General features: G+C 44.4%; 2 protein-coding genes across 5 annotated transcripts; one reads left to right on the forward strand and one right to left on the reverse strand.

Annotated features, from left to right (window-relative positions):
* The first annotated feature begins 29,402 nt into the window (after positions 1-29,402).
* On the forward strand, positions 29,403-37,156 carry zgc:114119 (Mediator of RNA polymerase II transcription subunit 30-like). Of its 2 annotated transcripts, none has more exons than XM_041902999.1 (5): positions 29,403-29,532; positions 31,553-31,861; positions 35,638-35,796; positions 36,120-36,209; positions 36,342-37,156. In XM_041902999.1, the coding sequence occupies exons 2-5, from the start codon at positions 31,631-31,633 to the stop codon at positions 36,435-36,437; spliced, it is 576 nt and encodes a 191-aa protein (XP_041758933.1). In that variant the 5' UTR covers positions 29,403-29,532; positions 31,553-31,630; the 3' UTR covers positions 36,438-37,156. The 2 variants fall into 2 exon arrangements, with proteins under 2 accessions (XP_041758933.1, XP_041758932.1); XM_041902998.1 differs by having other exon boundaries at positions 31,624-31,861.
* A 97-nt stretch (positions 37,157-37,253) lies between these two features.
* Positions 37,254-104,590, reverse strand: ext1c (exostoses (multiple) 1c). Of its 3 annotated transcripts, none has more exons than XM_045226318.1 (12): positions 104,368-104,590; positions 93,398-94,734; positions 44,722-44,815; positions 42,592-42,699; positions 41,137-41,256; positions 40,612-40,744; positions 40,236-40,354; positions 40,013-40,108; positions 39,593-39,679; positions 39,348-39,508; positions 38,818-38,989; positions 37,254-37,931 (listed from the first exon to the last, which is right to left on the reverse strand). In XM_045226318.1, the coding sequence occupies exons 2-12, from the start codon at positions 94,342-94,344 to the stop codon at positions 37,743-37,745; spliced, it is 2,226 nt and encodes a 741-aa protein (XP_045082253.1). In that variant the 5' UTR covers positions 94,345-94,734; positions 104,368-104,590; the 3' UTR covers positions 37,254-37,742. The 3 variants fall into 3 exon arrangements, with proteins under 3 accessions (XP_045082253.1, XP_045082252.1, XP_045082251.1); XM_045226317.1 differs by having other exon boundaries at positions 104,292-104,590; XM_045226316.1 differs by having other exon boundaries at positions 103,305-104,590.
* Between the last annotated feature and the right edge of the window lie 36,106 nt (positions 104,591-140,696).

Consider the following 140,696-nt stretch of genomic DNA (forward strand, 5'->3'; position numbering starts at 1 on the left):
GATTGTGGTTGGTAAGTAATCAAGGGGCTGATTGCTCACCAGCTGGATGAGTCCCATAAAGCTGCCAGAAGGGCAGCACACGGGAGTGGGGACTGAGGAAGTGAGGTTACTCCCATATAGTCGTGCTCAGTACCAGAGATAACGGAGCTCGGTTTTGTTCCCCACAGGATACAGCAAGACCCAGGAGCCCAGAAGACGGTATCCCGTAGGAGGTCTCCTGGAGGAGACCTATTCTTTTCTCTTTGTTTATTATTTAAATAAACACCCTTGAAACCAAGCTAATACAATTCTGTCCATGTCTGATCTGTGTAAACGTCTTGACCAAACCCCTTGATCTGCCACAAGTGGTCAGATCAGGGTTGACGTTTACGCAGCATCAGCATGGATGAGTTGATAGCTCAGTTCGACGGGCCCAACAAGCACAACAGACGGTTCAGGAACGAACGCTGGAGGAACAGCGGCTACAAAATGGCCGACATCGAAACATACCTCTGCACGTTTGAACGGAGAGTGCTACGGGAAGGTTGGCCAAGGCCGAAGTGGGAAAGACTGCTGGCCCCATTCCTGTCCGGGAATGCCCAAAAGGCGTATTGGAACCTTAACGACAAACAGGAGGCTAAGTACAACGGTCTCAAACGGGAGATACTCAGCCGCTATGGGTACAGCCTGGCCCATCGTGCCCAACTGGTCCACGACTGGAGGTTCGTGGCCGAGGCCTCCCCCCGAGCTCAGATGAGCGACCTACTGCGCATCACCAGGGCATGGCTCCTAAACGATGTATCCACCCTCTCCATCATAGACAAAGTGGTCATGGATAGCTTCTTACGGGCACTACCCCACAACATGAAGAGGGCAGCGAGCCTACGTGCGCCCCAGACCTTGGAGGACCTCCTGGGAGCAGTGGAGACGCATCAGAACACAGAGACCCTGCTGAAGGGGAGTCAGGCCGTGTCAGGGACATGTCAGAGGGGACGGAAGGACACCCCCACCACTGTATACCCCGAACCGACAGTCAGCAGGGCCAAAGGGCCGCAGACCTGTGGAGAGACGGCCGGGGGAGAGCTGACCCGCCGCCGACGACCCCAGGTAGATGAGTGTGGCGCCCGGGGGCACCTTGCATGGAATTTCCCGGCTCGAGAGGAGTCGATGCCATCAGCGAGCCCCGGAGGCGAGGTGGGCCACGCTGTGAACGATGTCACCTCCTTTTGGGCACACCAAGAACTCGACGGACATGACACTGAAGCTCTATTGGACTCCGGGAGTGTGGTTACTCTCGTAGCCACGAGCCTGCTGGCCCAGGGGACCGAACGTGGTGGGGAGATGTCCGTTTCCTGTGTCCACGGTGACACGAAGCGGTATCCGACCGTACAGGCCAACATCGTGACGCCACAAGGGAGCTGCCAGATGATGGTGGGTGCCGTACCAGAGTTGCCGGTACGCCTCCTCGTGGGACGAGATTGTCCACTGTTTGCGGCACTGTGGAGGCACGAGCTGAGGAAAAAGGTACGAGCCGGCGGGAGATGAGAGCGAGGACGACCCGAAGCCTGCATGGCCCGGAAGCAAGCGGTTGACGAACCCGTGTCCACAGGTCCGGAGTCGGAGTCCAAGGTGGCGCCGGAACCCGACCACCCTGGTGAACAACTGGAGGAGGAGCCCATCCTCCCCCTCATCGATTTTGAGGGATCAGCCGAGACACCCGCCATGGGCCAACTGAGGGGACAGTTCGGGACTGCCCAATGGGAGGATCCGAACTTGAAAGCCTCCGCAGCCCAAGTGATAGCGGTGGATGGACAGCTACTTCCGGGGGTGAGAAACACGCTGGTCCCCCTACTGATCATCGGGGTGCCCTTTGAACGCATCACCATGGACATAGTGGGACCCCTGGTAAAAATGGCACGAGGACACCTGTGCATCCTGGTAATAGTAGATTATGCCACCCGGTATCCCGAGGCCATTCACCCACGGGCGGCGGTCTCCAAGGGAATCGCCTGGGAGCTGTTCCACCTCTTTAGCCAGGTGGGCATCCCGAACGAGATCTTGACCGACCAAGGTACCGAGTTAATATCCCGCCTAATGAAATATTTGTGTGCTCTCCTGCAGATCAAGCAGATCTGGACCTCCGTCTTTCACCCGCAGACGGATGGGCTCGTAGAGCGGTTCAATAAAACTCTCAAACAAATGCTGCGGAAGGTCATCAAGCAGGATGGGAAGAACTGGGACCAGCTACTACCCCACCTAATGTTCTCGGTGCGAGAAGTGCCCCAGTCATCCACCGGGTTTTCCCCTTTCGAACTCCTCTACAGGAGGAGGCCACGCAGCCTACTGGACCTCGCAAAGGAGGTGTAGGATGCCCAGCCCACCCCCTTACGCAGCGTGGTAGAACACGTGGAGACGATGGGGGAGTGGTTGACAGCCATATGGCCAGTGGTAAGGGAACATATGGAGAAGGCCCAATGCGCCCATGCCCAGGTCTACAATCGGGGAACCCAGCCCTGAGAATTCCAGGTGGGAGACTAGGTGCTGGTCTTAATCCCCACGGCAGAAAGTAAGTTCCTGGCAACATGGCACGGACAATACGAGGTGATAGAGAAGCTGGCAGCCGGGGAGACGGAAACCCCAACAGGTTTACCACGTGAACCTATTGAAGAGGTGGCACGAGAGGACAGCTTTGGCCATGTTATGGTCGGGACCCAGGACGCGTAATGAGGACCTCGACCCGGCCCAGAAGCAAACGCTCCAGGAGCTTGTCGATCAGAACACGGCGGTGTTCTCAGACCCTCATTGAACACCACGTCCACACCCGGCCTGGGGAAACGGTACGAAAGAGGCCATACCGGATCCCCGAGGCCCGAAGGAAGGCCGTGAAGCAGGAAGTGGAGGCTATGCTGAGGATGGGGTTCATCGAATAGTCCCACAGTGCATGGTGCAGCCCCATCGTGTTGGTGCCCAAACCGGACGGTAGCCTGAGATTCTTTAATGAATTCCAGGGTGTAAACGACATCAGCTTGTTCGATGCCTACCCCATGCCGAGGGTGGAAGAGCTCATCGACTGATTGGAAAAGGCCCGGTACATCAGCACCCTCGACCTGACCAAAGGATATTGGCAGGTACTGTTGGCAGCCTCCTCCCGGGAGAAGACGGCATTTTTGACACCGGACGGCTTATATCAGTACCGGGTGCTCCCATTCGGTCTACACGGAGCCCCGCCCACGTTCCAGCGCCTGATGGACCGAGTCCTCCAACCCCACCAACAGTACGCAGTGACCTATTTGGATGATATCATCATCCACAGCCAAGGTTGGGAAGAGCACCTGATGCGCCTCCAGGCAGTGCTGGATGTGCTCAGGCAAGCCGGGTTGACAGCAAACCCCAAGAAATGTAAGCTAGGGTTCGAGGAAGTGGAGTACCTGGGCTATTTGATCGGACAGGGGAGCGTCAAGCCCCAGGAGAGGAAGGTCCACGCGGTACATGACTGGTCCGTTCCACGCACCAAGACACAGGTCAAGTCCTTCCTAGGACTGGCAGGATACTACAGCCGGTTTATCCCCAACTTTGCGGCTATTGCCTCCCCTCTTACCGATCTAACCAAGGCCGCCTACCGAAAACAGTGAAATGGACGGGCGAGACCGAAGCGGCGTTCAGGCGCCTGAAGGAAGCGCTGTGCTCCCATCCGATTCTCGTACCGCCCGATTTACCAGGTACCGTTGTTGGTCCAGACGGACGCATGCGACACGGGACTAGGGGCCGTCCTGTCCCAGGTACACGATGGGGAGGAGCACCCCATCATGTACATAAGCCGAAAGCTGATACCCAGAGAAAAAAGGTACTCGATTGTCGAGAAAGAGTGTCTAGCGGTGAAGTGGGCATAAGACAGTCAAGTATTACCTGTTGGGCACCCACTTCACCCTGGTCACAGACCATGCTCCCCTGGTCTGGATGGCCAGGGGAAGGGACACAAACGATCAGGTCACCAGGTGGTTCTTGTCCTTTCAACGTTTCTCTTTTTCTGTTGTGCACAGGTCAGGGGCGAAGCATGGGAACGCGGATGCCCTATCGAGAAGGGAGACATACGTCGCACTGACGACAGCCCCCTCCCCGACAGAGCTAAGGGAGTGGGTGGCGTACCTCAGCTTAGCCACCAGGCGGAAACTCGTCGAGGCCTGGTGACAGACGGAATCTACATCACGCGGTGATGGCTCCCTCTGCTGGACGTGCCAGGTCTTGAAGGGGTCTCCGGCCAAGACTAATTGGGACTGATTGTTGTTGGTGAGTAATCAAGGGGCTGATTGCTCACCAGCTGGACGAGTCCCATAAAGCTACCAGAAGGGCAGCACACGGGAGTGGGGACTGGGGAAGAGAGGTTACTCCCGTATAGTCGTGCTCAGTACCAGAGATAACGGAGGGAGCTCGGTTTTGTTCCCCACAGGATACAGCAAGACCCAGGAGCCCAGAAAACTGTATCCCTGAGGAGGTCTACTGGAGGAGACCTATTATTTTCTCTTTGATTATTATTTAAATGAACACCCTTGAAACCGAGCTAATACAATTCTGTCCATGTCTGATCTGTGTAAACGTCTTGACCAAACCCCCTGGTCTGCCGCAGTACCTTTAAGGAATTTAGCAGACACTCTTATCCAGAGCAACTTACAATTAGAATGTTATGTATTATTTAAAAAGCATAATATTTTAAAACAATACTACCAACATATTTTACAAACATGGACTACCAACTGGGGTCATTTTGACCCCAAGAAGAAACTATTGAAATAGCCACAATCATAGCAAAAATATTAACTTAATTCTTATCAAAACATCATTAGGCATGTAAATAATATCTTTTTTTTTTTTTTATGGGTATAATTACAGTTCATTTGCACATTCTGTAACACAGAAATATACATTTTTCCCTTATGTGCAGCTTTTTTCCTAAATACAATCCACTTTAGCACAAAAATGCAGATTTACCATAATTTGATTCTAGTATCATTCCTGAGTGGCGCAGTGGTCTAAGGCACTGCATCGCAGTTCTAGCTGTCCCACTAGAGATCCTGGTTCAAATCCAGGCTCTGTCGTACACGGCCGCAACCAGGAGACCCATGGGGTGGCGCACAATTGGCCCAGGGTAGGGGTGGGAATGGCCAGCAGGGATGTAGCTGAGTTGGTAGAGCATGGCATTTGCAACGACAGGGTTGTGGGTTCGATTCCCACGGGGGGCCAGTATGATTTTTTTTTCTTCAAAAAATGTATGCCACCACTAACTGTAAGTCGCTCTGGATAAGAGCGTCTGCTAAATGACTAAAATGTAATTTCGTTTTTTGAATTCTGAAGTAAATAAAAGTTGTTTTTCATATTTATGTGATAGATATTGAAGGGTATTATAGGAGTTCTGATGGTGTGTTCGACCTCTAATAAAAAGTTAACAAACTTCATCATCACCGACTGACCTCTGTTCTCTTTCTATTCAGTTTAACCTTAAATCACCTCCAGGAAATACCAACAGTGACTGAACCTGGAATGTGTCCACAAAAACCAACACGGATTGAGTAGACCACTTTGATGCCTGGCAGTACTGAATTCTCCCACCTGTTTGCTCAAAATTATGATAGAACAGCAGCCTCTGGTAAGAAAAGGGGTGGCGGTCTATGTCTATTTGCAACAGCTCGTGCACGATATCTAAGGAAGTCTCAAGGTTTTGCTCACCTGAGGTAGAGTATCTCATGAGAAGCTGTAGACCAGAAAATGTAAAAAATGTAGACCACACTATCTACCAAGAGTTTTCATCTATATTCTTCGTAGCTGTCTATTTACCACCACAAACCGATGCTGGCACTAAGACCACACTCAATGAACTGTATACGGCCATTAGCAAACAGAAAAATGCTCATCCAGAGTGGCCGGGGACTTTAATGCAGGGAAACTTAAATCCCTTCTACCAGCATGTTAAATGTGCAACCAGAGGGAAAAAAACTCTAGACCACTTTACTCCACACACAGAGAAGCGTACAAAGCTCTCCCTCGCCCTCCATTTGGCAAATCTGCCCATAATTATATCCTCCTGATTCCTGCTTACAAGCAAAAACTAAAGAAGGAAGCACCAGTGACTCGGTCAATAAAAAAGTGGTCAGATGAAGCAGATGCTAAGCTACAGGACTGTTTTGCTAGCACAGACTGGAATATGTCCCGGGATTCTTCCGATGGCATTGAGGAGTACACCACATCAGTCACTGGCTTCATCAATAAGTGCATCGATGACGTCATCTCCACAGTGACTGTACGTACATACCCCAACCAGAAGCCATAGATTATAGGCAACATCTGCACTGAACTAAAGGGTAGAGCTGCCGCTTTCAAGGAGCGGGACTCTAACCCGGAAGCTTATAAGAAATCCCGCTGTGCCCTCCGACGAACCATCAAACAGGCAAAGCATCAATACAGGACTAAGATCGAATCGTACTACACCGGCTCCGACGCTCGACGGATGTGGCAGGGCTTGCAAACTATTACAGACTACAAAGGGAAGCACAGCCGCGAGCTGCCCAGTGACACGAGCATACCAGACTAGCTAAATTACTTCTATGCTCGCTTCGAGGCAAGTAACACTGAAACATTCATGAGAGCATCAGCTGTTCCGGACGACTGATGCAATCTCTATTGCGCTCCACACTGCTCTTTCCCACCTGGACAAAAGGAACACCTATGTGAGAATGCTATTCATTGACTACAGCTCAGCGTTCACCACCATAGTGCCCTCAAAGCTCATCACTAAGCTAAATACACTGGGATTAAACACCCCCCTCTGCAACTGGATCCTGGACTTCCTGACGGGCCGCCCCCCAGGTGGTAAGGGTAGGTAACAACACATCCGCCATGCTGATCCTCAACATGGGGGCCCCTCAGGGGTGCGTGCTCAGTCCCCTCCTGTACTCCCTGTTCACTCATGACTGCATGGCCAGGCACGACTCCAACACCATCATTAAGTTTGCCGATGACACAACAGTGGTAGGCCTGATCACCGACAACGACGAGACAGCCTATAGGGAGGAGGTCAAAGACCTGGCCGTGTGGTGCAAGGACAACCACCTCTCCCTCAACGTGATCAAGACAAAGGAGATGATTGTGGACTACAGGAAAAAGAAGAAGACCGAGCACGCCCCCATTCTCATCGACTGGGCTGTAGTGGAGCAGGTTGAGAGCTTCAAGCTCCTTGGTGGCCACATCACCAACAAACTAACATGGTCCAAGCACCCCAAGACAGTCGTGAAGAGGGCACGACAAAATATATTCCCCCTAAGGAGGCTGAAAAGATTTGGCATTGGTCCTCAGATCCTCAAAAGGTTCTACAGCTGTGCAGCTGAAGAACCTTTTGAGGATCTGAGGACCCATCGAGAGCATCCTGACTGGTTGTATCACTGCCTGGTATGGCAACTGCTCGGCCTCCGACCGCAAGGCACTACAGAGGGTAGTGCGTACAGCCCAGTACATCACTGGGGCCAAGCTTCCTGCCATCCAGGACCTCTATACCAGGCGGTGTCAGAGGAAGGCCCTAAAAATGGTCAAAGACTCCAGCCACCCTAGGCACGTCAAGCGGTACCGGAGGGCCAAGTCTAGGTCCAAGAGGCTTCTAAACAGCAACAAGCCATAAGACTCCTGAACATCTAATCAAATGGCTACCCAGACTATTTGCATTGCCCCCCCCCACCCTTTTTTTACGCTGCTGCTACTCTCTGTTTATTATCTATGCATAGTCACTTTAATAACTCTACCTACATGTACATATTACTTCAATTACCTCGACTAACCGGTGCCCCCGCACATTGACTCGGTACCGGTACCCTCTGTATATAGCCTCGCTATTGTTATTTTTACTGCTGCTCTTTAATTATTTCTTACTTTTATTTCATATTATTTTATATTGTATTTTTCTGTGTGATTTTGTTTCGTTTTCTTTCATAAAACTGCAATGTTAGTTAATGGCTTGTAAGTAAGCATTTCACTGGAAGGTCTACACCTGTTGTATTCGGCGCATGTGACAAATAAAATTTGATTTGATTTGAAATTGTAATATTGACTGTTGATATTATGATAAGGATTTTTTGACCAAGAACTGATTTAGGTTGTTTTTTCAATATCCCTGTTCTCAATCATCTGAATAGAATAAGTTAGCAGTAAGCTTGTAGGCTATTGTGATATTGTTTTCTATTTGAATTGTATTATTTGCAGTTGCTGAGATAATGATCATGACATACACTACCGGTCAAAGGTTTTAGAACCCCTACTCATTCAAGGGTTTTTCTTTATTTTTACTATTTTCTACATTGTAGAATAATAGTGAAGACGTCAAAACTATGAAATAACACATATGGAATCATGTAATAACCCAAAATGTGTTAAACACTTTTATTTGAGATTCTTCAAATAGCCTTGATGACAGCTTTGCACACTCTTGTCAGTGAAGACACTTGCCAGCTGGTTAGCGCATGCTCTGAATACGCGTCCTGGTAATCCGCCTGGCCCTGCAGCTTTGTGAAATGTAACCTGTTAAAAGGTCTTACTCACATTGGCAATGGAGAGTGTGATCACACAGTCGTCCGAAACAGCTGGTTCTCTCATGCATGGTTCAGTGTTGCTAGCCTCGAAGCGAGCATAGAAGGTATTTAGCTCGTCTGGTAGGCTCGCATCACTGGACTATTTATGGGAAATGTTATATAAATACCACATATCATCCAATATTCTGTATGTTCAACTTGTTATGGTACTTGGGTTGCTATGACATTTGGTTTGAAGTGACTGAGGATTTAGACATGCTTTTTAAAGCATTCTGCCATAGGCCCTACCACTGCCAGTGTTTCACTAGCAGCGATGCTAATGCTGGTTGTGGGATATTTAAATAAATAATATTTTTGGTCATTTTCTCTCAAGATCAATGGATGAGTCACTTGTTGTTACTAGAAATAACCATATATCAAATGTTGGTGTACCGCCCCTTTAAATGGCAGTTGTTTTTACCACTTAAAAAACGCCAAAATTAGTATTTACTTCAGAATTCTAAAAACTAAATGGTACTACAATACAATACAGTACAATGGTACTACTTAACAAGTTTGTTTTTTACTTACAACTACAGTACAATCAAATGTTTCACATGTCCTATGTGATGACATCTTTGCACACTCTTGGCATTATCTCAACCAGCTTCATGAGGTAGTCACCTGGAATGCATTTCAATTAACAGGTGTGCCTTTTTTAAAAGTTAATTTGTGGAATTTCTTTCCTTCTTAATGCGTTTGAGCCAATCAGTTGTGTTGTGACAAGGTAGGGGGGGTATACAGAAGATATCCCTATTTGGTAAAAGACCAAGTCCATATTATGGCAAGAACAGCTCAAATAAGCAAATAGAAACGACAGTCCATCATTATTTAAGACATGGTCAGTCAATACGGAACATTTCAAGAACTTTGAACGTTTCTTCAAGTGCAGTCGCAAAAACCATCAAGCGCTATGATGAAATTGCCTCTCATGAGGACCGCCACAGGAAAGGACGACCCAGAGTTACCTCTGCTGCAGAGGATAAGTTCATTAGAGTTACCAGCCTCAGAAATTGCAGCCCAAATAAATGCTTCACAGAGTTCAAGTAACAGACACATCTCAACATCAACTGTTCAGAGGAGACTGTGTGAATCAGGCCTTCATGGTCGAATTGCTGCAAAGAAACCACTACTAAAGGACACCAATAATAAGAAGAGACTTGCTTGGGCCAAGAAACACGAGCAATGGACATTAGACCGGTGGAAATTTGTCCTTTGGTCTGGAGTCCAAATTGGAGATTTTTGGTTCCAACCGCTGTGTCTTTGTGAGACGCGGTGCGGGTGAACAGAAGATCTCCGCATGTGTATTTCCCACCGTAAAGCATGGAGGAGGAGATGTTATGGTGTGGGGGTGCTTTGCTGGTGACTCTGTCTGTGATTTATTTAGAATTCAAGGCACACTTAACCAGCATGGCTACCACAGCATTCTGCAGCAATATGCCATCCCATCTGGTTTGGGCTTAGTGGGACTATCATTAGTTTTTCAACAGGACAATGACCCAACACACCTCCAGGCTGTGTAAGGGCTATTTTACCAAGAAGGAGAGTGATGGAGTGCTGCATCAGATGACCTGGCCTCCACAATCCCCCGACCTCAACCAAATTGAGATGGTTTGGGATGAGTCGGACCAAGCATTCCAGGTGAAGCTGGTTGAGAGAATGCCAAGGGTGTGCAAAGCTGTCATCAAGGGAAAGGGTGGCTGTTTGAAGAATCTCAAATATAAAATATATTTGATTGGTTTAACACTTTTTTGGTTACTAGATGATTCCATATGAGTTATTTCATAGTTTTGATGTCTTCAATATTATTCTACAATGTAGAAAATTGTAAAAGTAAAGAAAAACCCTTGAATGAGTAGGTGTTCTAAAACTTTTGACCGGTAGGGTAGATCTTTTTTCAAAAGCTTCACAATGTGATACATATAAACTCATACCAGGCTGTTGATGTGGAACACCCCACAGCCCCAAGGACACAGCAGAGTCAAAGAGGGAAATGCCTTTTTTTTCCGGTAACACCCTGTACTCACACCAAGTGTGAAGGCACTGTTGGACAATGCAAAGCCTTTGTATGAGAGCCTTATCACCTGCCTTATCATCCCACACACATTTCCTGTTGTAGGCCACTTTTATGTCTATGAGCGAGATAATCCAATGCTCCTACCATAGGTGAATCAATAACAGTAACAATAGTAGCAATTGAAGTAGCCACTGGTGCTACCTACTACTGCTACAGTAGATCTCTAATGGTTAGTGTAGATCTTGGTGCTAATTTGAAATATACAGCTGCCTTCTTTTTGAGTAAATGGGTACAATTGTAGTAGCCTACTGTCTGCATCTATGTTATACAGTGCATTCAGAAAGTATTCAGACCCCTTGACCTTTTCCACATTTTGTTACGTTACAGCCTTATTCTAAAATTGATTAAATTGTTTTTTCCCCCTAATTAATCTACACACAATACCCCATAATGACAGAGCAAAAACAGGTTTTTATAAATTTTTGTAAATGTATTACAAATACAAAAGTGAAATATCAAATTTACATAAGATTCAGACCCTTTACTCAGTACTTTGTTGAAGCACCTTTGGCAACTACAGCCTCGGGTCTTCTTCGGTATGACGCTACAAGCTTGGCACACCTGTATTTGGGGAGTTTCTCCCATTATTCTCTGCAGATCCTCTCAAATTCTGTCAGGTTGGATGGGGAGCGTCGCTTCACAGCTATTTTTAGGTCTCTCCAGAGATGTTCTATCGGGTTCAAGTCCGGGCTCTGGTTGGGCCACTCAAGGAGATTCAGAGACTTGTCCCGAAGCCACTCCTGCATTGTCTTGGTGTCACACCCTGGCTCTGGGGACTCTATATGTTGAGCCAGGGTGTGTAGATTTATGTGTTTATGTTCTGTGTGGGAGTTCTAGTTGTTGATTTTCTATGTTGGCCAGAGTGGCTCCCAATCAGAGGCAACGAGTGTCAGCTGTTGCTGGTTGTCTCTGATTGGGAGCCATATTTAAACAGTCTGTTTCCCTTAGTGTTGGTGGGATCTTGTTTCCGTTTGGTTTGTTTCTGTGTTAACCGTAGGACTGCACGTTTCGTTTATTGTTTTGTTGTTATATTATCACTTAAGATAATAAAGTTAAGTATGTTCGCAACCAACGCTGCGCATTGGTCTACTCTCTACGACGATCGTGACACTTGGCTGTGTGCTTAGGGTCGTTGTCCTGTTGCAAGGTGAACCTTTCTGAGGTCAGCATTCTGAGGTCCTGAGTGCTCTGGAGCAGGTTTTCATCAAAGATCTCTCTGTACTTTGCACCGTTCATCTTTCCCTTGATCATGACTAGTCTCCCAGTCCCTGCCGCTGAAAAGCGTCCCCACCACCATGCTGCCACCACCATGCTTCACCGTAGGGATGATGCCAGGTTTCCTCCAGACCTGATGCTTGGCATTCAGGCCAAAGAGTTCAATCTTGGTTTCATCAGACCAGAGAATCTTGTTTCTCATGGTCTGAGAGTCCTTTAGGTGCCTTTTGGCAAACTCCAAGTGGGCTGTCATGTGCCTTTTACTGAGGAATGGCCTCTGTCTGGCCACTCTACCATAAAGGCCTGATTGGTGGAGTGCTGCAGAGATGGCTGTCCTTCTGGAAGGTTCTCCCATCTCCACAGAGGAACTCTCCAGCTCAGTCAGAGTGAACATCGGGTTCTTGGTCACCTCCCTGACTAAGGCCAGCTCTAGGAAGAGTCTTGGTGGTTCCAAAATTCGTCCATTTAAGAATGATGGAGGCCACTGTGTTCTTGGGGACCTTCAATGCTACACAAATGTTTTGGTACACTTCCCCAGATCTGTGCCTCGACACAATCCTGTCTCGGAGCTCTACGGACAATTCCTTCGACCTCATGGCTTGGTTTTTGCTCTGACATGCACTGTCCAGTGGTGGAAAAAGTACCCAATTGTCATACTTGAGTAAAAGTATAGATACCTTAATAGAAAGTTACTCAAGTAAAAGTGAAAGTCACCCAGTAAAATAGTACTTGAGTAAAAGTATTTGTTTTTAAATATACTTAAGTATCAAAAGTAAATGCAATTGCACACTCCAACACTCAGACATTATTTACAAAATATGCATTTGTGTTTAGTGAGTCAGACCATAGGCAGTAGGGATGGCCACGTGTTATCTTGATAAGTGTGTGCATTTCACAATTTTCCTGTCCTGCTAAGCATTCAAAATGTACTTTGGGTTGTCAGGGAAAATGTATGGAGTAAAAAGTACAATTATTCTTTAGGAATGTAGTGAAGTAAAAGTTGTCAAGAATATAAATAGTAAAGTAAAGTACAAATACCCCCAAAAACGACATAAGTAGTACTTAAAAATATTTTTACTTAAGTACTTTACACCACTGTCAACTGTTGGACCTTATATAGGCAGGTGTGTGCCTTTCCAAATCATGTCCAATCAATAGAATTTACCACAGGTGGGCTCCAATTAAGTTGTAGAAACATCTCAAGGATGATCAGTGGAAACAGGATGCACCTGAGCTCAATTTGTAGTCTCATAGCAAAGGGTCTGAATTTGTAAAAATTTGTAAAAACCCATTTTCACTTTGTCATTATGGGGTATTGTGTGTAGATTGATGAGGAATTTTTTTTATTTAATCCATTTTAGAATAAGGTTGTAACGTATCAAAATGTGGAAAAGGGGAAAGCGTCTGAATACTTTCCGAATGCACTGTATATTTGATTCTCTGCTCTACACGCTTCTATTAACAGCGTATGAATGACTGGTTTATCATGTCAATAAAGCTATCAGCTAGCCTAATTAAAACAATGTACTGCTCTTTGCTCTGACGCAGTGAAATGCAGCAAGAAGATCAGCGGTAGATAGGAGGGGAGGGATTGGTAAACTAAGTTTCGTTTCTTCCATAAACACAACTTCACCTTGTGAAAAAAACATGGAAACATGGAAACATGCCAAATGCAATAAGTACATTGTTAACTTAATATGGTCATATCGGTTTGTTTGTCTTAGATGTGGCAGATTGCTTGGAGTAAGTTTAGCTTTATGAACTCACGTGAAATACAAATGATATCACTTGAAGCATTCTCAAAATGTTATATTTTAAAGAGCATGATAATTTAGAACATTAATATTGCATTTGTCCATTTGATGTGATTTGCGTGCACAAGTTCCTGCAAACCGTGACCATAAGAGTGGTGGGGCAGGTCAAATGCAAATTCTGCCTTTTAAAGTGCTGATTTGCATGGCTAACTATCGTGACTAACAAGGTGATTCTGTGTACTTACAATGGTTTCTCTATTGTACTTGCAGCCACTATAGGCAAATCTAAAGAAGTCAAAAGTAAAACAATTTCTATTTTATTATGATAATTTCTTTATTTATACCTGTGTCACCAATTTAACACCAAGCTAAGGTGACAAGTGTGGTGTGAGAGAATGAATTGATAATTAGACAAATGTATTTTCCAAATAACACGTTTTAGATAACTGACACATTTTCTTTTGTTTAGGCTAATGATGCAGTGGGCATACAGCCTTGAAAATTATCCCATTATGTCACGATCGTCGTAAGGAATAGACCAAGGCGCAGCGTGATGAACGAACATGGTTAAACTTTATTATCTTTAGTGATAATAGACCACAATAACCAAAACAAGAAACGACTCGTGAAGTCCACGGTAACAATGACCAACACGGAACAAAAACCCACAAACACAAAGGGAAAACAGAAAGTTTAAATATGGCTCCCAATCAGAGACAACCAACGACAGCTGACACTCGTTGCCTCTGATTGGGAGTCACTCTAGCCAACATAGAAATAAACACAACAGAATGAACACACCCTGGCTCAACATATAGAGTCCCAGAGCCAGGGTGTGACAGTACCCCCCCCCTAAAGGCGCGGACTGCGACCGCGCCTCAACTTGAACAAAACAGGGGAGGGCTGGGTGGGCATACCTCCTCGGCGGCGGTTCTGGCTCCGGCCTTGCCACCCACCCTCCAATAAACCCCCCATAGCGCCCCTGGTCCAGTCTGGCCCCGCTGGCTGGAGCTGAACTGGACTTAGCAGGAGCGGTTAGCTTCAGCTCCATAGTGGAGCAGTTGACCGGTACCTTACCAGGCACCGGTGACCCAGGCACTGCAGAGCCTGCAGAGCTCCATCATACTATCCAGGTCTGTGCCCAAACAGTTTGAGCTTCTACTTCTAAAAATCCACCTTTCCAGAAATAAATCTCTCACTGTTGCCGCTTGCTACAGACCCCCCTCAGCCCCCAGCTGTGCCCTGGACACCATATGTGAATTGATTGCCCCCCATCTATCCTCAGAGTTCGTACTGCTTGGTGACCTAAATTGGGATATGCTTAACACCCCGGCCATCCTACAATCTAAACTAGATGCCCTCAATCTCACACAAATTATCAACGAACCTACCAGGTACAACCCTAAATCCGTAAACATGGGTACCCTCATAGATATCATCCTGACTAACTTACCCTCTAAATACACCTCCGCTGTCTTTAACCAGGATCTCAGAGATCACTGCCTTATTGCCTGCGTCCGTAACGGGTCCGCGGTCAAACGACCACCCCTCATCACTGTCAAACGCTCCCAAAAACACTTCAGCGAGCAGGCCTTCCTAATTGACCTGGCCCAGGTATCCTGGATGGATATAGATCTCATTCCGTCAGTAGAGGATGCCTGGTTGTTCTTTAAAAGTAATTTCCTCTCAATCTTAAATAGACATGCCCCATTCAAAAAATACAGAACTAAGAACAGATATAGCCCCTGGTTCTCCTCAGACTTGACTACCCTTGACCAGCACAAAAACATCCTGTGGCGTACTGCATTAGCATCAAATAGCCCCCGCGATATGCAACTTTTCAGGGAAGTTAGGAACCAATATACACAAGCAGTTAGGAAAGCAAAGGCTAACTTTTTCAAACAGAAATTTGCATCCTGTAGCACTAACTCCAAAAAGTTTTGGGACACTGTAAAGTCCATGGAAAATAAGAGCACTTCCTCCCAGCTGCCCACTGCACTGAGGCTAGGAAACACTATCACCAGGCGCAGAGGCGCAGAGGAAGACGGGAGAGGTTGTGTTTTCTCTAGCAGGAGGTAAGCTTGGCTTCTTATATGGTGTTGAGTATAGCTTAAACCATGTATTTAGATTGTAGGTAGGTATTGTAGTTAGGTATTATAGGTAGTTTACTCAGGTAGTTATTGTAGGTTATTGTAGGTAATTATTGTAGGTAAGGACTGTATTCGGCGGACCCCGGCGAAGCACGAGGCTAGCCTACCCACTACTTGGACCAACAAAGCTAGCTAGCTAGCGGGTAGCTACGGTAACTTTTAGCAACTGTGGTTAGCTGTTTCCAATGTTATTTCACGCTTAAGAGTACCTGTAATTGAGCCAGCTAGCTGCCACCTTCAGCTGTTTTTCTAACCTCATTATCATTAACGTTAGGTGGTTGGTAGCTGCTGTACTTAATTTCGGCTACTGATTGCAGTCTGCCAGTTTGGCTTTATACATAGCTTGGGCTTTGTCGAGTAAGGCTTAAACTATGTATTTAGATTGTAGTTAGGTACTATAGGCAGGCATCGTGGGCTGTATATTATTAAGTAGTATAGGTAGGCATCGTGGGCTGTTCATCGTGGGTAGCTGTTGTGTAGTTATTGTAGGTTACTTTTGTATTCGGCGGTGCCGGATGTAGCACGAAGCTAGCTAGCTAACTCACCTCCTGGATTAGCTGGCGAGTTGCTATTAGCAACGGTTGCAACTAAAAACAATATCCTTTTAGCCAGCTACATTCGTTCCCAGCGACGCCGTTTTTCAAACAAAGTCAACACAGTAGCCATTGCTAGCCAGCCAACACTACCAGCTGGCTGTACTGTGGTAGCTAAATACAATATCTTTGTGCTAGCTACCCAAAGTTTAATCATTGCTGCGTTATGAAAGGTAAGCTTGGCTTCTTATATGGTGTTGAGTTAAGCTTAAACCATGTATTTAGATTGTAGGTAGGTATTGTAGTTTGGTATTATAGGTAGCTTACTCAGGTAGTTATTGAAGGTTATTGTAGGTAATTATTGTAGGTAAGGACTGTATTCGGCGGACTCCGGCGAAGCACGAGGCTAGCCTACCCACTACTTGGACCAACAAAGCTAGCTAGCTAGCTAGCGGGTAGCTACTGGTAACTTTTTGCAACTGTGGTTAATTGTTTCCAATGTTATTTCATGCTTAAGAGTACCTGTGATTGAGCCAGCTAGCTGCTACCATTCAGCTGTTTTTCTAACCTCATCCGAGGCATTAACGTTAGGTGGTTGGTAGCTGCTGTACTTAATTACGGCTACTGATAACAGTCTGCTGTAGTTTACAACAATTCTAATTTCTAAAGTGGAAGTTGGGAGAGTTTTACTCGGGTGGTTCAGTGAAACAATTATAGTTTCTGAGGTGGAAGTTGGGAGAGTTATATATATATATATTTTTTTTTTTGGTGAGGGAGGCCTGCTCTCTCCTTTCCCTGATGTTTAGTTCATTTCATCCCGATCTCCTCTGCATTATTGTAGCCATCTGCTGCAGCCTGTCAACTATGCCTCTGCCTATCCCTGTTCTCTCCTCTCCGCACAGGCTACACAAACGCCTCACACCGCGTGGCTGCTGCCTCTCTAACCTGGTGGTCCCTGCACGCACCACACACCTGGAGTTCCAGGTCTCAGGCAGCCTCTGGAACTGCCGTTCTGCCGCCAACAAGGCTGACTTCATCCTAGCCTATGCTACCCTCCAGTCCCTCGACTTCCTGGCACTGACGGAAACATGGATTACCACTGAAAACACTGCTACTCCTACTGCTCTCTCCTCGTCTGACCATGTGTTCTCGCATACCCCGAGAGCATCTGGTCAGAGGGGTGGTGGCACAGGAATCCTCATCTCTCCCAAGTGGTCATTCTCAATTTTTCCCCTAACCCATCTGTCTATCTCCTCATTTGAATTCCACGCTGTCACAGTCACTAGCCCATTTAAGCTTAATATCCTTGTCATCTATCGCCCTCCAGGTTCCCTTGGAGAGTTCACCAATGAGCTTGACGCCTTAATAAGTTCCTTTCCTGAGGATGGCTCACCCTTCACAGTTTTGGGGGATTTCAACCTCCCCACGTCTACATTTGACTCATTTCTCTCTGCCTCCTTCTTTCCACTCCTCTCCTCTTTTGACCTCACCCTCTCACCATCCCCCCCACTCACAAGGCAGGCAATACGCTTGACTTCATCTTTACTAGATGTTGCTCTTCTACTAATCTCACTGCAACTCCCCTCCATGTCTCCGACCACTACTTTGTATCCTTTTCTCTCTCGCTCTCCTCCAACACTACTCACTCTGCCCCTACACAGATGGTAACAGCGCCGCCGCAACCTTCGCTCTCTCTCTCCCACTACTCTCTCCTCTTCCATCCTATCATCTCTTCCCTCTGCTCAATCCTTCTCCCTCCAATCTCCTGATTCTGCCTCCTCAACCCTCCTCTCCTCCCCTTTCTGCATCCTTTGACTCCCTGTGTCCCCTATCCTCCCGGCCGGCTCGGTCCTCCCCTCCAGCTCTGTGGCTTGATGACTCATTGCGAGCTCACAGAACAGAGCTCCGGGCAGCTGAGCGGAAATGGAAGAAAAATAAACTCCCTGCCGACCTGGCATCTTTTCACTCCCTCCTCTCTACATTTTCTTCATCTGTTTCTGCTGCTAAGGCCACTTTCTACCACTCTAAATTCCAAGCATCTGCCTCTAACCCTAGGAAGCTCTTTTGCCACATTCTCCTCACTGCTGAATCCTCCCCCCCCCTCCCTCTCTGTGGATGACTTTGTCAACCACTTTGAAAAGAAGGTTGACGACATCCGATCCTCGTTTGTTAAGTCTAATGACACTGCTGGTCCTGCTCACACTGCCCTACCCTATGCTTTGACTTCTTTCTCCCCTCTCTCTCCAGATAAAATCTTGCGACTAGTGACTGCAGGCCGCCCAACAACCTGCCCGCTTGACCCCATCCCCTCCTCTCTTCTCCAGACCATCTCCGGTGACCTTCTCCCCTACCTCACCTCGCTGATCAACTCATCCTTGACCGCTGGCCATGTCCCTTCCGTCTTCAAGAGAGCGAGAGTTGCACCCCTTCTCAAAAAACCAACACTCGATCCCACTGATGTCAACAACTACAGACCAGTATCCCTTCTTTCTTTTCTTTCCAAAACTATTGAGCGTGCCGTCTTTAGCCAACTCTCTTGCTATCTCTCTCAGAATGACCTTCTTGATCCAAACCAGTCAGGTTTCAGGACTGGTCATTCAACTGAGACTGCTCTTCTCTGTGTCACGGAGGCTCTCCGCACTGCTAAAGCTAACTCTCTCTCCTCTAATCTTGTCCTTCTAGACCTGTCTGCTGCCTTTGATACTGTGAACCATCAGATCCTCCTCTCCACCCTCTCCGAGCTGGGCATCTCCGGCGCGGCTCACTCCTGGATTGCGTCCTACCTGACCGGTCGCTCCTACCAAGTGGCGTGGCGAGAAGCTGTCTCCGCACCACGTGGTCTCACCACTGGTGTCCCCCAGGGCTCAGTTCTAGGCCCTCTCCTTTTCTCCCTATACACCAAGTCACTTGGCTCTGTCATATCCTCACATGGCCTCTCCTATCATTGCTACGCTGACGATACACAACTAATCTTCTCCTTTCCCCCTTCTGATAACCAGGTGGCGAATCGCATCTCTGCATGTCTGGCCGACATATCAGTATGGATGACGGATCACCACCTCAAGCTGAACCCTGGCAAGACGGAGCTGCTCTTCCTCCCGGGAAGGACTGCCCGTTCCATGATCTCGCCATCACGGTTGACAACTCCGTTGTGTCCTCCTCCCAGAGTGCGAAGAGCCTTGGCGTGACCCTGGACAACACCCTGTCGTTCTCCGCCAACATCAAGGCGGTGACCCGATCCTGCAGGTTCATGCTCTACAACATTCGGAGAGTACGACCCTGCCTCACACAGGAAGCGGCACAGGTCCTAATCCAGGCACTTGTCATCACCCGTCTGGATTACTGCAACTCGCTGTTGGCTGGGCTCCCTGCCTGTGCCATTAAACCCCTACAACTCATCCAGAATGCCGCAGCCCGTCTGGTGTTCAACCTTCCCAAGTTCTCTCACGTCACCCCCCTCCTCCGCACACTCCACTGGCTTCCAGTTGAAGCTCGCATCCGTTACAAGACCATGGTGCTTGCCTATGGAGCAGTGAGGGGAATGGCACCTCCGTACCTTCAGGCTCTGATCAGTCCCTACACCCAGGCGAGGGCATTGCGTTCATCCACCTCTGGCCTGCTGGCTCCCCTTCCTCTGCGGAAGCATAGTTCCCGCTCAGCCCAGTCAAAGCTGTTCGCTGCTCTGGCACCCCAATGGTGGAACAAGCTCCCTCACGACGCCAGGACAGCGGAGTCACTCACCACCTTCCGGAGACATTTGAAACCCCACCTCTTTAAGGAACACCTGGGATAGGATAAAGTAATCCTTCTACCCCCCAAAAAAAAAAAGTATAATCGTAAAGTGGTTATCCCACTGGCTATAGGGTGAATGCACCAATTTGTAGTCGCTCTGGATAAGAGCGTCTGCTAAATGACGTAAATGTGCCCTTGAGCAAGGCACTTAACCCTAATTGCTCCTGTAAGTCGCTCTGGATAAGAGCGTCTGCTAAATGACTAAAATGTAAATGTAAATGTAAATCTACAATAATCGAGAATTTCAACAAGCATTTTGCTACGGCTGGCCATGCTTTCCACCTGGCTACCACTACCCCGGCCACCAGCTCTGCACCCTCCGCTGCAACTTGCCCATGCCCCCCCCCGCTTCTCCTTCACACAAATCCAGACAGCTGATGTTCTAAAAGAGCTGCAAAATCTGGACCCCTACAAATCATCTGGGCTAGACAATCTGGACCCTTTCTTTCTAAAACTAGCCGCCGAAATTGTCGCAACCCCCTATTACTAGCCTGTTCAACCTCTCTTTCGTAACGCCTGAGATCCCCAGAGATTGGAAAGCTGCCGCGGTCATCCCCCTCTTCAAAGGGGGTGACACTCTAGATCCAAACTGTTACAGACCCATATCCATCCTGCCCTGCCTTTCAAAAGTTTTTGAAAGCCAAGTCAACAAACAGATCACCGACCATTTCGAATCCCACCGTACCTTCTCCGCTATGCAATCCGGTTTCGAGCTGGTCATGGGTGCACTTCAGCCACGCTCAAGGTCCTAAACGATATTATAACCGCGATCGATAATAGACAGTACTGTGCAGCCGTTTTCATTGACCTGGCCAAGGCTTTCGACTCTGTCAACCACCGCATTCTTATTGGCAGACTAAATAGCCTTGGTTTCTCAAATGACTGCCTCGCCTGGTTCACCAACTACTTCTCAGATAGAGTTCAATGTGTCAAATCGGAGGGCCTGTTGTCTGGACCTATGGCAGTCTCTATGGGGGTGCCACAGGGTTCAATTCTTGGGCCAACTCTTTTCTCTGTGTATATCAATGACGTCGCTCTTGCTGCTGGTGACTCTCAGATCCACCTCTACGCAGACGACACCATTTTGTATACATCTGGCCCTTCATTGGACACTGTGTTAAAAAACCTCCAAACGAGCTTCAATTCCATACAACACTCCTTCAGTAGCCTCCAACTACTCTTAAACACTAGTAAAACTAAATGCATGCTCTTCAACCGAACGCTGCTTGCACCCGCCCACCCGACTAGAATCACTACTCTAGACGGGTCTGACCTAGAGTATGTGGACAACTACAAATATCTAGGTGTCTGGTTAGACTGTAAACTCTCCTTCCAGACTCACATTAAGAATCTCCAATCCAAAGTTAAATCTAGAATCGGTTTCCTATTTCGCAACAAAGCCTCCTTCACTCATGCTGCCAAACATGCCCTCGTAAAACTGACTATCCTACCGATCCTTGACTTCGCGATGTCATTTACAAAATAGCCTCCAACACTCTACTCAGCAAATTGGATGTTGTCTATCACAGTGCCATCCGTTTTGTCTCCAAAGCCCCATATAATACCCACCACTGTGACCTGTACGCTCTTGTTGGCTGGTCCTCACTACATATTCGTCGCCAAACCCACTGGCTCCAGGCCATCTATAAATCACTGCTAGGCAAATCCCCGCCTTATCTTAGCTCATTGGTCACCATAGCAACACCCACCCGTAGTCTGCGCTCCAGCGGGTATATCTCACTGGTCATCCCCAAAGCCAACACCTCCTTTGGCCGCAATTCCTTCCAGTTCTCTGCTGCCAATGACTGGAACAAATTGCAAAAATCTCTGAAGCTGGAGACACTTATCTCCCTCACTAACTTTAAGCATCAGTTGTCAGAGCACCTTACCGATCACTGCACCTGTACACAGCCCATCTGAAATTAGCCCGCCCAACTACCTCATCCCTATATTGTTATTTATTTTGCTCATTTGTACCCCAGTATCTCTATTTGCACATCATCTCTTGCACATCATTCCAGTGTTAATACTAAATTGTAATTATTTTGCACTATAGCCTATTTTATTGCCTTACCTCCATAACTTGCTAAATTTGCACACTGTATATTATATATATTTCTGTTCTATTTTTGACTTTGTTTTGTTTTACCCCATATGTAACTCTGTGTTGTTGTTTTATCGCACTGCTTTGCTTTATCTTGGCCAGGTCGCAGTTGTAAATGAGAACTTGTTCTCAACTGGTTTACCTGGTTAAATAAAGGTGAAATAAAAAATAAAAATAAAATAATAATAAAAGGCACGGGTTGTGCTGGACTGACGACGCGCACCCCTGGCTTGGTGCGTGGAGGAGGAACGGGCCTTACCAGGCTGACGACGCGCACCCCTGGCCTGGTGCGTGGAGGAGGAACGGGCCTTACCAGGCTGATGACTCGCACCCCTGGCTTGGTGCGTGGAGGAGGAACGGGCCTTACCAGGCTGACGACTCGCACCCCTGGCTTGGTGCGTGGAGGAGGGACGGGCCTTACCAGGCTGACGACTCGCACCCCTGGCTTGGTGCGTGGAGGAGGAACGGGCCTTACCAGGCTGACGTCTCGCACCCCTGGCTTAGTGCGAGTGGCAGGAACAGGCCGGGCCGGGCTGGCGACGCGCACCGTAGACTTGGTGCGAGTGGCAGGAACAGGCCGGGCCAGGCTGGCGACGTGCACCGTATACTTGGTGCGAGTGGCAGGAACAGGCCGGGCCGGGCTGGCGACGCGCACCGTAGACTTGGTGCGAGTGGCAGGAACAGGCCGGGCCGGGCTGGCGACGCGCACCGTATACTTGGTGCGAGTGGCAGGAACAGGCCGGGCCGGGCTGGCGACGCGCACCGTATACTTGGTGCGAGTGGCAGGAACAGGCCGGGCCGGGCTGGCGACGCGCACCGTAGACTTGGTGCGTGGAGCAGGGACAGGCCGGACTGGGCTGGCGACGCACCCCGTAGGCTTGGTGCGTGGAGCAGGGACAGGCCGAACCGGGCTGTGGAGACGGATAGGAGACCTGGAGTGAAGAGCGGCCACAACCCGTCCTGGCTGAATGCCTACCCTCACACACTCTGTGTGAGGCATCCGCACAGGACGTACAGGGCGGTGTACCCGTAACCTGGTGGCCTTCTGAATCCGCCCCTTTTCTGCCTCCGTCAGCCCCGTCGTCCATGCCGTGTGCCCCCCCCTAAACATTTTCTGGGGTTGCCTCTCGCCTGTCCGACGTTGACACTGCTGACGCCGCTGCTCCTCTTTCGCCAGGGCCTCTCCCGGCGCATCCTCCCATGTCCAGTCCAAGTTCTGCCCCGGGACACGCTGCTTGGTCCTTACTTGGTGGGTTTTTCTGTCACGATCGTCGTAAGTAATAGACCAAGGCGCAGCGTGATGAACGAACATGGTTAAACTTTATTATCTTTAGTGATAATAGACTACAATAACCAAAACAAGAAACGACTCGTGAAGTCCACGGTAACAATGACCAACACGGAACAAAAACCCACAAACACAAAGGGAAAACAGACAGTTTAAATATGGCTCCCAATCAGAGACAACCAACGACAGCTGACACTCGTTGCCTCTGATTGGGAGTCACTCTAGCCAACATAGAAATAAACACAACAGAATGAACACACCCTGGCTCAACATATAGAGTCCCAGAGCCAGGGTGTGACACATTATCAACATTCTCATCTAATCAGTGAGCTAGAAGTAAGTCGTTTCACTTCAGGTCACATTCTCTGATGTAGTAAATGTCTAGTAATGTTTGTTATTCAGCTGCATCACTGTTGAAATTTCACAATAAAAATATAGCCAACTTCCTGATAACAGTACCGATATCTATCCTCTGACCTGTCATTTGAAGCAAAGATAACGTTATTTAATAATAATAATTATAATAGGTTTATTTTATATAGTACTTTTCATTACAAAAAGAATCTCAAAGATGTAAAAACAAACAAAACTAATGGGGGGGGGTTAGAGCTCGGTGGTAAGGGGACCAGGATTCCGGTGGTAAGTGCGATGACGAAAGCGTAAGAATGGCACTGTTAAGATCAGAGATTTGTCTCCTGAAACACCTTCGTTCAAGGTGTACATACCTATCCGCCTCCGAGAGGAAGCGGGCGCTTCAAGTCACGCGGCTCGGGGCTCAACCTGTGGTGTGCTTTGCTCTCCGGAGCAGGTCGCCACTAAAAGGGGTGATCAGTGGGGTAGTGTTGAGTGTAGAGGTGGATCAAATGAATATTCCTAGTGTTTCTGACGCCTGTCATTTGGTGAGACGTAGACCCAGTGGCAATGGCGAGACTGAGAATACTCTGTCTGTCTTGTTGAGATTTGACACAGAGTTTCTACCTGATAAGGTCGGGTTAGGTTATATTTGCTATTCTGTGAGGGCCTATGTTCCAAACCCGCTTCAGTGCTTTAGGTGCCAAGGATTCTGACATGTTGCAGCAGTGTGTAGAAGGGAGATCCCATGATGTGAGAAATGTGCAGGAGTGCATAGTCAAAGGGAGTGTAAAGTTGGGATAGGGAAAGCACTGTATGTCAACTGTGGGGGTGTCCATGCAGCTGGGGATCCGAAGTGCCTTGTGAGAAAGAGACCGGTTAAGATTGCCAGAGTTCGAGTGCGGCAGAAAGTTTCCTATGCTGAGGCAGTGAAGAGAGTAGAGGATAGCCCAAGGGTGAGTGAGTCGACTGGGAGACCCCCAGTGAGTAGGCCTGAGGGGAGCGAGCATAGAGGATGAGTTTTAGTAAATGAACGAACATGGTTAAACTTTATTATCTTTAGTGATAATAGACTACAATAACCAAAACAAGAAACGACTCGTGAAGTCCACGGTAACAATGACCAACACGGAACAAAAACCCACAAACACAAAGGGAAAACAGACAGTTTAAATATGGCTCCCAATCAGAGACAACCAACGACAGCTGACACTCGTTGCCTCTGATTGGGAGTCACTCTAGCCAACATAGAAATAAACACAACAGAATGAACACACCCTGGCTCAACATATAGAGTCCCAGAGCCAGGGTGTGACACATTATCAACATTCTCATCTAATCAGTGAGCTAGAAGTAAGTCGTTTCACTTCAGGTCACATTCTCTGATGTAGTAAATGTCTAGTAATGTTTGTTATTCAGCTGCATCACTGTTGAAATTTCACAATAAAAATATAGCCAACTTCCTGATAACAGTACCGATATCTATCCTCTGACCTGTCATTTGAAGCAAAGATAACGTTATTTAATAATAATAATTATAATAGGTTTATTTTATATAGTACTTTTCATTACAAAAAGAATCTCAAAGATGTAAAAACAAACAAAACAAATGGGGGGGGGTTAGAGCTCGGTGGTAAGGGGACCAGGATTCCGGTGGTAAGTGCGATGACGCGAAAGCGTAAGAATGGCACTGTTAAGATCAGAGATTTGTCTCCTGAAACACCTTCGTTCAAGGTGTACATACCTATCCGCCTCCGAGAGGAAGCGGGCGCTTCAAGTCACGCGGCTCGGGGCTCAACCTGTGGTGTGCTTTGCTCTCCGGAGCAGGTCGCCACTAAAAGGGGTGATCAGTGGGGTAGTGTTGAGTGTAGAGGTGGATCAAATGAATATTCCTAGTGTTTCTGACGCCTGTCATTTGGTGAGACGTAGACCCAGTGGCAATGGCGAGACTGAGAATACTCTGTCTGTCTTGTTGAGATTTGACACAGAGTTTCTACCTGATAAGGTCGGTTAGGTTATATTTGCTATTCTGTGAGGGCCTATGTTCCAAACCCGCTTCAGTGCTTTAGGTGCCAAGGATTCTGACATGTTGCAGCAGTGTGTAGAAGGGAGATCCCATGATGTGAGAAATGTGCAGGAGTGCATAGTCAAAGGGAGTGTAAAGTTGGGATAGGGAAAGCACTGTATGTCAACTGTGGGGGTGTCCATGCAGCTGGGGATCCGAAGTGCCTTGTGAGAAAGAGACCGGTTAAGATTGCCAGAGTTCGAGTGCGGCAGAAAGTTTCCTATGCTGAGGCAGTGAAGAGAGTAGAGGATAGCCCAAGGGTGAGTGAGTCGACTGGGAGACCCCCAGTGAGTAGGCCTGAGGGGAGCGAGCATAGAGGATGAGTTTTAGTAAAGTTGGAATTCTTGCATTTATAGCCATGGTGAAAACCACAGAGGATATGATGTAGTTGCAGCAGCAGAGAAATATTTGGGTGTGAGAGATTTTAGTCCAGAAGATCTACAGGAAGTTTTGAGAAAGGGGTTCCATCCTCCCAGGCCGTTGAGCCTGGTGCAGGGTTAGATGGTGGTGCAATTTGAGTCTTTCCCATTCCCCTTTTCCATTTTTTTTTGTGACCAAAATGTGTAATCCGGCAAAAAAAAAATTGTGTATTGCTGCGAAAGGCAGCAATACACAACACAGCGTCTAGTCTGCCGGAAAGCCACATGAAGAAGAAGGCAGGTCTTGGGCGATGGTCTTCCACAGCTTTAGATGATAAGGTGTTGTTCAGCCAGGCAGTTCAGAAAGGCTAGGCAGTAGCTTAAGCAGAGGGAACTTCGATGGCACAGAGAGGGAGCAGCGTCAGTCAGTTACTTATACAGGCCCGGAGCTCTTCATCAGGCACCTCGTTCATTGTCTCCTCCTTCTCCTCTGTAGGTAGGCTGGATAGTCCACTACTGAAGTGTAACACCCACCCGTGCTACACTGTGTCTGAAGTTTCAAATCAAAATCAAATGTTATTTGTCAAATGCGCCGAATACAACAGGCTTAGACCTTACCGTGAAATGCTTACTTACAAGCCCTTAACCAACAATGCAGTTCAAGAAATAGAGTTCAGTAAAAAATTAAATAAAAAGTAACACAATAAAATTACATAACAATAACGATGCTATATACAGGGGGCACCGGTACCGAGTCAATATGCGGCGGTACAGGTTAGTCGAGGTAATTTGTACATGTAGGTAGGGGTAAAGTGACTATGCATGGAAAATAAACAGCGAGTAGCAGCAGTGTAAAAACAAAGGGGGGAGGGGGTCAATGTAAATAGGCCAGGTGGTCATTTGATTGATTGTTCAGCAGTCTTATGGCTTGGGGGTAGAAGCTGTTAAGGAACCTTTTAGACCTAGACTTGGCGCTCCGGTACCACTTGCCATGCGGTAGCAGAGAGAACAGTCTATGACTTGGGTGACTGGATTCTTTGACAATTTTTTGGGCTTTCCTCTGACACCGCCTAGTATATAGGTCCTGGATGGCACGAAGCCGTACGCACTACCCTCTGTAGCGCCATAATGGACAGATGCCGACCAGTTGCCATACCAGGTGGTGATAGTTTGTTAGTGATGTGGACACCAAGGAACTTGAAACTCTAGACCCACTCCACTACAGCCCCGTCGATGTTAATGGGGGCCTGTTTGGCCCACCTTTTCCTGTAGTCCATGATCATCTCCTTTGTCTTGCTCACACTGAGGGAGAAGTTGTTGTCCTGGCACCAAACTGCCAGGTCTCTTACCTCCTCCCTATAGGCTGTCTCATCACTGTCGGTGATCAATCCTACCACTGTTGTGTCATCAGCAAACTTAATGATGGTGTTGGAGTCGTGCTTGGCCACGCAGTCGTGGGTGAACATGGAATACAGGAGGGGACTAAGCACGGACCCCTGAGGGGCCCCGGTGTTGAGGATCTGCGTGGCAGATGTGTTGTTGCCTACCCTTACCACCTGGGGGTGGCCCGTCAGGAAGTCCAGGATCCAGTTGCAGAGGGAGGTGTTTAGTCCCAGGGTCCTTAGCTTAGTGATGAGCTTTGTGGGCACTATGGTGTTGAACGCTGAGCTGTAGTCAATGAACATCATTCTGACATAGGTGTTCCTTATGTCCAGGTGGGAAAGGGCAGTGTGGAGTGCGATTGAGATTGCGTCATCTGTGGATCTGTTAGGGCGGTATGCGAATTGGAGTGGGTCTAGGGTTCCGGGATGATGGTGTTGACGTGAGTGCTACAGGGCGGTAGCCATTTAGGCAGTTTACCTTTGCATTCTTGGGCACAGGGACTATAGTGGTCTGCTTGAAACATGTAGGTATTACAGACTAGGTCAGGGAGAGGTTGAAAATGTCAGTGAAGACACTTGCCAGTTGGTCCGCGCATGCTCTGAGTACACGCCCTGGTAATCCGCGGCCTTGTGAATGTTGAACTGTTTAAAGGTCTTGCTTACATCGGCTAAGGAAAGCATGATCACACAGTCATCCGGAACAGCTGGTGCTCTCATGCATGCTTCCGTGTTGCTTGCCTCGAAATGAGCATAAAAGGCATTTAGCTCGTCTGGTCGGCCCGCGTCACTGGGCAGCTCACGGCTGGATTACCCTTTGTAGTCCGTAATTGTTTGCAAGTCCTGCCACATCCGATGAGCATCAGAGCCGGTATAGTAGGATTCAATCTTAGTTCTGTATTGACACTTTGCCTGTTTGATGGTTTGTCTGAAGGCATAGCGGGATTTCCTATAAGCGTCCATATTAGTGTCCCGCTCCTTGAAAGCGGCAGCTCTAGCCTTTAGCTCGGTGCAGATGTTGCCTGTAATCCATGGCTTCTGGTTGGGATATGTACGTACGGTCACTGTGGGGACGTCATCGTCGATGCACTTATTGATGAAGCCGGTGACTGAGGTGGTATACTCCTCAATGCCATTGGATAAATCACGGGACATATTCCAGTCTGTGCTAGCAAAACGGTCCTGTAGTGTAGCTCCGTATTGAGCGAGTCACTGGTACTTCCTGCTTTAGTTTTTTTTGCTTGTAAGCAGGAATCAGGAGGCTAGAATTATGGTCAGATTTGTCAAATGGAGGGCGAGGGAGAGCTTTGTATGTGTCTTTGTATGTGTGTGGAGTAAAGGTTTAAGGCACTTAAACTCATCTTGTACAAAAGGTTAAGGTTACAAAGGTTCTCCATAGTTATTTATCAAAAGTAATCAATATCTTCACTCAATAGACTATCTGCACACATCTAGCGTGAGTTGGCTAAACATTGCTATAACATTTTATTTTATTTATAACAAAACATTTTATTTATGGATAGTGCTGCTGAATTTAAAAGAGTGTATATGTCTTTATTCCACTATCTTATTGAATGAGATGACACATCATCATTTGTAGGACAATTCTGAGCCTGGGAATTGTGATTTATTATGCCTTGCCTCAAACTCAAAATATGCACTGTCCCTCCTACCATTGTTCTCTATGCTTTTACTAACCCCTAGTGGATAAATGTACTACTGCAGTCCCCTAGAAGCAGGAAGTGACGTTTTAGAAAAGCTAACGCGGTTGTCTTGTTTGAAAGAGTCAGTGTTGAGTCGAAACAACACATTTACAAATAAACCAGACACGTAGCTACGATAAATCACAGTTGATAATTGTAAGGACACCACTTTACACTGTAAGTTGATGTGTTTTTATTTCACTAACTTGCTTCATAGTATTTCATTAATTATTTAGCAAGCTAACGCGTTAACTAGCTAGCTATGGCTAACAGTCACTGAGCTTGTTTTATTTTGCTATGGACTCGACGCTATCCATGTCTAGACAGTTCATGATTTTCTTTGGTATGCAAATAATTTACACACGTTTCTATTTATTTAGCTAGTTACGCTAAATCAGACTTTGATACACAATTTACGGCATCGCCACGTTTCGTGAATAACTAGTTAGCTTAGTAGCCCTTGTTCGGGACTCTCAGTTCTCAATAGTGTGCAACTGACTGCAGTTCGGGGCGTTCCTCATCGAGCATTTCATTGGTTCCTTAATGACCCCCCCCCCAAGCACGCCATTAAAAAAGGTTAAAACGGTGTACAGTAAGTGTGTATTTTGAATGTGTGAGATTATTTTGATGTGATATGAAAGTACAGGGATTTATGTTTCTAGAACCATACCGCAATTGAGTCGATTCACGTGTAGATGGAGTGTTTGTTTGGCTGTTTTGGCTTTGAGACAATTCTCCTTTAAACAGAACATGTAAGGTCTTGGACTATAAAGAGTAACAATAGGCTCCTTTAATCCATTATTGGGCTAGCTAATTGGTAGCTAGCATAACAAGGGTGCTGTTTATTATATTTACATTTTAGTGTGTTTTCACATATAGTCCTCTTTAAAGTAAACTCTGTAAATGTAAAAAAAAAAAAAAAAAAAGAAGAAGCTAAAGAACTCAGTTCTCTTTGTATTCACACTGCCCTTGCCTTTGAATGAGGACTCAACTCTTGCCAGTTCACTTCACCTATTTTGTGATCCGAGTCATTTTAGCATTCACATTGCTATGTTTCGAAAGGAACCAATATATTTTTCCAACATTCACTCAATGCACTGTGGATTTTTACAAAGTGCAGGACAAGCCATTCCATCAGAATGTGTTATCGGACAGCTAGATATACCATATATCTACTTACATTTTGAAAGCTAATCAATTGCATTTAGTTAAAAGATGAGACATAATAATTGTAATCAGAAGATACTTTTACCAATAATATTTACATGTTAACAGAATAAATAGCAGAATAACTGCAGATTAAATAATGCTGTAATTGAAAAATTGTACACCAAGTGTAGGCTACTGCCCCTTTAAGAGCTAGAATGGATTTTGTACCCTATGTTGTGATTTGCACCAAATACTTTGTCTTCTTCTCACACTATTCAAACCCCACAATCGAATAAACAGCTTATGAAGCTCTCTTAGCCTATAGATCACATATTGCTAACAAATAATCTGAACTAAAAACTCCACACATATTTTAGAATATCCTTGACAATCACTAATCAATATGCAAAAACTGCAATTTAAAAAAAACTATTCTGCACATCATAATTTTCTCTTTTGTGGCAGCAATGTGAGGTGCTATGGCAGGGGAAACAGTGTTGCAGTAGTCTAGTGTGTGGTGCGGGAATAATGACAAGCGAACCTGGGGAGCTTTGTGTTCTCATTGCCCTAAAAAAGGGAACCGAACTGCTGAATTCAAGCGAACCGAATTCAGACCACCTCTCGAGATGGTCTCAGTTCGGTTCGCATTTGCGTCTCTTTTGAGGGGTCTGAGTTCCTTTTGGAGTGTTCACACTGCACAAAACATTAAGCAAATCGCACTGAGTTCACAAAAATTGTCTGAAAGGGACCGAGTGTGAAAACACCCGTAGTCATATAGCAGACCACACTTATCCAGAGCGACTTACACTACAGTGCAGTTTCATACATTTTGTACTGGTCCCCCATGGGAATCAAACCCACAACCCTGGCGTTGCAAGCGCCATGCTCTACCAACTGAGCCACACGGGTTAATGCCTCCCTCAAATATCTTTACCTTGGTTGAACAAATCCTTTAAGTAAAGCAGTATCACTTTGGTTTTAATATTTGATAAAAGCTTGTGCAAATTGCCTATGAGTGCTTGCTTACCTGTGTACTCCATTGTGCCAGACCCCCCTCTCACCCTTTGTACTCCCTCCCCATTCCCTTCCTCCCCTTTGCGTCCCTCTTCCCCTCCCTAGGTCCCATATGGCTACACCCTTACCTCAAAAGGGGCCTGGTCTGGCTGGTATGCTCCCCCAGCAGCAGCAGTCCCACCTGCTCCCAGGCTCTGGCTCAGGCCCCGGCCAGCCCCCTATGCTCCCTCAGGGAGCCCTGAGAGAGATCTCCCCTGTGTTCCTCTGTCGCATCGGCCAGGAGACCGTCCAGGACATCGTCACACGCACCATGGAGATCTTCCAGATCACACGAGCCACACAGGTAATGCCAGTGTTTCCCCAAAGGTTGGACACATTCATTTTATACATTATGCCTTCGCATCACATGGGGGGTTAATTAAAGAATGATGTGCTGTCTGTCAGTCTCATTGAGCGTGTCCCCCATAGATATTCAATATAATACTGTTTATAGTATACAGTGCATTCGGAAAGTATTCAAACCCCTTGACTTGTTCAACAATTTGTTACGTTACAGCCTTATTCTAATATGGATTAAATTGTTTTTCCCCCCTCATCAATATACACACAATTCCCCATAATGACAAAGCAAAAACAGGTTTTTATAAATTTTTGCTAATTTATAAAAAATAAAACGGAAATATCACATTTACATAAGTATTCAGACCTTTTACTCAGTACTTTGTTGAAGCACCTTTGGCAGCGATTACAGCCTTGAGTCTAATTTGGGTATGACGCTACAAGCTTGGCACCTGTATTTGGGGAGTTTCTCCCATTCTTCTCTGCAGATCCTCTCAAGCTTTGTCAGGTTGGATGGGGAATGTCGCTGCCCAGCTATTTTCAGGTCTCTCCAGAGATGTTAAATCGGGTTCAAGTCCGGGGTCTGGCTGGGCCTCTCAAGGACATTCAGAGACTTGTCCCGAAGCAACTCCTGCATTGTCTTGGCTGTGTGCTTAGGGTCGTTGTCCTGTTGGAAGGTGAACCTTCGCCCCAGTCTGAGGTCTTGAGTGCTCTGGAGCAGGTTTTCTCCCAGTCCCTGCCGCTGAAAAACATCCCCACAGCATGATACTGCCGCCACCATGCTTCACTGTAGGGATGGTGCCAGTTTTCCTCCAGAGCTGACGCTTCGCATTCAGGCTAGAGAGTTCAATCTTGGTTTCATCAGACCAGAGAATCTTGTTTCTCATGGTCTGAGAGTCCTTTAGGTGCCTTTTGGCAATCTCCAAGCGGGCTGTCATGTGCCTTTTACTGAGGAGTGGCTTCCGTCTTGCCACTCTACCATAAAGGCCTGATTGGTGGAGTGCCACAGAGATGGTTGTCCTTCTGGAAGGTTCTCCCATCTACACAGAGGAAATCTGAAGCTCTGTCAGAATGACCATCGGGTTCTTGGTCACCTCCCTGAACAAGGCCCTTCTCCCCCGATTGCTCAGTTTGGCCAGGCGGTCAGCTCTAGGAAGAGTCTTGGTGGTTCCAAACTTCTTCCATTTAAGAATGATGGAGGCCACTGTGTTCTTGGGGACCTTCAATGCTGCAGAAATGTTTTGGTACCCTTCCCCAGATCTGTGCCTCGACACAATCCCGTCTCGGATCTCTACGGACAATTCCTTCGAAATCATGGCTTGGTTTTTGGCTGACATTCACTATCAACTGTGGGACCTTATATAGACAGGTGTGTGCCTTTCCAAATCATGTCCAATCAATTGAATTTATCACAGGTAGACTCCAATCAAGTTGTAGAAACATCTAAAGGATGATCAATGGAAACAGGATGCACCTGAGCTCAATTTCAAGTCTCATAGCGAAGGGTCTGAATAGGGCTGTGGCGGTCACGAAATTTCGTCAGCCGGTGATTGTCAAGCAAATAACTGTCGGTCTCACGGTAATTGACCGTTAATTAACAAACACATTTAGCATCTCCTGGCTTCCACACACAGCCTACAAGCCACTGATGCAGACCTTTGGAACATCTACATTTAAAAAAGTCTAATAAATCCATGTAATAACCTACACCTTCACAATAAATCCATTATTATAGAAAGGATATTTTCTCCAAATGATTTGAGGGAGTGCGCACATGCGGCGGTTATTCTGTGTTGAACGGTTAACAAAGAAATAGGTACTCCTATATGCTTAATTTAGAGTTATTTATGTAACTTTAGTTGTTCTACAAATGTTGGGCTATATGTTTAGATTTTTAATACATTGTAAGGCTGCATGATGCGACTAATTATGATTAGAAAAAAGTTGCTTGAAAGGCATGAGCTCTGCTTTGTTTTTTGTGCAGGCTGTACACACTTCGTCAGTCTCTCATTCACAATTTGAGAAGCACTTGATAATGCCACGAATCTCCCGGCGGCATCCCCTTTGTGTGGCCATATCGAATTTCCCAGCGGCATCCCCTTTGTGTGGCCATAATGCACCCTATAAAAATCCATGCCTTTTGCAGCCCTTCTCCCTGAGTGCTGCCTGCTCCGAAGCACTTCTCACTCACACGGCTCTCATTTTGTGATCTGGTCTTTCTCACAGGCTACAAGTGAAGACAGACGCATCAGGGAGGCAACTGCGCGCTTCCTTATCCAATGCCGAGGTGCATATTGAAGATATTGGAAGAACTGTCCACATTTACTTTTCGTCAGCCAACAAGATGAGTAGGCCTAACGAACAGCCAAAGCAAATATTCCAAACATAGTCTGGGACAATTGTGGGATGCGATAGATCCCAAAATAATACAACCACTATCATCAAAAAACCTTTTTTACGTAATGAGGCTGACGCAACAGATCAGAATGTTTAGCTTAAAATGTTGATAAACTATTAGGCTATTTCTTCACATTATAAGCGCAGCAATGCGCACACAGCAGTAGGCTATAAGCGTGAATGTTCCATTAGCAGGAAAACCCCATTATCAAAAGTGACCACAAATGCGATTATGCATGTAATGCTTTTATGATAAAGGTGCATTTCTTTGGTGAAAATTATTTTCCCCAAACTTGAAACGCACGTGCTGATTATGTATGCCAGTTAGGCTCTACACCCCTTGTAAAGCGGATTAATGTGCTTAATTTTAAGAAGTTATTTGGCCACTTTAGTTGTGATACAAACCTTATTAAAACATATAGGTTAGGCTACATTAGGTGTATGATAAAAAAAGGCATCGTTTCTTATGCTGGGCATCATTCACAAGTGCTAAGCTAATATTGTCACCCATCAGACTATTCTTGATTTAATCTTGTCTTTACATATACTAAATAATATGTGTGAAATTCGTTTTGATTTAGAATGGACCATTATCATGAACCGGTATCGAAACAGGGACAGGGGAAAAAATACATTTAATCTCTGCACTTAAATAGCGAATGGAGGACGCTTTTCCTGTGGTTCATTTTCATACCAGCCAGGTAGGCTATGCACCTGTTGTAAAGATAAGCAATGTGCTTAATATTAGGAAAGTTGAGAAATAAATATAGTAGGCCTAGCCTATAGAAAGCTGATGGGATCCTCCTCTTTTTAATAAGAGTCCATCACTCAGTTTTCTTGCACAATTTCATACATGAGCTCATGTGCTCTCATGAAGTGTTTGATTAGATTTTCGAAAACATTTGCATTGATGTCAGAGTGATTAGAGGGACAATGCTGTCTCTCCAACTGCTGAGTACCAGGCAATTAGCAAGTTTGGTAGGCTACTAATGACCATCAGCAGCATCAGAGCTTGGAGAAGCCTAATTACCGTGACTAAACGGTCACCTGGAATTTGACTGCCTTCATGATGCGTGACCACCGGTGTGGCAGTAATACGGTCACCGCAACAGCCGTAGGTCTGAATACTTATGTAAATAAGGTATTTACATTTTTTTTTAAAAATACATTTGCAAGCAGTTCTAAAAACCTGTTTTCGCTTTGTCATTATGGGGTATTGTGTGTAGATTGAGGAATTTCTATTGAATCCATTTTAGAATAAGGCTGTAACGTAACAAAATGTGGAAAAAGTCGAGGTCTGAATACATTCCGAATGCACTGTACATACAATATACTATTAGCCTCATTCTGTGGTTATTCCTGCTCTTTCCCCCCGTCTGTCAGCTGCCTAACGGGGTGACCCAGAGCCAGGCTGTGTATCAGGACCGCTTTGGGAAACTCCAGGAGCACCTCCGTCAGCTGGCCCTGCTCTTCCGCAAGCTCCGCCTCCTCTACGAGCGCTGTGTGGAGATGACCTCTGACCTGCAGGAAGAACCCTCAGAGGTAGGGCTCAATTAAATCTGTCTGTCTATGTACAAAATCGCTCTACTGAGCCTATCCAAGCTGTACTGGGCTGGCTTGGTTATGCATTCACCATAGTTGCTGGAATGGATCATGTAAAAAATTAAATATCCTAGCCAGTACGATTCGGGTCTGCCCTCTAGTGTGAGTCAGGCACGTTTGTCTTTCTGTCTATACACAAGCTCTACCTTTTTTTCTGTCTATCTGTACTTTGTCACCTTTGACAGTATATTACTTGTCCTGCAGTTGTTTCGATGCGTGCCAATGATGTGATAAACTTAGTGTATAATACATTTTCTTTCCAGCTGGTGCCATATGTAGGAGAGGAGATAGCCCCTGTGAGAGTGGATCCCTGCAGTCTGGCTGTAAACCAGGAGAGACAAGAAGTGCTGGAGGTTTGTGATGTGTCCACTTCCTCTGTACGTCACTGATTCAATATTGTTTCTTGGATGACAACCAATAGTTAGTACAGTGACAGTACATTTCCTTGATTCTGATTGGGTTCTGTGTCATGGTCCCTCCCACAGAAGGTGAGGCAGAAAAACCAGGAGATGAAGATTCTGATGGACCAGATGAGGAACCTGTTATGGGACGTCAACGCCATGCTGACACTCAGGAAATGACATCACAGATGAACTCACCCCCTCCCTCACTGCACTTCACGATGCCCTCCCACTAGGGGCCATTAATTATTACTGACCAAGAAAACTCTAGGCCCTAGTACCTCCAACCATTGTTGTGCTGGTGTGAGACAGACCGCTGGAAGCTTTGGGTGATCTACCTTTACAGTATGGTGCTTTCAGAGACATTGAATGAACTGACTTTACTTTAAAATGTTTTTACTACATATGTTTTGTACTGTCAATATGAGTTCAGACTTGCAAAGCCTCAGGTGAATTTCCTGCCTTTTTTTGGGTGGTAAGCACTGACCCAGGACCAGCTAAATAAACTTTAATTCAGTGTTATGAATTCCACTCAGTGCCCAAAGGGCTGATCTAGTGTCAGTGCTTAACATCTGCCCTTATTCTTTGTGTACCAACACTAGTGAGTGTCACCTGTGAACTGAGTTGAAGACAATGGTATCTCATCACAACTTAGCCCATGGCAGCTATTTATCTCAGGTATGTGTGTGTCTTAGCATCATTAATGAGGTTAGCTTCCTAAGTGCTGGGCAACACACCTGCTTACCTTAAGGGTTGAGGACCTTGCATGCCGACTGCTGAGGAGTCGGAAGTATCATGCGTGTGAATCTATTTTTGTACACTGTGCAGGATCTCAGAGAAAGCACAAGCAATAGGTTACTGAGTCTTTTTCTACAAAATAAATACATTGTAAAAACACAGATTTTTGTGAGATGTTTGCTTTGCCTTTTATACTTTTAAGGGTCTGGTGAATGCAGTTGAAGTAATGCTTTGTGATGTCAAAAGTCTACATCTGCGTTGAATACCACCGTTTGCACTGTTTTTATTGGTCTTAGTTACATTTACATTTACGTCATTTAGCAGACGCTCTTATCCAGAGCGACTTACGTGATGTGAAATGAACCAATCGCTTTGCGACATTCCCAACTCGCAGATGTGCTGGAGTGCACTGCACCATTAACTGTCCTCTTGGCGCCTTCCTTCGATATGAAATACTGTTCCTCTCCATTCAAACAGCAATGGGAGTGAGTGACATCTTCAACAAGTGTTCATTCACCCATCCATTATCAATGGAGAACCAATCACAGGGGACATAAGGCCTCCTCCATATGTTATCTCCTCCAATAGCCCGTTGTCTCAGACCCCTGGAGGCGGAGTCTCTCTTAGCTTTAGGTCCCCTTCCTATTTCTTTTATCATCAGATCAGTCCACCCATGTCTGTCTTTCTACATTGAACCACCAGACCAGGCCTCCACACAGTGTTTCCCTCTCAGTCTGTCGGTCCCCGTCAGGCACGTTCCAGGTCCTTGTACTTCTTGCGCAGGACAGACACCTGGTCCTTGAAGAGCAGGGGGTCCAGGCGGAACTGGGAGTGGACCAGGGGCATGTAGCCGAACCATCTGGCAAAGCTGTTCACACACTCCTGTCTCTGGGTAAAGTGCTCTGGGTTGGCCCACGGAGCGCTCATCTTCGTACCCTAGAAGGACGAGAGGAAAAGAGGATGTGGAGAGAGAAGAGGGTGAGTTTGAAACCAAGATCGTCGTACACACTGTTGCACATAACGCCAATGTACAGACGGGATGTACAAATGGAATTATGGTTCTCTGTATACCGTGGGAATGTATACTGTAGACAATTACTGGTGTCGAGATTCCTCAATCTTATCTATAGGCTGATAAAGATGTATGGCTGATGTAAAGTATATTTCCTGTCAGAAAACTAGGGAACTGTTAAAATTACGATGGCTAATTGATCTCACGTCTGATACAGATAGGGTTGTTCTCTCCAATCTGACAGAGTAGGGCGAGATACTGTGACTGTGACATACACGGTCTGGGATAATCTCATCTTCACTAAAATAAACCGGAGCAAGGTATTGTTAGGTAAAAAGGAGTTGTCATTCTTATCAGCCATTGTCAATTATAGGCAGCAGATGTTTACAGGTTTTGTTGAGGTTGTTCAATGGGCTGACTTTCAGCCGGGGTCATTTGAACAGAAAGTTTTGCACTTGATTATTATTGTGTATTCTCGCAGCAATAACAGACTGGCGAGGGTGCAGAGAAGGATTGAATGATTATTGTTGTGTAAAAATATATCTATAACAGGTTGAACTCTGTCTAACCCTTGTTAATAAGCTGTCTATCTATTCATTCTGCTATTGGTTGATCTTTAAATTTAAGAAAACAAATTAAATGTAACAAACTTTTTTGGACACCAAGACAACAAATGTTATGCTTTATATACAGTATCACGACTACAGCAATAAATAACTAATTGGTCAGACATCCAACTGATGGGAGTGGCCTCACCTGTGGGCTGGGCAGCTCATTGGTCAAATTCACCATTGATGGGTGTCGCCTCACCTGTGAGCTGGGCAGCTCCTTGTACTGCTTCCTCTGGGCCACTTTGATTGGCGGCAGGTGGGTGACGGAGGAAACCAGGAAGTTCATGAGGATGTCCTCACAGTTGGAGGTGCGGTCCACCAGTGCCCGCAGTGAGGGGGGCAGGTAGTGGGAGAACAGGTAGTGATAGTACCTGATGGAGAGGAAATGGAAGGGTGAGAGATAGCAAAGTGATCACTAAAATGGCAAATAAATAGTTGATGTGCACAATGTATCTACTTGTCAGATCTTGTTGGTTGGAATATTGATATTGAACTGTACATTAAGCCTGGTAATACATTCTTCTAAGGGCAAAATGTAAGTGGCCACAGCTCATAGACCATCTGTTTAATGATCTTCGTTTGTTTACTATGTTTTTCTATTGTGTGTCAGTAGAGCAACTGCTCAGTTGTGCATGATGTTAGTCATAGAAATAGAATCCATAGAAAGGGCTTGGAACCTCTAACCCTGGCAATTTGACTGGTTAACTTGAATGGGGAGGTCCGTTCTACCTGTGGTAGAAGGCTGCTCCCGTCAGAACGATGGAGTACTCGTTAGTCCACTTGGAGGTGTACCCCCACGCATGCTTCACTGGGTCCCAGAAGTGACTCCTGGGGGGGTAGCCCACGATGCGCTCAGGAAAACTCCTCCACACCAAGAAGGCAAAGTTCACCTGCGGGAAGAGTGAGTACAGTTAGATGGGTAAAGTGGGTGTGTGTTTTCTACCACAGTGTGTAGTTGTTTAGGAAGGTCATACCTCACTGGTCAGCAGGACTGTATCTTCATCCAGACTCAGCACTGCCTCTGTCTCTATGGCCACGTTGGGCAGGAAACGACTGCTCGTCTGGAGAAGGGGGATCGAGAGAGAGATAATCATTTCCATTCCTTATTAAGGTTGACAGTGGTTGGTTTATGTGTGGGAAAATGAAGGAATGACAGGGACACTGTCCGCTCCACTGAGGTCTGTGGTATGGGGAGAGAGAGGATGAGTCAATGTCACGGATGTGTGAATGACAAGCAGTGAAAAAGGAAGGATTTTACTCCCATAGATTCACTCTGTTTTGTGGTTAGAGGGCGGGGTAGACAGACAGAGAGAGGCACAGAGAGAGGCAGACAGTGTATCATTCTGCCTCTCCCGTGGCCTGACTTGGGTTTTGGTGACGTCATTGTCACTCACCTTCCTCCTGCCGTCTGTCACAGTGAGGGGGACAGGCATGGGGGGCCATTTACTCCTGTGGGGCGGCGGCTTCTCACTGTTCCACAGGATGATGATCTAGAGGTGGAGGGAATAGTGTGTGACACAATAAGCATAAGGGTTATTAGGCTTAATGAAGCAATGTAGAGTTGTCCATTTGTTACCTATGACCTCTTATTCACCAACACGCTAAAAACACACTCACCTGTGTACAGTATTTGGACTTGGAGACCACCTGAAGCAGCTTCATGATTGGCTGAGACTGGGAGACCAATGGGGAGACGGCATGGATGATGGCGGTGAACTCTTGACCTGGACTGACCCCTGCAGGAAGGAACGAGGAGTTTCTACTTTTACTATCTACCTTGTACATTGTTGCATATATGAAAGTAGTAACATATTTACTGTAGGAGCCAAATATTAGATTTGCTTTATATACTATTTATTATAAACTTTATGAAATATCAATTTTTGTTTTATCAGAGGAGACCCTATAGATGAGATATAATTATAAGGATGAGCCAGTCTAGTCAGGTAGGTCTGAACTAGTCGGAACCGGTCCAGTACGGTCTGGTTCCTACCTAGGCTCAGGTAGTAGAAGGGGAAGTGGGCCAAGTGAGTGGAGTACTCTGGCAGGACAAGCAGGCCTCCTGGTAAGGAGTTCCACATGTACTTATTTCTGGAGACGTGGGAGAACACCCGGTCCTTGATTATCTGAGAGAGAGAGCGCGATGACAAGGTGAGAAGGTTTAAGGGGAGCTACTGTATGTTAATATGTTAGAACGCCCTGATGTACCCATATGTTCAAACCTTAATTATCTATGTCCATATGGGCTGGCCAACTTTGTGTGTGTAAAACTGAAGTAATCACATCAAGAATACAAACGCAGCAATCTTAAGTACATGCACTTGCTCACTTTGACCAGCTAGTGTCAGTATAAGAACAAAACATCCAATCCAATACGTGTTCATTAGAGCACATCGCAGCAAAATATAATTGCCACAGAAAACAAAAACAAGCATTTCTTATTGGACAATGTCCAGGTACTGTTTCAGTCCGTTTTCTCCCATTTGGTGCCTAATGAACAGGACTCCTTATCACCTACCTCCAGTGTGGTGAGGACTATCTTGTCTACGGAGGAGAAGTAGGCCTCCCACAGCATCTGGGTCCGCTGCCTCAGAGCTAGGACCCGCTCATTTCCCACCGCACGCACCGTAGACGGGACCTGGGAGAGAGAGGAAGACGAGGGAGAGAGGGTGGAAGTTGAGGGAGAGAGCAAGGGTGCGTGAGATAGAAAAGGAAGAGCATAGCAGGCAAGGTCAATCATGTATTCAACAGGATAAAACAATCAGAATGTTGCTGAATGAAATGTACTTCATAGAATGACACTGCTCTCTACACTGCCTGGTAAAATAATAACATTTTCTTACAGTATAATGTTACATTTTTACCTGCAAGGCTGAACCAACTGGCAGTCAATAACCCTTACTATGGAGGAAGACAGGGAAAGTGGGAAGACACTAGCTACATTATTTAAATCCAGCCAGAGTCAAATCCACTATCAATGGTATTGTTTTGCCAGAGGGAGAGCTTGGGTTCAGGAAAGGTGCCCAGCAGCTATCCTAGCTCACCTACCTCTGTCTATAGCGCAGACTACTTCCATCAGAAGTAGTACTCTTATTTCTCACATGATTTACCTGAAACCAACATTTCAGGCAAGTTACATGTTACATGATGACACTACGCTCTACTAGAGGAAAATAAAAGGGGTCGCGCCACTGGCACCAAACGAAAATAGCCCAAATTCAACCCATTCATTCTCCTAAACTAAATACTATGAATGTGTCAGCTAGCTGAAGAAATAGGAAATATATCCAGTAGACTCACCTAACCTGTAAGTCTACAACAGGCAGTTACTTTGGATAAAAACATCTGCTAAATGGCCATGTGATTTGATTATTATTAAAGTTAGCCTAGTAGGGAAGTCTGCATCTTCTACAGTGATGTTAAAAGGCCAGTCAGATAGCCAGTTGACTCCCCTAGAACTTAGTCTACCATATAACAGCTCTTCTAATGATAGGGACCTGAGGAAGCAAAGGGCCTCCCTCCTCTTTCACTCTCTCCATCTCCTCTCTCTCTCCTCCCTCTCACTCTTTCTCTCCTCCAACTCATCTCTAGATCTGAAAGAGAGATTCACCTCTCAATGATCTCCTGTCTCTCTGATGTGCTTGGCCCCATTCAACCTCCTGTCACCAGCTTTATTCCCTCAAAACTCACGAGGCGTGTGTGTGTGTTTGTGTGCGTGGAGTGTTAGAGGGGGAGGAGTGTGTGTGTACATGCGAGCGCACGTGTTTATGGGTGCACACGGGGCCTAACGTTGTTGCGGTCAATTCCATTTTGAATCTGTAAATTCTATGATTCTAACATGTCCCATGATGTCCTTTCAAAAATGCTATTTTTTTTTGGGGGGGGGGGGTTATTAGCTAGCTGAATGTCAGGTTATTTCCTGTATCAATTGGGTTCAAACATAATTGATTCCAGGTGTGTGTGTTTGTGTTACCTGCAGTAGCAATCTCTCATCTCCTTCTATGACAGCCTGGTTCCACTGGATGACATCAGAGAAGGGCAGCTCCCAACCATTACTAAGCAACACTGGAATACACGCTGCCTAGAGAGAGCGAGAGAGAGAATAGATTGAATACTCTGTTTTCAGCAGATGTACACGTAAGATAATCTATCATCTGGAAAATGGGTGGGTCAGTGTGACAAGCAGACAAAGTCAGTGGAAATGCTACCGTTGTTCATCTGCTCTGCTTGTGGTAGACAGGCCATTTTTCAATATAAATATGTTGTCTAGATTTCCAGTCTTCGTCTCTGACACATACCACCATAGTAGCAGCTGGTACTTCAATAAGGCAGTCTGAGCAGATAATGAAATCGATGATGCAGTGTGTGTGTGTTTGTGTGACACTCTTGGGGAGGTTGCATGAGTCACAGCTAATATCTTGCCAGTCCCAGGAGCCCCTTGGGGCCCTAGAGAAAAAGAGATCACATTTCTGCTGCATCACACACACAGATTTAATAGACCCCTAGTCTGCTAATTAAGTACACTACACAGGGAGGATGGCGAGAGGGAGAGAGAAATGGAGAGAGATGGGCATAATACATAATATTTTTTTACGCTGAGTTTGATGTTGCCGTATCCCCTTGTTTACTGACAGCCAGGTTTTTGATGTTGTTCTACTTTTCTTTTTTCAGCTCCCTCCTTCAATCTCTCTCTCTAAGCTGCGGTTCTGGGTGTTGATGGTTTTATTTACCTTTCTAATTAAATCACAGGAGAGCAGCCAGAACCAGCTACAGACTGAGATCAGACGACTCCGACTGAGATTCCCCCTCTAGCGGTTTGAAGCTCCGCTAGTTGCCTCACCAGAGACCAGCCCTCACCAAGGAAGCCATGCTGACGACGCTAAGATACGCTAGGCTACACTCCAGGTAACAGGGTCAAGCCAGATGCTAAGGCCTCCTGAGCTGACGTGAAGCCTGGGGCTTGCCTGAGCCACTTCCCCAGAGATATGGTGCTGTGAAGCGGACTGACTAAGAAGTATTCCCCTGTCTGGATCCCATTGCAGCTCAGCATGTGGGCATATGTGTATTGTTGTATTTTGCATTGGGAGATGAAGAGAGGAGCATCAGGGTGAGTGTGTGTGTGTGTGTGCGTGCGCGCATGGGCATTTGTCTGTGTGTGTGTGTGTGTGTGTACTCAGGCATTTGTCCGTGAGTGTGTGTGCCCCCATGGGAGTGTATGTACCGAGAGTTGGAACGCTGGCAGTAAGTTTCCTACCACACTGGTAATTGCAAGTTCTTTTGTGGGCTTGGGCTGGCACGAAAATAAAAAGGAGATCTTACAAATCTCAGACTGGCCTGAATGGAAAAGCAAAGGAGACAGAGGAATAGAGGGAAGAGAGATGGAGGGAGAGAGCGGGGGAGTGAGTGCCGAGGAGGAATGAGTTAGCTGTGTGAGAGTGAGCTTCCCTGCCAAGCCCTGCGTTCAGTGGATTTGCCTATTCAGTTTAGATCAGCAGTGTGGCAGGCTGGCACCCCTATGGAAGCTTCCGGACCATTGAGAGACTCAGCGAGAGAGAAGGAAAGAGGGGAAAGAGGGCCAGGGAACACAAGAGTCTGGGAGGTTCATTGGTAGGTAAAACCATGAACACAGCTCCATCACCAAAACATCAACATGGGTGGTAATTCCACACAGTTCGTCCCATATAATTATTTCTTTAACTACATGCTTTATTGAAGCTGAGTTTGATGAAAGGTAATCCCTTTCAATGTTATATTTACCAAATCCCCCCCTTTTTTTGTTGCAAATTAGTCAACACCACCATAATGGTTAACACCTTAAATTGTACACGTTAGTAGAGCACATAAGGATCTTCATACGAAAGTTGGTCAGAGTGTGGCTATGATACTAATACTGTAACTGCTAACACAATCCACATCAACGCATAATCTTGATAGTTCAGAGGTGTATTCGTACTCGTAGCTTGGTCCCAGGAGTTGGTCATAGGAGTTGGCAAGACGGCACAAACAGATCACATATCTGGGACCATGCTAGTGTATTGTGAGCAGTATTTGGCATTCTTCTAGGACCATGCAAGAGTATTGAGATCAGTATTTGGCATCCTACCTGTAGAGACTCTAGGAAGCGAAAGGAGCCCAGGCGACGACCCCGAGGAACCAGGCAGAAGGTGGAGTTGTGGAGCAGCTCCTGGTAGTCAAACCTGAGAGGAGAGAAAGAAAGGATTGAGAGTTAGTGTTAGAGGACAAATTCTGCCTTCATTTTTACAGAGGGAACAGCGTTCACTTTTACAAAGGCTCCATTTCGACCATGAAGATAGCAGTTCTAGAGTCGAAAGACTTATGTTAGGGTCAAGAGAGACCTATTGACATTAGGCTTCTGTAAAGATACCTACTCAACAGTGTGTCTGGGCACAATTCTTGCTGGGGATTGAGACACGCACAAGCACACACGCCCACACTCAATATGCTGTCTCGACCTCTGAATGCTCGGCTATGAAAAGACAACTGACATTTACTCCTGAGGTACTGACCTGTTGCACCCTCTACAACCACTGTGATTATTATTTGACCCTGCTGGTCATCTATGAACATTTGAACATCTTGAAGAACAATCTGGCCTTAATGGCCATGTACTTTTATAATCTCCACCCAGCACAGCCAGAAGAGGACTGGCCACCCCTCAGAGCCTAGTTCCTCTATTGGTTTCTTCCTAGGTTCCTGCCTTTTTAGGGAGTTTTTCCTAGTCACTGTGCTTCAACATCTGCATTGCTTGCTGTTTGGGGGTTTAGGCTGGGTTTCTGTATAGCACTTTGTGACATCTGCTGATGTAAAAATGGCTTCATAAATACATTTGATTGATTGAATATGGTTGGAATAACTGGACCTGTTACATAATACAATTATGTATTGTTTTTGTGTTAGAGAGTACAATAGGAAGACATGGCCACATCTTAGCTATACCATTCCATTGCCATTGACTGTTGCTTGAACTACAGTGAGGGAAAAAAGTATTTGATCCTCTGCTGATTTTGTACGTTTGCCCACTGACAAAGAAATTATCCGTCTATAATTTTAATGGTAGGTTTATTTGAACAGTGAGAGACAGAATAACAACAAAAAAATCCAGAAAAACGCATTTCAAAAATGTTATACATTTATTTGCATTTTAATGAGGGAAATAAGTATTTGACCCCTCTGCTAAACATGACTTAGTACTTGGTGGCAAAACCCTTGTTGGCAATCACAGAGGTCAGACGTTTCTTGTAGTTGGCCACCAGGTTTGCACACATCTCAGGAGGGATTTTGCCCCACTCCTCTTTGCAGATCTTCTCCAAGTCATTAAGGTTTGGAGGCTGATGTTTGGCAACTCGAAAAGCACACTCCACAGATTTTCTATGGGATTAAGGTCTGGAGACTGGCTAGGCCACTCCAGGACCTTAATGTGCTTCTTCTTGAGCCACTCCTTTGTTGCCTTGGCCGTGTGTTTTGGGTCATTGTCATGCTGGAATATCCATCCATGACCCACTTTCAATGCCCTGGCTGAGGGAAGGAGGTTCTCACCCAAGATTTAACGGTACATGGCCCCGTCCATCGTCCCTTTGATGCGGTGAAGTTGTCCTTTCCCCTTAGCAGAAAAACACCCCCAAAGTATAATGTTTCCACCTCCATGTTTGATGGTGGGGATGGTGTTCTTGGGGTCATAGGCAGCATTCCTCCTCCTCCAAACACGGCGAGTTGAGTTGATACCAAAGAGCTCCATTTTGGTCTCATCTGACCACAACACTTTCACCCAGTTCTCCTCTGAATCATTCAGATGTTCATTGGCAAACTTCAGACGGCCCTGTATATGTGCTTTCTTGAGCAGGGGGACCTTGCGGGCGCTGCAGGATTTCAGTCCTTCACGGCGTAGTGTGTTACCAATTGTTTTCTTGGTGACTATGGTCCCAGCTGCCTTGAGATCATTGACAAGATCCTCCCGTGTAGCTCTGGGCTGATTCCTCACCGTTCTCATGATCATTGCAACTCCACGAGGTGAGATCTTGAATGGAGCCCCAGGCCGAGGGAGATTGACAGTTCTTTTGTGTTTCTTCCATTTGCGAATAATCGCACCAACTGTTGTCACCTTCTCACCAAGCTGCTTGGCGATGGTCTTGTAGCCCATTCCAGCCTTGTGTAGGTCTACAATCTTGTCCCTGACATCCTTGGAGAGCTCTTTGGTCTTGGCCATGGTGGAGAGTTTGGAATCTGATTGATTGATTGCTTCTGTGGACAGGTGTCTTTTATACAGGTAACAAGCTGAGATTAGGAGCACTCCCTTTAAGAGTGTGCTCCTAATCTCAGCTCGTTACCTGTATAAAAGACACCTGGGAGCCAGAAATCTTTCTGATTGAGAGAGGGTCAAATACTTATTTCCCTCATTAAAATGTGTTTTTCTGGATTTTTTTGTTGTTATTCTGTCTCTCACTGTTCAAATAAACCTACCATTAAAATTATAGACTGATAATTTATTTGTCAGTGGGCAAACGTACAAAATCAGCAGGGGATCAAATACTTTTTTCCTCTCACTGTACATGACTGTGTTGTTGGAAAACAACTTCTCTATTGCTTAGACCCACACAGGGTCAGTTTCAGTGTCAGCTTCTATAGTTTGTATTTCAAAAAGTAGTCAGTCAGTCACACTGAAAGACATTCCATCAAATCCAACTGTAACTGCAACATACCGGTACCCATATTCTGTACACATTACTCTCAGGACTTGACTTGAGGCTGTTGCTAGAAACCATGCTAGAAAGTGGCAATATTGTCAATTAAGATGACCTGGTGCATGAACTATTTATCTGTTGGTTTGTTCATAATTTCAAAGTAAAAGGAAGGATAAATGGTTTACATTAAGGTTAGTGGTTTGTGATTATAATTGCGTTGGTGGTCAGAAAGTGCCATACTCTGTTCTCTCTGATATAGACAGATGGGGATGATAGCGTTGGAATGGAATGTATGGCTTTTAATCAAATCAAATCAAAATGTATTTGATGTGCATTATGAAGATCTCAAAACATTTCACACAATGAGTTTCTCCATTCCAGCAACATACTTTACATGGCCAAAAGTATGTGGACACATGCTTGTCGAACATCTAATTCAAAAATCATGGGTATTAATATGGAGTTAGTCCCCCCCTTTGCTGCTATAACAGCTTTCCACTAGATGTTGGAACATTGCTGCGGGGACTTGCTTCCATTCAGCCACAAGAGCATTAGTAATTCATCCCAAAGGTGTTCGATGGGGTTGAGGTCAGGGCTCTGTACAGGCCAGTCAAGTTCTTCCACACCGATCTCGACAAACCATTTCTGTATGGACCTCGCTTTGTGCACGGGGGCATTGTCATGCTGAAACAGGAAAGGGCCTTCCACAAACTGTTGCCACAAAGTTGGAAGCACAGAATCATCTAGAATGTAATTGTATGCTGTAGCGTTAAGATTTCCCTTTACTGGAACTAAGGGGCCTAGCCCGAACCATGATAAACAGCCCCAGACCATTATTTATCCTCCACCAAACTACAGTTGGCACTATGCATTGGGGCAGGTAGCGTTCTCCTGGCATCCGCCAAACCAAGAATCGTCCATCGGACTGCCAGTGAAGCGTGATTCATCACTCCAGAGAACGCGTTTCCACTGCTCCAGAGTCCAATGGCGGCGAGCTTTACACCACTCCAGCCCACGCTTGACATTGCGCATGGTGATCTTAGGCTTATATGTGCTGGCTCCTCAGCCATGGAAACCCATTTCATGAAGCTCCCGACGAACAGTTATTGTGCTGACGTTGGTAGGGAGGGAGTGTTGCAACCAAGGACAGGCGATTTTTACACGCTTCAGCATTAGGCAGTCCCGTTCTGTGAGCTTGTGTGGCCTATCCCTTCGCGGCTGAGCCGTAATTGCTCTTAGATGTTTCCACTTCACAATAACAGCACTTACAGTTGACCGGGGCAGCTCTAGCAGGGCAGAAATTTGACGAACTGACTTGTTAGAAAGGTGGCATCCTATGACGGTGCCACGTTGAAAGTCACTGAGCTCTTCAGTAAGGCCATTCTACTGCCAATGTTTGTCTATGGAGATTGCACGGCTGTGTGCTCGATTTTATACACCTGTCAGCAATGGGTGTGGCTGAAATAGTCGAATCCACTAATTTGAAGGATTAGGGTGTATAAAAGGGTGTCCCCATGTAGTGTATTTGCTCTCGATGTATGTTTATGCTTGTGGTCATTCTGGCATCTGATTGGATATCATTCCTACAGTGTTTTGGGTGTGAAAGGCCATGATTTGTTCAGGCACCAGCATCCCCTCTCCTATTTGACGGTTGAAGTGAGTGTGGTTTTGCGTTAAGAACTAGAATGGAGACAGTTTTGTTGTTATGTTCGTAATAGAGATGGTTATGGCTGTGGGTAGAGAGAATTTATCATAAATCCATTGTTAAGGGTGGAAATTAACTGTTCAGGTTGTGATGAGAGTTGACAGAGTGGATCTGAAATCAGTGCATAACTGAGCATTAGAAATACCCCCAGAGCTACCAAAATAACCCAATGTTCCCAACCAACTGTGGCAAGCTGCCAATGTGTGGAGTGCATTCTGGTGCAAAATGGGTCCCATGCATCACCCAGGTGGGTCCTTCACAGTTCTGAGCTAGGTAGTTTAGGTGACCTCCCCGCACCCCCCAACCCTCTAAATGTAAAACATGTTGAAACCCAGCAAAAAATACCTAAAATGCAAGCCATTATCAAGCCAGTGGAACCGTTTAACGGCCCATCGTGTTTCTCACTGCTCTAAGTACAGTCAACAGACAGAGCAAATAAACAAGTTTCTTATGAAAGAGTTCCTATATCCTCGTCTCTCCTGCTCTTCTGGCAACAGTCTTGTTTACCCGCCCAAGGGGCGTCAGCATAAAATACGTCCGCCGCCGCTAATCTAGCCTGTCTCTGTCTCGACTGTACCGACCATAGTTTATTCACCACTCTGTGAGTGATGAGATACAGGCGCAGGGTTTTAAAAATGTGAAAATTGCTGATGTTGGCACGGATTGGGATCTTGGTGTGAGTTTCTCGGTGAGCTGTTGAATGAGTGTCACTATCAGGGTTATGGTGTATACATACATACAAATCCGTGCACACACACACACGGAAATGTGCACACACACTAACACTTACAGCAATACACACATTCACATACTGTATGCAAACATCCACCAGCTTGTTTTTCAATAGAGACCCACAAGCGCACACACACAGGCTCACACGCAAGCACACATACACACACACAAGATTTCACCCTCCCACACAAAATGCACAAACACAACCACATAATGTACACAAACACCCTAGAGAATTAGGGTAGTGAAAGGGTGCATTGTTTTCCGTTTGCCACCGCTATACTGCGATATTGTGCTGTTTTCCACCTGTTGACAGAGCTTAGCCAGTTCTGCTAAAACTGCAGTCTGTGTGTGTGTGTGTGTGTGTGTGTGTGTGTGTGTCGTGTGTGTGTGTGCGTGCGTGCGTGCGTGCAAGTGCATATGTGTGTGCGTGTGTTTCTGTTTGTGTGCTTACGTACAGTACATGCTTATATCTTCTCAAATCTGAGGCTTTGTCTGATAGTTAGTGGATACGAGCCAATGTGGGTTATTTCTCATGTGAGTGTGTATAACGTGTGTTTGGATGTACTTGTATAGCCACTTACCCATTAGAGAGAGACAGAGAGAGAGCTCTCCCCAGCATGTGGTGGGAGTGGAGTGTTGCTGGTGACCTACTTCCTCCCACTCTGGTTCATGCTGATTTGTTCGCTGCTGTTTTTTAATGAGGGAATTTACTTAAAGCAAAGGAACAAATACATCATTTAACAGCAGTTTGTTTCCAAGAACAAATGAACAGGCTCTCTCTCGCTGTCATTCTCCCTCCATCATTCTCTAGCACTCTCTTTTCCTTTCCTATTGATTGAGTGAGTAAGTGTGTGTGTTGTCCCCACAAGGATAGTAAAACAAGGAACATTCTCCCTCGTGGGGACATTTCCCAAGTTCCATATGAGGACAAATGCTATTTTAAGCTCAGGTGTTAGGTTCAGGGTTACAATTAGGGTTAGGGTAAGCAGTTAGGTTTAGGGTTTTGGTTATGGGTTAAGGTTAGGTTTAGGGGTTAGGGAAAATAGGATTTTGAATGGAAATCAATTTTAGGTCCCCACAAGGATAGAAGAACAAAACGTGTGCGTGTGGAGCAGGGCCAGTATTAACAGACTGTTCTCTGTCTGCTAACGGGACATGGAGCATGTCTCCTCTCTGTACTCCATCGTCATGACCCATTGAGTGTGTGTGTACATGCGTGCATACATGTTTGCTTGCAGGGGTATGTTAAGTGTGTGTGTGTGAGCGTTTTTCACATGCCTATTATGGATGTGGGATATACAGTAAGTTACTGTGATCTGAAATCTATTTTTTTTTATGTGTGTGAAACATGCATGATTGCATTTGTCTACCAGTATGTGTGTACTTGGTATGGATGCACTTGAATGTATGAAAGGGGAGTTTGTCTGATTGTATGACTGTTTTCGGTCAGCCCTCATTGAAATGTGCTCTGATCTTTGTGAGGGTGTCGGTTACATGTTAGGGATGGGCATTTGAAATGATTTCACTATTCAAATAACATCATGATATGTTTTCAGATATCCCAATAGTCGAAATCCATGTGTTTTAAATATTAAAACATTTTGGTGGGGAGGAAACGTCAATGGAGACTTGCTATCGTGACGCTGCGCTCTGCTTGGGCGGGGAGGGGCGAGATGGGAACAAGGGAAGGTGTGTGTGACAGTCTGTGTGTGGCACGGAGAGAGGGAAAGTAGCCAAACCAACTCACGCTAGTTAGACAAACTTGTTGCTGCCATAGGTTATCTATCATACCATCTGGTAGTGCCTGTCTTGACTGCATAAAATCATTGTAAAGAAGCTAGATAGCTACAGTAGCCAGCTAAGTTAGCCAGCTAGCTAGCTAAAGTAGCAAGGCTAATTGAGGCTATTTTGAGACGTCCTTTTCTACAACAACTCCATTCATATGAAACAGCCTACCTGTTCGTTGATCATTGTAGCCTACTCCTTCTCATTTAGCCAACTTTATTCTGTAATTTGAATTCCATTTTGCATTGATTAGAAATCTCCCACTTCACTTGCTACACATGGAGCATCTGACTGTAGCGCTGCTCTTTGACCGATAATAATAACAAGCTACACGTGTGTAGGCCACCAGTGCTTATTTTTTTTATGGGGTGCGCACATAAAAACGGTCATATTTATTAATTAAAATAGGCCAATTTTTTTGACAAATGTTTTACTCTCCCAAGTTATGGAATACTAACAGCCGTTCAGATTAGAATATGAGAATAACTGTGCTATCCCTATTACATGTATGGCAGCTTGCAACTCTTACAAAGCAGGTACATGTGGATTGCTGATCAAATGAAATCTTATTTGTCACATGCGCCGAATACAATAGGTGTAGACTTTACCATGAAATGCTTGCTTACGAGCCCTTCCCAACAAGTACCAGTACCAGATCAATGTGCTGGGGTATGATGTATTTTAGGTAGTTATGTACATGACGGCAGGGTAAAGTGACTAGGCATCAGGATAGATAATAATAAGAGTAAAATAAAGAACAGAGTAGCAGCAGCATGAGTGTTTGTGTTGTGTAGGTGTGTGTGTGCATATGTAGTGAATGTGTATGGGTTTTGTGTGAGAGTGTCAGTGTAGTGTGTGTATATATAGTCTTGTGAGTGTGCATAGTCAGTGCAGATAGTCTGGGTAACCATGATGTCAGTGGAGGCTGCTGAGGGGAGGACGGCTCATAATAATGTCTAGAACGGCGCAAGTGGAATGGCATGAAACACATGGCTTCCATGTGTTTCATGTATTTGATACCATTCCACTAATTCCGCTCCAGCTATTACCACGAGCCCATTCTCCCCAATTAAGGTGCCACCAACCTCCTGTGCATGATGTATGTAATACAGAAAGTAAGCCTATGTACAGACTGTGACATTGTGCACTGCAGTGTGCCGTAATAAAGTGTACTGGTGTGAGGTGTGTATTCCGCTTGCACTCTGTATGTGTGTACTTTTGATGCACTGTGTGTGTGTGTGTGTGTGTGTGTGTGATCTGCAGACGACTCACATATGCTCTTCCGATCCCCTGTGTCCCAAGGGGGTCTGAGGTTATTAAATATGAAACATAAAATATGGCGGAAATCCATGTTGGAGAAAAACAGGATCTAATCGAGCAGTTGAGGCAACAGACACACTGTTCCAGCCTGCACACACAAACACACACAAATGTGCACACACATACACATCTAATTTTCGACGTCGCTGTCGGTATCTTTTGCTCTCTCATAAACATAAACTCACATGCACACTATCTAAAAATGGTTTCTATCTATTTTTTTCTCTAGTAAACAGACAGAGACACACGCCAGACAGACCACACACACAAACGCACAACATGCAACACACACAGACGGTCCACAGACGGTCCACAGATGGTACACACACACACGGCAGCGTCTGTCAGCATGCTGAGGCCCAGGGCTCACTGTTGTACGGCTATCATCAAAATGATGTTTACAAAGTCTCCAGCACAGTGACTCACTCACTGTGTGTGTGTGGGTCATGTACGAATGAATGTTTGTTAAGTGTGTGCACACGCATGAACTAGATTCACCTCTGACTTTCAATGTACAGCATGCTGCTCCTTTTTACCCCTCTGTCTCTCTCTTATCCTATACATTTCCTTCCTCCCTACCCCATCCCTCCATCCTACTCCCTCCCTCTCTTCCCTTCTCTCTGGTCACAATCCCCATATGAAACATTGATAAGGTAATGAAGCAGAATGAAGGGGAGAGTATTGAGCCGATACAGATGGACACACATGGAGGGGGCAGGACCAGTTGATTGACAGCGGCTGCTGGTCAGTTGATACCACACCACATTTCTCACTAGCAGCGTGCAAAGGTCAGATGTCAATGACGTGTGTGTGTCTGACAGGCAGTATGGATTAGCTGTCTAGCTAAATAGTCAATACTGTGCATGCTCTGTTCACCTCAGCGAACACAAAACAGACTGAAGGGCTAACCCTGAGACACATACCATGCAAGCATGCACACACACACACACACACACACACACCACTGTCATACAGTACTTCTACACCAATCATACAGTTCATATGGACTTTAACATGAATCCTAACACATACACCAGCCATTACACTGTCTCTGCTACACTGCAACACTGGCAGTATGTACTGTATTAGTAATGATAAAGTCTGAGAAGTACTACTCATACTCTAACCATGCACTGTCTGTTCAGCCTACATATCACTACAGCCCACAGTGCTGCCTCCATCCATATTCCATACTGCAGTAGACTGGACATTTCTGCTCCCAGAAAGAGAGAGAGAGAGGGGGAGAGAAAGAGAGAGCACGGGATGTGGCCAGCTGTTAATGCCTTTGGGACAGCCTCAGTACCACACACAGTGGAAAGAGAGAGAAATAGGGAATGAGTGATAAAGAGAGGGAGAGAAATAGGGGATAGAAAGTAAGAGAGACAGAAACAGAATTTGCGGGAGAGACAGAGCAAGGAATAGACAACTAGAAAGAGAGAGGAATAGGATGTGTGTGAGAATGAGAGATTTTGTAGCAGTTTATATCTGATGGCTATGGGTCAAGTTCAGGGTTACCCTACACAGAACATGCCTAAGATAATACAGTTGGAGAGACCGAGAGAGAGAGAGAGACCGAGGCAGAGAGAGACGGAGAGAGGGAGACAGTGGAAGGTTTCATAGGCAGTTCAGGTTTCAATGTGCGGAGGAATAAGCTCTCCAAGTATCCTCTTACATGAGAGAGAGAGAGAGAAAGAATCTCCGCTTCCACTGCAAACGGAAAATGCCGATAGGGTGCTGTGTATTATTACTCAAACTTTCAGAGTGACAGGTGCATGTCATGCTCAGTGTGTTTGTTTATACGTGTGCATGTGGTTGTGCATCATCTCCTGCTGTGTGTAAGTCTTTGTGTGTGGGCACATGTCACGGTGTGTGCAGATGTTTAATCCGATCTTGTATACAGTATGTCTGTATTTTCTATGGATGCCTCCCACATATCCCCCGTACGACAGTTGCAGCAGCCGGATAGATAAGCCTTTCTCTCCTATTTTCCCTCCATCCATCCATCCCTCCCTCCCGTCGTTCCTCCCTCCATCTATCTCTTTGTCTGTCTTGCTTCTGTCCAAGTCCTCCCTTGACACACACGTTGTCGCTATGATTTATGTATTACTCAATGCATCACTCAGATGGAGACGAGGCTAACAACAACAGCGAGCCAAAATATCAAAGCTTAGTATCTTCTTTATTTAAAAATTTGATTTCCTTATCTAAAGGGGAAATTATCATAATTATTTATTTACACTGAACAAAAATATAAAACGCAACATGCAACAATTAACAATTTTACTGAGTTTCAGTTCATATAAATAAATCAGTTAATTGAAATAAATTAATTAGGCCCTAATCTATGGATTTCACATGACTGGGAATACAGATATGCATCTGTTGGTCACAGATACCTTAAAAAACGGTAGGGCTGTGGATCAGAAAACCAGTCAGTATCTGGTGAGACCACCATTTGCCTCATGCAGTGCGACAAATCTCCTTCGCATAGAGTTGATCAGGCTGTTGATTGTGGCCGGTGGAATGTTGTCCGACTACTCTTCAATGGCTGTGCGAAGTTGCTGGATATTGGCGGGAACTGGAACATGCTGTCGCACACGTCGATCCAGAGCATTCCAAACATGCTCACTGGGTGACATGTCTGGTGAGTATGTAGGCCATGGAAGAACTGGGACATTTTCAGCTTCCAGGAATTGTGTAAAGATCCTTGCAACATGGGGCCATGCATTATCATGCAGAAACATGAGGTGATGGCGGCGGATGAATGGCACGACAATGGGCTTTAGGATCTCTTCACAGTATCTCTGTGTATTCAAATTGCCATCGATAAATGCAGTTGTGTTTGTTGTCCATAGCTTATGCCTGCCCATACCATAACCACACCGCCACCATGGGGCAGTGTGTTCACAACGTTGACATCAGCAAACCGCTCGCCCACACGACACAATACACACTATCTGGAAAATGTATGCACTCACTAACTGTAAGTCGCTCTGGATAAGAGCGTCTGCTAAATGACTAAAATGTAAATTTAAAATCTGCCATCTGCCCGGTACAGTTGAAACCGGGATTAATCCGTGAAGAGAACACTTCTCCAATGTGCCAGTGGCCACCAAAGGTGAGCATTTGCCCACTGAAGTCGGATGCGACGCCGAACTGCACTCAGGTGAAGACCCTGGTGAAGACGACGAGCACGCAGATGAGCTTCCCTGATATGGTTTCTGTCAGTTTGTGCAGAAATTATTTGGTTGTGCAAACCCACAGTTTCATCAGCTGTCCAGATGGCGGGTCTCAGACGATCCCGCAGGTGAAGAAGCCGGATGTGGAGGTCTGGGCTGGCGTGGTTACACGTGGTCTGCAGGTTGTGAGGACGGTTGGACATAGTGCCAAATTCTCTAAAACGACATTGGAGGCTTATGATAGAGAAATGAACATTAAATTATCTGGCAACAGCTCTGCTGGACATTCCTGTAGTCAGCATGCCAATTGCACACTCCCTCAAAACTTGAGACATCTGTGGCATTATGTTGTGTGACAAAACTGCACATTTTAGAGTGGCTTTTATTGTCCCCAGCACAAGGTGCACCTGTGTAATGATCATGGTGTTTAATCAGCTGCTTGATATGCCACACCTGTCAGGTGGATAGATTATCTTGGCAATGGAGAAATGCTCACTAACAGGGATGTAAACAAATTTGTGTACAACATTTGAAATAAATAATATTCTTGTACTATGGAAAATTAATGGGATCTTTTATTTCAAGTCATGAAACATGTTGCGTTTATATTTTTGTTCAGTGTATTTATTGAACGCGGATAATGATCAACATCTAAGAAGGAATGGAGATATGATAGTGTCAAAGTAGTGGGTAGTCTCTAGGATATCTGCTAGGATATCTGCTATTGATGTTTTTGAAGCTATGGTATTTCTTGATACTGCCTGGTATTCCTCTGTGATTCTTTTATCTAAGAGCTATGCTAATTGCTCTGTTCTCTGTGTTGTTTTTCAACATAAAAACGTAGCCAATTTCCACGAGGGATAATAAAGTTGGATATAACAATCTATCATCCATATTAGTGGTGGATGTGCAAATGAATGTAAAATGTGACCCTTGGATGTTTAGGAAGTTAATTACCTACACATGAAGTAAAGCCATTTGAGACTGTGTTTAGCACTGCATAAATGTAACCCTTTTATCATTTTAATACAGTGCATTTAGCAAAAGTAAGTACAGGAACTCCTGTATAAAAGATAAGCTATATTGTATAGGCAATATATGACAACATGAATTGCACAAATGTTTTATGTCAACCTCTGACCTAAATACTGTACATGGTAGAGAGCGATTGACTACTGTGTAGGCAGACCTATGTCCAGCCCAGTTTCCCGGTGGATCCCACCCAGCCTGTATAGTATACCCATAAATTATGATATTATAGAGGTCTTGAACTGCAGCTGCTCTCTAGTAGAATCCACACAGCGCTTAGTTCATATCATCACTGCTATTTGTTCTGGACATAGTACTTAGCTCCACATGTACACAAATACACAGTCCATCCTGTCATTACACACAATCCACTCTCCTCTCTCGGTCTCTCTCTCTCGCTCTCTCTTTCTCCTCCATCTCACTTTCTCTCTCTCCCCATCTCTCTCCATCTCTCTCCCTCTCAATTCAATTCAGTAGACTTTATTGACATGGCAAGTTAAATTACTTACATTGTCAAAGTACACTTATAACAACAATGGTGGGACCAACAGCAATAGGACATCAATAATAATAGTAGTAGTGGAAATGGTATTACCATTAACAGCAACTACAACAACAATATTAATTATAATAATAATAAATTAAAGCAATAGTGTTAGGCCAGTCTCATCATGACTGAAAAGCCACATGGCATGGTATGAAAGCCAGAACAAAACTGCAAATATTATTGACATTACATTGCACTTTTCACTGGCTGTCCCTCAGGTTGTGGCAGGAGGACACATATTTGGCTTTTCACCCAATACATATTTGATTTTTTTCTTCATCTTTTATAGTTGCAAATTCTTTGTACTGAATTATAATTTTGGGAAAGAAAGACTTAAGAGAATCTAAGTATTTGCAACAGTGCAATAGGACATGCAGCTCTGTCTCTACCTTTCCCCGGGGGCAGAGTGAGCACAGCCTGTCCTCTCTGGGCAGCCGGGTCTGCCTGTGACGACCGGTCTCTATAGCCAGACTGTGCTCACTGAGTCTGTACCCTCTGTTTTCTATCAGTCGCAGTGGTCAGATAGTCTGCCTGTTTAGAGCCAAGTAGCATGGAAGTTTACTCAGATTTTTTGTGGTGTCTTTCCAATAGGTGATATATTTTTTATTTTTGCTTTGTGATAATTTGGTTGTGCCAGATATTCTGAGTGCTGTCCTGAGGCTCTATGGGGTTGGTTTGGGTTAGTGAACTGAGCCTCAGAACCAGCTGACTGAGGAGACTCTTCTTTTTTAATCTCTTGACATTGTACACTGAGTATACCAAACATTAGGAACACCTTCCTAATATTGAGTTACATCGCCCCCTTTTGCCCTCAGGACAGCCTCAATTCGTCGGGGCATCGACTCTACAAGGTGTGGAAAGCGTTCCACAGGGATGCTGGCCCATGTTGACTTCAATGCTTCCCACAGTTCTGTCAAGTTGGCTGGATGTCCTTTGGGTGGTGGACCATTCTTCATACACACGGGAAACTGTTGGGCATGAAAAACCCAGCAGCGTTGCAGTTCTTGACACAAACTACCAAACCCCGTTCAAAGACACTTACATCTTTTGTCTTGCCCATTCACCTTCTGAATGGCACACATATACAATCCATGTCTCAATTCTCTCAAGGCTTAAAAATCCTTCTTTAACCTGTCTCCTTCCCTTCATCTACACTGACTGAAGTGGATTTGACAAGTGACTTCAATAATGGATCATAGCTTTCACCTGGATTCACCTGGTCAGTTCATGGAAAGAGCAGGTGCTCTTAATGTTTTGTACACAGTGTAGGGCTGTGTGATTACATTTTTCGGGATCGCTTGTTTTTAGATGGTTGTAAAATGTAATGTCTCTTTATTCAATCCGAATATGGAGGGAGTATTGGCCCAATTCTGCTCTACATTAGTTATTTTGAGTTTTTCTTTGCACTTGCAATACACTCTTGCAAAACTCTCCATGCAGTATTTCGATTGGATGTTTGTCCCATTTGGTAAATTCATTATTAGAGAGTGGACCCCATACTTCGCTGCTATATAGAGCAATTGGTTCTATAACTAATTGGAATATTTTGAGCCAGATTCTAAATTGGAATTTCGATTTTAATGTTCCTTTTAATGGCATAGAACGCTCTTCTTGCTTTCTCTCAGCTCATTCACAGCCATGCGAAGCTACCTGTGTTGCTGATATTTACTCCTAGATATGTGTAGTGTTTGGTGTATTCTAATAGAACTGTGTCCAAATAGAATTTGTATTTGTGATCCTGACTTCCGGACCTCTTTTGAAATATCATTATATTTGTTTTTTTTTGGTTAACTGTCAGCCCAGGTCTGTCAGAACGTGTGCAGATGATCTAGGTGCTGCTGTAACCCCTACTTAGTGGGACAGCAGATTATTCTAATGTTTTTGCCAATTCATTCATGTAGATATTAAATAGTGTTGGACTAATTGAGCAGCCCAGTTTAACTCCACGTCCCTGAGAGAAGAAGTGTGTTTGCTTGTTGCCAATTTTAACCACACATTTGTTTTTAGTGTACATTGATTTAATAACATCATATGTTTTCCCTCCCATGCCACTTTCTATTAGTTTATAAAAAATACCTTTATGTCAAATTGAATCAAATCCTTTCTTCAAGTCTACAAAACATGAGTTGATTTTGCCTTTGTTTTGGTTTACTTTTTGCCAGTTAGAGTATGGAGGGTATACTGTACATGTGGTCTGCTATGGTAATTCGGTTAAAATCCAATCTGGCTTCTACTCAGGACGTTGTGTTCATCAAGGAAATTAAGTAGTCTGCTATTTATGATACTGCAGAGAATTTTCCCAAATTCCTCTGTAATTATTTGGGTCAAATTTGTCTCCTTTTTTATAGATTTGTGAGATCAATCCTTGGTTCCAAATATCAGGGAAAATACCTGCAGTGAGGATAATGTTGAAGAGTTTGAGTATAGCCAATTTGACTGCGTGGTCTATATAGTTGATAATTTCATTTCAAATACCATCAGCACCACAGGCCTTTTTGGGTTGTAGAGTGCATCGTTTTTCCAAGAATTCTTGTTCTGTAAATGGGTCTTTGACCGCTGATTTAAGGATTTGTAATTTGTCTAGTATATCTTTTTGTTCTGGGCTCTTTGTTATATTGCTGTAGAGGTCTGCAAAGTGATTTCTACACACAAAGCCAATTCGTCATGATGTGGTTTGTTTAATTTATTCAAATTCTCCCAGAAGTGGTTTGATTCTATGAATACCTCAATTACATCCAGCTGATTTCTAATGTGCTGCTCCTTTTATGTTCTTAGGGTGTGTTTGTATTGCTTCAGTGTTTCCCCATAATGAAGGCATATATTTTTGTTATTTGGATCTCTGTGTTTTTGATTAGATATATTTCTCAATTACTTCCTTAGATTTTTGCAATCATTATCAAACCATTTTTCATGATCTATTATTTTTGGTTTGGTCTTATGATTCTTTAGATTAGCCAAAGAGGCTAATTTGTCAAAAAATTAAGTTTATGTTCAAAACTGCCAGATTTACACCATTGCTGTAGGAGAATGTTAAGGTTAAAAAGTTGTCCAGGATCAATTTGATTTTTTGGCTACTAATTGCTTTTTGGTAGATTTCTGTACTGTTTGCACTCCATCTATACAGTGGATTGCGAAAGTATTCACCCCCCTTGGCATTTTTCCTATTTTGTTGCCTTACAACCTGGAATTAAAATGGTTTTTGGGGGGTTTGTATCATTTGATTTACACAACATGCCTACTACCACTTTGAAGATGAAACAAACAAGAAATAAGACAAAAAAACTGAAACTTTGAGCATGCATAACTATTCACCCCACAAAGTCAATACTTTGTAGACCCACCTTTTGCAGCAATTACAGCTGCAAGTCTCTTGGGGTATGTCTCTATAAGCTTGGCACATCTAGCCACTGGGATTTTTGCCCATTCTTCAAGGCAAAACTGCTCCAGCTCCTTCAAGTTGGATGGGTTCCGCTGGTGTACAGCAATCTTTAAGTCATACCACAGATTCTCAATTGGATTGAGGTCTGGGCTTTGACTAGGCCATTCCAAGACATTTAAATGTTTCCTCTTAAACCACTCGAGTGTTGCTTTAGCAGTATGCTTAGGGTCATTGTCCTGCTGGAAGGTGAACCTCCGTCCCAGTCTCAAATCTCAAGAATTTCCCTGTATTTAGCGCCATCCATCATTCCTTTAATTCTGACCAGTTTCCCAGTCCCTGCCGATGAAAAACATCCCCACAGCATGATGCTGCCACCATCATGCTTCACTGTGGGGATGGTGTTCTCGGGGTGATGAGAGGTGTTGAGTTTGCGCCATACATAGCGTTTTCCTTGATGGCCAAAAAGCTCAATTTTAGTCTCATCTGACCAGAGTACCTTCTTACATATATTTTTGGGGAGTCTCCCACATGCCTTTGGGCGAAGACCAAACGCGTTTGCTTATTTTTTTCTTTAAGCAATGGCTTTTTTCTGGCCACTCTTCCGTAAAGCCCAGCTCTGTGGAGTGTACGGCTTAAAGTGGTCCTATGGACAGATACTCCAATCTCTGCTGTGGAGCTTTGCAGCTCCTTCAGGGTTATCTTTGGTCTCTTTGTTGCCTCTCTGATTTTGCTCTCCTTGCCTGGTCTGTGAGTTTTGGTGGGCGGCCCTCTCTTGGCAGGTTTGTTGTGGTGCCATATTCTTTCAATTTTTAAATAATGGATTTAAATGGTGCTCCGTGGGATGTTCAAAGTTTCTGATATTTTTTTATAACCCAACCCTGAGCTGTACTTCTCCACAACTTTGTCCCTGACCTGTTTGGAGAGCTCCTTTGTCTTCATGGTGCCGCTTGCTTGGTGGTGCCCCTTGCTTAGTGGTGTTGCAGACTCTGGGGCCTTTCAGAACAGGTGTCTATATACTGAGATCATGTGACAGATCATGTGACACTTAGATTGCACACAGGTGGACTTTATTTAACTAATTATGTGACTTCTGAAAGTAATTGGTTGCACCAGATCTTATTTAGGGGCTTCATATGAATGAATACATATGCACGCACCCCTTTTCCGTTATTGATGTTTTATACTTTTTTGAAACAAGTTATTTTTTTCATTCCAATTTTTCATTCCAATTTTGACTATTTTGTGTATGTCCATTACATGAAATGAAAATAAAAATCCATTTAAATTACAGGTTGTAATGCAACAAAATAGGAAAAACGCCAAGGGATAGAATAGAATACTTTTGCAAGGCACTGTAAGCCTGTTTAGTAGCATGTAATGTATTGGGCCGTGATGCTTCATGGTTGGGTTCCGTTCTTCTCAGATACACTGTGAGGCTTTGAGAGACTCTGGGTTGAGGTCAGTGATAAAGTAGTCTACAGTACTGCTGTCAAAGGATGAGCTGTAGGTGTACCTACCAAAAGAGTCCCCTCTTAGCCTACCACTGACTATGTACAGACCCAGTGTTCAACAGAGCTGCAGGAGCTGTGCTCCATTTTTGTTTTTCACTTTGTCATAGTTGTTTCTGGGGTGGTATGTGGGGAGGGAAAGGTTGTTGCTTCCCGTTAGGTGTTTATCCCCATGACTGTTCTAGCATCCAGAGCTCTACTGACCAGTACATTGCCTTGGGCCTGAAAGTGACTAATCTCCCCCTCTAGAATGGAGAAACTCTCTTCATTGAAGTACGGTGACTCTGAGGGGGGAATGTATCTGGCACAGAGGAATATGTTTTACCAGATAAAGAATGATTCGATTGAATGAATTAGTTCAGATTTATACCATATTAACATGCCCCCTGAGTCTCTGCCCTGTGTGATTCCTTTTAATTTGGTGGATGGTACGATTATCTCCCCATAACCTAGTGGACAGTCAGTGGAAACATCACCTCTGCAACATGTGAATGAGCCAATTGGAAGCTGGGGATGATTAGGTGGCCATGATGGTCAGATTGGGAATTTAGCCAGGACACCGGGGTTAACACCCCTTCTCTTACAATAAGTGCCATGGGATCTTTAGTGACCACAGAGAGTCAGGACACCCGTTTAACGTCCCATCCAAAAGACGGCACCCTACACAGGGCAATGTCCCCAATCACTGCCCTGGGGCATTGGGTTATTTTATTTTACACCAGAGGAAAGAGTGCCTCCTACTGGCCCTCCAACACTACTTCCAGCAGCATCTGGTCTCTCATCCAGGAACCGACCAGGACCAACCCTGCTTAGCTTCAGCTGCAAGCCAGCAGTCGGATGCAGGGTGGTATGCTGCTGGCCCAGATAACATTTGTGTCATGCCACTTGGGTGGATGTAGTGTGAGGATGGTGGAGTTCTTACCATAAACCCCAGCCTATCACGTGTGAACATGTGTTTAATGTCACTCATTTCATTAGTGGGGGCTGGGCCAGTTGCTCTTCTCACAGCCTATGCGTAGCTCTGCCTGCCGGGCTGTGGCTCCTCCAGATATGGGTCTGCATTGGGGGGAGGGGGATGGTAGGCCTCGTCTGGGGGGGTCTGAAGCTGGGCTGGGGTGGTCTGTGCTGCGCTGGCTGTGGGGGGCGTTGAGGTTGGTGGTGCTGTGGCCTTGGCTGGGGGATCCAGGGTGCTGGTGCGGGGTGAGGTCTCTGTGATATCGGGGGGGAAGGGGGGGCTGCTCTGCACCCTCTCCTGTTGAGCACGCAGGTCGATGCTTCCAGTGTGTATGATTATGTGGCTTGGCGACCCGAGCTGGGCCTTATCAAGTAGCTCCATGGCACTCTGCATTGTTGGGCACCACAACTTTTGTGTCTAGGGAAATGTTCCTTCTCCTGAACAAACTTCCCATTTGAGTCCAGGACGATATCAGCCAGTGTGTCTTCTGGACTGGAGGGGGTAGAGTGGGGGCTGGTCTGTGCCGGTGCCACGGTCAGTGGGATGCTGTTCTGTGAGCAGGGGGAAGGCGGGCAGCAGGCAGGGCTGGGGAGGCCTGATTGGTTGAGGTGGGCTCTGTTGTGTGAGGGCAGGTCACAGAGTGGAGATCTAGCTGCTCCTGCAGCTCCTCTCTTAGTGTGGTCAGCTCGTTATTACTGCTCTCCCTGTCTTTGTGTAGCTCTCTCACCTCCTTTGTTAGATCAGCCAGCTCCCTCTTGAGTCCATCTCTCTCTTGCTGGACCTCTTTCAGCTGTGCTGCAAGGCTGCTGTCCTGCTCTGTACGCACCTTGGTTAGGAGCTCATCTAAGGTGTGGATGTCTTGTTGCTGTTTTCTCACGCTCTCCCTGAGCAAGACCACCTCCTCCTCCAGTTTGGTGAACTCTTCTCTAATGGTAGCTTATGGTGGTGAGGAGGGCCTGAGCCTGCTCTGCACTGAGGGGGTCGCTCTCCTCCTGTGGCGTGTCCTCCACTATGGTGGGAAGAGAGGTGCTGGATGTGCCTTTTTGGGTGGCGAGAGTGGGGGTGAGGGTGGTGCTGGTTGAGTCTCTCTTGTGGGAGGGTGTGTCACTGGTGGTGTCCTTCTCTCTCTCTCTGCTCTCTCCTTAACCCATTAAAGGCTAAGCCCTGTCTATGCCGGGGGAAGGGGGTGGGGTTCTACTAAGCTATATGGAAATGTTTTAAGAAGGTCATACCAAGGATCATTTTGCTATTTGATTTTAGAATTGTAAGACCCCATAAAGTATAAAAAAAGATATGTAAAAATTATTTGATGAAAAATTGGGGGCCAAAAATAAGGGGTTAAATACACTATATATACAATAATATGTGGACACACGTTCAAATTAATGGATTCGGCCATTTCAGCCACACCCATTGCTGACAGGTGTATAAAATTGAGCACACAGCCATGCAGTAGAATGGCCTTACTGAAGTGGCCTTACTTTCAACGTGGCACCGTCATAGGATACCACCTTTCCAACAAGTCTGTTTGTCAAATTTCTGCCCTGCTAGAGCTTCCCCGGTCAACTGTAAGTGCTGTTATTGTGAAGTGGAAATGTCTAGGCACAACAACAGCTCAGCCGCGAAGTGGTAGGCCACACAAGCTCATAGAACGGGACCGTCGAGTGCTTAAGCGCGTAGCGCGTAACATTTGTCTGTCCTCAGTTGCAACACTCACTACCGAGTTCCAAACTACCTCTGGAAGCAACGTCAGCACAAGAACTGCTTGTCGGGAGCTTCATTAAATGGGTTTCCATGGCTGAGCAGCCGCACACAAGCTTAAGATCACCATGTGCAATGCTAAGCGTTGGCTGGAGTGGTGTAAAGCTCGCTGCTATTGGACTCTGGAGCAGTGGAAATGCATTCTCTGGAGTGATGAATCACACTTCATCATCTGGCAGTCTGACGGACTAATCTGGGTTTGGCGGATGCCAGGAGAATGCTACCTGCCCGAATGCATAGTGCCAACTGTAAAGTTTGGAGGAGGAGGAATAATGGTCTGGGGCTGTTTTTCATGGTTCGGGCTAGGCCCCTTAGTTCCAGTGAAGGGAAATCTTAATGCTACAGCATACAATGACATTCTAGACGATTCTGTGCTTCCAACTTTGTGGCAACAGTTTGGGGAAGGCCCTTTCCTGTTTCAGCATGATAATGCCCCGGTGCACAAAGCGAGGTCCATACAGAAATGGTTTGTCGAGATCGGTGTGGAAGAACTTGACTGGCCTGCACAGAGCCCTGACCTCAACCCCATCGAACACCTTTGGGATGAATTGGAACGCCGACTGCGAGTCAGGCCTAATCGCCCAACATCAGTGCCCGACCTTACTAATGCTCTTGTGGCTGAATGGAAGCAAGTCCCCGCAGAAATGTTCCATCATCTAGTGGAAAGCCTTCCCAGAAGAGTGGATGCTGTTATAGCAGCAAAGGGGGGACCAACTCCAAATTAATACCCATGATTTTGGAATGAGATGTTCGACGAACAGGTGTCCACATACTTTTGGTAATGTAGTGTATGTGTAGCTTGGTATTTTGGTCGTTTGATGTAGTTGCATTAACTCCCCTTGCTAGATTTGTTCTAGCTCAATTTTTCTGTCTCGCTGGTTAGCTTGCTGACTAGGTTTTTGTTGTGCAACGTTAGCTAGCTAGGGAGAGTCAAAACCTCTTCATTTGAGGCGCAAAGTAACTTTTTTAAATAATCTGATTGAATAGAGTTGTTGTTCATTTATTGTCTTGAATTCTTTTTAGATTTCAGTGTTTATCTCATTTTGAAAACAAAAAAAGAGAGAAATAAATCAGGAGCTCACGCTGAGCATCTCTCTCTCTCTCTCTCTCCCTCCCTCCCTCCCCCAGTCTCTCTTTGTTAATTACAGAGAGATGTGGATAAAGGGACTAAAGCTCTATAATCTGGACTGATACGACCTGACCACCAGTTGATCCCTTAACACTATTACTTACTCCTCAACCAAGCACAAACATGGACACACACACACCTAGACAAACATATACACCAACCAGCACACACACATGGACACACACACCTATACACACATGAATACACACACCAAGACAAGGACACACACACCTAGACACTCTTCAACCCAGCACACACACGGACACACAAAACTACACACACTATTATAAATGTACATTGTTACACACACACACACACTCCTACCCATTCACACACACAGAGCTGAGAGTTTGAGAAACTTCATCATGGGATGTTATATATAGAAATGAGACCACAGCTGTCCATTAGGCTAAAAGCACAGAGATAGTGTAGTGCTGTGCAGAAGCACAGTCCTGTCTCTTTGTGACAAGAGAGAGTAGAAGAGAAAGATACATTTTAGAGGGTCTGTACAAAGGTAGGGAGCAGGGAGAGTGAGATACAGAGCCGGCATGGAGAGGAAGGGAGAGGGGGACCGGGAGAGAGGGAAGAAAGACTGCGTGGGTGAGGGAGAAAGAGATTGGGGGGGTCTGTACCACAGGTGGCTGGTGGCACCTTAATTGGGGAAGATGGGCTCATAGTAATGGCAGCAACGGATTAAATGGAATGGTATCAAACACATCAAAAACATTCACTCCATCAGTCCTGCTCTCACCAGCCTCCTGTGGTCTGTACAAAGGTGGAGAGGGGCAGAGAGATACAGAGAGATAGATATTGTGGAAAGGGAAGCGGTTTGATGTTTATTGGGATGACTCTTGTCCTGGAGGCAGAGCTCACGATTTCCACTAGATGGTCCAGCGGTCAAAATAGGCTATCCTGCTGTAAAAATTCATAAAAACAAAATAACGATTTTTGGTCTCAATTTAGGGTTAGGCATAAGGTTAGCAGTGTGGTTAGGGTTAGGTTGAAAATCAGATTTTATAGCCTCCCGAGTGGCGTCACTACAGACCCGGGTTCGATCCCGGGCTGTGTCGTTCGGGTTAGGGGAGGGTTTGGCCGGCTGGGATGTCCTTGTCCCATCGTGCTCTAGCGACTTGTGGTGGGCCAGGCGCATGCACGCTGACTTCGGTCGCCAGCTGTACAGTATTTCCTCCGACACATTGGTGCGGCTGGCTTCCGGGTTAAGCGAGCAGTGTGTCAAGAAGCAGTGCGGCTTGGCGGGGTCGTGTTTCGGAGGACGCATGGCTCTCGACCTTTGCCTCTCCCGAGTACGTACGGGAGTTGCAGCGATGGGACAAGACTGTAACTACCAATTGGATATCACGAAAAAGGGGTGCCAGTTTAGTGACTACCCTGCAAAGCTGCCTCCAGTACATGAGTAATCCCAATAAATGCCAAAGCTATGGTAGAGATTAGGAGGTCTGCATGGAGGACAAAAAGAAGGGGGAAGAGGGACTGAAAGATTGTTTCATTATCAACTGTTTTGGCAATGGCAAGTGTTTACCACAATAGTGTGCTGGAATTTAATCAAATTGAATGAGAGGGGAAGGAGGGAGAGAAATAGAGAGGAGAGAGAAATAGGAACCCTAGTCAAAAGGTCTTCTAGAATTCTGATAAAACAAATCCAATTGAAATCCAAAAGAAAATCCTATAGGACATTTTGACTAGTGAAGAAAGAAATAGAAACATAAAGAAATAAAGTAAGAGAGAGCAGTGAGAAAAGAGGCCCTCCTAACTACCAGGCAGACTGAGGCATTGCTGTAGGTGACTGTCAGAAGTCCACCATGACTGATATACATTTAGAGAGAAGAAAGCCAGAGAGGAGATCAACTCTCTTTCACACCGTGGGAGTGTACTGTACTGTCAAATCAAATCAAATTGTATTTGTCACATGCTTCGTAAACAACAGGTGTAGACGAACAGTGAAATACTTACTTACGTGGCCCTTCCCAACAATGCAGAGAGAGAGAGACAATAGAGAAATAATAGAATAGTAATTACATGTAATAATAAAAGTAATAATAAGTACAGAATGAGTAACGATAAGTTGGCTATATACACAGGGTACCAGTACAGAGTTGATGTGCAGGGGTATCAGGTAATTGAGGTAGATATGTACATATAACTAGGAATAAAGTGACTAGGCAACAGGCTAGATAATAAACAGTAGCAGCAGCGAATGTGAAGAGTCAACAAAGTTAGTGCAAAAAGGGTCAATGCAGATAGTTAAATAGTTAACCAAATAGCTACCCGGACTAACTATTTAGTAGTCTTATGTCTTGGGGGTAGAAGCTGTTCAGGGTCCTGTTGGTTCCAGACTCGGTACCGCTTGACATGCAGTAGCAGAGAGAACAGTCTATGACTTGGGTGGCTGGAGTCTTTTACAATTATTAGGGCCTTCCTCTGACACCGCCTGGTATAGAGGTCCTGGAGTGATATACTGGGCCGTACGCACTTCCCTCTGTAGCGCCTTGCGGTCGGACGCCAAGCAGTTGCCATACCAAGCGGTGATGCTGCCAGTCAAGATGCTCTCAATGGTGCAGCTGTAGAACGTTCTGAGGATCTGAGGGCCCATGCCAAATCTTTTCAGCCTCTTGAGGGGGAAGAGGCGTTGTCGTGCCCTCTTCATGACTGTGTTGGTGTGTGTGGACCATGATAGAGCCTTAGTGATTTGGACACAGAGGAACTTGAAGCTCTCGACCCGCGCCACTACAGCCCCGTCGATGTGAAAGGGGGCGTGCTCGGCCCTCCGTTTCCTGTAGTCCACGATCAGCTCCTTTGTCTTGCTGATGTTGAGGGAGAGGTTGTTGCCCTGGCACCACACTGCCAGGTCTCTGACCCTCCTCCCTATAGGCTGTCTCATCGTCGTCGGTGATCAGGCCTACCACCGTCGTGTCGTCAGCAAAATTAATGATGGTGTTGGAGTCGTGTGTGTGTGTAGTGTGGGGGCTGTGCTGCTTGCTTCACTCCCTTTGCCAGTTTCATTTTCCATTAGATTTAAACGCTCTATCTCTCATGTCCATCACAGACTTTGAGAATACAAAAGAAAAAGCAAACTGTACACTACCGGTCAAAAGTTTTAGAAAACCGACTCATACAAGGGTTCTTCTTAATTTGTACTATTTTCTACATTGTAGAATAATAGTGAAAACATCAAAACTATGAAATAACACATATGGAATCATCTAGTAACCAAAAAAGTGTTAAACAAATCAAAATATATTTTATATTTGAGATTTTTCAAATAGCCACCCTTTGCCTTGATGACAGCTTTGCACACTTGGCATTCTCTCGATCAGCTTCATGAGGTAGTCACCTGGAATGCATTTCAATTAACAGGTGTGCCTTCTTAAAAGTTAATTTGTGGAATTTCTTTGAGCCAATCAGTTGTGTTGTGACAAGGTAGGGGGGTATACAGAAGACAGCCCTATTTGGAAAAGACCAAGTCCATATTATGGCAAGAACAGCTCAAATAAGCAAAGAGAAACGACAGTCCATCATTACTTTAAGACATGAAGGTTAGTCAATCTGGAAAATTTCAAGAACTATGAAAGTTTCTTCAAGTGCAGTCGCAAAAACCATCAAGCGCTATGATGAAACTGGCTCTCATGAGGACCGCCAAAGGAATGAAAGATCCAGAGTCACCTCTGCTGCAGAGGATAAGTTCATTAGAGTTACCAGCCTCAGAAATTGCAGCCCAAATAAAGGCTTCACAGAGTTCAAGTCACAGACACGTCAACTTCAACTGTTCAGAGGAGACTGTGTGAATCAGGCCTTCATGGTCAAATTGCTGCAAAGAAACCACTACTAAAGGACACCAATAAGAAGAAGAGACTTGCTTGGGCCAAGAAACACGAGCAATGGACATTACACCGATGGAAATGTGTCCTTTGGTCTGTAGTCCAAATTGGAGATTTTTGGTTCCAACCGCCTTGTCTTTGTGAGATGCGATGTTGGTGAATGGATGATCTCCGCATGTGTATTTCCCACCGTAAAGGATGGAGGAGGAGGCATTATGGTGTGGGGGTGCATTGCTGGTGACACCGTTTGTGATTTATTTAGAATTCAAGGCACATTAACCAACATGGCTACCACAGCATTCTGCATCGATATGCCATCCCATCTGGTTTGGGTTTAGTGGGACTATCATTTGTTTTTCAACAGGACAATGACCCAACACACCTCCAGGCTGTGTAAGGGCTATTTTACTAAGAAGGAGAGTGATGGAGTGCTGCATCAGATGACCTGGCTTCAACAATCCCCCGAGTGGGACCGTAGAGTGAAGGAAAAGCAGCCAACAAGTGCTCAGCATATGTGGGAACTCCTTCAAGACTGTTGGAAAAGCATTCCAGGTGAAGCTGGTTGAGAGAATGCCAAGAGTTTGCAAAGCTGTCATCATGGCAAAGGGTGGCTATTTGAAGAATCTGAAATATAAAATATATTTTGATTTGTTTAACACTTTTTGGGTTATTAAATGATTCCATATGTGTTATTTCATAGTTTTGATGAGTGGCGCAGTGGTCTAAGGCACTGCATCGCAGTGCTAACTGTGCCACTAGAGATCCTGGTTCGAATCCAGGCTCTGTCGCAGCCGGCCGCGACCGGGAGACTCATGGGCGGCGCACAATTGGCCCAGCGTCGTCCAGGGTAGGGGAGGGAATGGCCGGCAGGGATGTAGCTCAGTTGATAGAGCATGGCGTTTGCAACGCCAGGGTTGTGGGTTCAATTCCCACGGGGGGCCAGTATAAAAAAATATGTATTCACTAACTGTAAGTCGCTCTGGATAAGAGCGTCTGCTAAATGACTAAAATGTAAATGTAAATGTATTCTACAATGTAGAAAATAGTAAAACAAATAGAAAAACCCTTGAATGAGTAGGTGTTCTAAAACTTTTGACCGGTAGTGTCGTTTAAAAAAATCTGTTATAGAGAGAGGGGGAAGAGATGGAGAGGTTGAGGGAGAGAGAGAATTGAGAAAACAGGCTGTCTTTTGGGTGAAGGAAATGGTGTTGAATAATTTATAATGACTTTACACATCAACTACAGTTTTTTCCATGCTGCTCGCAAATAAATAAGAAGTGTTGCATGCTCACACGTTAAAACACAGTGGAGTGGCTGTGTGTGTGTGTGCATATTTCTGTGTCCTACGTTTTGAAATTTTGATCATAATTAATAAGATTATATCGACAGGGGAAACTGATTCTAGATCAGAACTCCTACTCTGAGACGCTTTATGAATACAGACCTGGGTTCAAATAGTATTTGCCATAATGACGTGAAATGCCCTCAATAGGAAGCCATAGTGACGTGAAGTGCCCTCAATAGCAAGCCATAGTGATGTAAAATGCCCTCAATCGGAAGTCACTACTTTGCCAGGTTAGCGGAGAGTGACTCAATAGAGAACGTTCCTGTGTGTGTGTGTGTGTGCATGCACATGTGTGTGTCGTAGGTCCAAGGCCAGTAGTTGTATCCTCCAGACCGACCCGCTGAGCTTGAACTCAGTGATCCTGCCATTCAAACACCCAGGGATGACCTACACGGCAGATGAACAGTGTCAGATCCTCTTCGGCGCCACCGCCTCCCACTGTCAGAACATGCAGGTGAGTGAAGCACTGGGAAATGAGAGTGAACTGCATCGCTGCATCAGAAATGCAGCAACGTTTTTTTTCGAAGGGTGCATTCACACTGAGCAGCACAGCGTAAAATGGCGGCGCCAAATGAATGTATTTCAATGGGGAAGGTGCATTGGGGTGGTGGAGGGAACGTGCATCAGTTTCCTTGAGGTTGCAGCACACCAAGTACTGCCTTTAGTCTTTAGCCAAGCCCACACCACACCAAACCAGAGAAACGTTAACAGGCTTGTCGTCATTAGCAGACCACCTATAAACCTCTAACCCAATAGAGGATAATAGTAGATTAATAAACATTGCCAATAATAGTCCAGTCAATGACTCCACCGCTTCAAAAATGATTAATTAGGCCTATTTTGGCCTTATACAAATAAAGATACATTTAGAACAATACATGAGCAGCTGTACCAATAGTCGTTGATGGAAGTTGGAACGCCCACTCCACAGGTGCAGGTACAGTATAATAGAGTTGACTGCCTGTAACTTAGCGGCGCCGCTTTGAAGTTGTACACTAAGGAAACAAAGCATGACCACATGACATATGTAGTACTATTTTGACCATGTATACGTTAAGAAACCCCCCCATTATTTTTAACATCCCTGTTAGGTACTTAGTGATAACATGGTAAATGTTTCTACATTATTAACAATTTGAAAATACCCATCATCTTGTACTCCAATTAATGTCAAATGGGTCAAGTCCACTTATACAGTAAGTCAAGCGTTGTAAACTTCGATTCACTTCCTGACTCGACAAGGAGTTGTCCCCAAATTTAATGACTACACACAGAAAATAGCCTGGCTGTGTTTTAAGGAAACTAGATAAAGCTACTATTCATTCCAATTCTCATTTCATCAGTACCATCTGTGGTCGTTTGAACCTAGTGGACTCTCTCTATCCCTCCCCCAATCTCTCACTCTTGGGTTCCTATTCTCCCATTTGATTGCATGCCGTTTGATTCAGAATCGTGTCCAGTTGTCCACCATTGATGAGCTGTTGCTTTTCTTAGAGGATTACGGTCCTAATGTGATCCTAAGAATTCAGTCATGTTTCTCGATCTCTTTATCCATCTCAGTCAGCTACTCCACAAACCAGGGCCAGTGCTTATAAAGCATCTCAGAGTAGGAGTGCTGATCTAGGATCAGTTTTGCCTTTAATGTCATAATGAGTAAGATTACATGACCTCCCGCTGCTTCTTTAACAGAGACATTACACAATAAACAACAACTCAGAGTCAATATAGATGTCAAAGTGTCTGGGTGTAAGCTAGACAGCTATATATTTCACCTATTGTTTTGTAGGGTGTCATCAACATGAGTCATTCATCTTGGTTGATGAGAGAGAGAGAGAGAGAGAGAGAGAGAGAGAGAGAGAGAGAGAGAGAGAGAGAGAGAGAGAGAGAGAGAGAGAGAGAGAGAGAGAGAGAGAGAGAGAGAGAGAGAGAGAGAGAGAGAGAGAGAGAAAAAATATATATTGAATACTCTGTTCTCAGCAGATGTACACGTAAAATAATCTATCACCTGGGAAATGGGTGGCAGGTCATCCACATGACTGCCTGTGTTTTTATGATGCTGACAGAGCCACCACTGCCAAGCTTTAATCAGTTAGGGCCCTGACACACTCCCCTGGGTGGTAGGGAGTATGTGTGTGTCTCAGTGTGGAAGTGTGTGTTTGTGTGTGTGTGGATCAGTACAGATGTGTGTAAGTGGGCTTCCACAGATCTGTGTGTGTGCCTACATCTGAGTTGGTGTGTGAAGATAGATCAGTGTGTGCGTGCGTCTTGAGATCCGGCAGATTATTCTGTTAGACGTCAACGTAGAACACAAACTAGACACTGCTGCATTGTGGGTCTTGATTAAATCCTTAAAATATGCAAGTAATTTACATAAGAACATCCTGAAATAGGGTGCAATATTTTTATATCAGACAGATTATATTTATCTTTGCCATGTAACCCCTACGATCTCATATTTCCCCAACTGCAACACTACAAGCTCTTGTGAGTAAATCATCTCTCCTTTTGCCATTCCAAGATACACTGTGATTTTGGACAGTGTACACAGTATGTGGCTAAGATGAAAAAATAAAAATAGTTGAGACCTTGGAATTATACGGTCCAACTGATGTGCTATTGTACAATTTCTGCAATGGAAAAACTAATTGTAACTTGAAACTTAGAAGCTCAGTATCACATATGAACAGTTTTCTAAGAAAAGTACACAAATACACCAGTGGACATAGAATTATATTTCCATGGATCCCTTATTGACCTACTCTAAGCTTCCTGTTTTTAATGTTAATGTGGCCTAGTTGACATGCTCGTGGAGTAGCCAGATTATTTGCTTGTTGGCATGGGCTGGTCAGGTCATGGTGATTACCTGGTAATTACCTTTGGACTGTAGGGGACTTGGAGTATCATGGAGTTCTGCTTTGGGTAACGCTTAGGTCTGTATGAGGTGAACCTGCAGGCTTGTATGTGTCTTCTTGAATGTGTTTTAATGGCCTCCTGCTGTGTGTGTGTGTGTGTGTGTGTGTTGGGATCATGTGGAATCGGTGTGTCTGTGTTGAGTGTGACACCTGTGTAGACAAAGATTGGACAGATAAATTGCAGAGACTAGAGGTCACGGCAAGGGAAGTAGTATCACGGAGCGTGTGTCTCAATGTTTATGTTTAATGCCCTTTCTGCTTGCCCAAACACTTGAACACCCTCCTCCGAATCACAATGATATCCTTTATATCCACTAACAGAGTAGGCTGATGTACGTCACACACACACAGGGATCAAAATAGACCAATTTCACCTAGCATCTGACACTCATCATATGACATTCTACTCCGTGTGACTTCTCTGATTTCAACATGCATCACACACACACACACACACACACACACACACACACACACACACACTCCCATAGGAATGTGTGGAATGTTTAGCTCTCCCTTAAATCACGCTGTTCAGTGGAATTCCTATCCTGTGTTATAGTGTGTGACCTGACCCTGTGACCGCCCCCTGTAGAGGAGAGACTTGTACTGTTTATTTAATGGACCGTCCCTTTATGGGCCAGCTACTGCCCCGTTACCTGCCCTATATCACTGAACCATTCCTTTAACAAAAATATAATTTTGCCCAAGTTTTGGTTGCTTGAAGGTTAAGGGCCAGCTACTAACTTATGACCATTAACTGACCTATAACCAGACTGAACTTTAAACGGCTACTTACTGCTCCTATCACTGTACCATCCCTTTAAGGGCCAGTAACTGCCCCATGACCAAATACTGTGGGAATGTGGTTAGAATGGTCTGTGAAGGTCGTGTTGAGTTGACAAGGTGCTGTCTCTGTACACACACACACACACACACCTTCTAGTCAGTGCCACATTATGCAGCCTGCAGCCTTATTGAGTGACTGTCCTGTTTGTGGCTTTTCCACAGAGTGGCCTTTCCAACACACACAGAGCCCAGTGTGGCCAGACTGGCCCTGCTCCAGAGGCTGCCTAGAACATTCATCCAGCCCAGAGACTGGTTGTAAACACCAAGCACAACAACAACTGTCTTTACCCACTTCACTTTATCCACCCCATAACTTTTAGCCTTACATAGCACCAATACACAAACTACACAACAACTGTATACCGACCCCTAATCCACTCTTACACAATAATTTGACACAGACGATTGCCTTTTACCCACCCCCAACACAGAACTACTGGTAATATGGCACACAGACAACTCAGCCTCTCCTAACATAGTACTTAAATACTAATACAGAAAACTACCGCCTGGCTGTACTCATTTCCTCAATCCCTAACTTACCCCTACACAGCACCAACACCACCAACAGCCTAGAGACTTCATTATCCCCAAAGGGCCATTTGTGTTGCCAAACTTCCTTCTACAGAACAATTAAACACAAACAAGCCAACAGCTACTGTAACTGCCGTTGCAAAATCAGACAAACAGGCTTCAGCAGTCAAGAAAATAACTTGCCAAATATCATATCCTTCACAGTACTTCCACAGGATGACAAAACAACATCTTGTTTTGGGAAGGGAGTTACTGCTTTCAGTACATGAAGGGAGTTACGGCTTTCAATACATGAAGGGAGTTACTGCTTTCAATACATGAAGGGAGTTACTGCTTTCAGTACATGAAGGGAGTTACTGCTTTCAGTACATGAAGGGAGTTACTGCTTTCAGTACATGAAGGGAGTTACTGCTTTCAGTACATGAAGGGAGTTACTGCTTTCAGTACATGAAGGGAGTTACTGCTTTCAGTACATGAAGGGAGTTACTGCTTTCAGTACATGAAGGGAGTTACTGCTTTCAGTACATGAAGGGAGTTACTGCTTTCAGTACATGAAGGGAGTTACTGCTTTCAGTACATGAAGGGGTTACTGTTTAGTACAGGTTATGTGGGGAGTTACTGCTTTAGACAGAAGGGAGTTACTGCTTTCAGTACATGAAGGGAGTTACTGCTTTCAGTACATGAAGGGAGTTACTGCTTTCAATACATGTCAAACATTTTCTGAAAAGGTTTTCATCTGACAGCGACAGTATGCTAAGAATGTGATATAGGATGTGTGTGATGGTATGTGTGCTAATCTTGCGTGTATGTGCGCAAGACTGCTTGCAGGTGTGTGTGTGCATCTGTGCAAGAGGTGAGGGGTATATAATCCTGCACAGCTAGACTCTTTGTTTGATTGACAGATCTTCATTTAGCTACCCCATCCTCTCTCCACCACACACACACACACACACACACACACACACACACACACACACACACACAGCATTGAATAGAGCACCTCTTCAGGGGGTAAAAGGTGACATTGAGAGCAGACAGACAGACAGACAGAGACAGGAGAGAGGGCTCACACATGCCAATTAACCAAGCCCCCCTCGTATTATCACCATGGTTACCGTGCCAACCCGCAGCCACTCGAATATCTGTCCCAGTCTGATGGCTAACTGCTTGTCTCTGACAGTAAACTCATACCTAGAGGCACACACACACACAGGGCCTGTCTAACTTGGGGTATTTGCGCAAAATTATTATTATCTGGCTAATAATGGGGGCCTCAAGGGAAAAAAAATGGGCCGGTGTGGGGGCCTCAAGAAAAAAATTATGGGCTAGGGTGTTAGAAATGCCAGGGGTGTTAGACGTGTAAGCTGCTGTCAAAGCCACATGACGTGTGCAACGATGTCATCAAGGCAAAGGGTGGCTACTTTGAAGAATCTCAAATATAAAATATATTTTGATTTGTTTAACACTTTTTGGGTTACAACATGATTCCATATGTGTTATTTCATAGTTTTGATGTCTTCACTATTATTCTACAATGTACAAAATAGTAAAAACAAAAAACAAACATTGAATGAGTAGGTGTGTCCAAACTTTTGACTGGTACTGTATACAAGCTCCCAGTAATTTATTGGTTAAACCACCAACGTTTCGGCATCACTGAGCCTTCTTCAGGGCACACTTCTTCATTACCCTGAAGAATGCACAGTGATGCCGAAACGCTGGTTGTTTACCCAATAAACGACAGGGAGCTTGTGTATAGAGTGTGCAACTCTCTTAATTTATTTTTTTATAGCTTACTATTTACTCGCCGTTAGTCAGCACCTCTACTGACTTTTTGGGGTGTGCACCAGCTCATGCTTTTTATTACACTTTTATATAGAGAGACACACACACACACACACACATTATCTGTATCTTTCACACGGACAGAGAGGTAAATGTATATTCCTGCTACACACAAACACGGGTGCACGCACACACGCAATGGCTCCTTTTTACATGGTGCTGTAATTAGTAGCAAAGTTAATTAGACACAGAAACCAGAGTGAGGAATTGTCCTGCTGGGCTGCACTCATCCATCACGTCTCCAGGGAAGATGATCACACACAAATGCGAGCATGCACAAAGACAACACGCAAAAGCATACAGCATTCGTATCCACACACATGGAAACACACACACACAAACGCTCACACATGCACACACATTCAAGAGCACACGTGTTCCTTCTCCCCCACTAATGTGTTCCTTCTCCCCACTAATGTGTTCCTTCTCCCCCACTAATGTGTTCCTTCTCCCCCACTAATGTGTTCCTTCTCCCCCACTAATGTGTTCCTTCTCCCCCACTAATGTGTTCCTTCTCCCCATTCCAGCCACTCATCTTTCTCTTTCTCTCTCTCTCTGACACACACACACACACACACACACACACACAAACACAAAGCCCTCAGTAGCATGTCAATTCCAGTGTGCGGTAAAACATAAACGTCTGGCAGAGAGCATTTCTCTTTCAGCTTTCAGTGGCCTTCTCTAGCTAATAGCACCTCTTCAGATGTGGCACTTCAATCAGACAGACACAGACACACACACATCCTTGTAACGATATCCCAACAACACCGCTCCCTCCCTCTTTTTTCTCAACCCGTCTAGCTGTCTTTCTTTCGAACAAGGTGAGCGAGACCGTGACGTCCGGCTCTTCAAACTACTTCCCCCTCATAAGCATACAGCACCGTTCTTCAGATTTGTTTGCTAGCCTCCGGTTTACCTTGCTGAACCCAACTCTGGTCTGGTCCATGCCTAGAATTCAGAAGCGCTGCTTTGGGACTCGGTGAGGGGGGTAGACAGAAGTGACTCTCCTAGTTCTTTCCTCTTTCTTACTTTCTCTTTACAAGCCCCCTGACAGACATTGAAATAGGACGGGGTGATGCGTCAGGAGAGCGTGCCCAAACAGATCTGGTTAAGATTAGCAAACACGCACACACACGAGCACATGCAAACACACATGGCCGTTAACAGCTAGCGCAGTACAAACAGCTAGAACAGTAGAAAACAAAAAGCCTTGTTAAAACTGCAGGAAGAGTGAGAATAACACCGTATAAAGTCTCTCTCTCTCTCTCTCTCTCTCTCTCTCTCTCTCTCTCTCTCTCTCTCCCCCCCTCTCTCTCTCTCTCTCTCTCTCTCTCTCTCTCTCTCTCTCTCTCTCTCTCTCTCTCTCTCTCTCTCTCATCAGAGGGTCAGGGTGATAGGAGCAGAGACTCAAATGGAATCAGGTGCGGCACAGCGCGGGGATGGCGAGGCGTGACGGAGGCTCAGGAGAGGGTTGTTTGACTGTTTGTTTACAAGTAATTGAGCCACAGACGTACGAACAGCCATCTCAAATAACACATGGGAGACCGAGGGAGGGGGGAGGCGGACAAGGAGGGATGGACGAGGGGGGAGATGGAGGGATGATGAGATAGAGGAGAGAGTGGGATGAAGGAAGGAGTGAGGGACAAGGAAGGAGAGAGAGACGGTGGAGGGAGGGAAGGAGGGAGGGGAGGATGGGAGATGTTTGGCTGAGGAGAGAGAATGAATGATGGGCTTGGGAGGAAGGGGAGGATGGGAGATGTTTGGCTGAGGAGGAGAGAGAATGAAGGATGGGCTTGGGAGGAAGGGGAGGATGGATAGAAGAGAAGGAGAGAGACCCTGGGGGAAATGGTATCCGATAATTAAAGAACTGTTGTCTTGCAGAATGGGCTAGTCTTTATACTATGTGCTGCTGAGCACATTCCCAATTCAATTTCAATCCGATAATATGAATACGTGCCCATGCTTGCTAAGCTTTTTGCTGTCAAAGTAATGAATAACATAGCTCAAATCCACCAAATAGGCACATCCATTATGACGCCATAGTCTGACAAAGACGACTTATATGAATACTAGTAGACCAAAGCTTTCTCTCTGACCCAACCAGTGTGTCCATATGTGGCTCTTTAAAACTGACCCCAGACCAGTGTGTGAGGGTTACACAAACATCACCCAGCATAGCCTCCTTAACCCTTCCTGCATAAAGAGCACAGTGTTCAAATACATACAGGAGGGGGTGCATCTCAATAGTCTAAAGTGGCTTCCTCCCTTCATCTCCTCTCTTTGATATGCACTAATATTAGAACAAAGGTCAAAGCAATGTGAAGGAAACCTAGCATGAATCTAGTGTGTCACTTGTGCAGTTCGTTAAAAAAGCTAAGAATACAAAGACAAAGAGAGGAAGCTACTTTAGACTATTGAGATGTACCCTCCCGACTATTGAGATGTATGACTTCAACAGCGCTCTGGCTCCAACGGAGGGAAATTCATGACATTCCTCCATCGCTGCCCATCACTCTTTCCCACCATTACTTTTTTCTTATGTTTGTGAAAATTACCACACCATGTCATTCTCTTCGACTCCACTCTCAATTTCCTGTCTCGGCTGACGTTCGCAAAAGGCGCTCAAGAATGAGGGCGTGAGTTTTATCTGGTTGGGTCTCTAAAGCTCTTGGGAACAAGTACAAAGAGGAGAGAAGCTTGAGATTCATCCAATTCCCGCCTTCTAGCTGACAGATGAGAGATTAGTGGTTAATTAAGTTTGACAAGTTGACGGGCATGCACGGAACCGGCCCTGAGCCTATGAGAATTGAGTCTTGCAGGGGCCAAGACTCAATATTATCTAGCGTGTTGCCTAGTCACTTTATTCCTAGTTATATGTACATACTGTATCTACCTCAATTCCCTCATATCCCTGCACATTGACTCGGTACTGGTACCCCGTGTATATATCCAAGTTATTGTTTCTCATTGTGCATTTATTATTACGTGTTATTACTTTTCTATTATTTCTCTATTTTCCTTCCCGCTGCATTGTTGGGAACGGCCCATAAGTAAGCATTTCACTGTCAGTCTACACCTGTTGTTTTACGAAGCATGTGACAAATAAAATGTGTTTTCATTTTAATAGGAATAATAGATATAGTACGGCCCAGTCGGTGGGAAAACAACCCCAAGCCCCTTCTTCCCCTTTCATGTTGGCAGATCTGAAAGTATTGGATAGATGTAAGCACAATCCATAGCTAGGTTGACCCTTAACTGTTGCTTATACCTTTCCATTCTTGCAGATCTGCAAAGGGACAAGGGCTAGGGAAAGGGGCTAAGTGCTGATTTTGGACTGGGCCAATCTTACTTGGTAGGACACAACCTAGCAGTCTAAGGCTACGCCCTCAACAACTAAAATCAGGGAAAGTTAGATAGGACTTATAAACGTCATTCATTTCCCACCCAGCCCTATCAGATGAGTTGGGGACCAGAAAACAAAACATCAAGAAGAAAGAAAACCATTTTCTTTTAGCCAACTCTGATTTAGCTACAGTCTGTGAGCTGCTGCTGCTAAGCAGAGAGAAGGTTACCACAGAGACGATTTCCATGTAGCATTTTTCAAATGTCATGCCTCAGTCAGAGCCAGACAATAGTAAACACAGTCTCCGACGACCACCACAAAACACCCATAGTCTCACTGGAGCTAAAGCACTATACCACAGTCCATTTCATTCAAGTTGCCATGGTATCTTTCTTGATAAATTCATCAAAACCCACTTTCTGCTCTTGATAGGCATGTAAATTGCTTCCCATAACATCAAACGGCGCGTGAAAGTGACATCAAAGGAAATGGAGACTTTAAGTTTCACCTGGATCTGTTTTTTACCAGGGTTGTTTGTGTTGGAAGACGGTTTGGGCAATATGGAGACCGTGTTTGTTTCTGTACATTGCCATACTTCAATCATAGCTTTGAATTGAAAGTTCAAAGTATAAGTTCAAGGTTGAACCGTACTAATTAAAGGCCAAATTACTGTAACTGAACATTTGGAACAGTGCTTATTTGCATATTTCTTTCCAGCAGGGGTAATTTATACAGGGGTAATATATAAAACTGACAGTTCATTAGTGCCGATTCTTAGCAAATCAAAATGTTTCACTAGAACTAACATTTCAGAAAACCCTCAGACTGTTTCTACAACTGGGTTGCCAGCTTACTGGTTTCCTCTGCACTCCTACATTAGAGGAGTGGGGGGTTGGTTAAACATTTCTCTCACTAGGGTCTCCTCTCCAGCTAAGAGAGCAGGGAGAGCATCAGAGCAGGAGCATTAAGGATAAACTGCAATCAGCACTAGGCATAGACAGGGTTTAAAGATCAGGGAAGTACTGTAGCTGCAACTTTCCCAGCAAGGATCAATGCTGCATTACCGTAAGGAGAAGAGGAGAGGAGAGAGAAAGAGCAGACAGTATAAGGATCAATGCTGCATTACCGTAAGGAGAAGAGGAGAGAGAAAGAGCAGACAGTATAAGGATCAATGCTGCATTACCATAAGGAGAAGAGGAGAGGAGAGAGAAAAGATAGAAAGAGCAGACAGTATTTATTTTTCTCTTTCTGGCACAGTCATGTAGGCCTACTTTCTCTCCTTCTCCCTCCCGCTCTCGCTCTCACACTCTTTCATTTTCTCTTTCATACACACACTTGCACATCCAATTCCTCTATCATATCTCATTCTTTCTGTTTCTCTCTCTCACACACACACACTCCTTATCCCTCTCCCCCCTCTATAGGGGTCTATGGACAATGCGCAAACAGGGCCGACAGAGCGTAGCGCAGTGCTGCAATGTCGTTTTTCGTCCCAAAAGCGGCGGCTCCTTGTCATTCGACGCAATATTTTCCTACCTGGAAATTGAGACCCGACGTATCATTCCTTGCGAAGACTGAGGGGCAGCATTGAGTGATTTTAGCAACGGAAGTCCCGCCCCTGTGTCTACATCACATATTTTCCGGTATCCCTTCTGGTATAAAGTTCGAAGAGATGGATGTTCTGCTACTTCGCTTCTACTACTTGCAATATTCTTTTTTTGTGCTTTTTATTTCGACCATGGTTACCTGCAAGGAAACACGTGCCGTCATCATTGGCTTCACAGGCAAGGATATTGCTGCTAGTAAGATTGCACCTAAATCAACCATTTATCGGATCATCAACAACTTCAAGGAGAGAGGTTCAATTGTTGTGAAGAAGGCGTCAGGGCACCCAAGAAAGTCCAGCAAGCGCCAGGACCGTCTACTAAAGTTGATTCAGCTGCGGGATCGGGGCACCACCAGTGCAGAGCTTGCTCAGGAATGGCAGCAGGCAGGTGTGAGTGCATCTGCATGCACAGTGAGGCAAATACTTTTGGAGGATGGCCTGGTGTCAAGAAGGGCAGCAAAGAAGCCACTTCTCTCCAGGAAAAACATAAAGGACAGACTGATATTCTGCAAAAGGTACAGGGATTGGACTGCTGAGGACTGGGGTAAAGTCATTTTCTCTGATGAATCCCCTTTCCGATTGTTTGGGGCATCCGGAAAACACCTTGTCCGGAGAAGACGAGGTGAGCGCTACCATCAGTCCTGTGTCATGCCAACAGTAAAGCATCCTGAGACCATTCATGTGTGGGGTTGCTTCTCAGCCAAGGGAGTGGGCTCACTCACAATGTTGCCTAAGAACACAGCCATGAATAAAGAATGGTACCAACACATCCTCCGAGAGCAACTTCTCCCAACCATCCAAGAACAGTTTGGTGACGACCAATGCCTTTTCCAGCATGATGGAGCACCTTGCCATAAGGCAAAAGTGATAACTAAGTGGCTCTGGGAACAAAACATCGACATTTTGGGTCCATGGCCAGGAAACTCCCCAGACCTTAATCCCATTGAGAACTTGTGGTCGATCCTCAAGAGGTGGGTGGACAAACAAAACCCCACAAATTCTGACAAACTCCAAGCATTGATTATGCAAGAATGGGCTGCCATCAGTCAGGATGTGGCCCAGAAGTTAATTGACAGCATGCCAGGGCGGATTGCAGAGGTCTTGAAAAAGAAGGGTCAACACTGCAAATATTGGCTCTTTGCACTTAATGTAATTGTCAATAAAAGCCTTTGACACTTATGGAATGCTTTTAATTATACTTCAGTATACCATAGTAACATCTGACAAAAATATCTCATAACACTGAAGCAGCGAACTTTGTGAAGACCAATACTTTTGACTACGACTGTACAGCTGGACACTCACCCATGTACCAAAGCAGGAAGGTCTCCATTGAAAGGCCACTACACATAACACAAGGTTAGGTAAATGTCTTGAGGGTCTACCCTCACAAAAAAAAATTATGAAAAACTAAAACAAGGATGAAGTGAGTCATCATAGTACTCTTTATTGTGATTTGACAGTTAAATCCAAACAGCAAAACCAAGTGTGTAGCTCACAACATGACACAAACCGTCAACCAGAAGAAGAGAACATATGTGTGCACATGTTTTCCAAACCACACTCCAACATTTACTGTAGGATGCCATGCGTGATAGCAGCATCCTGGAAAGACAATTGACCTGCTGGCGTGAGGAAGTAGTCTTTGAGGTTGTTGCACATGTCTATAGCAACTCTGGTTGCCTTGTCTGTCGACATGTTTCTTAGGTCCAGGAAGCTGGTGTTTCCTTGTGCCACCTGTCTCCACTCTCCTGGAAGCAGGTCCCTAGTGGGTGTGGAGTGGTCAAACGTGGAGTGAATGTACCGTGTTGATGTGTCTGTGGTGCAAAGGTAGTCGTGGAGGGCCATGCAGGCCTTCACAATGGTCTCAGCTTTCTCTGGGGCAACCTCAAGGGTTCGTCCCAGGATCCTCCATCTTGCAGCAAGGAACCCAAAGCAGTTCTCTGAAATTCTTCTGGCTCTTGAGTGGCAGTAGTTGTAGATCTTCTTGGCGTCATCAAGGCCAGAAGAACCTATGAATAAAACAAATGTTTCCATTAGTAATGAACAGTAACATGAAGGCTATCAATTGTGTACTGTAACAACTTTGTAGCCTATGCTTTGGACATAGGCCCCCATCCTCTTATTGGGATGCTAGATCAATTTTATTTGAGGCATATCATTACAACGTCTATATTGGTATATTTTTCACATCATATGTATATAGTCACATGTATTTAGCGTATCTTACCTGGATATGGTCAGTACCTTGCATCGCAGACTGCTATCAGGACCATTGAGAAAAAGCCCTTGTAGTAATCGCTGCCCGAGTTTGCTGGATCTCGGATCCTAACATGTTTTCCGTTGACAGGTCCTGCACAAAATGGATAATTCCAACGATCCCCAAAATCTCTGCCAATTTTTGCCCATTGTGCCACGGAGGGATAAGCAACAAAATCCTCCTTCAGGACAGTCCAGATAGCCTGGCACACATACGCGACAATTGCACAAACTGTCGAGATTCCTAGTTTATAAGTTATAACTCGTAACGATACTTTGCTGTGTGCTGCCACTCGCCAAAAACCGAATGGTCACAGACTTTCTGCAGCACTTACGGGAGAGCTGTGAGTTCGCTTGTGCGAGATGCGAGGGGCAAACCGCTGAAGCATGTCATCAAACCGACATTCGAAAGTATTGAAAATGTCTTTCCTCGTCAATGCTTTGCATAGGTTGGACAAGAGACGTGTATTCTCCATCGTCCCTCTTGTAGTGTGGACGAACTTGCCATTTTCTCAGTCTTATTTTTCTTCTCCTCCTGAGTAGTAACAGCAGTTCAATTAAAAAAGAGACATGTTTGCTTCTGTGGCTAAAAAGTAGTGTCGTAAAGCATAGAATACCAGACTAGCATTTGTAAACAGGCATATAACACCGGATCCGGATGTTCAAACATTGTCGCTAGCTAGTTAAAAAGAGTGCCTCGGCCGCTCTTGCTTGGTAAGCTACTCTAGCTCTCCAAGCCCCCTAGTGGATATACACTATACAAGGTGGACTTCCTCTCTGGGTGGAACGCAACGAAAAGAGTCTGCTGCCCCCCAAAAAACACATCCACCCACGTGCACGCACACACGTAGATTAACGGAGTGGAGCTTGTAGCCACTTTATGATGGATTGGTATCCCCACTCCGTCTCTCCTAACAGACAGACAGAAAGACAGAGAGAGAGAGACATTCCAGATAACAGGCAGGACACCAGCCAATCAGCAGCGAGCACAGCCATTCCATTCCCACCCAGAGGGAAGGGGTACTGCAAGGGTTAATGCAGTTAATTTGGAGGCTACCACACAGCTAATAGCCCTATTATATTTGTACTGTAAGTATGAGTTATTAACTAAGACTGTATCTCTCTACTGCGGTATTTCACAAAGACATGCTTATTCAATCTTCTTGATTCATTGCATACAACTGGTGCTTCCACTGAAGCTAAATGCTACAGGCTAAAACAGCAGGACTGAATAGGTGATTTACTGATAAGAGAACCAGGAAACGATCTATGCTCTATGCTCTATGCTGCACTAACAACATTACCTAAATGCTTACCACTGCAGTAGTGGCAAACTGATAGCCATAACATTAGGACAACATAAGGAGTAGGTTATCTAATCCATTCTGCAGGGGAGGGATCCATGCAGTATAGATTTCTAGATTTCATTCCAGAGAAGGTTTCTTAATAGATCAGTGGGTTTATTGGATCTATGGATTCTCTCTAGTTCATTCGTCTCTAGGGCACGGTGGAGCTAGTGAATGAATATAGATTCACTGTGCTGACGAAGGGAGTCTGGCTCTGTCTGTCAGCCTACACCCTATTAGGAGCAGTGATGGAGTGTGTGTGTGTTTTTGGCTTTCTTATCCTTGTGGGGGACCAGAAGTCCTCACAAAGATAGTAAATCAAGGAAAAGTGGGGACATTTCATCGGTCCCCACAAGGAAAAGGGTTATTTTAGGCTTAAGGGTTAGGTTTAGGGTTACAATTAGGGTTAGAATTAGAGTTAGGTTTAGGGGTTAGGGAAAATAGGATTTTGAATGGGAATCAACTCTTTGGTCCCCACAAGGATAGTAAAACAAACGTTTGTGTGCGTGTGTGCGAGTGAGTGAGTGAGTGAGTGAGTGAGTGAGTGAGTGAGTGAGTGAGTGAGTGAGTGAGTGCGCGAGCGCATATGTGTCTGTATGTGAGTGCGTGCATGAGTGTGTGTTCACCTAAATGTGTATTTTCCTGCTTAGGGCATGTGTGTTATGCACACATTTCTATCTACCTATCTGTGTATGTGTGTGTGTTTGCAGAAGCGATAAAGTCCATTCCTGGAATGGCTCTGGCCTTGTGACCCGGCTGTCCATCCCTCCAGCCACACTGGGGTCTGACTGGGGGTAGTTGAGTAGTCTAGCTAGTGGACGGGGAGAGGAGACAGGACTAATGCATTTACTGGAGTGGAGACAGCTCACTCACTGCACCTGATCATATTACAGCCATAGAGAGGAAAGAGAGAGAGAGGGACAGAGAGAGAATGTGTGTGTGAAGACAAGAGGGAGAGAGAGGAATAAAGAGAAAGAAAGACAGGGCATAGACAGATATCGGGGGAGAGACAGAGGGGAAAAAGAGATGGGGTAGATAAAGAGAAAGGGAGGAACAGAGAGAGTGCAAGAGAGAGGGAGAAGGGGCAGAGAAGCTGAAAGCCAAGAGAAATAGCAGGAGAGAGCGTGAAAGCAAGAGAATGGAAGAGGGTGTCAGAAAGAGAGCAAGAGACTCATTGCAACAGAAAGAGAGAGGCACAGGCTCTGGTTACTGCAGCCCTGCCAGCCTGACTACACCGGACAGGATGGTGGGTCCGCTGGGACAGGGGTGACAACCAGGGGACAGCTGGAAACACAGGGACAAGGATGGGCAATCTGGCCAAGGTGTGGGTAACCTGAACTGGGGTGTGAGAGTGGGATATGAGGAGTGGGTGTGGGTCCAGAGACATGGGTATTGGGTGAAGGAGTAGCAGTAGTAGTAATAGTAGTGGATGCCAAGCAAGGGATAGTCCTAGGAATGGAGCTATGAATGGAGTTGGCTAGGAAGTTGATAGTGGAGACTGCTTGTAATGTAGGGTGTAGGGTCAGAGGGAAGGGCGTGTGAAGAGTGAAGAAAATGACTGAAATAGGCTAGGTGGTTTGTAGGGGCAGTGGGAAGGGCATAGTGTGTTGGCTGGGTGTATTATGTAAAGGTAAGAGGCAGAGAATAAAGCAATTCAAATGTTCTCTGAAAACAACATGCAAACTGAGGTATAGGGAGCACAGTGTAACAAAGCAGGTTTCAAATACATATCATTGCGATGTGTGGTCGGTCCTCTATAGGACAACATGAAGAAAAATTGCTAGTTTGAGCCCAGAAGCGTAGCCTAGCTTTGGGCCAGTAACCGAAAGGTCACTGGTTCGAATCCCCGAGCTGACTTAGTGAAAAATATGTCGTTGTGCCCTTGAGCAAGGCACTTAACCCTAATTGTCCCAGGGTCGCAGTCAATAATGGCTGATACCTGGCCGTGACCCCACTCTCCGAGGGTGTCTCAGGGGGAGTGGGATATGCAAAAAACTGTATACATGAAATAGGATAAATGTAAGCACCCACCTAATAATAATAATAATAATAATAATAATAATAATAATAACATCCCGAGAGCCCTTATAGCCCAGCTTCAGTATAGCATTTAAACAGTCTATACCTAGTAGACGGTTCCAGAGCGAGCAGCTGGGAGCGGCAGCCAGTCATCATAGGTGTAGCAGAGAGAAAGGGGACTCACACCAAACCAGCCTCAGCTAGCTCAGCTGCTCACACCAAACCAGCCTCAGCTGCTACTGTCCATCTATCCTCTTGCCTAGTCACTTTACCCCTACCTATATGTACATAGCTGAATCATAAAGTGGAAAATCACATTAGAAAGTTAACCCAGTTTGGGGGGTTAAATCCACCCCTTTTAAATCCCAATTTAACCCTAATTCCAGACTGTATATTAGTGAATAGCCTCTGAACCATGACCCTAGCCGTCTGTCAAAGACTAAAGCTACCCAATGGGACATTAAGACCAATGGTTTAAAGCAGTCTAGGGAATCCTCTTTTCCCTCATAGATGGTCAAAAAAAATTACTAATTAATACTTTTACATGTATATTTAATAAATGTATTCTTTTTTTGTCTTGACATTTCTGAAAGACAAGACTTGCTAAAAGGTCAACTTCACCTAATTGTATGGAACAATAAACATATAGTGTAAGGAGCATTTGCTTTCACCTTTTCCCTAATCCCTACCATCCATAATCTCCGGATACAGAGTTGTGGGTTCACAAGGTCAAGTGGAGGATATCAAAACGGGTAAACAAGCGAAAAACAGAGCGAGAGAGGGAGGAGAGTCTTATCAGCAGAAGGCAGGAGTCCCCCTCTCTCTATCTCCTATCCTATATTGTCAAAGGCTTTCTGCTCCAGTTGGCTCGGACAAAAGCGAGTGAGGACGCCGGGGGCTTTTCCCGCTATGATCGCCGTGGCACTGGCCAGGCTGGATAAAGGGCCCGATTAGGCTGGTGAATGGGCCCCCATTAAGGACATCCACACTAGTAGAGCCAGGGGCCCCGGCGTGGGCTGGTGGTAAGACAGCGTGGTAAGACAGCGTGGGCCCCCCGGGGCCAAACGGATCCGCATCAGGAACCTGAGAGGCACCTGACAACCTGACAGGCTGGACTCTCCCACTCAATATACACAGGTCTAAAGGAGAGGGATAGCTAAATGCAAAGAGTAAGGGGTGTCTGCACTAGAGCTAGTAAGAGAGAGCCTATGTTCTCAGTCTTTCTTGCCAGAACATTTAAAGGTAACAAAATATGCAAATGTGGGACTGCAAACAAGTCAAACATTTTTTGCTAAGCATAACTGATTCTGTTTAGCATTTCAAAAGAAGGTGTTTACCAGACAAAAGAGACAGCCATCTGAGCAGCAACCAGACATAATAACATGCAACCACCTGGTACCACCACTAGGTGCTATGAGGTCAGCTTACTGATAGGGGGCAGTAGAGCAAAAGAGAGGTCACTGGTCGACATCTCTTATTAGTTGTATTAAACACGACCCTGTTTGACTCAGAGAGGGCAAGACCTTCTCAATCCCTCCCATAACCTTTGGTTGGCTTGTCTTATGCCATCCTGTAAAAGGCGGGGGGGTGCGCGCGTGACTGTCCATGAGCGCGTGTCCGTGCAGACATGCATGATTAACGCATGAGTGTGGGAAGAGTGGAAAGTGTAGGCAGGATGTGTGTATGTGTGTGTGCATGAGTGTGTTTACTGCTGTCAGCACAGCAATGCTGTTAAATAAGTTCAATGTTAAAAAGAGGGAGGGGCGGTGATTAAAAAAAGCATAAATCAAAAAGAGGGAGTAGACTGATGGGAAGAAGAACTTACAGTAAGAGTAGAGTTCAAGAGGAAGTAAAGAGTGAGAGAAGGGAGTGCAGGAGTGTGGGAGAGAGAGAGACTGGAAGAGGGCAAAGGGAAGGAGAGTGTGGGAGGGAGAGCTAGGGATGGAGGTTGAGAACAAATTTACAGAGACAGAGGGAGAGAGACGGGAGTGTGGGAGTGCGAGAGCAGGACTGGAAGAGGAAAAATGAAAGGAAAACGGGAGCGAGAAAGAGAGAGAACTTGAAGTCTCATTTCACCTTTTTTTAGAGACACAAACAGAGAAGTTTGTTCTGGACTGGAACACGAGCCGCACAGACCACATGCTCTCCAGGGGTACAATTTCACAGCCCCTAATTACAGTGGGGTGTAGGATTTCTTATTAGGGCCTGCCAACATCCCAACACACACACAATTATACACACACACACGAAGGCATACACATATGCACTCACAAAAACACACATGCACGCACACACACACACAAATCCACCCACTCAAACACACTTACACAAGCATGCATGCAAGTACACACCTATGGTCGAACTGCAGAAACAGTATAACTACAGTACAATTCATGACATCTCTTATTATGTAGGAGTCAGGACCATTCATAGTTTCAGTTCATTTATAGAAAAATCACAACTATTTCAGATATAATTCCTATAACGCATTATCCATGTCATAATGATGTTGTCCTTTACTGTACTATATACACACACTACATGGCCAAAGGTATGTGGACACCCCTTCAAATTAGTGGATTCTGCTATTTTAGCCACACCCGTTGCTGACAGGTGTATAAAATTGAGCACACAGCCATGCAATCTCAATAGACAAACATTGGCAGTAGAACAACCGTTTAAGCTGAATGGAGAGGTACATCATTTTGCCATTGCACCCCACTCCTCCCTCCCCACGCCCCTGATACTTATACCTCAACCGTAGCGCTTCAACTATGACTAAAGTAACTCTATGAAGTGTTCTACTAGTATGTGTGTGTGTTTGTATGTATGTGTGTGTTTTTGTATGTATGTGTCTCCTGAAACTCCCTGCTCCATTTCCACTCCTCTCTTTTCACACACTCCCTCATTTACATTCACCTTACAATGCAGGTTTTTCTTTCCTTTCTCAGAGAATCCTCCAAAGTAAGAAAAAATGGAGACTAGGCCATTAAGCCTCCCCCTCTCTCCCTCCTCTCGATTTGTCGCCCTTTCTTTCTGGGTCCTTTCCCTGCCTGAAGACTCATCATCATCATCATCATCATCATCATCTTCTTCTTCTTCTTCTCCTCTGCTGTCTGCCTCTCTCCCTTCCTCCCCCTCTTCGATCCTCCCTCTATCTGTCCTCTCCCTCTATCAAACCCCCATGTCTTGCCTGTCCTGCAATCCCATTCATCCCCCTCTCGTGATCCTTCCCTCTCTCTGTCTATGTTTCGCTCTCCATTACTTAATTTACAACCCCCCCCTCACTACCCTGTGTAGTCCCAGGTCCTCCTGGGTTAATCTGTTGGTGGACCAGATGCATGGGCTCATTAACCTGGTACAACCTGCTAAGAGGCTGCAGACTGCCTGAGCCCACAGCCAAAGAGGACAGGATAAACAGAGAGGAGGGAAGGCGGGGGGAGAACGAGAAAGAAGGAGACATTGAGAGAAAGAGGTAGAGAGAGAACGAGAGACAGAGAGAGGGGGGAGAAGAAAACGAGAGGGAGAAGACAGAGGGAGATGGAGAAAGAGAGCGAGAGAAAGAGAGGGACAGAGGGCCTTGGAGGGTGGGATTTGTTACCTAACCTCATTCTCAGACTCCTTCAGCTTCATGAGACGTTTATATTGTCATGCTTTCATTTCATTCATTCTGACTCCATTTCAATGCATGGTTCTCATTTTATTCCCGAAAAGCCCACACACTCCTCGGGATATGAGAGCCAGAGAGAGGTCAATGTAATACCCAGCCCCCACCATCAACATCCTCCTGCACCTCTTCACACTCCGAGGCCCCCGTCCGTACCCCATTTCCAACACAGAGGGAGAAGAAAAAAGCGCTACACACATTATATCTTTTAAACGCTTCGTGTTTTTCTTCCACACTGCTGCAGTCTCTCAAACCTCACCCCCACTCCATGCACCCCTCACCATATCCAAATCTAAACTGCCATCATATAATATAAGCCCCCACACCCCCTGATGTTTGAGCAGACTGTTTGTTATGTGTGGAATAAATGAGCTCATTCATACAGTATTGAGTGGGAGCTCCGTCCCCTTCCCTTCACCACTGGCCCAATGTAAACAACCCAGAAAGGTAGCTATGCCCTGGCCAGATTACAACTGCTAAAACAGGGCCCTCCTCTCGCCCTCATTCTAGAGGTATCCGACCAGGACCAGATTACGGGTGTACTTTGTTGGAAGCTACATGAAAAGATAGCCTCCCCCTATTCAAATCAAATCAAATTGTATTTGCCACATGCGCTGAATACAACAGGTGTATACCTTACAGTGACATGCTTACTTACAAGCCCTTAGCAAACAATGCCATTTTAAGAAAAATAAGTGTTAAGTAAAAAATTGATAAGTAAAAAATTATAATTAAAGAGCAGCAGTAAAATAAAATAACAGTAGGGAGGCTATATACAAGGGGTACCGCTACAGAGTCAATGTGCGGGGCACAGGTTAGCCGAGATAATTGAGGTAATATGTACATGTGGGTAGAGTTAAAGTGACTATTAACTGCTATTCTTATTCCAGTCAACTTTCCCTCTCTTCAATCACACTCTTTCCACCGTGACACCGCTCCTCTATACATGGATGAATACACTTCTTCTCAGGAGGTTTCAGAACCTTTTCAGAACGTTGAGCACATACTGTAACAATCTATTGGTCTTTGGATGTTGACTTGTTTTAAGGGGTGTAAACTCTACACCAAGATCTTACACAGCCAGGACCACACTCTGTTCTGTAAATCTAACACAACACACAACCAACACTCAATAAGCTTAACAAGATAACTGGAATAGTAACTGTAAAAGACTGAGAAAATAACCAGAAGAAGACCTCAGTTTAGATGAGAGAGAGAAAATCTATCTCATAAAAGCCCAAGATCTAAGGGCTGCAATAAACGCCCAGTAAAAACAAAGCAATACAAGTACAAGCCCAAAGAGTATTCCTGATGAAACTGAACACAAGTTATGACACAACCTCACAATAATAACCCTCCCTAAGGGGAGAATCCTAACTTCCACTTAAGTTTAATTATTTTCACTTAGTCAAGCATTGATGTCAATGAGTGACTAACTGAATTGGAAGTTAGGATTCGCCATTCTGCCCCTTAGGAACCTAACTTACCTCTCATACTCCAGGTTGTCATGGTCACAGCGGGCGTCTTTGTGTTTCTCCCAGTCCTTCCCGTGACGGCATGTGGTGAGGGACACGATGTCCTTCCCATTATGGATGTGATGCAGGGCATTACGGGTGTCCGAGCCGATGCCCGTTAGATACCGCTTCCCTTTGAACATCAATAGGTACTTCCTGCGTGGGGGCACCGTGTTTCGCACCAACCAGCCCCTCTCGCCCCCCTTCAGGGGGTGCTCCTTGGAGAACAGGGGGATGGAGACGTCGAACCCGGGCCTGAAGTGTTCTGTGTTGATGCTGGCTTTAGCCAGGATGGCCTGGCCGATGTTGAAGCCCAGGTCCTCGGTGTAGTTGGGCCAGGTGCCCGAGTACAGGTTAAAGATAAGGTGGTTCCGGCCCTCGTTCCAGAGCGGGTAACCTTTGATACGATCGTCTAGGTTGGGCACGAACTGCCCCGAGAGCTGGTCGCGGTCCAGAGTGTCAATCCCCAAAACGAAGAGACACGCCTCGCGAGGGTCCGTGGTGTAGTACCGCGACTCGCCTATAGACGTCAGAATCTTACGATAGCTCTCCGACAAGCGCTCGCCCTTCTCCGACGGGTAGACGTACACTCTAAACCCGTCACGCCCTCTACGTCGACATCTTGTAAAGTCGAAGCAGGTCTCCATGCGGCAGCGACTGTCTTTATAGATGCCCGTCCAGGCTTGGTGACGCTGCTGGAGGGACTCGGTGGAACCCAGCCCCGTCTGGAGTTCCTCCAGCTGGGCATAGCCCGGCAGGAGGGCCCGGTCGGTCCAGTTGGGCCAGGGACGCACCACCTCGCCCCTCTGCTGCCCCAGCAGCTTGAGGAGACGGACCTGGACCCCGCCGCTCCAGTAGAAAAGCAGCAGCCAGCAGCAAGCACACAGCCCCAGCAGGACATACTTCTTACGCGCCTGCATGGGGCCCAGAGTGTCTCTCCTTCTCTCTCTTTTTCTCTCTCTCTCCTTCTCACTCTCTGCCCCTCAGTTATAAGCCTCACAGCGGTGGGCGAGTTGTTTCGAAGGCCTAACAAGGAGGATCCAATATAGAACGGTGTGGTAACTTGGACATCGTCGCTTCCAAGTCTGGTCCCATCCAGTTTGAGCCCATTGAGGATAAATAAATGGATGTTGAAGCCACTTTCTCCTGTTTCTCTCTCTCGTCTCTCTCTCAGATTCGGGTGCTGTGGCGCTGTGGCGCGTATGTGCACTTCCTGCGCTGCCCGATGCTGAGGATGATGAAGGGCGATGTCTCCTCTCTCTCAAGCCCTCCTCGCCTCCTCATGGCGCCCGCTGTCTCCCGGGTCTCTCCTGAGGACGTAAAAAAACGAGATCACAGCTCAGTACACAACCCGAGGAGCACTTAACAGCACAGCCAGAGCACAGCAGCACTATGCATATGAACAAGTCAAGGAACACTGTCTGAAATGATTCAGCAACACACCATTACGTAATGCACACAACACACCCCTATACCAACATGCAGATATACTGTATAAACCAAAACATACACTATAAGCATGAAGCGTGTACACACAGCGTGTAATTTCATTCACATAATATTCACTATAAAACCCCCTGATAAAATCTTTATGTAGAACTCGCTTGACGATTGAATCTAGTCTCCTCAAACACAGACCTCGCTCAGTTCAGTTCGCATAGCACACAGCTCTGGCGAGACACAAATAAAAAAACAAAAACACTCTCTCTATATTTGAAAATGGTCAAAGTAGTTTTAATGTTTGGTCTGGTTATGCTATTGACGTCTAGTCCTGGAACCATGGTGTTTTGGTTTTAGTGTGCCGAACATGAAGCAGCCAGCTCAGATATTATCATGTACTTCAAGCTCTAGCTGAACAGCGTCAGATACAGTTGAGATGCAGTGGATGGGAAAATGGGGAGCCGTTTAGCAACTGAAATGGAGATTTGTAAAGTAATGGAAAATACAGCCACTTTATGGCAGTGTAACGTCCGTTAATCTTGGGGTGGGGAGAGAGGGGCTTTTTGTTACATTTGAAAACATCAACCCGGTAAGTTTGCCAAAGCATCCCCCCAAAACTCCCCAGTGTGTGTGTGTGGTGTGTATGTGTGTGGAACACCTCACAGAGCAGACCAGTGTTCCTACTGCCAGCCGCCACACAAAGGCAGCTTTCAGGTCTCACCTGCTCTCCCTCACTTTCTCTTTTCCTCCCTCTTTCTTCCTCCCTCCCTCTCTTCTACCTCTCATTCCTCTACCTTCTCCATCCATGCAGAATTGATGGCCACCCTACATGTTCCTCCTGTTATCATGCATACGGGTGATATTGATCAACAATGCATTGTCTCATTAGACCAGTGTATTGTGATACTACAGAATGACCTTTGAATGTAAATTGAATGACTACTAAAACATACATTTCCAACTCATTGTGTCTGTGTGTGTTTATGTGAAACCATGTGTATATCAGGTGGGGTCTTTATGCAGGCCTCGTGAATATTTGTGTCTGTATGCAGGCCTCTTGTGACTATTTGTGTGTGTGTGTGTCTGTCTGCGTGTGCGCGCGTGTGTGTGTGTGTGTGTATGTATGTATGTATGTACAGTCGTGGTCAAAAGTATTGAGAATGACACAAATACTAATTTTCACAAAGTCTGCTGCCTCAGTTTTGATGATGGCAATTTGCATATACTCCAGAATGTCATGATGAGTGAACAGATTAATTGCAATTAATTGCAAAGTCCCTCTTTGCCATGAAAATGAACTTAATCCCCCAAAAAAACATTTCCACTGCATTTCAGCCCTGCCACAAAAGGACCAGCTGCCATCAGATTGCACCTAAATCAACCATTTATCGGATCATCAACAACTTCAAGGAGAGAGGTTCAATTTTTGTGAAGAAGGCTTCAGGGCGCCCAAGAAAGTCCAGCAAGAGCCAGGACCGTCTACTAAAGTTGATTCAGCTGCGGGATCGGGGCACCACCAGTGCAGAGCTTGCTCAGGAATGGTAGCAGACAGGTGTGAGTGCATCTGCATGCACAGTGAGGCAAAGACTTTTGGAGGATGGCCTGGTGTCAAGAAGGGCAGCAAAGAAGCCACTTCTCTCCAGGAAAAACATCAGGGACAGACTGATATTCTGCAAAAGGTACAGGGATTGGACTGCTGAGGACTGGGGTAAAGTCATTTTCTCTGATGAATCCCCTTTCCGATTGTTTGGGGCATCCGGAAAACACCTTGTCCGGAGAAGACAAGGTGAGCGCTACCATCAGTCCTGTGTCATGCCAACAGTAAAGCATCCTGAGACCATTCATGTGACCAGCCAATGGAGTAGGCTCACTCACAATTTTGCCTAGGAACACAGCCATGAATAAAGAATGGTAACAACACATCCTCCGAGAGCAACTACAGTGAGGGAAAAAAGTTTTTGATCCCCTGCTGATTTTGTACATTTGCCCACTGACAAAGAAATGATCAGTCTATAATTGTAATGGTAGGTTTATTTGAACAGTGAGAGACAGAATAACAAAATCCAGAAAGATGCATGTCAAAAATGTTATAAATTGATTTGCATTTTAATGAGGAAAATAAGTATTTGACCCCCTCTCAATCAGAAAGATTTCTGGCCCCCAGGTGTCTTTTATACAGGTAACGAGCTGAGATTAGGAGCACACTCTTAAAGGGAGTGCTCCTAATCTCAGTTTGTTACCTGTATAAAAGACACCTGTCCACAGAAGCAATCAATCAATCAGATTCCAAACTCTCCACCATGGCCAAGACCAAAGAGCTCTCCAAGGATGTCAGCGACAAGATTGTAGACCTACACAAGGCTGGAATGGGCTACAAGACCATCGCCAAGCAGCTTGGTGAGAAGGTGACAACAGTTGGTGTGATTATTCGCAAATGGAAGAAACACAAAAGAACTGTCAATCTCCCTCGGCCTAGGGCTGCATGCAAGATCTCACCTCGTGGAGTTGCAATGATCATGAGAACGGTGAGGAATCAGCTCAGAACTACACGGGAGGATCTTGTCAATGATCTCAAGGCAGCTGGGACCATAGTCACCAAGAAAACAATTGGTAACACACTACGCCGTGAAGGACTGAAATCCTGCAGCGCCCGCAAGGTCCCCCTGCTCAAGAAAGCACATATACATGCCTGTCTGAAGTTTGCCAATGAACATCTGAATGATTCAGAGGAGAACTGGGTGAAAGTGTTGTGGTCAGATGAGACCAAAATTCCCCCAACCATTGGCTCGGGGAACAAAACATCAACATTTTGGGTCCATGGCCAGGAAACTCCCCAGACCTTAATCCCATTGAGAACTTGTGGTCGATCCTCAAGAGGCTGGTGGACAAACAAAAACCCACTAATTCTGACAAACTCCAAGCATTGATTATGCAAGAATGGGCTGCTATCAGTCAGGATGTGGCCCAGAAGTTAATTGACAGCATGCCAGGGCGGATTGCAGAGGTCTTGAAAAAGAAGGGTCAACACTGCAAATATTGACTCTTTGCATAAACTTAATGTAATTGTCAATAAAAGCCTTTGACACTTATGAAATGCTTGTAATTATACTTCAGTATACCATAGTAACATCTGACAAAAATATATCATAACACTGAAGCAGCAAACTTTGTGAAGACCAATAGTTGTGTCATTCTCAAAGCTTTTGACCACGACTGTATGTATGTGAGTGCACATCAGGTAGTCTCAGATAGTGAGCTCACTGAGAGCCATAGAGATTCTGGGTGTTGGTTTTTGGCTCAGCCAAGCTTCTTTCCCACAGCACAGTGGCAAGTTGACAAAGTTGTAAAGAAACAGACACTAGGGATCCCATTACATAGTCCTCATCAATAATTTACCAGCTCCTTTAGTTAAGACATTGATTTTCCTTTCTGCATTATATCCCCTGCCTTTCCTACTGAAGTAAAACTCAATCTACCTCAGGATACTCTCACACGGCTAAGACATATATCCAATCTGACAGAAAAAAGGCAACCTGAGCCAGGAGTTGGAGCCGGTTCAGGGAACAGAACAGAAAACCGATTTTTTGAGGAACGGAAACATAACCCGGAACGAAAGTGATCTCTAGTGTTCCGGAACAGAAACGTTATTCTGAAATCTTGAGGTCCGGTTAATGTCATTTTTTTGTTCCAAAGATATAAGGGTTCTGCTTGGAACGATTGGAAAATAATTTTGGTTCCACCACTGACCCGAGCACTATAATGTCTCTAATGATTTGTAGTTTAGGGTGATTGGTAATGGTATGGGAGTTATGATAATGATCATTGTCATGATGGTGACGTGATGGTAATGATGATGGTAATGACAAGGATGGATTCTCACTTTCTTCTCCAACTAATACCAAGATATTGTCACAAAATGAAAGACACCAAGAAGTTAAATTCCACGCTGCCACCAAAGAACCAGGGAAATGTCAACTATCCCCTCCACATCTATCAGTAATCCCCATAACCAACTGTCAACATTATGCAAGGCAACGATAGAACCCCAATTGCCATCCTGTTTATTGTACTGTGTAAACGAAAACAGTAGTGTAACAATAGATGGCATTCACCATAGTAACAACAGAAAACCCATTAGCGCTGGGAGCACTAGCTAATAAATGTAGGCCAATACAATGTAACAGCCTTTACACAAATGTACATAAACACACACACAGGCACACACACACACAAACACACATGCACACCTTGGAGAAGGAGTTGCGTAGCCTGCTAAGAGAGTTGTGGGAGAGTATGTGGATCCACTGTCACGGATCAATTATGAATGGATCAGTATGGTGGGGCCTAGCACTGAGAAAGGTAACATGGCCTGTTGAGGAGCCTGAGGGAAAGTACAGGATTCAGACAGAGGTGAACCTTTAGGGTTTTAGTTGGAAGCTCTTAGACCGCGTCCTTCCTTTCTTCCTTCCTTCATCTTTTATGGTTGATCACTGGTCTGACATTAAGCTTTGACAAATATGGTAAAGAAGGGTAATGGATTCATTTTTAGTTCCACCACCAATATGTTGATGTCAGACTCGAGATCAGATCAAGAAGGTATCTGTGAAGTATTTCAGCTTAGCCTTGAGATATGGGGTGACAGAAGGTGTGGAAGCTGTCTAAAAACCCAATCCAGGCAAAGCAGCCTCGAAAATTCTTCAGTAATTTGTCACACTAGAAGGCATGAGACTTGAAAGAGTAAGGTACCTGAGATGACTGTGACTTGCCTTTTCAGGTAAGTAGTGAATTCAAATAAGAAAGACTTTTGAGATGTGTGATGAGGATACTTACTGCAATGCATTGTGGGAAGGCTAACACACAAGGAAGTAGATGGGTCATCAAAGCAGTAGGGAGTGAAATATACAGCAAATCTACTTGTCACCTGTGTGTTTGCATTGAGCATTAAAAGCCACACCGTAAACATTACAGGTGCCTTGTGAAATCTCTTTATTATCAAGACAAATGAGCTCCAAGTTCCCTTCCTCACCCTAACCTCTCTACCCCCATGCCTACACTGCATCCTCACCTCTGGCTGGGTTTGTTGTTGGTTCACAGGCTTCAGTCAGTGTGGGTGACAGCTAGACTAGCGGCCTGCTCAAAGCTCTTCCCTCCATCGCCTCTCTCAGGACCTCGAGGACTGCCTGCCCTCAACTTTGCCTGCTGTTCCCACAAGACTAACTAGTCTCTCTGCAGCTATCGAAGGAAATGCAATTGAATCATCAGTAGATTGGATTGTGTTTACAGCAACCGTCGACTGCCACAGCAACCGTCGACTGCAACTCCGATGCAATAATACAGAAATGTAACAGGATGGGGAATATGTATGAAGGCATTGATAGAAACTGAAATGAGCTTGCGTTGGACTCTGAAGGAAGTAGTCATTTCCACTGTGCATGGGGAAGCGACACTATTATGTCAGAGATGATTTGCGTAGGTATATAAATTTGACTATAAACGGACACTAGATCAGCAGCATCTGATTTTAAAATAGTAAGTAAATTATTTCAGAACAGAGTTGGAATGCCTGAGTCAGTGTCTATCTTCGTGATAAAGTTACACAGAGACTCAAATCCTGAACTGCTACTTGTTAGGCTGTTTTCTGCCAACGTGTTCAGTTAGTAGGCTCTGTGTGTGTGTGTGTGTGTGTGTTTTTGTGCACACACACACGTGTTTACTGGACTAAAGCTGGACACACGTTAGTCCAGGGAAATTAACTGTTCCTAAAGAAAAACAAGTATTGCGGTGAGGTGAGAGGCGAAGCCAGACTAAAATTAAACGCTGGACTCTGTCATTAGAGGCCAGAGAGCCATAGCGGCAATTCCAAGGGGCCTCCTAGTCTGAGCCTTATTGTGCCATGCAATGTGTGCTTGTGGGGACGTGTGTGTTTGTGGGGAAGACCTGACCAGGAATGACTGAGGTTGTGGTTTGTCTGCGGTCATCTCAGAAAGTGCTTTTGGGAAAAAGGGAAAACAGGAACAGTCCAACCAACGCCCAAGGCACCCAGGCATTAAGGGCGTCTAGGTGATTCTCTTTGCTGTTTTTTACAATGGAGGCAGCACACACACCTTTTTTATTCATGAGCAAGGCTGTTAAGAAATTGGGTTCCTTTCTGTCTACAGTGAGCTAGTAGTGTGGAATTGTTCCATTTAGTAGAGATTACCTGAGGACCGTAATGACCATAAACCTCATTAAGCCCTGGTATTTTTATAAGGACATTTTCTTGATAGCTGTGCGTTTCTACCCAATAAAACCTTGTTGCCCTACGTGGTGAGAGTCTGCGACAGACTCTGACACGGTTAATAAGATGTTTACCTTTAGCCTGAACGACCCGTGCCTAGCCTCCCACCGCCTCAACGATAATTACAACCTGGCTTGATTAATTATGTCTCCATAATATGCTGCTCTCACTCCGATGCCACGAGGGCTGATTAAGCAAACGTACAAGATGGGTTGGAACAATTAGGGCTGCTAGCTCCGCAACGACTATTGCTGCTCAAACAGCAGAGCATGTAGGATATGAAACACAACTTATCATGCTATCTGCATGGGGCTCCAAGCAGAAAATGCCCCCTATATGCAGATCTGGGATCAGATTATAGTGAAAAAACTTTGACTATGGGGGATGAAAGTAAAACATAACCTTGGATCAGGTCTAAAGGACAATTTCACGACTACATAATGATCAGTCCAGGGAAAAATAAATGTTTATCCATGGGGTTGGACTCTAAGGAGTGATGTGTAAGAGTGGCCTGGACCAAAAATAATAATTTTTATGCCTATGGGATGCCAGTGTTTTATGGCTGTGCCCAGCAATTCTATAATTCAAACTTTGCTTCCTCCATTATGATACCCATTCCAGAACAGTGGAGGCTGCTGAGGGGTGAACGGCTCATAATAATGGCCGGAACAGAGCAAATGGAATGGCATCAAACACCTGGAAACTATGTGTTTGATGTATTTGATACCATTCCACGGATTCCGTCCTCCCCAATTAAGGTGCCACCAACCTCCTGTGTTCTAGAAGCAGCCTGCCAGCCTCCATTGTGTACCCCGTCCTTCACTATACAAAATGAGGTAATATATTAAGTGTGAAATGATGCAATGAGTCCGACATCCTTGTCAGAGCAGCAGAGAGCCGAGTCACTTTCAATCACCTATCCACATCTCTAGATACCATGGTATCACACTCAAGCTGAGTCATACAGTATAGACTAGTCCAGATTGAATCTGCATGATGATTCTTTCAACACCTTTACTAGACCACGTTCTCCGAATATGGATAAATAATAACTAGTATCCTGAAAGAGAAGCTAGAATCCTTAGTTGCTACATCCATTTTTGGACTTACTAATTAATAATATATACCCATTAATTATTGAAGAATATAACTTGTCTCATGAGCTTAGTTCAACTGTCATTTCCCATCAGAACCCAAAATGTAAGCTTGTTTTACTCCAATGTTTGTAAACAATGTAAATGCAAACAAACGCTGTACAGCTTCAAATCATGCTTCAAACTGATTTTAATATCACGGATGGTCAAACCTTGCATCCATAGCTCGGTCTATGCAGCTCGGTCTATGAATTTGAGAGTGGTTACATTTCTCCAGGCTCATCCCTCAGCTAGCTTTAAAGCTATTACTGTTTGGTAGCAGTGAATGTGAAATCATTCCACAGGTTTTGTGTTTTGATTTCTAATTATTTATGGGGCGTCAGTTCGGACCATGTCCCTCTCCTTGGCTGCACTTCATCAGTCAATACCATAAATTAATTATTGTCAGGGGATGTCACCATTTAATTTTACACCCAAAATGCTTCACAACTGAATTGGTTGTGACACCTCTCTTGAAATTGGGGATACTGAGCTTCATATCTCTGTCAGTGTATCCAATCTGAGTGCGAAGAAAGGCATCTCTGAGCTTCAACACTTGGAAAAACAGGGTCATCCATCATCACAACTCAAAATGTGTTAATGGCCTTTCCAAGACACACACATGGTCATGCATAATGTTATGTTAATAGATTTGAAATTTAATTTACAAATGCCATCATTCTATTGCAACAAATGCAAAATTACACCCATATTAGATTATTTCTGAAGCAGAGCATTCAACCTTCATAATGTTTTACATAATTCTTATCCCTCAGAAAACAAGCAAACAGCATAATAGTAAAAAAATAAAAAAATAAAGATGTTTTGTCACATACACCGGATAGGTGTAGTGAAATGTGCTGTTTTACAGGGTCAGCCATAGTAGTACGGCGCCCCTGGAGAAAATTAGGGTGAAGTGCCTTACTCAAGGGCACCGATTGATGTTTCACCTTGTCGGTTCAAGTATTCGAACCAGCGACCTTTCGGTTACTGACCCAACGCGCTAACCGCTAGGTTATTGTGTTGTTACCTGTACTTATTGTGGTCCTACGGAAATGACGGGCAGACAGTCTCATCCACTTTCAAAAGTAAGTCCTTGTCGGTAATCTTCGTGATTTGTCAGCAATAGTTGTCAACAAAATCTGTCATTGCTTGCTCGCCTCTGTTCTCTTGACGCTCCTCTAGCTACAGCGGCACGTTGTGTTTGCGTACAGGGTAGATCAATACCCCGATGTCGTTGAGGCACTTCGCACTGACTGTCCTCTCGATTTACGAACTCTATTACATGATTGTGTTACACGACTGACACGCGCAAACATACACACCGGGCGCGTCCATAAAAATAATAATCACCACGGCGATTCCCTCCGCCCATGTCTGCGATTACAATGACAGTTTTCTCCGTCTCCACAGTGGCATAACTTGGGTGTTCGCCCTACCTGGAGCCACATTAAACCGCACGCTTTCTCTGCAGCAAGGAAATTAACAAATTATTTAATATGATTCACTCTCTTTGAATATTCATCGTGCCAGCAGTATAGGTTAGCCTATATGAGAAATAGACTACAGCCTATCCCTGGTGTCTATCATTCCCGTATTGCACTCCCTTAATCTGAGCATGAGTGTGTCGAGGGCGTTGATACAATTCGGTAGAAGCTATAGAAACAATGCATAGGGGAAATAAACAATCGTTGTGGCTACAAATAGACCAAGCATTTAAATGCGCTGCCATCGGTTGGGTTCATAGGCTACTCGTAGAATGTCAACAGTGACAGTATGGGACTGACCCGAGCCTGCGGACTCCGTAGGCTATGCTATGCTCATTCCCTTATGAAATTAATATTGAACAGTAGGCACAATGCCCTTGGACACTGAGCACGACATCACATGCAGGATCACCACTCTGTCTATAAACACTTGTCCATATACAGTTTTATGTGATTGAGAATAATCCTATTACTTCCGGAGTGCAACATGCAGTCATTGATATAGGCTATTGAAAAGACAAAATACAGACATAATAGTCTATCTCCGGGTAGGGCTGCCGACACCTCCAGTGCGCTCCGCCTGCTTTCTCCCGACAGAGAACTCACCCTCACCGAGGGGAGCAAAACAAAGCGCAGTTCCCCTCTCAGGCAATTTCCTTTTCACTCCTCGGCCAAGCATTTGCAAATCACCTCCGCATGCACGCACACGTTATCCTGCAATACCGGAATTTGGATATCTGCGATAAATTGTCCATTTTTAACATACACAACGTTCCAAAGACGACCCGCCCCCTGCGTTTGTGATTGGTTTTCGCGGCGCCGAGGTACCTCCGTCGAGCAAAGCTGTAGTCTATTTAAAGAAAATACACACATCTGTCTAGCGGTTCCGCGCAACTGGAGGACGTTGTAACCTTTGAATTACACACACAGAACGGCTTCGACTTTGAAATGAACCCCTAAATATCGTGACCTTGGGTCTATAAGGCTATATTTGTGCAAAGCATAGTTCTGAGATATTGAGCATCAAAGTTTTCACATCCCAGATTTTGTAGTAAATTCTTCTTTCATAACCCATTAAGGTCCTCACCTTAAATGTACCTTAAGTGCAGAGTATAAAAATCCTGAAATCCGTTTTTTTAGGGGGGTGCAAACGCACCTGGGTTCAGCCGTACGGTTCTACCTGGCACAGAATGTTTATAGAGAACTAGCTAAAGCGATAGTTCACAAAAATGACAAATACACTATATTCTATAGAGAACTAGCAACATTGCTAAAGCTTAGCTCTGGATGAGTAAACTGATATATTTTTCTGGTCTCTGACACCCAAAGTCAGTTAATTACTTGCTAGTTATCAATACAAATGTTTGTAATTTTTGTGAAATACTCCTTCCATGTAGGTTTTCGTATTGATATAGAAAAATACAAAAACAGCAATGCCTCTCCAATTGGCCTTAAACATTCTCAAAGGCACCTGTAGCCTATTTATTTGTTTTTACCATAAAGAGCTTAAAGGAAAATTCCACCCCAAAACTATCTTTTCGTATTTGTTTCATTAGTCTATTGTTGATATAGTCCCTAAATGTTTTACATGTCAACAATCAAGTTAAGATAACTTTCAAAAGACCTAAATACAGCCGGTATGATGCACTTTGTATCATACGATGCAAAACACAGCATCATATGATGCAAAATGTATCATACCGGCTGTATTTCTGTATAAAAAAATATATATATCTTGAAAACTTGATTACTGACATGCAAAACACTTTGGGACTATGTCAACAATGGATTACTAAAACAAATATCAAATTATAGTTTTTGCGTGGAGTTTTCCTTTAAGTGATGGTCATTCTTCTGATCTTCTGAAAAAGTGGTGAAAAAGATCCAAGTAATTGCAAAAGAGGACCAGAACCTATGAATAATCAAGGACTTGGGACAATAAGGTTCTACCTGCAAAATATATGGTTTTGAGATAATTAATATTTTTCAAGTCCCAGATCTCAGAACTGTTCCTCTTTCATGACTCAATAAGTACATCACCTTATATACAATCATTTTTCATTGACAACCCAGCATTGTGTGATTGGATTGCAGATAGAACCTTATAGCACCAAGTTCAAATGTGTTTGCGCAGATAGCATTTTCAGATTTCTCATTTTATTCATCGTAAATGTACTTTTTCACAAATCTGACATATCTCACATGTGAATGACCTCCTAAAGAGCAACTCTATGTGTATAACTCATTTTTGACCAAAATTGCAGATAGAACCTTATAGTCCCAAGGTCTCTATGTCAGCAAATGATTTGGGTTCAAGATAAACATTGCATAACTCTAGACCATGCTTTTATACTTAGTTTGTCTGTGATATAATTTATGCTAATCTAGTTTGAGCAGGAATAAAGAGGCTGGAAAATAAAAAATCTGAAAACAACTAGCCTATCTCACACAATTTAAACAACAGCCAAAACTAATTCAGTAATTCAATCTTTTATCACACTTGGTGTTCATTAAAACACACACAATTCACAATTTAGGGTGTTACCTAATTAGGCCTACCATGTTACAATGTCAATTACATTGTCTGTACACCTACGGTATAAAGTGCTACCAATCAAAATTAAGAAAGAAGGGGAGGGGTTGTATGCACATGTGAGTAAAATTATCAAGTCATCAGTATGATCAAGGTGGTCTCTTTGCGAATATAACCTACCCAAATGCTGGTCATTTTCTATGCATCTGTGCCTCCCTGTGTTCAAAATATTTAACTACTCACAGTCTCTCACTCCTTTGTGAGGCTGCTCCATGTTCTCTGTCCTGCAACAAGCTCTCACAGTCTCACGTCAGAATTAGACGTTAATCCATGATTCTCAAACGTAAAATTTCAAAGTTGTTACATATGTCAAATTTTGAAGTGTTTGGTTACTTCTCTGTATCATTCCAAGGTTAAGTTTACATTTTAGTCATATAGCAGACGCTCTTATCCAGAGCGACTTACAGTTAGTGCATACATTATTTTTATTTTTTTCATACTGGCCCCCCATGGGAATCGAACCCACAACCCTGGTGTTGCAAATGCCATCCTCTACCAACTGAGCTACATCCCTGCTGGCCATTCCCTCCCCTACCCTGGACCAATTGTGCGCCGCCCCATGGGTCTCCCGGTCACGGCCAGCTACGACAGAGCCTGGATTCGAACCAGGATCTCTAGTGGTACAGCTAGCACTGCGATGCAATGCCTTAGACCACTGCGCCACTCGGGAGGCATTAACTCAGAATTCTTAAGATTACCTGATTTGTTTAATATTAATAGTTAACAATTACAGTTGAAGTCGGAAGTTTACATACACCTTAGCCAAATACATTTACAGTTAATATAAGGAAATCAGTGAATTGAAATACATTCATTAGGCCCTAATTAAGTTTTTCACAATTCCTGACATTTAATCCTAGTAAAAATTCCCTGTCTTGGGTCAGTCAGGATCACCACTTTATTTTAAGAATGTGAAATGTCAGAATAATAGTAGAGAGAATGATTTATTTCAGCTTTTATTTCATTCATCACATTCCCAGTGGGTCAGAAGTTTACATACACTCAGTATTTGGTAGCATTGCCTTTAAATTGTTTAACTTGGGTCAAACGTTTCGGGTACCCTTCCACAAGCTTCCCACAATAAGTTGGGTGAATTTTGGCCCATTCCTCCTGACAGAGCTGGTGTAACTCAGTCAGGTTTGTAGGCCTCCTTGCTCGCACACGCTTTTTCAGTTCTGCCCACACATTTTCTATAGGATTGAGGTCAGGGCTTTGTGATGGCCACTCCAATACCTTGACTTTGTTGTCCTTAAGCCATTTTTCCACAACTTTGGAAGTATGCTTGGGGTCATTGTCCATTTGGAAGACCCATTTGCGACCAAGCTTTAACTTCCTGACTGATGTCTTGAGATGTTGCTTCAATATTATTTTTACTTTTTTTGTTAAAAATAAATGCACTGTTGGTTAAGGGCTGTAAGTAAGCATTTCACTGTAATGTCTGCACCTGTTGTATTCGGCGCATGTGACCAATACAATTTGATTTGATTTGATTTGATATATCCACATCATTTTCCTTCCTCATGATGCCATCTATTTTGTGAAGTGCACCAGTCCCTCCTGCAGCAAAGCACCGCCACAGCATGATGCTGCCACCCCGTGCTTCATGGTTGGGATGGTGTTCTTCGGCTTGCAAGGACCCCCTTTTTCCTCCAAACATAACGATGGTCATTATGGCCAAACAGTTCTATTTTTGTTTCATCAGACCAGAGGACATTTCTCAAAAAAGTACGATCTTCGTCCCCATGTGCAGTTGCGAACCGTAGTCTGGCTTTTTTACTTGTGTCATGCACAAAGTAGATGTCCTAACCGACTTGCCAAAACTATAGTTTGTTAACAATACATTTGTGGAGTGGTTGAAAAACAAGCTTTAATGACTCCAACCTAAGTGTATGTAAACTTCCGACTTCAACTGTATATTCTTAACAATAGTAAGGCATTTCTGTTCTACTTATGCTGTGTTTTCTATAAAGGGATGGTTCCACTCTCTGCTCCCTGTAGCTGGTCTGGGAGAATCGTCAAGGACATGGTGTGACTCGAGTTTAGAGATAGTTTTATTAACAGAATAGACCTGTATTGTCTTGTAGTGTATTAAGAATTATGACTTTGCTAATGTTTTCAAGTGGAACCTGAGAGGTTGTTTGTTCAGTTTTAGAGGGAGTTGTTTTAGGGTGACACCCCATAGAAGAGAGGGAGTGTGTGTTGTAGACAGGGGATTGGACAGTAGAGGGAGCCACCCATATTTTGGGGAATATTATAAGTACTGGGTTTGAACAAAGAAGATTCGAGCGGACATTGTAATTTGGAAAACACTGCTCTCCGGATGCTCTAGACATCTGTAAACGTATGCTGAAATCTTGTGATATGAATAAAACTTATGATCAAAGCTCAGTATAAGCGGACTCCTTTGTTACAGCATAATTAGCAACATTGACTCGACACTACAAATTTGGCGACGAGTGATGAGGCGGGTCTGCGTCTCTGCAGTGTTATATTCATGAGCAACGACGTGACTCTCGCTCAAGACGCCGGCTTAAGGTGAGATTTCTCACGGTCTTGTGTGTGTTTCCTTCGTCAGCTTTTGGGTGTGCGCTCAGGAGATGTACCGTAGGGGACCGATGTGTGCTTCTGTTGCTTTTATTGCTGTGGACTAGGGGTCTGGCCTAACCATTCTAAATTTCTTTGCACTGGTAAACAGCGCAAAAGGGGGGAGTGTCTATAGAGTGTCTATAGAGATACTTTCCTTGAATAAGAGTTCAAGAACAATCGATTGAGAGGAATAAGGCTTAGGCATATGTATGTAACTTAGAACCGTCGTGAATCAACGGAAGCCCTTTTATAAAGGCGACCTCTATGATGGGCCAAAAATCCTAATAACGCGTTAGGTGTGGTTAGGTGAGTCCTGGGGACTGGAGGCCGTGGTATATTGATATTGTATGTTACCGCTCAGCTGACAGTTGACGAATTGTTTGATTGATGTAACCACTCGTTTCAATTCCACAGGGATCTCGTGGTAGCACAAATTTAGCAAACAAAGAATTTTACGGCACGGCGGAGGGAGAAATGCTAAACGTGACCTGCTAATTATGCTTCATGCTACATGCTAATGCTAATGCTAAATGCTAATTCATGCTACATGCCAAATTTGAGGCGTGCATCCGTTTAATATTTTTTCCTTGGTGGTCCATTGGAATGGGACGAGCCACCAAAAGGTGTGTTTAGATAGTATGGGCTTGGTGCCTGATGTTTTGTGAGCTCTGTTAAGTGTTATTGTTTGTCTATAAGGGTAAAGGAGAGGAGCTATAGCGGGAATGCTAACGTTCTGTTGTCTGGAGTGAAGAGAGCTGATAGAGAACTCCTTCCACTGTGAAATCGTACTGATGAATGTACTGCGCATGCGTGTGATTTTACGACACTAGAGTGACGTAGGGGTAAATAGGTCACTCCTCTGCTACACTGTGCAAGGGGGGAGGCTCAGACGAACGAGGGAACAAAAGACATAGACATTTAGAGTCTAATGGTGTATTCTGGTTGTTACATCAGCTGCTGTTTGACGATGAAACTGTTTTCTTGAGACCTATTGAATTGATAAATGAGAGAGAGATGTTGACGGATTAAAAATAAAAAAAATAAAAAAAATAAAAAAAATAAAAATTTTATTGAGCTATTTATACGATTCCTGAGTTATTTCTTAGAGCGAATTTGACTGGAGGAATATTGAATGGTTAAAGTAACTCAGTGATTGCATAAACTACTACATTCTTGTCTGTTTCTTTGTTCTTTTGTCATATGAGAGACGATAAGAGGAACGAGGAGAGAGAGAGAAAGAGAGGAAGTGCTGACGTGTACATCATGTGACAGGGTGTGACGCGACAGAGGCTGCTGCACCGGATCTCGTCAAATATCAGGCTAGTGCTGTTCTGTTTACAAAGGCCTTCCCCTACAGGATATTTGATGTTATGACAATTTGGCAGGGACTTGGCAAAATACTGATCAATTGATGAAAATAAAAATTGCATTTTGGAGTTTTTGTGCATGAGTGGGTTTGATTAGAGTTGTGTTGGGAATCGAGTACTGACATTATTCTGTAAAATTAAGATGATTGGATGCTTATTAAGCAATGGGGTTTATGAGTACTGTAGTGTTGCTGGATTATAGGTATTTTCTTTTTGGATTGCTCTGAAGTTGTCTACTTTCCTGTACTTTTCCTGATTGAAGGTGGTAAGATAGCCACTAATTGATAAATTAGTAAAATAAAATAAAAAATTATTTTTGATTATTCGTAAATTTATTGATTAATTGTTTAATAAAATAAAAAATATATATTAATAATTAAAGGGAGGACACTATAAGCTATATATTCTAAAATAATAAAATAATTCACAATAAAGGAATATAAAATAGTTGTTGCAATGGGGAAAAAGGATATCAGGACTATGAAGGTAATTACACCTGTTGATATAGTACAGAATAGTAATCCTTTAGTTAATGGTATTGCTAGGTTATCCGGCAAATGGAACAAACGTTGGCCTGACATTGAACAACCATGGCCAGTGGAAGGGACTCTTAACCCTGATGTAATCAACACAATGAAAGTGCTTCTGTCAATTCATAAAGCAGAATCAAAAGAAAGGGAAAAAAAAGGGAACAACGTAAAGAAAAGAGACAAAGAGAGCTGGGTGTTGTTAAGTTGTCCTTCATTCTCAAACAAAAACTGATAAAAGATGCCAGCGATAAAATAAACAAAGGTATAGAGAAAATGGTAAAACAAGGAAAGGCGACAGAAAAACTAATGGCAGAAGTCAGTACACCTTTCTCACATACGGATTCAGCAAAAAGACCCCCACCTTATGAGGAAGAAGTAGAGCTTAAGGACGTCTATCCTCAGCTTCCGGTGATCATTCAGGAGGGTGATTATTGCATCAGAGATGAAGATGAACGAATAATAGAGAGAGGACAAGCAGAAACGACCATAACTCCAGAAGTAAGAAAAAAACGAGATGTCTGGAAACTAAGGGTAGAATGAGGTTCAGGAGAATGGAACTTGATGAAGATGATGATGATGATGATGATGATCAGAGTGATCCAGACGAGATCATGGGTGGATATGACCCTGTGATCAGACGGAGGTTGGCAAGAGCGGAAAAAAGGGGTGATGGATGTTTGAAGAAGAAGAATACAAGAGATTCGAGTTCTGATAAAAGCAAAGATGAAGACAGCGATGAAGAGTGGGAGAGTAAAGGTGCTTCATATTCAAGGGGATTTTTTCCAACAATGACTAGCACAGAAGAAATAGAAAGAGATATAGACCGATGCGTATCATGCCTGGATAAAGTGAATGATTTAGGAGAAGTAAAAGAACTGGAGGAACAACTCAAGAAGCTGAAGATACAGAAGAAGAAACTGCTGAGAAAAGAATCCCAAGAATTTGAGAAAAAATATACATTGAGGCCAAGGAAAGAGGACACTAGCAAGAAAATTATGCCGGTGATCATTCGAGGTCAAAACTTAGAATATAAGCCTTTGCAAAGTACCGATATGTCAGATATACTTGAGAAGCTGCCTACTCTTCAAGATGGAGCCTATCCTTGGATTTCAAAATTGGAAGAAATTACGGTGGGAACACAGTCTGCTATAGGAGACATTAAGAGACTTTTGGCTAATCTCCTTGGGATTCCAGGTATGGAAGACATTTTTCAGAGAGCGGGACCGAATAGATATGTGGGGACTGCAGTGAACGACCCTGAAGTGTTGGCTGCAAGTAGAAATCGGCTGTGGAGAGCATTGAAAGATACATTTCCAACAAATGTGCATCCTGATAACATTCTGATTGACCCACTAGGACAACAAGAAAATCCGAGAGCCTATGTGTCAAGAGTTCATCAAGTGTGGAGAAATATTACTGGAAATGATCCAGATGTGAGTCAAATTGAGCAGTCAATTTTGAGAGCTAAATTGCAGATGGGACTGCCCTCACCAGTAAGGAGTAAACTGGCAGAGGTGGTTGGACTTGGAAGCATGACAAAAGGTGTCTATACAGATCATATAGCCCATCAAGTGGATTTGTACATAAAAAAGGAACACAACCAGAAAGAACAGGACCAAGAAACTCTCAGAAAACTCAATCAAATACAGCTGGGGGAGAAGAAGAAGGAGAAGAAAAGCTTTGGTTATGAAGAATCCGAGTGAATCGAATCAACAATCACTGCTACAGCTTCAACTGAACAAGGTTAAATGCAATTGTACCAGCCACAACAAGTGGTATAAGTTGTTTCATATCCATAGATGGTTTCTGGAAAGAGGGAATTTCTGAGGAAGATAAAGGAGCAAGTGAAGATCATCTGGAGGACAGGTGAGCCCTTAAAGGAGCAAGGATTCTAGTGTGCCTAGAAGATCCGAAGGGGGGTGTCAGCTGATAGCACCGATTAAGGAGAAAAAAATATCCAACAATTGAAGTGAAAATAAAAGGACTAGGAGAAGTGATAGTGGAAAAGCTTTTACCTGTGTTGAGCCTGATGTGGTTACACATCTCACTATGTAAAATTAACTAATTAGGATAGGGATTTGAGGGAGTAAAACAGCTGATTACTCTTAAGGAACCAATTGAGCTCTGCTATAAAAATCAAAGAGAAATTAAAATACACATACTGGTATCAGAACATATACCTATTGCATTGTTGGGAAGAGATGCATTGTGTAAATTGAACTGTACAATAAGATTTACACTAGACGGCTGTCTGGTAGAAGATTTTAAAAGAGTAGGGTTTTTGGGAATCATATTTGCTTGAAAAAGACAATCTGTCTGAAAAATAAGGTTAAAAGGGGTGACTGTTATTCTTGGTTACATTCCTACACCAAGAGATTTCAAACTAGGCTAAAAGATGTTCAATCGTTTGCCAAGTCTGTGTGTAAAGAAGTCAGAAGCAGGTGGGGACTTCCCGATCACATATTCAAAAAATTGGTGGTAAAGGGATTTTGTGAATAAATCAGTGGAAGGGTTTTTTAAAAAGTTAGGAGAAAAGTTAGATTAAAAAAGTTAGGAAAACTAGGGTTGAAGGAACTCTAGGACAGTAAGCTAAGTTTCAATGTTAGTAGGAAGAGAGAGTGACACTGGTGTTATAGATGCATTGAAGAATATAAGGGATGCATTTGGTAGATCTGAAGGAGCTGGATGGTCAGCGAAGACTTGGTTGCAAGATCAGTTAGGCCAAGTGGGAGCAGTGATGGTTCAGATTTTAGTAGCAGCTTTGATAGCACTGTGTGTGATGTTTTGCTTTTGTAATTTGTTACTGACCTTTGCGAAAGCTATGATATTGAGATGGGTTGGAGTAGTGATGCCTGGAGACAACACTCAGATGCCGTTGTTGACTGTTCCTGATCTGGATGAAGAGGGACAAGTGGGACTGGATGGAGTATTGATGGATAAATATCCTTTTTGATTATTTGATTATTTTTCAAATATTTTTCAATATTAGTGTGATTTTAGTGTTTTGTTATGAATCAAAGGGGGGAAATAGAATAATGTGATTCATATATCATTTTATATCATTTTTTATATTCTTAGTTGATATTGATGTTTTAATTTGAACGTGTTGTTTTGCAAAAGATACTGTTTGGTCTTTTCTTTTCTTCCAGAAGCATTTGGGGGAATATGTAGAGATTGAAATACTCAAACAAGGACAATATGAAGGGACAATATGAAAGGAGAACATGAAGGGACTGGAGGAGATGGAACAAGGAAGGTGTGGAAATGTTCCAATTCCATCATCGAAGATGCATTGGAAGTCGACACTGCTGAGGAAATGAAGTGTAGTGGACTACATTCCAGTGTCTGCAACGAAATATAGACATATTTGCATGTGTAATACATAATTTGTGTCATATTCTTAGGTATTAATTTTTGTAGAATGATATTTGATGTTATTGGATACATGTGGGGATCTTAGATGTTTTTGTTTATTTCGTGGAAGCTTAGGGACATGGAGTCTAGGCAGGGATAGAGATAATCCACCGTAGGGTCCGATGGGTCGACCAGCCTGAGAGTGGACATTTTGGATAGTATTTTGTTTGCTGGGGCTTTCATGTGTATTTAATTGCATCATAGTTTCAAATGCATTGATAAAGATTTATGAATTGATCTGGAGTACCTAGGTGGTTGCCTGGGGCAGAGGGGCCGTGAGAGAATTTTACTGTCTTGATTGATGGATGGATATTTGGAAAGAAGGCTGCCAGACAGGTTTTTCGCTCTCACACCTCATAAAGATTTGTTCATATTTCATAGTAATGTATTCACACTTCATAAAGATTTGTTATATTTCATAGAAAGGTATTTACACTCCATAGAAAAGTGTTTTGGGTTTGTTGTTAAAGATACTCAATAAGAGAGATTGTTACTTGTCATAATCCTATTCTTTTTGATTTCGAGACTTTTAGTTAGTCTCGAAGGGGGGAAATATGTAGTGTATTAAGAATTATGACTTTGCTAATGTTTTCAAGTGGAACCTGAGAGGATGTTTGTTCAGTTTCAGAGGGAGTTGTTTTAGGGTGACACCCCATAGAAGAGAGGGAGTGTGTGTTGTAGACAGGGGATTGGACAGTAGAGGGAGCCACCCATATTTTGGGGAATATTATAAGTACTGGGTTTGAACAAAGAAGATTAGAGCGGACATTGTAATTTGGAAAACACTGCTCTCCGGATGCTCTAGACATCTGTAAACTTATGCTGAAATCTTGTGATATGAATAAAACTTATGATCAAAGCTCAGTATAAGCGGACTCCTTTGTTACAGCATAATTAGCAACATTGACTCGACACTACAGTCTCCCCTCATCTTTGCTTCTGTTCAACTTGGTCACATGGTCAAGAGATAGAGTCTCTGAGAGCAACCACAGTTTTTCAGTTCATCCTGTCTTTTAATATCTTCCAAGGGTACAGCTGTGTGGAGATGTGAGGTGAACAGAGGCTGGCTTGAATGGAGAGGAGTAACGGAACTAACGTTATCACTTGTTTGTGCGCTATGAACCGATACACATAGCCACAAGAAGAAAACAAGGTAGCTTGTTTTCTTCCGAGCTGACAGGGAGGGGTGGAACCAGCCATGACTAAGCATTTTTAGGTCCATTATATAAGACGTCAGCATTTTCTGTTTGTTGGGCTCTCAACGAATCACCTACGGGTGGTCGTTGACCAGCTCCATTATTGCAATAATTAATCGATAACAAATAAAATGATTGTTTGAAGAAATGACAAAGTCTCTCTCACTTGATTAGAATTGCCACGACATTAGGCATGAACTGCAAATGGTTAAGGTAAGGGTTAAGGTTTGGGGTAGGCTTAAAACAAAAATATATAAAACATCTATCTATCGCTGGATTCGAACCAGAGGCAGATGCTTACGTGCATCCGCCATCCCTGCCCACAACACTCTAGCAAAACCAAAGCCTACTTGAAGGTAACAGCGCTCACTAGTGGCTGGTTTCCACGCCATCTCCCGACGTCCTCAGACATGGATGGACATCGAATACTGACTTGTATCACGGGTGACCTGCCTGCTCTGTCAACGGGCTGCTCCCATGATGACATCATAGGCTAGCCTATCTCTTATCTTCCATCTCTCAGGATTGAGATCATTGTGCAACACTGTGCAGGTTGTCTGCAGATTAGCAACAGCATCTGTCACAGTTTCAATGTGATTCCAGGATTCTTTCACTCCAAATGAAAACAAAGTACATTTAGGATTAAAATATGTCCCAAATGCACTGGCTGCATCTTACTTCACATAATAAACCTTTATGTGTTCAGTGTGTAGGCTGAACAAAATAAAACATTATTTAAAACACCTAAGCAACCTGAAGTGAATTTGCACTGTTAGCATAATATTTGCTTAGCTTTATAATATTCTTTAATCAGTAATTGTTATGATATTAATCATATTTCAAAGCACAACACAACTTATATTTCAAAGCACAAAAGGCTTCATTTATAATAATGAGATTGGATTTGATTCCTTTGATCCATAATTGATGATCTGCAACCATATCAGACACACTCCTCATCAGATAAGTGTCAGTGTAAGAATGGAAAAAACTTTAATTTTCTCAGTTGCATTCTCTAAAATAGCAGAACCTTAGTAGCCAAGGGATATGTAGGAAGGCAGTCTTGCAAAAAGGTCTTCAAGTGCATAATGAAGGTGAATTCTGTTTCTTCTGAGCACGCCCGTCAGTCTCTACCTAGTAGGATCTCGGTGTTGTGGCTGTTCTCAGCACTGAGCCTGGAGTTTGTTCTGTAGTGATCCACACTTTCTGTCCAGATGTGAGCTCAGGTAGTGGTCTTGAGCGGTGGTGTTGGTTGTAGTTCTTTGCTTACTTCCGCCTTCCTTCCTCATCCATTTTGCGGAAAGCCTGCACATCCGGCCACTTGGTAAGCTTGTGCACAGATGTCTCCCCATGAGCAGTTGTGCTGGAGAGAATCCATGCTCCAATGGTGTGGCTCGGTATGCCAACAGCGCTCTGCTTTGGTCCATGTCTCTTTTCCAGAGATTTTTGATGGTCTGTACAGCACGCTCCGCGGAACCACGGACTGCTTGTGATGTGCATGAAGTTGTTCTCTTGAGCGTAAGCCCGGAAGATCTCTGCGGAGAACTGCGGTCCATTGACTGAAACTACCGTCTTCGCAACTTCATGACGGGCAAATGCCTCTTTTACAGCTCTGTTGGTGGACTCAGCCGAAGTCACTCTCATTTCAGCTCCTTTTCTTTTTCAAGTGTTCTACTCTGTTAGCCAGCACCTCGCCTAAATAGGTGTGCGTTTCTTTCGACTCCAAATTACTCTAATTTCAGCTACCTCAATGTATCTGGAGAAGTAGTCAACAATCACCAGGTACGTTTTTTTTTCTCCCACTCAAACAGTTCCATTCCTACCTTTTGCCACGGTCGTTCAGGAACTGAGGTAGGTATAAGCGGCTCTCTGTACAGTGTTTTTTGTTCTTTGGAGATTTCACACCTGTCGACGGATCTGGCCTGAAATTCCTGGCCACCACACTGATTGCTGGGCCCTTGATTGGCACTTTGAGATTCATTGATGTCCTTCGTGGATCTTTTGAAGTATTTCACCTCTGAATGTCTATGGTATTACGAATCTTTCTCCTTTTAGAAGGTCACCTGCCATGAGAAGTTCTGCCCTGGCCTGCCAGAAAGGTGCCACGTCTGTGTCCAGCTTGTGTTTTTCCGGCCATTTGGTAAGGCAGTATTGTTTTACTTTTTTGCAGGTTTTGTCAGCTTGTGATCTGTTTCAGTCGAGCCTCTGTAGCTGGTAGTGAGGAAACTATAGTACACTTGGAATACCTTTTCCAGTTGTAGGTTGTCGGTGGATGGTGCATCACCTAGCAGTGCCCTCGACAGCGTATCTGCAGTGATGAGATTCTTTCCTGGCACATGGACTGTGTTCCAGGAAAATCTCAGAAGTCGCAGTCGAAATCGAATGACCCTGGGTGTCAGTGGATCTAGGGCTCTGGAGCCTAGCAACGGTACCAGGGGTTTGTGGTCAGTTTGTAGGTGTGAACTGCAGGCCCTGAAGGTAAGAGGTCAGTCTTTCACACACCCATGTGGCTGCTAAGGCCTCTTTCTCAATCTGCGCATAGCGCTTCTCTGTGTCAGTCATTCCTCTCGAGATGTATGTCACAGGTCTCCAAGTGTTGTCAGCCTGTTTCTGAGTCAGCACCGCACCTACAGTATGCCAGTATGACGATGTGTCTGCTGCAACCGTCGTCTCAGCCACACATGAGTACTGAGCGCGCACTTTTCGAGAACTCAGTTATTTCTTGAGCTTCTGAAAAGCAGTCTTTTGGGGATGCCCCCGCAACCTTCGTTCTTCTCTCGCCTCCGCTCATTCAATGGCATGCTGAATGTAGCCAGTTGGGGCAGAAACTTAGCAAGGTAGTTCACCATGCCCATCAGTCGGCGAACATCCGCTACAAATGTAGGCCCGGCATCTCCCTGATTGCCTTGATCTTGTTGTGATCTGGCTCCAGTCCTGAAGCAGAAACCTTGTGACCTAAGATAATGATTTCATCCTTGACAAACACACACTTTTCGTTGAGTGAGAGACCTTCCTGTTGGGTCATTCCATGTCATTTCAGCAAGCCATGTCACCCACCATTTCAGATTGTTCTGAAATCGTTTCTGTAGTTAAAAACAGATACGATTAGCATCCCTGAAACATTATTTTGTTGAAATATAATTTGATCTCTGAGAAATTAAGCTAATTGATTGCACCAAAATCGGCCATTTTCATTCATAGGATTCATATAATCTTCAATAAATATAGTACCTAACATCTGATTTGGACCATAATTCTTCCTAACAATGAGTCAGACATGAGGAATCCAATGAAATTATAAATAGCCACCACAGACGCCCCACACCCCACACCAATCGCACAGTATCAGTTTTCTATGTCTGACAAGTAGTATGGAGCTGCTGCTTGGAGTATTGCTTCTTCAACCTTTGTATTAATATATCCCTGTGAATCTGGTGATGTTTTTCCCCCCCTCTGTTCAGAGAAATTAGCCATTAAAGTCACTTACATTCTTTACTTTACATTGTGTGAAAGTACAAAGTTTTGCCCACTAGATGCTGCTGTTCCTGCTACTGCCACCACACCCTTGTATCAATTTTGCTGGTCTCTTGTGTTTATTAAATGGATCACATTTTCTTCGCAACTTTGGGTAGAAAACCAATTGCTTTTGCTCATGATGAAAATAAATTGTTTGGTAATCCTCACAATTCAAGGCAGTCCTTCATGAAAGCAATTCAGTTTGTCCTTCTCTTAGGCTTAATTTGTGTCCAAGAAACGGCCCCTCTGTGTGTTGTTTATTCCCTTTAAAAAAGTCTGGATGGGCTTCCCGAGTGGTGCAGTGGTCTAAGGCGTCACTAAAGACCCGGGTTCGATCCCGGACTGTATCAGAACCAGCCGTGATTGGGAGTCCCATAGGGCGGCGCACAATTGGCCCAGCATAGTCCGGGTTAGGGGAGGGTTTGGCCGGGGGGCTTTACTTGGCTCATCGCGCTCTAGCGATCATTGTGGTGGGCTGGGCACCTGCAGGCTGACCCCGGTCGTCAGTTGAACGGTGTTTCCTCCGACACATTGGTGCGATTGGCTTCTTGGTTAAGCGGGCGGGTGTTAACCTCTACAGGATGGGTGTCCCTACACCGGGACGGTTGCTGCTTAATATGCAATATGTGACTAGAATGGCGTTGTAAACAACAGCCAACTTCCAAGACATAGACATGTCTTATATGGGCAGAATGCTTACATTCTTGTTAATCTAACTGCAGTGTCCAATTTACAGTAGCTATTACAGCTAAAAAATACCATGCTATTGTTTGAGGATAGTGCACAACAACAAAACACTTTTATCACGGCAAAGTGGGCGGGTGTTAAGTACCGCAGTTTGGCGGGTCATATTTGAGCAGAACAGCAGACTGCTGCATAATGCCCCTTTTTGCGATGCTTTCTGCACTCAGCCTCATTGGCTGGACAGTCCTTCCATCTATGTTCTTGTCCTCCTCCACATCATTTGCACTCCTTTTCACTTAGATTTTCATATGTTGTCTGTGCACTTTGTTGGAATTTCTTCAATTTCTTCCACTTTGCTTTGGTGGCATCCACATTTGTAGTGATTACTCCTACTGCATTGCTGTGCAGTAATGTTCGCTGTTTCTTTACAGTTTCACTTTATCTGACTCTTTGAATAGCTTTTGCCATTGTCACGTCTGAGTCAAACTGAAGCTTTTCTGACAGCCTCTGACAGTCTTTTATTCCAACAACAATTCTGTCTCTTATCAGATCTTATTTGAGCACTCCAAAGTTACAATGCTCAGCCAGCTTGTGAGTGGACAGCTGTGATGAATGCCTCTGCACTCTCTCCCTCATCTTGACACATCATGTTGAATTGAGCTCTATCAAAAATAACATTGTTTTCCTACACAATGCTCCTTTTACTGCATCATAAATATTTTTATCTGCATCAGTCCATTGATACTCCCAAAATATCATCAGCGGCAACCCATATAGCATACAGTTGAAGTCGGAAGTTTACATACACCTTAGCCAAATCAGTTTTTCACAATTCCTGACATTTAATCCTAGTACAAATTCCCTGTCTTAGGTCAGTTAGGATCACCACTTTATTTTAAGAATGTGAAATGTCAGAATAATAGTAGAGAGAATGATTTATTTCAGCTTTTATTTCTTTCATCACATTCCCAGTGGGTCAGAAGTTTACATACACTCAATTAGTATTTGGTAGCATTGCCTTTAAATTGTTTAACTTGGGTCAAACATTTTGGGTAGCCTTCCACAAGCTTCCCACAATAAGTTGGGTGAATTTTGGCCCATTCCTCCTGACAGAGCTGGTGTAACTCAGTCAGGTTTGTAGGCCTTGCTCGCACACACTTTTTCAGTTCTGCCCACACATTTTTTATAGGTTTGAGGTCAGGGCTTTGTGATGGCCACTCCAATACCTAGACTTCGTTGTCCTTAAGCCATTTTTCCACAACTTTGGAAGTATGCTTGGGGTCATTGGCCATTTGGAAGACCCATTTGCGACCAAGCTTTAACTTCCTGACTGATGTCTTGAGATGTTGCTTCAATATATCCACATAATTTTCCTTCCTCATGATGCCATCTATTTTGTGAAGTGCACCCGTCCCTCCTGCAGCAAAGCACCCGCACAGCATGATGCTCCCACCCCCATGCTTCACGGTTGGGGTGGTGTTCTTCGGCTTGCAAGGACCCCCTTTTTCCTCCAAACATAACGATGGTCATTATGGCCAAACAGTTCTATTTTTGTTTCATCAGACCAAACTGTTGTCTGGCTTTTTTATGGTGGTTTTGGAGCAGTGGCTTCTTCCTTGCTGAGTGGCCTTTCAGGCTATGTCGATATAGGACTCGTTTTACTGTGGATATAGATACTTTTGTACCTGTTTCCTCCAGCATCTTCACAAGGTCCTTTGCTGTTCTGGGATTGATTTGCACTTTTCACACCAAATTACGTTCATCTCTAGGAGACAGAACGCGTCTCCTTCCTGAGCGGTATGACGGCTGCGTGGTCCCATGGTGTTTATACTTGCGTACTATTGTTTGTACAGATGAACGTGGTACCTTCAGGCATTTGGAAATTGCTCCCAAGGATGAACCAGATTTGTGGATGTCTACCATTTTTTTTTCTGAGGTCTTGGCTGATTTCTTTTGATTTTCCCATGATGTCAAGCAAAGAGGCACTGAGTTTGAAGGTAGGCCTTGAAATACAGCCACAGGTACACCTCCAATTGACTCAAATTATGTCAATTAGCCTATCAGAAGCTTCTAAAGCCATTTTCTGGAATTTTCCAAGCTGTTTAAAGGCACAGTCAACTTAGTGTATGTAAACTTCTGACTCACTGGAATTGTGATACAGTGAATTATAAGTGAAATAATCTGTCTGTAAACAATTGTTTGTGTCATGCACAAAGTAGATAACCGACTTGCCAAAACTATAGTTTGTTAACAAGACATTTGTGGACTGGTTGAAAAACAAGTTTTAATGACTCCAACCTAAGTGTATGTAAACTTCTGACTTCAACTGTACATAAATACATACATACATACACATACATACATACATACATACATACATACATACATTCTTACATACATACATACATACATACATATATACATTATACACATACATATACATTTCCTTTAAAAAATATATATTTCCCTTTATTACTTTCCAACCCCACCACCCCTTCCCTAATTGGAGTAAACTAGTGAACAACAATGCTTAGGCCTCTACTTCCAGCTTATACATAATACAGTGGGGGAAAAAAGTATTTAGTCAGCCACCAATTGTGCAAGTTCTCCCACTTAAAAAAGCTGAGAGAGGCCTGTAATTTTCATCATAGGTACACGTCAACTATGACAGACAAAATGAGAAAAAAAAATCCAGAAAATCACATTGAAGGATTTTTAATGAATTTATTTGCAAATTATGGTGGAAAATAAGTATTTGGTCAATAACAAAAGTTTCTCAATACTTTGTTATATACCCTTTGTTGGCAATGACACAGGTCAAACGTTTTCTGTAAGTCTTCACAAGGTTTTCACACACTGTTGCTGGAATTTGGGCCAATTCCTCCATGCAGATCTCCTCTAGAGCAGTGATGTTTTGGGGCTGTCGCTGGGCAACACGGACTTTCAACTCCCTCCAAAGATTTTCTATGGGGTTGAGATCTGGAGACTGGCTAGGCCACTCCAGGACCTTGAAATGCTTCTTACGAAGCCACTCCTTCGTTGCCCGGGCGGTGTGTTTGGGATCATTGTCATGCTGAAAGACCCAGCCACGTTTCATCTTCAATGCCCTTGCTGATGGAAGGAGGTTTTCTCTCAAAATCTCACGATACATGGCCCCATTCATTCTTTCCTTTACACGGATCAGTCGTCCTGGTCCCTTTGCAGAAAAACAGCCCCAAAGCATGATGTTTCCACCCCCATTCTTCACAGTAGGTATGGTGTTCTTTGGATGCAACTCAGCATTCTTTGTCCTCCAAACAGAGTTGAGTTTTTACCAAAAAGTTATATTTTGGTTTCATCTGACCATATGACATTCTCCCAATCCTCTTCTGGATCATCCAAATGCACTCTAGCAAACTTCAGACGAGCCTGGACATGTACTGGCTTAAGCAGGGGGGACACGTCTGGCACTGCAGGATTTGAGTCCCTGGCGGCGTAGTGTGTTACTGATGGTAGGCTTTGTTACTTTGGTCCCAGCTCTCTGCAGGTCATTCACTAGGTCCCCCCGTGTGGTTCTGGGATTTTTGCTCACCGTTCTTGTGATCATTTTGACCCCATGGGGTGAGATCTTGCGTGGAGCCCCAGATCGAGGGAGATTATCAGTGGTCTTGTATGTCTTCCATTTCCTAATAATTGCTCCCACAGTTGATTTATTCAAACCAAGCTGCTTACCTATTGCAGATTCAGTCTTCCCAGCCTGGTGCAGGTCTACAATTTTGTTTCTGGTGTCCTTTGACAGCTCTTTGGTCTTGGCCATAGTGGAGTTTGGAGTGTGACTGTTTGAGGTTGTGGACAGGCGTCTTTTATACTGATAACAAGTTCAAACAGGTGCCATTAATACAGGTAACGAGTGGAGGACAGAGGAGCCTCTTAAAGAAGAAGTTACAGGTCTGTGAGAGCCAGAAATCTTGCTTGTTTGTAGGTGACCAAATACTTATTTTCCACCATAATTTGCAAATAAATTCATTAAAAATCCTACAATGTGATTTTCTGGAGAAAAAAATTCTCAATTTGTCTGTCATAGTTGACGTGTACCTATGATGAAAATTACAGGCCTCTCTCATCTTTTTAAGTGGGAGAACTTGCACAATTGGTGGCTGACTAAATACTTTTTCCCCCACTGTATATACATTTGATGGACACAGTCAATTTTACAATAATTATACTTTGTTTGTTTTTACTCCTGAACTTCCTCTACCCTCAACCTCTCCAATCATTGTCATGATGTCCATCTGGTTAGCTTCTATATGCCATATCTTTCTAACTGCTCTTTCACAAAAGCTCTCAACCTATAACCTATATACTTATTATGGACACAGTATGCTTACATTATTAGTTATCTTGTTGTTATTAGTTGTTGTTAGTTGGTATTAGTCCCATCCTTCAACTCCATTCAACACCACCCATCTATGTCTTAACACCATCCATATTGGATTTCTATTTGCCATATATTTTTCAACTGTACTGTGGTGTTTTACAAAAGTTCTGAACCTTTCTATTCTCATTGTTTCTACAGATTGTAAATTGAAAATAAACATTTTTGCTAAAAGTATTATTATATTATTGATCGATTGACTATGACTTTTCAGATCACCCAGTAATGCTATCTGCAGGGTTAGCTCCAGGTAAATATTGCAATCCTTTAGCCATTCCTGGACCTGTGTCCAAAGACAAGCTACAAATGGACAGTACCAAAACAAATGATCTAATGATTCTGTCTCTTCGCAGCAAAATCTGCAGAGCTGGGAAGATTGTATGCCCCATATAAATAACATTCTATTCGTAGCAATAATTTTAGATAATAATTTAAATTGAAAAATTCTACGTTTTGAATCCGGCATCGTTTTGTGTATCAGTTCATAAACACTATGCCATGGGATCGGTACGTCAAAAATCTCTTCCCAACTATTTTGCAATCTATATGAGACGGCTGTCAATCCTTTGCTCCTTAAATGAAACTGGCATACTTTGTCATTTATCACAGTTTTCTTTAACCAATTATGTTCTTTAATGGAAGGCCGACAGACAAGTTCCTTATATTTTCCCCCTTTCACTTTCCTCTTCAATTTTTGCGGTAATGCTGCAATTATTTGGTTGTAATTTTGGGTAGAGCAGACATTTCCATATGTTTTTGTTAGCTGCATGTGCGACATAACTCCACCAGTCCTACCGATGATATAATTTACGAAGATTATACCTTTTTTAAACATTTTGTAAAAAAAAGAAGTGTTTTTATCAATTAGTATATTTGAGTTTATCCACAATATTTGTTGCATTATTTGTTCTGTCGTTTCTGGAGGTTTCAATTGAAATTGCAACCAACTTTCTATGGCTTGTTTTAGAAATAGTGATATTTGGGAGATTATTTCCTTTTCAAATAACTGAAAGTGTGAGGTTGTAATCTGAATAAAGGGAAAAAGGCCATTCTTGAACATTGGGTGAGACAATCTTACTAATTTGCTAGAGAACCAGTTCGGATTTAAGTATAACTTTTGTATGACTGAAGCTTTTAGTGATAGGTCTAATGCTTTAATATTTTATAATTTCTGTCCTCTGAATTCATTTTCATTATATAAATAGGCCCGTTTAATTTTGTCTAGCTTGCCGTTCTAAATAAAATTGAATATTATTTTCTCACATAATTTAAAAAACTGTTCGCTAGGCGTAGGCAAGACCATAAGCAAATAGGTAAACTGGGATAATACTAAAGAGTTAATCAAGGTGATTTTTCCACGAATTGACAGGTATTTACCTTTCCATGGTAGCAAGATCTTATCTATTTTTGCTAACTTTCTATTAAAATGTATTGGAGTGAGGTCATTTATTTCATTTGGGATATGTATTCCGAGTATATCCACATCACCATCAGACCATTGTATTGTTAAACTACATGGTAATGTAACATTTTTATTTTCTAGTGATCCAATACGTAATATAGTACATTTATCATAATTTGGTTGTAATCCAGAGAGGTTAGAAAATGTATCTAGATCCTCTATGAGGCTGTGGAGGGATTCAAGTTGTGAATGTAAAAGAAAACATGAATCATCAGTGTCAAATCATCTTTGTTTTTAATCCCTGGATTTCTAATCCTTTGATATTATTGTTGGATCTGATTTTAATAGCTAACATCTCGATGGCCATAATAAATAGATATGCTGATAGTGGACAACCTTGTTTACCTCCTCTTGACAGTTTAAATCTTTCTGAGAAATAGCCATTATTTACTATTTTACACCTAGGGTTACTATACATGATTTTAACCCATTTTATAAGAGATTCTCCAAAATTGAAATGCTCCAGGCATTTATATATAAACCCCAGTCGTACTTTATCAAATGCCTTTTCGAAGTCTGCTATGAATAGCATGGGGGGATTGGCCGTCTATAAGAAAGAGAGTTCCAAACCTCTCTGCCAATAACAGCTAGTTCTCTGTTTTCCCCTCTCCACTCAGACCACTCACAGACAGTCCTAGCAATATTATTGCTTGAGAAATTGCTCTTTGCTAAGAGGCTATATTTGTTTATTTTTGACAATTTTATTGACACAGTAAGGTACTTAATTGTTACCCAGAAATGATTTGATATTGATATAAAAATGGCTGCATTGGATCTGAAATATGAAAATTATCAATGAAATCACCAGGTAGCCTATTGTTCTGGCTAAGATGCATCTGTAGCAGATTGCTAAACTGTATTTGATATGGTTACTATGAATGCAGGCTATTCTGTTTTTGTCAGGCAAAACAGGAAAAAATCAAACAAGTGTTTTCTGGTCACTAATCTGGATATGTGCACCCGCCTTTGCACGCTAATTGTCACGATCGTCTGAAGGATGAGACCAACGCGCAGCGCGTGTACCCGATAAACATGATGACTTTATTTAATTAAAGTGCAACCACGACAAAACAATAAACCACGATCATGAAGTTCCACGGTGCACTCACCGTAACGGAAACAAAAACCCACAAACCCCACAGGAAAACATTCAGAATAAATATGGCTCCCAATCAGAGATAACGAGCCGACAGCTGACACTGTTACCTCCGATTGGGAGTCATAGACAAACCTAGAAATACAACCAACAGAAGGCAAACCTAGAAATACAAAACCAAAACAAAAGACACCCTAAATGAAAATAACAACCCTGGCTCAACAATCAGAGTCCCTGGAGCCAGAGTGTTACAGTACCCCCCTAAAGGTGCGCACTCCGGGCGCACCCAGCATACCGTCTAGGGAGGGTCTGGGTGGGCGTCTGTCCAGGTGGCGGCTCTGGCCCAGGTCGTGGTCCCCACCCCACCATAGTCATTACCCACTTAATATGCCTCCTACACATTACCCCCCAACTACACCCCCACTGGGTTAAGGGGCGGCACCGGACTAAAGGGCAGCACCGGACTAAGGACCAGCACCGGGATAAGGGGCAGCACCGGGCTAAGGGGCAGCACCGGGCTAAGGGGCAGCACCGGGCTAAGGACCAGCACCGGGATAAGGACCAGCACCAGGCTAAGGAACAGTACCTGACTAAGTGGCAGCACCGGACTGAGGGGCAGCTCCGGACTGAATGGCGGATCCTGGCTGGCTGGCTCTGGCGGATCCTGCTGCTCATGGCTGGCTGACGGATCTGGCTGATCCTGTCTGGCAGAAGGCTCTGGCTGCTCCTGTCTGGCGGAAGGCTCTGGCTGATCCTGTCTGGCAGAAGGCTCTGGCTGATCCTGTCTGGCAGAAGGCTCTGGCTGATCCTGTCTGGCGGAAGGCTCTGGCTGATCCTGTCTGGCGGAAGGCTCTCAGCGGCTCCCGGTCTGGCGGACGGCTCTGATGGCTCATGGCAGACGGGCAGTTCAGGCGCCCGTTGGGCAGACGGGCAGTTCAGGCCCGTTGGGCAGACAGGCAGTTCAGGCGCCCGTTGGGCAGACGGGCAGTTCAGGCGCCGTTGGGCAGACGGACAGTTCAGGCCCCGTTGGGCAGACGGACAGTTCAGGCCCCGTTGGGCAGACGGCAGACTCTGGCCGTCTGAGGCGCACCGTAGGCCTGTTGCGCGGTGCCGGAACTGGAGGTACCGGGCTGAGGACACGCATCTCAGGGCTAGTGCGGAGAGAAGCAACAGGGCTTGCTGGACCCTGGGAACGCACATGACGCCTAGTGCGGGAGCCGGAACAGGGCATGCTGGACCCTGGGGACTCCCATAACGCCTAGTGCGGGGAGCCGGAACAGGGCATGCTGGACCCTGGGGACTCACATACCGCCTAGTGCGGGAGCAGCAACAGGACGCACAGGACTCGGGGAACACACAGGAGGCTTGGTGCGTGGTGTAGGCACTGGTGGTACTGGGCTGGAGCGAGGAGGTGGCGCCGGAAATACCGGACCGTGCAGGCGTACTGGCTCCCTTGAGCACTGAGCCTGCCCAACCTTACCTGGTTGTATACTCCCCGTCGCCCTGACCAGTACGGGAAGGAGGAATAACCCGCACCGGCCTATGTGGGCGAACCGGGAACACCATGCTTAAGGCAGGTGCCATGTAAGCCGGCCCGAGGAGACGCCCTGGTGGCTTGATGCGTGGGACCGGCTTCATGACCTCCGGCTCAATGCTCAACCTAGCCCGGCCGATACGTGGAGCTGGAATGTACCTTACCGGGCTATGCCTGCGTACAGGAGACACCATGCGCTCTACTGCGTAACACGGTGTCTGCCCGTACTCTCGCTCTCCACGGTCAGTCCAGGGAGTAGGCGCAGGTCTCCTACCTGACTTCGCCATACTCCCTTCTAGCCCCCAAGAAATTTTTGGGTAATCCTCTCGGGCTTCCAGCCTCGACTCCGTGCTGCCTCCTCATACCACCTCCTCTCAGCTTTAGCTGCCTCCAGCTCTTCACGAGGCGGTGATATTCCTCCGGTTGTGCCCAAGGACCCTTTCCATCCAGAATCTCCTCCCAAGTCCATGAATCCTTAGGAGGTGTCCACAAATCCTGTCTAGGTAGGTCCTGTTGCCGCTTGTTACGCTGCTTGGTCCTTTTTACGGTGGGTTTTTCTGTCACGATCGTCTGAAGGATGAGACCAACGCGCAGCGCGTGTACCGATAAACATGATGACTTTATTTAATTAAAAGTGCAACACGACAAAACAATAAACCACGATCATGAAGTTCCACGGTGCACTCACCGTACGAAACAAAAACCCACAAACCCCACAGGAAAACATTCAGAATAAATATGGCTCCCAATCAGAGATAACGAGCCGACAGCTGACACCTCGTTACCTCCGATTGGGAGTCATAGACAAACCTAGAAATACAACCAACAGAAAGGCAAACCTAGAAATACAAAACCAAAACAAAAGACACCTAAATGAAAATAACAACCCTGGCTCAACAATCAGAGTCCCTGGAGCCAGAGTGTTACACTAATGATGGTGACTGGTCATTGGTCAACAGTCAAGACGTGCAACTTTTTGGTTCGGAAGCACAGATTAGATGTTTTTGAGACAAGAATTTGGTGCAATGCCGTAGGTCTATGTTAGTGAACAGATAGAATAGGAAAAGGTATAACTATAAAATACAAATGTTAGGCTCTATGTAGCCTATTAAAATATGTTTTAATAGGCTACATATTAGTTTCACACCCGCAAACCCCCCAAAACCTTGCAGCCCCCACTTTGAGAAACACTGCATTTATTCATTTGTCTAATATGTATGTGTTTATTCATTCACAGCTAGGATGTTGCTGGGCCCAGTACAGGCAGTGTGGTCCCCTCATCTTCTAGTCCCAGTGATGCTAGGTGTTGCACAGACAACTCAGCTGCTGCAACAGAGTCAAGTTAAGAGGAGGTAGAAAGACAACACAGAGAGAGAGAGAGACACACTGACATACACACACGGGGTTAATACTGCTGCTACTTCATTGCACATCCCAGCATATTCTGTAGTATTCATAGTATATTCAGCATATTCTTATTGTGTATATACTGTATTCCTTTTACCCTTCCTTCTTCTTCTTTTAAAAATATTTTTCAATTACTTGGTTGTATTTTATATATATATATATATATATATATATATATATATATATATATATACAGTCGGGAGAACAAGTATTTGATACACTGCCGATTTTGCAGGTTTTCCTACTTACAAAGCATGTAGAGGTCTGTAATTTTTATCATAGGTACACTTCAACTGTGAGAGACAGAATCTAAAACAAAAATCCAGAAAATCACATTGTATGATTTTTAAGTAAATAATTTGCATACTTGTTCTCCCCACTGTATATATATATATATATATGTATTGCACTGCTGAGGAGAGCCTGTGAGTAAGCATTTCGCTGCAACGTTTACATTCTGGGCATGTGACCAATAAACTTTGATTTGATTTGATGACAGCCAGGCACTAATTTTCAAATTAAGTAGTTAGGCTTTTATAAGGTATTATGAGCCAAGGGTAACCTATTAGGTATTTATTCTGTATTTTTTATTCTTTATCTAATAAATGCGTTTATTAATTCACAACTAAGTTGTTGTTGGGCTCAGTACAAGCAGTGTGGTCCCCTGGTCTTTTGGTACCAGTGCCGTGAGAAAGGATGCTAGGCTTAGCAGAGACAGCTCAATGAAGAGTGCAGTGGAGGTGCGAAGAAAACAGAGAGAGAGACACACAGATGTACTGCCAGTTCCTTATTATGTGACACTAATTAACACAATAATCCGAATTATGTCGACGTATTCACACGCTTAAAAACTGCAAATTAGTTTCCTATAATTGTCTAATAAGTGTATTCATTCATTCACAACTAGGATGATGCTAGGACTAGTACAGACAGTGAACCAGATAATGACGACGCTCAGGCCCACATCAAGTTGAGGAAACAAAGCAAGCAAGCAAGAGAGGTCAACAGAGGAGATAAAGGAGAATCACTGACAGACCAACAGAGTGACAACAGAGGAGAACAAGGAGAAGCACGCACAGACAGACAGACAGACACAGACAGACAGAGTGACAACAGAGGAGATCAAGAAGAAGCACAGACAGACAGACAGAGTGACAGCACAGGAGAACAAGAAGCACAGAAGATGCAGAAACTGACAGCACAACTGGGAGAAAACAAAATCAGAGGCACAGTTATAGTGTTGAGTTGTATCTCCAGACTTCATTGGTGTTTATACATGTTGCATTTGTTTTAAACATGAGCTGGTTAAAAAGAGCTGTTTCGCAGTCACTGGTACAGTAAAGGTTGAGAAATGCTGTACTATAGTGCGGGCGCGGTGATGTGATGTGGGCAGGTGTGGCTAAAATGCCAGAGCTGAATTTCTGTCCCAGTCCGCCCCTGGTGTTAGCTAGGAGCATGTTTAGTAAGATAAAACAGGATATAGTTACTAATTTCAGTGTCCCGGATTTACTTTTACTATGCTACGTCTAGTCTATGAGACCAGGCTGGGCCCCGGAGTCACCAGGACCAAGAAACCGAACACATACTGTTGTAAAGTCTAGTTATAACAGGTGTTTACTGCCATCTAATGGGTGATATCAATACAACACTCTTTTATCAGGGTGGGGTGGGAAGACAGCTGAGCTTAAACTGAAAGTACATTTGTTCTTATACAGGTTCCATTTTGAGATGATAGAGCAACAACAAAACAATTTGAGAGAAGAAAATAAAGTAAGTAATCTCCTTCAAATGTTGATATTTGGTTCCGTTGACAACCAAACACAATTCAATATCGCTAAATATCATTACATTTGTATTGTCTACTTTTAGATAAAACAATTCTGTGTTGAATTTAAACAATAGCTGTTGATGACAATAGCTGAAAATGCTATTTAGGCCTAAATAGCATCATTGACTATATACAGTATGAGTGATAAAGTATGGTCACATTTCATTTGCTTTGTTAAACCTACACTTTGTGGAATGACTTCGATAGCTACAGTGAATCTATTTTATTTTTAAGTGGAGATCTCTCAACAATCATTCTCACGATAGCACATTGGTAATAGCCTTAAGACATCTGGCGCCGACGAAGATGGCGGCCTCGCGACTAGCTCTTAGGAAACTTTGCAGTATTTTGTGTTTTTTATGTATAATTGTTTTACATTATTAGCTCAGAAAGTGTTTTGCATCATTACATACAGCCGGGAAAAACTATTGGATATCCGCCCTTCTGCTTCCCTGAGATATATTTATTCCTGTCTGCGCGATGAACTGAGAACCCATCTGGCTGGATCGATTTCGACAGAATACCCCAAGAGAGCCATGTTTCCATGAAACAGAGTATGTTACAGGCCTTGATGTCTCTCTGGAAAGAAATCCTTGCCCATTCCTTACTTTTTTGTGTGTATTGGGTATATGTTGTGTAATTGTTAGATATTAGTGCACTGTCGGAGCTAGAAGCATAAGCATTTTGCTACACCCGCTATAACATCTGCTAAACACGTGCATGTGACAAATAAAATTTGATTTGATTTGATTGTCAGTGACAAATATCACAGCTAAGCAGGGCTTGGTTAAAACTGGATGGGAGACCAAAGGGTAGCTGTAGTGGATATAGCGTTGAAGATCTGACGTTGTTTTAAAGGTACAAATGTAACGTATTTTATACAAGGTTTGTCTGTGTTGAAAATTGGTTACCATGATGACATATTCCTGTGGTTGAAATTTCACCCTCAAAACAAAATATTACTTTTTTCATGTAGATTCCACGTCACAATCCGTTGACAAATTACGTTGAAACACCATTGATTCAACCAGTTTGTGCCCAACGGGTGATTAGTACTTGTAGAACTGCTATCTGCTTAGTTACTGACAGATATCAGTTTTCAAAGAGGAAATAAATCAGTAGGCCTCCGTGTTATCAGTAAGCATCTGGTAAAATGATGGAGGAGCTTTGAAATAATATGGTTTTATGGTCCTGGAAACCCACAGGTGTGAACAGTTTCGTTCTTGCACAGACGTCAGTTCAATGTCTAGTTTTTATTTACATTTGGTTGAGTTGTCCCCCAAAAAATGTATGTCACCATGTCATTGGATTTAGGTTAAAAGTTGGGTAAAAAAAATACTAAATTGCCTTACGTTGATTACTTTTTTTCAAATTCTATGTGTTTTCCATGTTGATTCAACATCATCACATACATCCTTTTTATTACGTGGAAACATTTACATTTACATTTACGTCATTTAGCAGACGCTCTTATCCAGAGCGACTTACAAATTGGTGCATTCACCCTATAGCCAGTGGGATAACCACTTTACAATTTTTTTTTTTTTTTTTTTAGGGGGGTAGAAGGATTACTTTATCCTATCCCAGGTATTCCTTAAAAAGGTGGGGTTTCAAATGTCTCCGGAAGGTGGTGAGTGACTCCGCTGTCCTGGCGTCGTGAGGGAGCTTGTTCCACCATTGGGGTGCCAGAGCAGCGAACAGTTTTGACTGGGCTGAGCGGGAACTATGCTTCCACAGAGGAAGGGGAGCCAGCAGGCCAGAGGTGGATGAACGCAATGCCCTCGTTTGGGTGTAGGGACTGATCAGAGCCTGAAGGTACGGAGGTGCCGTTCCCCTCACAGCTCCATAGGCAAGCACCATGGTCTTGTAACAGATGCGAGCTTCAACTGGAAGCCAGTGGAGTGTGCGGAGGAGCGGGGTGACGTGAAAGCTCTTGGGAAGGTTGAACACCAGACGGGCTGCGGCGTTCTGGATGAGTTGTAGGGGTTTAATGGCACAGGCAGGGAGCCCAGCCAACAGCGAGTTGCAGTAATCCAGACGGGAGATGACAAGTGCCTGGATTAGGACCTGTGCCGCTTCCTGTGTAAGGCAGGGTCGTACTCTCCGAATGTTGTAGAGCATGAACCTGCAGGATCGGGTCACCGCCTTGATGTTAGCGGAGAACGACAGGGTGTTGTCCAGGGTCACGCCAAGGCTCTTCGCACTCTGGGAGGAGGACACATCAGAGTTGTCAACCGTGATGGCGAGATCATGGAACGGGCAGTCCTTCCCGGGAGGAAGAGCAGCTCCGTCTTGCCAAGGTTCAGCTTGAGGTGGTGATCCGTCATCCATACTGATATGTCTGCCAGACATGCAGAGATGCGATTCGCCACCTGGTTATCAGAAGGGGGAAAGGAGAAGATTAGTTGTGTATCGTCAGCGTAGCAATGATAGGAGAGGCCATGTGAGGAGATGACAGAGCCAAGTGACTTGGTGTATAGCGAGAATAGGAGAGGGCCTAGAACTGAGCCCTGGGGGACACCAGTGGTGAGAGCACGTGGTGCGGAGACAGCTTCTCGCCACGCCACTTGGTAGGAGCGACCGGTCAGGTAGGACGCAATCCAAGAGTGAGCCACGCCGGAGATGCCCAGCTCGGAGAGGGTGGAGAGGAGGATCTGATGGTTCACAGTATCAAAGGCAGCAGACAGGTCTAGAAGGACAAGAGCAGAGGAGAGAGAGTTAGCTTTAGCAGCTATGCCTCCGTGACACAGAGAAGAGCAGTCTCAGTTGAATGACCAGTCCTGAAACCTGACTGGTTTGGATCAAGAAGGTAATTCTGAGAGAGATAGCAAGAGAGTTGGCTAAAGACGGCACGCTCAATAGTTTTGGAAAGAAAAGAAAGAAGGGATACTGGTCTGTAGTTGTTGACATCAGAGGGATCGAGTGTTGGTTTTTTGAGAAGGGGTGCAACTCTCGCTCTCTTGAAGACGGAAGGGACATAGCCAGCGGTCAAGGATGAGTTGATCAGCGAGGTGAGGTAGGGGAGAAGGTCACCGGAGATGGTCTGGAGAAGAGAGGAGGGGATGGGGTCAAGCGGGCAGGTTGTTGGGCGGCCTGCAGTCACAAGTCACAAGATTTTATCTGGAGAGAGAGGGGAGAAAGAAGTCAAAGCACAGGGTAGGGCAGTGTGAGCAGGACCAGCAGTGTCATTAGACTTAACAAACGAGGATCGGATGTCGTCAACCTTCTTTTCAAAATGGTTGACGAAGTCATCCACAGAGAGGGAGGGGGGGGGGGGGGGATTCAGCAGGGAGGAGAATGTGGCAAAGAGCTTCCTAGGGTTAGAGGCAGATGCTTGGAATTTAGAGTGGTAGAAAGTGGCCTTAGCAGCAGAAACAGATGAAGAAAATGTAGAGAGGAGGGAGTGAAAAGATGCCAGGTCCGCAGGGAGTCTAGTTTTCTTCCATTTCCGCTCAGCTGCCCGGAGCTCTGTTCTGTGAGCTCGCAATGAGTCATCAAGCCACGGAGCTGGAGGGGAGGACCGAGCCGGCCGGGAGGATAGGGGACACAGAGAGTCAAAGGATGCAGAAAGGGAGGAGAGGAGGGTTGAGGAGGCAGAATCAGGAGATTGGAGGGAGAAGGATTGAGCAGAGGGAAGAGATGATAGGATGGAAGAGGAGAGAGTAGTGGGAGAGAGAGAGCGAAGGTTGCGGCGGCGCATTACCATCTGTGTAGGGGCAGAGTGAGTAGTGTTGGAGGAGAGCGAGAGAGAAAAGGATACAAAGTAGTGGTCGGAGACATGGAGGGGAGTTGCAGTGAGATTAGTAGAAGAGCAGCATCTAGTAAAGATGAGGTCAAGCGTATTGCCTGCCTTGTGAGTAGGGGGGGACGGTGAGAGGGCGAGGTCAAAAGAGGAGAGGAGGGGAAAGAAGGAGGCAGAGAGAAATGAGTCAAATGTAGACGTAGGGAGGTTGAAATCCCCCAAAACTGTGAGGGGTGAGCCATCCTCAGGAAAGGAACTTATCAAGGCGTCAAGCTCATTGATGAACTCTCCAAGGGAACCTGGAGGGCGATAGATGACAAGGATATTAAGCTTAAATGGGCTAGTGACTGTGACAGCATGGAATTCAAATGAGGAGATAGACAGATGGGTTAGGGGAAAAATTTAGAATGTCCACTTGGGAGAGATGAGGATTCCTGTGCCACCACCCCTCTGACCAGATGCTCTCGGGGTATGCGAGAACACATGGTCAGACGAGGAGAGAGCAGTAGGAGTAGCAGTGTTTTCAGTGGTAATCCATGTTTCCGTCAGCGCCAGAAAGTCGAGGGACTGGAGGGTAGCATAGGCTGGGATGAAGTCAGCCTTGTTAGCAGCAGAACGGCAGTTCCAGAGGCTGCCTGAGACCTGGAACTCCAGGTGTGTGGTGCGTGCAGGGACCACCAGGTTAGAGAGGCAGCAGCCACGCGGTGTGAGGCGTTTGTGTAGCCTGTGCGGAGAGGAGAGAACAGGGATAGGCAGAGGCATAGTTAACAGGCTGTAGCAAATGGCTACAATAATGCAGAGGAGATCGGAATGAAATGAACTAAACATCTGGGAAAGGAGAGAGCGGGGCCTCCCTCACCACAACTCCCAAATATAACTCTCCCAACTTCCACCTCAGAAACTATAATTGTTTCACTGAAACACCCGAATAAAACTCTCCCAACTTCCACTTTAGAAATTAGAATTGTTGTAAACTACAGCGGTTCAATGTTTCAAGGAATAGACTCAACTTACTTTATTCAGCTAGCTAACTATGACGCCATAGCTAACTAGCATGCTAGCATCCAATAACACACGGTTTAGCACCAATACTTGGTTACAACAAACTAATAGTGTGTTAACACACTAAACAGATAATTCGTGTCCGTGTCTAGTTCCTTTCATAACGCAGCAATAATTAAACGTTGGCTAGCTAGCACAAAGATATTGTATTTAGCTGCTACAGTACTGCTAGCTGGTAGTGTTGGCTAGCTAGCAATGGCTGCTGTGTTGACTTTGTTTGAAAAACGGCGTCGCTGTGAACGAATGTAGCTGGCAAAAATTATATTGTATTTAGTTGCTATAGTACTGCTAGCTGGTAGCGTTGGCTAGCTAGCAATGGCTGCTGTGTTGACTTTGTTTGAAAAACGGCGTCGCTGCGAACGAATGTAGCTGGCTAAAAGGAAATTGTATTTAGTTGCTACAGTACTGCTAGCTGGTAGCTGGTAGTGTTGGCTAGCTAGCAATGGCTGCGGTGTTGACTTTGTTTGAAAAACGGCGTCGCTGCGAACGAATGTAGCTGGCTAGCTAACCTCGATAGTTACTCTATACTACACCTTTATCTTTGATACAAATACAACTATGTAGCTAGCCAACATTACACTAATCAAATCTTTCCATTGTAATGTAATGTGTCATATTACCTGCGGAGCGAAGTACAGCATGACTACTCACCTCGTCTACCCTTCCAACAATTTAATTGAAACAACATTGATTCAACCAGTTTTTGCCCAATGGGTAATCATCAACTATTTTAAGTCAGTTTAGTATTGTGAATATTCTGAACACTCTAACATTTAATAAAACATTTAGGAATTATGCCTTTTCAAAGTATTATACAATAATTCACATTTGGAGGAAAAAGCACAAAAACCCATGGCTGTTGGTTTTAGAGTGAAGAAAGACCTATGAAAACTGAAGCATTCTTTACAATGCCATGTGTTCCTGACATAGATTTACAGTGCATTTGGAAAGTATTCAGAACCTTGACTTTTTCCACATTTTGTTACGTTACAGCCTTATTCTAAAATGGATTAAATTGTTTTTTTCCCCCTTATCAATCTACACACAATACCACATAATGACAAAGCAAAAACTAGTTTTTAGACATTTTAGCAAATGTATGAAAAATGTACAAATTAAATATCACATTTACATAAGTGTTCAGACCCTTACTCAGTACTTTGTTGAAGCACCTTTGGTAGCGATTACAGCCTCGAGTCTTCTTGGGTATGACGCTATAAGCTTGGCACACCTGTATTTGGGGAGTTTCTCCCATTCTTCTCTGCAGATCCTCTCAAGCTCTGTCAGGTTGGATGGGGAGCGTCGCTGCACAGCTATTTTCTGGTCTCTCCAGAGATGTTTGATCGGGTTCAAGTCCGGGCTCTGGCTGGGCCACTCAAGGACATTCAGAGACTTGTCCCCAGTCTGAGGTCCTGAGCGCTCTGAAGCAGGTTTTCATCAAGGATCTCTCTGTACTTTGCTCCGTTCATCTTTCCCTCAATCCTGACTAGTCTCCCAGTCCCTGCCGCTGAAAAACATCCTCACAGCATGATGCTGCCACCACCATGCTTCACCGTAGGGATGGTGCCAGGTTTCCTCCAGATGTGATGCTTGGAATTCAGGCTAAAGAGTTCAATCTTCGTTTCATCAGACCAGAGAATCTTGTTTCACATGGTCTGAGAGTCCTTTAGGTGCCTTTTGGCAAACTCCAAGCGGGCTGTCATGTGCCTTTTACTGAGGAGTGGCTTCTGTATGGCCACTCTACCATAAAGGCCTGATTGGTGGAGTGCTGCAGAGATGGTTGTCCTTCTGGAAGGTTCTCCCATCTCCACAGAGGAACTCTGGAGCTCTGTCAGAGTGACCATCGGGTTCTTGGTCACCTCCCTGACGGCGGCCAGCTCTAGGAAGAGTCTTGGTGGTTCCAAACTAATTCCATTTAAGAATGATGGAGGCCACTGTGTTCTTGGGGACCTTCAATGCTGCAGATATTTTTTGGTACCCTTCCCCAGATCTGTGCCTCGAGACAATCCTGTCTCAGAGCTCTACGGACAATTCCTTCGACCTCATGGCTTGGTTTTTGCTCTGACATGGACTGTCAACTGTGGGACCTTATATAGACAGGTGTGTGCCTTTCCAAATCATGTCCAATCAATTGAATTTACCACAGGGGGACTCCAATCAAGTTGTAGAGACATCTCAAGGATGATCAATGGAAACAGGATGCACCTGAGCTCAATTTTGAGTCCCATAACAAAAGGTCTGAATATTTATGTAAATAAGGTATTTTATTTTTATTTTTTATAATACATTTGCAAAAATGTCTAAAAACCTGTTTTCGCTTTGTCATTATGGGTTATTGTGTGTAGATTTGTGAGGAAAAAAAATAATTTAATCAATTTTAGAATAAGGCTGTAGTGACGTAACAAAATGTGGAAAAATGGAAGTGGTCTGAATGCACTGTATATAGATTCCTGCAGCCGCATGCAATAATAATATATATAATATGCCATTTAGCAGACGCTTTTATCCAAAGCGACTTACAGTCATGTGCGCATACATTTTTTTTGTGTATGGGTGGTCCCGGGGATCGAACCCACTACCTTGGCGTTACAAGCGCCGTGCTCTACCAGCTGAGCTACAGAGGACCACAATAGAGTGTACGCTCCACCATCTAAATACTGTCTCTATTTAAAAGGGGGCATGTCAGTTAAAAAATAAAGTTGAAAAAGTTTCTGTACAGGATCCATTTTGAAATGACAGAACAGTATAAATTCCTTTGATTTAATCTCTTAACTGGAACAGAGAAAATAAAGTAAGTACAGTATTTCAGATTAAAGGGATACTTCGGGATTTTGGCAATGAGGCCCTTCATCTACTTCCCCAGAGTCAGATGTACTCTTTGATACCATTTTTATCTCTCTGACCAGTATGAAGGATGTTAGAGGTAGTTTCGCAATCCAATCCTAACTAGCATTAGCGCAATTACTGGAAGTCTGTGCATCTACTAGCAGAGAGAGTGAATACTTGGAGTTATCAATGTTGAAGTAAGTACTGCTACTTCAGCTTAGTTACTCAGTCTTACGTTTTTTCAAAGAGGAGGTGAATCAGTTGGTCTAGGTTATCAGTAAAATGGCTAATAGTTGAATAGCAAAGACAAAACAGGATTTCTGTCCATGTTTGTTTTTATTTGATGGGTATTTGTTTGCTCAAGGTAATATGTGTCATTCCTTTCTGTTTGTGTCTGATCCAGACATTGTGTCTCTGTAGTCTTTACAGTATGTGTTTTGATGTGTGTGTATCACTCTCCATTGTGTGTTTTATACTGTAGGTCTGATGAGAGAGAGAGGAGGGGGGTACATGACCTTAATCCCATAGGAAATCTGTGGAGGGAGCTGAATGTTCGAGTTGCCAAATGTCAGCCTCAAAACCTTAATGACTTGGAGAAGATCTGCAAAGAGGAGTGGAACAAAATCCCTCAGGAGATGTGTGCATATCTGGTGGCCAACTACAAGAAATGTATGACCTCTGTGATTGCCAACTATACACACAAAGAACCATCCATCGATATGTATTTTTGTTGTTATTCTCTCAATGTTCAAATAAACCTACCATTAAAATTATAGACTGATCATGTCTTTGTCAGTGGGCAAACGTACAAAATCAGCAGGTGATCAAATACTTTTTTCCCTCACTGTATTTACAGTTGAAGTCGGAAGTTTTCATACACTTAGTTGACTGTGCCTATAAACAGCTTGGAAAATTCCAGAAAATGATGTCATGGCTTTAGAAGCTTCTGATAGGCTAATTGACATCATTTGAGTCAATCGGAGGTGTACCTGTGGATGTATTTCAAGGCCTACCTTCAAACTCAGTGCCTCTTTGCTTGACATCATGTGAAAATCAAAAGAAATCAGCCAAGACCTCAGAAAAAGAATTGTAGACCTCCACAAGTCTGGTTAATCCTTGGGAGCAATTTCCAAACGCCTGAAGGTACCACGTTCATCTGTACAAACAATAGTATGCAAGTATAAACACCATAAGACCACGCAGCCGTCATACCACTCAGGAAGGAGACGCGTTCTGTGTCCTAGAGATTAACGTACTTTGGTGCGAAAAGTGCAAATCAATCCCAGAACAACAGTAAAGGACCTTGTGAAGATGCTGGAGGAAACAGGTACAAAGGTATCTATATCCACAGTAAAACGAGTCCTATATTGACATAACCTGAAAGGCCACTCAGCAAGGAAGAAGCCACTGCTCCAAAACCGCCATAAAAAAGCCAGACTACGGTTTGCAACTGCACATGGGGACAAAGATCGTACTTTTTGGAGAAATGTCCTCTGGTCTGATGAAACAAAAATACACTGCTCAAAAAAACACTAAAATAACACATCCTAGATCAGAATGAATGAAATAATCTTATTAAATACTTTTTTCTTTACATAGTTGAATGTGCAGACAACAAAATCACACAAAAATTATCAATGGAAATCAAATGTATCAACCCATGGAGGTCTGGATTTGG

Source organism: Coregonus clupeaformis, chromosome 17 (genome assembly GCF_020615455.1).
Source record: "Coregonus clupeaformis isolate EN_2021a chromosome 17, ASM2061545v1, whole genome shotgun sequence".
NCBI classification, from domain to species: Eukaryota; Metazoa; Chordata; class Actinopteri; order Salmoniformes; family Salmonidae; genus Coregonus; species Coregonus clupeaformis.

Coding starts and splice junctions, on each gene's coding strand:
- zgc:114119 (XM_041902999.1), top strand. CDS start 31,631: ATGGCTACACCCTTACCTCAAAAGGGGCCTGGTCTGGCTGGTATGCTC. Junction 35,797..36,119: donor TGCAGGAAGAACCCTCAGAG/GTAGGGCTCAAT, acceptor TTTTCTTTCCAG/CTGGTGCCATATGTAGGAGA. Junction 36,210..36,341: donor AGAGACAAGAAGTGCTGGAG/GTTTGTGATGTG, acceptor TCCCTCCCACAG/AAGGTGAGGCAGAAAAACCA.
- ext1c (XM_045226318.1), bottom strand. CDS start 94,344: ATGCAGGCGCGTAAGAAGTATGTCCTGCTGGGGCTGTGTGCTTGCTGC. Junction 42,700..44,721: donor GCTTCCTAGAGTCTCTACAG/GTAGGATGCCAA, acceptor CGCTCTCTCTAG/GCAGCGTGTATTCCAGTGTT. Junction 39,680..40,012: donor TGACAGACGGCAGGAGGAAG/GTGAGTGACAAT, acceptor CCCCTTCTCCAG/ACGAGCAGTCGTTTCCTGCC.